The sequence below is a fragment of the Rhinoderma darwinii genome, chromosome 4 (assembly GCF_050947455.1).
Source record: "Rhinoderma darwinii isolate aRhiDar2 chromosome 4, aRhiDar2.hap1, whole genome shotgun sequence".
Classification (NCBI taxonomy): domain Eukaryota; kingdom Metazoa; phylum Chordata; class Amphibia; order Anura; family Rhinodermatidae; genus Rhinoderma; species Rhinoderma darwinii.
This window is the reverse complement of record NC_134690.1, coordinates 212579391-212723569: the sequence shown is the minus strand read 5'-3', so window position 1 is coordinate 212723569 and position 144179 is coordinate 212579391.

Below are 144179 nucleotides of genomic sequence, written 5' to 3'. Positions count from 1 at the left end.
TACCTCCGAGAAATATCTCTGGGTCTGGGTTTACTGCAAGCCGCATGTTACAACTTTACTCAAGCAGTTTGGATTGAGTCGGGTATACACTCATATAATAGAGCACATTTTATACATATTAAAACACATTTATTTTAGTATGCTAAATGCAAATTTAAAGAATAGCAAGTCAAAAATTCCTACTGGGATCAATTTGATAGTAATCTATGGGTAAAAATATTTGTTTTTAAAAAGTGTGCAAAACAAGAAAGAAAACTTAAATATAATAATAAATTCTAACTTTAAATTTATCTGGACTGAGGCAGCTCTTCTTCCGATACCTAGTACTGTGTTCTATAGACACTGGCTAGACCAACTTTCTTTTGCTAAGATACAGTTTGCCTTTGGATTTGGCCCTTGGCCATGTTACTTAGACTATTCTCATGCTAAATGCAATACCGATGGTCATCAAAGATGAGCAAATTTACCGAAATTAGTTTTGGTATGAATAAATTTGCTAGTGCCGCGATTGCCCTGTCTGACTCTGATGTCTTTTAGTACTGTATCCAAGTATACCATATCACCTGGTCCAGTAGCACCGCATTCTTGCCGTCCTCCTAAAATTACGTAGTTTTGTTCCATGTGACCACTGAAGCCAATCACAGGCTCCAGCGGCCACATGGGACAAAACAACGTCATCTCGGGAGGCCAGCAGGGACATGTCACTACGGGAGACCATGGGAGGTGGTGAGTATGGTATTTTTTAAATCTCCCATTCTCCCCTCTCTTTTTTTACCTAATCTGTAAAATGGCGGCCAGCCAGGTATTTCGGTTAGTCCCATTGCCACAGGTGTATAAAATTAAAAACCCAGCCATGAAGTCTGCGTTTACAAACATTTGTGAAAGAGTGGGTCGTTCTAAAGAGCTCACTGAATTCGAGCATAGTTCTGTAATAAGATGCCACCGTTGCAACAAGTTAGTTCATAAAATTTCTTCCCTCCTAGATATTCCACGATCAACTGTAAGTGGTATTATTGCAAAGTGGAAGCATTTAGGAAACATAGCAACTCAGCCATGAAGTTGTAGACCATGTAAAGTTATAGAGTGGGGACGCCGAGTGCTGAGGCGCATAGTACATAAAGGTCGCCAACACTCTGCTGACTAAATAACTGCAGAGTTCCAAACCTCCTCCGGTATTAACATCAGCACCAAAACTGAGCTTGATCGCAACGTTTTCCATGGCCGAGAAGCTACATGCAAGACTTACATCACCAAGCACAATACCAAGTGTCGGATGGAGTGGTGTAATGCACGCCGCCACTGTACCCTGGAGCAGTGGAAACGTGTTCTGCGGAGTGACAAATCACGCTGCTCTATCTGGCAGTCTGATGGATGAGTCTGGATTTGGCGATAACCAGGAGACCGTTACCTGCCTGACTGCATTGTGCCAACTGTAAAGTTTGGTGGTGGAGGGATAATGTTATGGGGTTGTTTTTCAGGGGATGGCCACTTAGTTCCAGTGAAGGGGAAACTTAAAGCTTCAGCATTCCAAGGCGTTTTGGACAATGGTATGCTGGCAACTTTGTGGGAACAGTTTGGGGAATCCCCTTTTCTATTCCAGCATGACTATGTCCCAGTGCACAAAGCAAGGTAAAGGTATGGTTGGGTGAGTTTGGTGTGGAAAAACTTGACTGGCCCCCACAGAGCCCTGACCTCAACTCCATTGAACACCTTTGGGATAAACTACAACAAAGATCGCCAGCCAGGCCCGCACATCCAACATCAATGTCTGACCTCAGAAATTCTCTTCTGGATAAATGGGCAAGAATTCCCACAGACACACTCCAAAACTTGTAGAAATCCTTCCCAGAATAGTGAAAGCTGTTTTAGCAGCAAAGTGGAGACTAACTCCATATGAAAGCCTATGGAATTAGAATGGGATGACATAATGACATAAAGGCTCCTGGAGGTGTAATGAATAGGTGTCCCTACATATACACACACACACACACACACACACACACACACACACACACACACACACACACATATATATTATAATATATAAATTATACATTTTATCTCAGAGAATAACAATCCTTTTTTCTTTTCTTTACTGAAGGGTTGACATTTTGATGTAAAGTACATTATGTAAAACACACCATAGCCAAACATTATGATATATTGAGTTTAATATGCATTTTTACATTTACATTCCTCTAAGGCCCAACAGAGATGAGAAGCAAAGACATCAATGAAATAACAGTTAAAAATGTTAACGATTTCAGAGCTATCTAAAAAAAATATATAAAAGTGTCAAAGCAAGGTTAAAGCAAAACTTCTAGTTATGTATGAAATTTCTGTCCTTGAACCAGAAGTGCTTATTACTGAAGAGGCAGGAGCACGAGCAATGTGAGGTAAAAGAAATAGCTATCAATCTACCAATTAAAGTGTTCCTCCTGTTTAGAAAAAAAAACATTAGGGTCATTAATGCATCCACTCTAGGACCCTCAAATGCAAGTTTCCAAGGCATTCTGCACACTGTACACAAAAGGAGATAAAACAGTGGCTGCATGTTACTGGGCAGTAGAAGTTTCCATGCTGCAGTTCTCTGCACAGTGGGTGGCCGGGAGTGCTGATGTGCAGATACAAGTAGTAAAGGGGCCCCAGCATTATACCAGACCCTTTATTATGATCCATATGCCCATACTTTATGCAATGGAATTAACCTATTAAAGATCTATAGTGTACAGAGAACCTTGGAAAATTGCATTTGGAGGACCAGAGGGAAAAAAAAAATAACAACCCAGTTATGTTACATGACCCTAGTACGTCTATTTTTCTAATTATAAACATTCGGCCATATTTTTTTTGAAATACAGATGTGTGCTATAAAACGAATCTAAAATAAAAATTAAAAAAAAAAAACAACACGATTTCACGATATTCTGTCACAAGATGTCTATGCTATATGTGTGTATGTGTGGCCACCCAGTGGTTGTGATGTGAATTGCAACCTGTCAAGGGTTTTGGTAGCATGTCAGTTTAATTAGAAATTGGAGTCATTAAGCAAATTCAAGCAAAGATAAAGGTAGACACATCTGTATAATGTACAGGTCTTTATCTATATGCTAAAAAGCTCTATTCTACTACATTGTCTTGACTGGAGGCAGTAGTCTCTTTAATCTACACGTTTCCCTGTGTTGGGAGTTACTGGTGAAAGGAGATATAAGTTCAGACCAGTTGTAAAGGATGAAGGCCAATATGTCAAGTATAGCTATATTCAGACTTGTGTTAGTTCTTTTCCATCAGGTTTCTCTTGCTTTTTCACAGAAAAGTGTAGCACGCTGCATTATTCTATCCAATAACAAAAAGGGTACCAGACAGAAACCTGACAGACCCATTATAAGGCAATGAAGGTAAAGAAAAACAGGTTCTAATGGATTACAACATTTGTGATGAATAAGAAATTATAATAGATCTGCCAAATATATCATGGATCCTGTCGAAACAGATGCCATGATGCCACTATGAATAGAGCCTTACTTTAATAAACTGAGTGGATGACTGGCTATTACCTCCAATCTTTAATGTAATTTTGAATATGTGTTACTTGTGTTCTATACTGAGTTACTGCAATGAATTGAGAGGAATGCTGAAAAATGTAGTACATTTTCCAGTTTTGCACAAATATTACTTTAAATTTTTTATGTATACATTAGAAAAAGATGACAGGACTGAAGTACATGGTGTGCTTTATCTTTCCGACATGGCTGGTTGTAATGAGGGCTAGGATGAGCCAGAAAAGCCACACTGCAGTTAGCCATCTGACTCTGTGTTCTCGCAGCTGGACATACAGTGAAGGAAATAAGTATTTGATCCCTTGCTGATTTTGTAAGTTTGCCCACTGTCAAAAACATGAACAGTCTAGAATTTTTAGGCTAGGTTAATTTTACCAGTGAGAGCTAGATTATATTTAAAAAAAAAAAACAGAAAATCACATAGTCAAAATTATATATATTTATTTACATTGTGCACAGAGAAATAAGCATTTGATCCCTTTGGCAAACAAGACTTAATACTTGGTGGCAAAACCCTTGTTGGCAAGCACAGCAGTCAGACGTTTTTTGTAGTTCATGATGAGGTTTGCACACATGTTAGATGGAATTTGGCCCACTCCTCTTTGCAGATCATATGTAAATCATTACGATTTCGAGGCTGTCGCTTGGCAACTCGGATCTTCAGCTCCCTCCATAAGTTTTCGATGGGATTAAGTTCTGGAGACTGGCTAGGCCACTCCATGACCTTAATGTGCTTCTTTTTGAGCCACTCCTTTGTTGCCTTGGCTGTATGTTTCGGGTCATTGTCGTGCTGAAAGACCCAGCCACGAGCCATTTTTAATGTCCTGGTGGAGGGAAGGAGGTTGTCACTCAGGATTTGACGGTACATGGCTCCATCCATTCTCCCATTGATGCAGTGAAGTAGTCATGTGCCCTTAGCAGAGAAACACCCCCAAAACATAATGTTTCCACCTCCATGCTTGACAGTGGGGACGGTGTTCTTTGAGTCATAGGCAGCATTTCTCTTCCTCCAAACACGGCGAGTTGAGTTAATGCCAAAGAGCTCAATTTTAGTCTCATCTGACCACAGCACCTTCTCCCAATCACTCTTAGAATCATCCAGATGTTCATTTGCAAACTTCAGATGGGCCTGTACATGTGCCTTCTTGAGCAGGGGGACCTTGCGGGCACTGCAGGATTTTAATCCATTACGGCATAATGTGTTACCAATGGTTTTCTTGGTGACTGTGGTCCCAGCTGCCTTGAGATCATTAACAAGTTCCCCCCGTGTAGTTTTCGGCTGAGCTCTCACCTTCCTCAGGATCAAGGATACCCCACGAGGTGAGATTTTGCATGGAGCCCCAGATCGATGTCGATTGACAGTCATTTTGTATGTCTTCCATTTTCTTACTATTGCACCAACAGTTGTCTCCTTCTCACCCAGCGTCTTACTTATGGTTTTGTAGCCCATTCCAGACTTGTGCAGGTCTATGATCTTGTCCCTGACATCCTTAGAAAGCTCTTTGGTCTTGCCCATGTTGTAGAGGTTAGAGTCAGACTGATTAATTGAGTCTGTGGACAGGAGTCTTTTATACAGGTGACCATGTAAGAAAGCTGTCTTTAATGCAGGCACCAAGTTGATTTGGAGCGTGTAACTGGTCTGGAGGAGGCTGAACTCTTAATGGTTGGTAGGGGATCAAATACTTATTTCTCTGTGCACAATGCAAATAAATATATATCATTTTGACTATGTGATTTTCTGTTTTTTTTTTTTTTTTTTATAATCTATCTCTCACTGGTAAAATTAACCTAGCCTAAAAATTCTAGACTGTTCATGACTTTGACAGTGGGCAAACTTACAAAATCAGCAAGGGATCAAATACTTATTTCCTTCACTGTATGTCAGATGTTATGTGACCAATGAGTCTATTGTGTTAAAATAATTCTTTCTACCATAAGTTGAGCAACCAACCAAAAGAAAAAGTATAATCAAATATGAGAAACTGTCTAAGGCCTTTTTTTCTTTTTTACAAGTTTATAGGAAAGAGGCACACAGGAGCCACTGTCAGCCGAGCCATCTGTTCAGCTCACTGAGGGATCCGGCTTAAGCTATGTTCACAACCGTAAATGCACAGAAAACGGCTGAAAATATGGAGGCTGAACGCCTCCAAACTTCTGCCCATTGATTTCAATGGGAAAAACTGCGTTTCGTTCCCACGAGGCGTTTTTTACGAGGTGGTTAGTAAAAACGGCGCGTAAAAAAAAAGCCCCGTAAAAATGTCACTTCTTGAGCTGTTTTTGGAGCCGATTTTCATTGGGTCAGTAGAAAAACAATTCCAAAAATGGGCGTAAAAAAACGCATCATAAAACGCATGATACATAAAAAAACGGCTGAAAATCAGAGGCTGTTTTACCTTGAAAACAGCTCCGTATTTTACAGCCGTTTTTTGTTTAGCATGTGAACATACCCTTACAGTGACATGCTGCAGCTTCTATGTACAGTGGATACATAGAAGCTGCAGAACAGAAACAAAGGGCGTTTTTTACTAAAATAATATTAGAAAAGTGCTTATTTTCCCAAAATACATACCGTATTTTTCAGACTATAAGACGCACCTCACCATAAAACGCACCCAGGTTTTAGACAACAGAAAATAGGAAAAAAATTATTTGTTAAAAAATAATTTATTCTGTTTCACCAAATTCTGAGAGCCAAAACTTTTTTTAGATTTCTTTTATCGATTGAACTGTGTGAGGGCTTATTTTGTTGCGGGACGAAATTATTTTACTTTTTACATTGTGCTTGGGGAAAAATGGGAAAATACTTTTTTTTATTTTTTTTACACTCCTAAAAATGTATCTAATTTATTTTTATTTTTTTTACACATTTTATTAATTCCCCTAGGGGATTTGAAGCAGTGGCCACTTGGTTACATGCGGAGTTACTGAAACAGCGTAACTACGCTGTTTCCCTAACTCCCATAGTAGTGAATGGCAGTTACGGAAGCAGAGTAGCATGCGAGCTACGCTGTTTCTGTAACTACTGTTGAATTCTACTGTTCAGTTCTATGGGAGTTACGGAAACAGCGTAGCTCCGCGAGTTACGCTGTTTCAGTAACTCCACATGTAATCAAGTGGCCGGGAGAGCACAGAAAGCTAGAACGGGGTTTAGGGGCCCCGTTCTAGAGATCCCAGCAGAAAAAAATGGGACATAGATAACTTCAAAACCACAAAAAAGGCCATACTTACTAAGTGGGTGGGTGAAAACCCGTTCCCAGCAGGACGCAGACAGGTCAAAAAATTCTGCAGAAGGAGTGTGCATTAAATAGTGATAGCCACTCCCAGTGTCGGAACTGTGTGATAATGTAATAAAAAATAAATGCGTTCTAGAGATAGGTGCGGGTCCCAGAGGTGGGACCTGCATCTATCTGACATTTATGACATATCCTGTGGATATGTCATAAATGTCCTTCATAGAAAAACCCCTATAATTGCCACGGTCGCTATTGACCACGGCATTTAACTAGTTAAAGGGGTTTGCCATAAAACACATGTATCCCCTATCCACAGAATAGGGGCTACATGTGAGATCGCTGGGGGTCCAACCGCTGGGATCCCCAGCAATAAGGAGAACAGGGGACCGAAAGTCACCCAAAGCGCTACATGAGAAGCCTGGACTTCCGGGTTCTGTGTCCGTCTTATCTGTTCCGCAGCTCCATAGAGATCAATGGAGAGCCGCTCGCACATGCGCAGAAGAATCCCATTGATGCCTATGAAGCTGCCAGACACAGAACGCGGAAGTCACAGCTTCTCATGCAGCGCTCTTGGTAACTTTCGGTCCCCGTTCTCCTTATCGATCACACATGTATCCCTTATCATGTGTTTTATGGCACAAGCCCCTTAAACGGCCAGGAACAGCGAAATTGCTGTTCCTGGCCATTATAGCAGCGTGTCAGATGCTGACACCTGCAGTGTATGGAGCTAGCTCAGCGCGTGAGCCCGCTCCATACATCACCCCACTCCAGCTCTATGATGTGCTTGCACGCCATTGGTCGGGAAGGGGTTAAGTAATAAAGCGGTCATGGCGCCCGGCGATGCCGGGACCCTAGACTGCAGACTATAAGACGCAGGGACTTTTTAGCAAGATTTATTTTTGCTAAAAACTGTGTCTTATAGTCCGAAACATATGGTATATTGCATAAAAAATGGCATTAAAGGTTTCCATAGTCTTTACGCTTAATATTTGTACATGTTCTCTGACTGTATATGGTAAAAAGGTTTTGTGCTTTTATTATTCACTGTTACTGTATGGTTTCTACATTATAGCAGTTTGCAGCTTTTATCTTCACAATGCTCTTTTTTGGAATATATCAGTAATTCAGTATGTTAGATAACTTTCTATACACTTGTATCAGTTGTAAGCCGCACCCAGTAACGCTCCAGCAAAGTTCATCTAAGGAGAAAAAAGTAATAGTATTTAGAAATATGGCTTAAATAACATTTTCAAAAAATCTTTGTTTTACATTCTACAATCTTCAAGTATGCTAATCACTCGTGTTCTTATGGAGTTTTAACAATGTACAGTAACATTATTCAATAAAAATTTTAGTTTATATATCTGAGAAAAAACAATTGTTTTAAAGATGTTTGAGAATAGAATCTCAGAGGTTTCTATTTCTTAACAATACCCTTTGCTTTAAGAATTCTCCCCCTAAGCGCCATTAAGGGAAACTCCGGTGAAAACCAACACTTCTCATTTGAATCTCTAACTGCAAACTTGATGTCTGATCTTGATGTTGTTTTCTATGGCTTTTGTATAATAAAACATCTGATAGAATCTTTTTGGGCTATTGCATATTAATAATCCATGCATGTACTGACAAGAACAGATCTCCATCATCATATGTGATCTGCTGTTGTCACCAAGAACATACACAGGCTACTTACCTCCCTGAAGAAGAATTGTATTCTCTCAAAACTGTGACTAAATGCCAAAAAATGATACTTTATTCTATAAATATGGCAAGACGCATAAAGTTGGTGCTGTCAGTTGCTAAGACGCTATGTAAGTTAGGGCCTGTTCACATCAGCGTTCGCTTTCTGTTGAGGGGTTCCGTCGGCTGCAGTCGACGACGCTATTGATTCCGTCGAGAAAACGGAAACCTGCCGGAACGGTGTCAGACGGACACCGTTAGCAGTGTTTCCGTCACCATTGATATCAATGGTGATGCAAACGGAAGCTGTGGTTTCCGTTTGACTTTCCATTGTGGGGTTCCGTGACGGAAACCTCCGACGGAACCCCTTCCATGGAAAGCGAACGCCAATGTGAACAGGCCCTTAACTCTTTGTTTTTGCAGTCAAGGGTTAGGAAGGGAATAAGGGGTTCAGTACTGAGAGTGTTCAGTAAACTTTTTTCATATGTACCTGTAAGAATAGGTAAAATTATGGATAACCCTGTTGCATAGCAGCTATAGAAAGGCACAAAGATAATATCAATAAAGTACTAAATTCCATTCCATAACATATTCATTCAGATTACATTGGTGAATATCCATCCAATTGTGCAAGAACACAAATGTTGATGCTTTGATGAAAGGAAATTATTGACTTAATGGAAACTAAACATGATTTTCATATCTTTAAAGAGTTTAGATACAGGGCCCTAGCAGACAGTAATCTTATACTGTATAAGATTTCTGTCTGCTGGGGCCCATGATGACAACATTTTTTTAATTTCAATAAAATTGTTAACGAGGATTGTGTGGGGGTTTTTTCCAATAAAATATTTTTTTTATGTCTTTGTATTTTTTTTAAACTTTATTACTACCACCTTAGTATTGGCCGCTGGCTGATTGACAGCATCCATTACTAAGGTGGGGCTTAGTGTTAGCTGGTGCAGAGGCTAACAATAACCCCCATTATTAACCTGGTACACATTGCCACCAGGGGTACCAGGAAGAGCCGGGTGCGATACAGTACCCGACTATCTGTAGTGATTGTCGGGCACTGGGCCAGCTGAAGGCTGGTATTATTAGGCTGGGAAAGTCTAAAAACAGTGGGCCTCCTCCCACCCCTGGTAATGCTAGCCTGCTGTTTCTATGTTGTATTTGGCTGTTTATGAAAAATGGGGAGACCACACGTCATTTAAAAAAAAAAAAAATAATAATTGGAAAGGACTATGAACGCTGCTAATTAGCCAGGTGGTAGAAATAAACACAATCCTTGTTAACCATTTTATTGAGAATAAAAAAAACGGCATCATCGAAGTAGTCCTCGAATCCGAAGTAGTCCAACAACCGAACCTGTAAAAAAACACAAACACAAAAAAATTTGTAACAAATAAAAAAGCAAAGCAATTATTATACTTACTTTTACAGGGTCCAGCGCTGGTGCCACAATGTCAGCAAGCTGGGCCCTATATCTGAGCCTATCAGTCTGCTGAGTGTCATGTCCATGGCCACGGGCCGTCAGGCTCACTCACCTCTTGACGGCCACAGCCATGGGTCTGCGAGCACTGGCCCCAGTCTCCTCCTTAGGAGACGCCAGCGCTCACTTCCGCTTACCTCGGCCGGGTCCTGTAATGTAAAATTAGCCAATGAGTACCCTGGATTATAAGAAGGGCTCAGCCCCTTCCTCCCATGCCTGAGTGTTGTTGTCGTACCTAAAGTTTGACTATGCAAATGGTCTCCTAGTGTTTTCCAGTTCCCAGTGTTTCCCGTACCTGGATGCTATATCCCGTGCTATCCTGGTCAAGTGCCGCACTGAGCTGTAGTCGTGCTGTGCTGCATACCACGTCTGTCCTGCTACACCACGCCTAACGTCTGCCTGTGGTCTAGTCCCAGCCGAGCCTGCCTTGCTATTGTCCGAGCTGCCACAGGTATGCTATACGAACTATAGACTGTGACCTGCGCACTGTTGGCCAGCTGCCATACCGTCAAGGCAGTAAGGTCCAGTGTGTCCACGAACCCTAGGTGACAGAACGCTTAGGCCATGGTCCCCGCTGGTCGATTCAAGACAAAGATGACGTCATAAGAGATGCGGACGAATATTCTAGACCTCCGGTCTCGACAGGATCAACTCCTCCAGGCCTTGAACATTATTGCACATCGGCAGGAGGCGCTAGCTGCCGTTCCTCCTACTACACCTCCTGGCAGTGTTGATCCTCAGATGACACCTCCTGGCAGTGTTGATCCCTGTTTTCTCTGCCACTTCCTGACCGCTATGAAGGAGACTCAGGTACCTGTCATGGATTTTTGAACCAGTGCCAGATCCACTTCAGTTTGTATGCAAGTGCATTTTCGCCTAATGGCGTGGGGTCGCTTTCATCATCTCTCTCCTCACTGGCAAGGCTCTCGCATGGCCGAATCCTATCTGGGAGAGACAAGGACAAGAGACTCGTGACTTCCAGGGCTTCCGCCGGACATTTCACACTGTGTTTGAGGAGCCTGGACGAGTCTCATCTGCTGCGGCTTCCTTGCTAAACCTACGCCAAGGAGACACCTCCGTGGGAGAGTACGCCATTTACTTCCACACCCTGGCGTGAGAACTGTCCTGGAACAATGAGGCCCTGGGGGCTACATTCTGGCAGGGACTGTCCCCTAAGATTAAGGACGAACTTGTCGCTCGAGATCTACCGTCTACCCTGGATGACTTCATCCTTCTGTCCGCCCGGATTGATATAAGGATCCGAGAATGGCTCCAAGAAGCTTGTCGGGACTGAGTTCGGTCCCATCCTTGCAGCAACCTCTGCTTTCCTCAGATGCTGATCCTCCTAAGGAGTCTGTGAGGATGGACCAGTGTAAGCTATCTACCCAGGAGAGACAACGCAGACGAACTTCGGGACTCTGTCTATATTGCGGCCTCGGAGGTCATCTTGTGCCTCTGTGTCCCAAAAAGCCCCAAAGCCTAGGGTTGGTAGGAGAGACAACCTTGGGTAAAGAAGGACTTCTGTCTAAATTGTCCATACCCGTGACCATAGTGTCCGGCGAGAAAACGCATCGGGTCTCTGCGTATCTGGACTCTGGATCCGCTGCTAATTTCATTTGTAGAGACCTGTTCAATTACCCACCACCACTGTGGAGAGGCCGTTGATGGTTGCATCGGTAGATGGACTACCTCTGCCAGACCCAGTTATAGTGACCAAGCCGCTGAGGCTACAAGTGGGAGCTCTCCACTCTGAGCTGCTATCGTTTTTTGTCTTGTCCAAGGCCGTTAACCACGTGCTGCTTGGTCTGCCTTGGCTCCGACTACATGCCCCAGTCCTGGACTGGAACTCTGGAGCAGTTCTCCAGTGGGGCCCCGAGTGTCACAACCGTTGCCTAGGACAGATTAGTTCGGCTCAGCCTCTTCTGCCTCAGTCATCGGCAGGATTGCCTAGTCAGTATGCTGCATTTTCGGACATCTTCAGCAAGAAGGAGACGCTGCCCCCACACCGGGCGTATGACTGTCCTATGAAGCTGATTCCTAGTGCATCCTTTCCCCCGGGAAGGGTATAGCCTCTCTCCTTACCAGAGACTCTGTCCATGTCTGCCTATGTTAAAGAGAACTTGGAGCGGGGCTTCATACGGAAGTCTACCTCCCCGGCAGGAGCCGGGTTCTTCTTCGTTAACAAAAAGAATGGTTCTCTGCGTCCCTGTATCGACTATCGGGGTCTCAACCAGATCACTGTGAAAAATGAGTATCCATTGCCATTGATCTCAGAACTATTTGATCGTATATGTGGTGTCAAGATTTTTTCTAAACTAGACCTGCCTGGGGCTTACAACCTAAACCGGATAAGCCGGGGTGACGAATGGAAGATTGCATTTAACACCCGTGACGAACACTATGAATATCTAGTAATGCCCTTCGGCCTGTGTAATGCTCACACGGCCTTCCAGGAGTTCGTTAATGACATCTTCCGTGACCTGCTCTATGTTTGTGTAGTACTCTATCTTTATGATATCTTGATTTTTTCTCGAGATCCTATGACTCATCGGAGACATGTCCGTCAAGGTTTGCTGCAGTTAAGGGAGAATCATCTGTACGCTAAGTTGGAGACGTGCGTGTTTGAGAGAGATGCTCTACCCTTCCTGGGCTACATCGTCTCGAATAGAGGTCTCAAGATGGATCCTGAAAGGTAAAGTCCGTACTGGAATGGCCACGCCCTTAAGGCTTGAGGGCCATTCAGCGCTTTCTGCGATTTGCAAATTTTTACAGCCAGTTCATCCCAAACTTCTCCTCACTGACATCTCCTATCTCTAACCTCACCAAGAAGGGCATGAACGCCAGGGTGTGGACCCCTGAGGCAGAGTCCGCATTCAATAGCCTGAAGAGTGCCTTCACATCAGCCTCTATCCTCCATCATCCAGATGTTTCTCTACAGTTCTCGTTGGAGGTGGACGCCTCCTCTGTCGGTGCTGGTGCACTTCTGTTCCTGAGAGGTTCCAAGGGCAAGTCAATTGTATGTGGATATTTTTCTAAGCTCTTCTCCTCCGCAGAATGCAACTACTCGATTGGGGATCGGGAGTTACTGGCTATCAAATTGGCAGCTCAACCCATCCTAATTTTTACGGACCACAAGAATCTCACCTATATCCAGACAGCCCAATGGCTTAATCCTCGTCAGGCCAGGTGGTCGCTGTTCTTTACCAGGTTACAGTTTGAGCTCCATTATCGCCCGGCTAACAAAAATGTGAGGGCCGATGCCTTGTCCAGGTCTTTCGAGACAGAAGACACCATGGAAATTCCACAGAACATTAGTGATCCCTCTTGCATTGTCTCTGTCAACCCCCTGCAAGTTGTGGACATTCCTCCAGGGAGGACTTTTGTGCGCCTGGCTGACAGAGGGAGAAGCCTCCGCTGCGGATACTCCTCTAGAATGGCAGGTCACGCGGGGACCCGTAAGACCCGAGATCTGATTGCCCGTCATTTCTGGGGTCCCATGCTGCCCAAAGACATTATGGACTTTGTTTCTTCCTGCTCAGTATGTGCAGCAAACAAGGTCGTTCACTCTCCACCTGCTGGCCTGATCCAGCCACTGCCTGTGCCCGATGCTCCCTGGCAGCATATAGCTATGGACTTTATCACTGACCTACCTCTCTCTGCTGGAGGCAGTACTATCTGGGTGGTGGTGGTGGATAGATTTTCGAAGATGGCCCACTTCGTTTCTCTGACCGGTCTTCCTCCTGCTCCTCAACTGGCCAAGCTTTTCATCCAACACATCTTCCGCCGCAGCATATTGTGTCTGATTGGGGGGTTCAGTTCACCTCGAAGTTCTAGATAGACCTCTGCGGACTCCTAGGTGCAAAGTTGGACTTTTCCTCAGCCTACCATCCTCAGTCGAATGGTCAGGTCGAGAGGATCAATCAGATCTTGCAGAACTACCTACGCCACTTCATCTCCAAGCAGCATGATGACTGGTTGCTCCCGTGGGCTGAATTCTTATACAATAATCACACCAGCGAGTCCACAAGGAATAAAACCGTTCTTTATTGTCTTTGGCCAACATCCTCGAATTACTCTCCCGGTGCCTGATATGTCCGAGGTACCAGCAGCTGACACTGCTTTTAGGGACTTTCTGCAGATCTGGCAGCAAACTCGATCCTCCATCCTGCTGGTGGTCGTCCGCATGAAACGGAAGGCGGACACAAGGAGAAGAGAACCTCCTCAATTTCTCCCTGGCACGAAGGTCTGGCTGTCCTCTAGAAATATTCGACTGAGGCTGGGATCATACAAATTTGCTACTAGATTCCTCGGACCCTTCGAGATTCAACAGCAGATCAACCCTGTCGTCTACAAGCTTCGGCTGCCTCCTACCCTCAAGATACCCAACTCCTTCCATGTCTCCCTCCTAAAACCGGTGGTTCTGAACCGTTTTACCAAGACTCCTAGCCCTGCGGTTGCCTCCAGCGGTCCTTCAGACACCTTCAAGGTTAAGGAGATCTTGGACACCAGGAAAGTAAAAGGAAAGACATTTTATTTGGTGGATTGGAGTGGGTTTGGTCCTGAAGAGAGGTCCTGGGAGCCAGAGGAGAACCTCAATGCTCCTACCCTTCTGAAGAAGTTTCTCTCTCGCTCTGACCCCAAGAAGAGGGGGCGTAAGAGGGGGGATACTGTCATGTCCATGGCCGCCGGCAGTCAGGCTCACTCACCTCCTGACGGCCGCAGCCATCGGTCTGCGAGCGCTGGCCCGAGTCTCCTCCTCAGGAGACACCAGCGCTCACTTCCGCTTACCTCGGCCACGTCCTGTAGGGTGCGTGCGCACGCTCGTGCCGCTCTTAAAGGGGCAGCGCACGCACCGGACTTTAAAGTAAAATTAGCCCATGAGTACCCTGGACTATAAGAAGGGTCCAGCCCCTTCCCCCCATGCCTGAGCGTTGTTGTCGTACCCAAACTTTGTCTATGCACATGGTCTTCTAGTGTTTTCCAGTTCCCAGTGTTTCCCGTACCTGTATCCTGTATCCTGTATCCCGTGCTATCCTGGTCAAGTGCAGTGCTGAGCTGTAGTCGTGCTGTGCTGCATGGCACGCCTGTCCTGCTACACTACGCCTGACGTCTGCCTACTACCTAGTCCCGGCTGATCCTGCCTTGCTAATGTCCGAGCTGCCACAGGTACGCTATACGAACAATAGACTGTGACCTGTGCCCTGTTGGCCAGGTGCCATACCGTCAAGGATGTATGGTCCAGTGGGTCCACGAACCCTACGTGACACTGAGCCACTGTATCTAATCCGATCCGTACAAAAGTCCACCGTCCAGCAGCACCAGTGTAAAAATATGGGACTGTGCACACCTCAGGGATCCGACTAGTTCCCTATCCAATATCCAGAAGTATACAAAAGTATACTAAATAAATATATAAAAATACAGATCTTGCAAAAACATGATACAGTACCTAGTCCCAGATGCATCCGGAGTGCGGAGTCCGCGTGCATCCGTTGCGCATGCCCAAAGATGGCACTCAAACCCATTTGGCCGAACTTCCGGTTTGGGCACCATCTTTGGGCATGCGCAATGGATGCGCGCAGACGCCGCGCTCCGGAAGCATCTGGGACTAGGTACTGTATCACGTTTTGCAAGATCTGTATTTATATATATTTCTTTAGATTGGCCTCTGCCTGCTTCCGATTCAGCCTAATTGCCAATCAAGTCACTGTTTATCACTTTTATGTAATATGTGTCTATATACTGTGAATTTGTTATACATATTTATTATGACAACCATGCACTTTAAATAATTGTCTTTTGATATGGGATGTTATTCATATTTATATAACTGCTTTTTGCAAATTGTACATTAACTAGGTTTTTGCTAATTGGTGTATGTGCTTCCTACTTATACTTGACACTGTGTGTAGTGTGTAGTAGCTTGAGAAAGGTTCTGTGATGAACAGATACGTCACTCACTTGAGGTGAATAAATCCACCCTGTTTCATCTACTCTGAAGTCCCGTCCATTATTCTGTTCTATGGTCTATATATATATATATATATATATATATATATATATATATATATATATATATATATATATATATGGGTTGATATGAACAAGCATTAAACTTATTAAAATCACCCAGTGCAGAATCCGCAGAGTGCTGTCGCCGTTTATGCATACTGTATTGTTTTGCAGTTTTATGCTTCCTTGCACCTGTATACACGTTTTGTTTCATTTTGTTGGAAAGTGCTGATCAAATTTTGTTGTCTCTTATGTATTGCATATATGTTTTGATCTTGCACTCCTCCCATTCTGCCCTGTATGATTTTAATTACTTTAATGCTGGTTCCTACCATCCTCAAGCATATGTAAGCTTAGTCCCAATTATGGGTGTATGAGCAGTGTAGGGAAACTCCTTATAGAGGTTGTCTTGTCGTGGCAGATGGACTCACACAATTTGATCAAAATGTGCGCTAAAAACCTCACTATTGCAAGTAAATTCAGTAGCAATGCATATATATTTATTTATGGTGTTTAGGTAGCATTAATGTTCACAGAGTGATGTCCCCATTTTTGTATAATTCTACTATACATATATATATATATATATATATATATATATATATATATATATATATATATATATATATATAGTGGATAAAAAAAGTCTACACAAATCTGTTAAAATGTCATGTTACAAAATCAGTCCAAGATGATTAATTTCAGAACTTTTTCCACCTTTAATGTCATAATCTGTACAATTGTATTGAAAAACGAACTGAAATCTTTTAGGGTGAAACAATAAAAATAAAGAACAAAGATAACGTGGTTGCATAAATATGCACACCCTTTAACGAATACTTTGTTGAATTACCCTTTGACTTTATGACAGCATTCAGCCTTTTTGGGTAGAAGTCTATCAGCATGGCACATCTTGACTTGGCAATTATTGCCCACTCTTCCTTGCAAAAGCGCTCCAAATCTGTCAGATTTGAGGGCATCTCCTGTGTACAGCCCTCTTCGGCTCACCCCACCGATTGTCAATGGGATTCAGGTCTGGGCTCTGGCTGGGCCATGCCAAAACTTTGATCTTCTTATGGTGAAGCCATTCTTTTGTTGATTTGGAGTTTGGGCTTTGAGCAGGGGCGTAGCTAAAGGCTCATGGGCCCGGGTGCAAGTATGCAGCTTGGGCCCCCCTACCACTCCCCAACACCACCATCATCAGACCCCTGCGCGCGCCTATGCCCAGATGCCTTGCCCAACAGCCCCCATAGTATAATGCCCCCGCACAGTATAATGCTCCCATAGCTGCCCCCACACAGTATAATGCCCCATAACGTATAATGCCCCCCACAACAGCCCCACACCGTATAATGCTCCCCATACAGTATAATGCCCCCATATGTGCATAATAGAAAAATAGCATAATTACTTACCTATACCCGTTCCCACGTCGGGTAGAGGATCCTTCGCCTCCTCCGGTGTGTGCTATGAGTGACTCAGCGCAGGCAGGTGCGATGATGTCGCTACATCCCGCCTGCCTGCGTCGAGCCACTCAGGGCACAGTGAATGCTGGATCAAGGAGATGTCAGCTCCTTGCTCCAGGATTGAATGGAACCGGGACCTCGGTGAGTGACTCGCGACCCCCCGGAGGTCTTCACACAAACCCCCAGGGGGACGTGACCCACAGTGTAGGGATGTCACAATACCAAAATTTGGACTTCGATACCGATACTTCGTTTACTTTGTGAACAGTAATAAAAAAAAAAAAAGTTATTTCGTTTTCTAATGTGAGGCACGTGGTGTGATGCTGAATTTTGAATGTGCCTCACATTAATAGTAATTAACCCCATCATGTTTCTCAGTCATAATGGGTTAATGTGTGAGGTACATGATGGGGTTAATTACTATTAGGCCGGGTTTACACGAGTGTGTGCGTTTTGCGCACGCAAAAAACGCAGCGTTTTGCGTGCGCAAAAGGCACTTAACAGCTCCGTGTATCATCAGCGTATGATGCGTGGCTGCGTGATTTTCGCGCAGCCGCCATCATGACACTCCGTTTGGATGTTTGTAAACAGAAAAGCACGTGGTGCTTTTCTGTTTTCATTCATCCTTTACAGTGCTGTTGCGCGAATCACGCTTGTCCCACGGAAGTGCTTCCTTGTGACATGCGTGGTTTTCACGCACCCATTGACTTCAATGGGTGCGTGATGCGCGAACAGCGCACAAATATAGGACATGTCGTGCGTTTCACGCAGCGGACATACGCTGGGGCCGTGCTATGTCTGCACGGCCCCATAGACTAATATAGGTCCCTGCGATGCGCGTGAAAATCACGCGCGTCACACGGACGTATAACACGCTCGTGTAAATGAGCCCTGAATGTGAGGAACATGGAGGTTAAATTCATCATCGCACCTCGTGCCCCACAATAAGTGATAGAAAGCAGTTTTTATTTTATTTTTTTACAGCGCACACATCATAAATGATGCAAAAAAAATGTTGTGCAGGTTATTACGGCCGTGCCAATACTGATTATGTGTATGTTTTATGTATTGAGACTTATTTTAATGTTTATTGTAAAAAAGGTGTATGTGTATTTTTTTATTTAACATTACTTTGTTTTTACTTTATTTTTAAACTTTAATGTACTGGCATATATCCGATATATGTCAGTACATTAGCCTGTGTACTGATATTACACAGACAGTTGTTAGGACATACCTAAGTATGCCCTAACAGGAAATATGGTAAGACAGCCCTGGGGTCCTTCAATGGACCCTGGGCTGTCTGCCCATATATGGTATGACCCTCGATCGCGTCACAGGAATTCCCTGTGACGCGATCCAAGGGGAATCCCCCTTTCTCATTTTCTCCTGAATGCTGCAATCCGCTGTGATCGCAGCATTCAGGAGAATAGTGGCGGAGATGAGCGGTTTCTCTGATCTCCGCCGTTATAGAGCGGGGCTGCGGCTGTGTGATACAGCCACTGCCCCGCTCCTGACAGGAAGTGCGCTCGCGGTCAGCATGGTTCAGGCACTGAAGACAGAACATGGGGGTGTTTTGTAGCGTGCCCGCCATGTTCTGTCTTCAGTACCGCAGATCATTAGTGCAGCGCCGGCCGCATCGCAGCATCGTGACGGCGCGCACACGTCAGGACTCAGGAGCGGGGCAGTGACTGTATTACACAGCCGCAGCCCCGCTCTCATACAGTCACGTGTACTATACTGTATTGTGTTGTATTGTGCAGTTTGCGGTGGAGAGAGGAGGGGGGGCTGTGATTTAACGACCCCCCCTCTCCACCGCAAACAGCACAATACAGCACAATATATTACAAGACATTACGTTACAAGTTACAACACAACATATTACATCACAATACATTACATTCCAGAATGCAGCTTACTTGGAGTCCTCCGCACCGACTCTTCCATTCCACTGTCTGGAAGCCGTGTCCCGTGACAACACGGTCACATGGTACACTAAGTGTACCATGTGACCGTAACCAGGAAGTGCCGGCTTCACGGCACAGAAGATTTCTTTAGGAAGCATGCTGTATGGCAACGGGGGCCCGTGGGCTCCCCAGGCTTAGGGGCCCGGTCGCAACTGCGACCGCTGCGACCCCTATAGCTACGCCACTGGCTTTGAGTTGTTGCCGTGCTGAAAGAGGAAATTCCTCTTCATCTTCTGCTTTTTAGCTGAGGCCTGCAGGTTTTGTGCCAATATTGCCTGATATTTGGAACTGTTCATAATTCCCACCACCTTGACTAAAGTCCCAGTTCTAACTGCAGAAAAACATCCCAAAGCATAATGCTGCCTCCACCATGCTTCACTGTGGGTGTGGTGTTATTTTGGTGATGTGAAGTGCTGGCAACCATACCATTTGGAATTATGGCCAAAAAGTTCAACCTTCATCTCATCAGACCAAAACACGTTTTCCCACTTGCTTTTTGGCAGACTTGATGTAGGTCTTTGCCAAACATAGCCAGGCTTGGATGTTTTTCTTTGTTAGAAAAGGCTTCCGTCTTGCCACCTATCCCACAGCTCAGACATATGAAGAATACGAGAGAATTTTGTCACATGCACTACACAACTAGTACCTGCCAGAAAGTCCTGCAGCTCCTTTATTGTGTCTGTAGGCCTCTTGGTAGCCTCGCGGACCAATTTTCGTCTTGTCTTTTTATCAAGTTTTGAGGGACGTCCAGTTCTTGGTAATGTCACTGTTGTGCCAAATATCCACTTCTTGATGACCATCTTCACTGTGTTCCATGGTATATCTAATGCCTTGGAAATTCTTTGGTACTTTTCTCGTGACTGATGCCTTTCAACAATCAGATCCCTTTGATGTGTTGTAAGCTCTTTACAGACCATGGCTTTTGCTGTCACATGCAACAAAGAAACTGTCAGGAAAATCCTAATAGAACAGCTGAACTTTTTATGAGGTTACTCAGAATCACTTTAAATAATGTCAGCTGCGTACTGACTACTATTTAGTATGAGTTTAAATGTGATTGGCAAATTATGAACACAACCACATCCCCAATTATAAGAGGGTGTTCACACTTATGCAACCACATTATTGTAGTTTTGTTATTGTTATTTTCACCCTCTAAATGATTTCAGTTTGTTTTTCAATGGAATTGTAGAGATTATGGGTCACATTAAAGGTGGAAAAAGTTATGAAATGATTCATCTTGTACTGATTTTTTGACATGACAATAACCTGGCATTTTAACAGGGGTATGTAGACTATTTATATCCACTGTACACATTCATACACTCACACATTTTTTTTGGGGGGGGGGACATATGTGTTGGGGCTATGGCCTCAAACATTTTAAGACCTTATCAATGCCCCTGGCTGCTAGTGCTGCATCGTTGGGTCACTTAGGAGACCCAGTGGTGCAGCTGAAAGCAGCGGGCCGTCAGCCATGAGAAAAAGTTGGGGGCCCAAGAAGGACTTTTGCATCGGGGCCTGTGAGCCTTTAGCTTCGCCCTTGAGCCAAGAGGTGAGTATGCTTTTTTTTTATTTATTTATGATTTTTTATTTATTTATGATTTTTAAGAGGCAAGCGCCTCTTAAAAAATCTGTGATATCTTACTCCAGCGGAGCAGATGGCTAAGACTGGTGTATGTAACACCAGTTTCAGTAAATCTGCCCTTTTGTGTGTTACGAAATGGTATGTCTGTATGGCCCTATATTACATTCTCTCTTAGAAGCAGTACATTTAGGTGAAAACATTTCCATAATATGGCACCTGATGGAACCTACCACAATTTCCTTTATATTGAACTTTTTGGAAACCGACAAAAACTCTGTATGCTTCTGTATGTAATATAAAATCAGAGTCATACGCATGTAGAGTAGGGCAATATAGAAGTCTATGAGGCAGATTTACTAAGATTGGAGTTTCATACGCCAGTCCTAGCAATCCGCTCCACTGGAGTGAGATGCGATAGATTTATTAAGAGGCCCATGCCTCTTAATAAATTTGTTGCATTTCTTACTGGCCTTGTAGCGTAACCACAGCTGTTGTACAAAACTATACTAAAACTGTAGTCATCGCTCTTCTTCTTCCCTTTTATCCCCTCCAGGTCCCCTCAGGCTCCCTCAGAGTGCAGAAGCTCATACAAGATCCTGATGCAGATTTTTTACATTTTATTTATTTAATTCCGAAGGGGGGAGTCCAATTGGGGAGACAAAGTATGAGACCTGGCACATGCATCTACCTTGTTACACACCACAGAATGAAATTAGAATTCTACTATAATATACACTAGTTTTTTGGGCCCTGTTGCAACTTTTCCACACCAGATAACTAGCGTAGAAAGTTTGATAAAATCCCCCCTATGGGTTATTCATATTACGGCTCAGATCCAGTCAGAACTAAGCAGGGAAACCTTTATCATTAAATAGACAGCTCCCACACAGAGTCGTTTTAGCGGTATCTGAATTCAGCCTTATACTGGCTATACACATTAGATGTATGTCAACTGAACCTGCCATTTTAAGTGGGACCGAATGACCATCTAATGTGTAAAATGGTGTCCCAACTGTAGATGTTGGCAGAGAGAAGGGTCGGTCATGTTGAATTTCAACCTGCCCGATCCTTTTGTTTACAAATAAATAAGCCACGGGCAGAGGAGTCTGGCAGCGGCTTTCTCACTTTTCCTTGTTGAACACACATGCTCACTCAGCCGAGGCAAGCATGAATGTATATAGGGGAGTCGTGAGAAATAGCTGACAGATGAATGATCATTCGGACGACAGCTTTCTCAAGTTTAGGGCCAGCTTTAGACTTCTACATGCTTCAAATATAATTAAGGTGAATAAACAAACATTCTTTTTTGGTTTAGATACAATTTATAAACAGTAAAATGTATGTAATTGGCATCAATGGGACCTGATAGGTGTCGGATCATTAAATATTCTATATTATCAGACAATCATAAATCATATAAGCTCACTTGTAGAAAAGAACCTTCGGGAAGAATGCTAGAAAAAAAAAAGTACAACATATACCAAAAAAATCTGCTACTCTACCTTTATTTTTAGAATTAGAGGAAGATTTTAGTTGGTTCTTTATGCTAAGTCTTCTCCTTAGGGACTTCTGCTTCTGTGAAATTCAACATTATATTGCTGTTATGAAAACAAGTGCCGAATGATCAGCGCTAGGCATTAATATACTTTACACCAGCAATTCCCATTAGAACAATATGGTTAAAGATTTTGACCCTCCTCCATTTGTTTAATAGGAGAAATGTTACTAGAAGACAAAGTAAGATCAGATTTAAAAGATAGAGCAAATAAAACAAATAAATAGGTTAATTCTTAATAGCAACAACAACAACAACAACAACAACAACAACAATAACCCTTTTTTAATTGTATAAATATGAGAGGAGATCCATTCTTTGATAAAAAATAAATAAAAATAATTACATAGTAGAACTTCTGTATATAAATAATGCACTCAGTACGGCATCGTAGTTGATGAGGAAATCCTATTATTTTTACAGATGTTTTAATATAGACTTATTTTGTTTAGGAGTTCAAAGATTAAACAGTTGCTCTACAATACACATATGTGCTTATACAGATATACTGTCTTATATAGACATGAAATCAATTCTGTTCTGTTCAGTTTCTTTTGAAGGGAATTTGTCACTTTTTAAGGGAGGCAGCCATCTTGCCAGAATATAAGAAATGTAAGTCAGAAAATGAACTATTGGCTCACATTAATCTTGCAGTTTACGCCAAGTTTTAGTATAAATTGTGACAATAAAAAGTCGCAAATAGCAAAGTGCGACATTTGTATAACTTCTCATCACTCAACGAATGTGGAAAGTGATGAGAAAAGCTGGCGTGGTCTCTAAGGACACAAAGTTTTAGTCAAATTTATGAAGTATGAAGCCTGAAAATTTCACAAATTTTGTCACAAATCTACACCTGCTCACAACAGGCAATGATTGCACCTTTTAAGAAATTTGGCGTAAATCAGGACAACTATTTGTTTTACTAACACTGGTGTAAGATAAGACAATCTTAGTATATGTGGGCCATTGCTTCAGTGGGTGATTGTTGTGAGCATGCTCTGCGGCATGCGTAGAGGTCACTGAGCAGTGAGGGGGAAGAGATGAGATGTCACCATTATCTATTATCAATGGTGTGGTCCTGTGTTATGTGTCTCCAGCTTTAAAATAGAGGTATGACCTTTCAATGCCATCCTGCCTGTGATGAGAATGACATTACTACTGACCCTGCCCCAAATGTATATAGCACAAGCCAAAGAGTGACAGGAAGTCTCAAACTTATTGTGAGTAATATGAGGCAAGTGTGGAAACTGCAAATTCAAACTTATTTCATATAGATAGTGATATAAAAATGAAAGAAAGAAACGACACCAATATTTTTTTTTAAACTTTTTTTAATATGATTTAAACGTTATTTAAACAATGGAGGAGATTTACTTACACTGGCGTTTCGTACGCCAGTCTAAGTATGAACGCAGCGGAAGTAAGATGCGCCTAATTTATTAACAGGCGCACATCTCTTAATAAATTTGGCGCATGTTTGGTTTCCGAAAGGGAAATCTACTCAAGTTTTAGTCATAAATTATAGCAAATGTGACGGGGGAGGGTTGCCCCCGCTCCTTTCATCATGCCCCTTCCATTTTGTCAAATCGTGGCTAGGGTGGTGGAAAAAGCAAAAAATGTTTGCGACTTTTCTACGAAGGTGCTTTAATAAATTCCCCAACTATGTTATTTTTTAACATTAGGGTCCATTTAATGCATTACTCCTTTCCTACTAAAATGATCAATCACAACGTAGAGAAATCTCCTTAAATTATTCATTGTTTTCTTTTTATGAATATTTTGTCATCGTGATATGTATTTGGCAATTATCCAGTATGATCACTCGGAGGCAGATAAACATACTGGTTGTCTTTGTTAATTGATCAAACATGTATAAACTCCAATCCATCATTAAATTGTAATAGTTCCTTCATTACACTCAAGGTTATTGCAAATCAAAAATCAATACATAGATCAAAAATAAATTGTTTAGCATTTTAAGGAGTTTAACACTTTTTGATCATTAAAGCAAGTCTACTGTTTAACCCCTTAACGCTCCAGGACATACTATTATGTCATGGTAAGTGCATCGTTCGCGCTCCATGACATAATAGTATGTCATGGAGTAAACACGGCGCCGTTCGCGCGGGGCGCGTGCATGAGCTGTGATAGCTGCTGTTTCCGACAGCAGACTATCACTGCTCAATGTGCCGGGACCGATCGCGGTGGTCCCCGCAGATTTAACCCCTCAGAAGCCGCGTTCAATAGCGATCGCGGCTTCTTAGGGGTTAATCCGCCATCGCCGGCCTGCTACACGATAGCGGCCGGCGATGGTGACTATGGCAACCGGACACCAAAAAATGGCGTCCGGCTATGTCATAGACGGAAGCCTAGTGGGTCCTGACAGAGTCGGGACCCACTATGCTTGCTGTCAGTGAGTAGCTGACAGTTCTAATACACTGCACTACGCATGTAGTGCAGTGTATTAGAATAGCGATCAGGACCTCCTGCCCTCAAGTCCCCTAATGGGACAAAGTAAAAAAGTAAAAAAAAAGTTAAAAAAAGTTGTGTAAAAATAAGAAAATAAAAGTTTTAAAAGTAATAAAAGTAAAAATCCCCCTTTTTCCCTTGTCAGTCTTTATTATTAAAATAAATAAATAAACAAACAAATAAACTATACATAATTGGTATCGCCGCGTCCGTAACGGCCTGAACTACAAAATTATTTCGTTATTTATCCCGCGCGGTGAACGCCGTAAAAAAAATAAATAATAAACCGCACCACAATCACAATTGTTTGGTCACTTCACCTCCCAAAAAATGGAATAAAAAGAGATCAAAAAGTCGCATGTACCGAAAAATGGTACTGATCGAAACTACAGTTCGTTACGCAAAAAATAAGTCCTCGCACGGCTTTTTTGAAGGAAAAATAAAAACGTTCTGGCTCTTAGAATAAGGTAACACAAAAAGTGAATGATTGTTTACAAAACGTATTTTATTGTGCAAACGCCATAAGACATAAAAAAACTATAAACATCTGGTATCGCCGTAATCGTATCGCCCCGCAGAATGAAGTGAATGTGTTATTTATAGCGCACGGTGAACGCTGTGAAAAAAATAGAACAAAAAAACAATAGTAGAATTGCGGTTTTTTAGTCACCGCGCCACATAAAAATAGAATAAAGACTGATCAAAAAGTCGCATGCATGACATGAAAACTGCAATGGATTCCTCAAGGTCTCTAGTTTCCAAATTGGGGTCACTTTTGGGGGTTTTCCACTGTTTTGGCACCACAAGACCTCTTCAAACCGGACATGGTGCCTAATAAAAAAGAGGGCTCAAAATCCACTAGGTGTTCTTTTGCTTCGGAGGCTGGTGCTTCAGTCCATTACCGGCCCGAGGGCCACGTGTGGGATATTTCTCTAAACTGCAGAATCTGGGCAATACGTATTAAGTTGCGTTTCTCTGATAAATCCTTTTGTGTTATAAAAAAAATGGTATAAAGAGGATTTTCTGACAAAAAAAAAAAAGTAAATGTCACCTCTACTTTGCTCTAAATTTCTGTGAAACACCTAAAGGGTTCATAAACTTTCTACATGCTGTTGTGAATACTTTGAGGGGTCTAGTTTCTAAAATGGGGTGTTTGATAGGGGTTTCTAATATATGGGCCCCTCAAAGCAACTTCAGAACTGAACTGGAACCTAAAAAAATAAATAAATGAGGCAATACTTCGCTTCTCACATTATACTGATAATGAGTCGTGCCCACCCCGAGATGACCCCATTTTGACCGTTTGTATAAACGGAGACCCCTATTAGACCGTTCCAGTGTCCGGTTTTCCCAAGCATACACCCCCGAGAAGTGTATTTCTATTGATGAGTCCCTGGTACATTTTAAAGCGAGGGTTCAATTCCGCCAGTACCTGCCGGGTAAGAGGGCAAGGTATGGCGTGAAGATGTATAAGCTGTGAGAGTGTATGAGGGTATACCTACAGGTTTAGGATATATGAAGGAAAGGCCACCCCCAAACCAGACTGCATCCTGGACTACAATAGGTACATGGGAGGGAAGGACTTGTCAAATCAAGTCCTGAAGGCCTACAGCGCCATGCGGTGTGGTATAAGAAGCTGGCCGGGCACATCATACAGATGGCTTTGTACAATGCGTACGTGCTACGTCGATGTGCAGGCCAGACGGGAACTTTCCTGGAATTTCAAGATCTAATCTTTAGGGACCAGGAAGGGGGGGCACCCAGTACTTCTGGAAGCGAGGCCACACGCATCGTACCAGGGCAACACTTTCCAAGAGAAGTTCCCCAAACCGGTGGAAAGGGAAAGAGTCAAAAGAGGTGAAGAGTCTGCTATAAGAGGGGGATAAGGAAGAACACAATATACCAATGTGACACGTGTCCCGAAAAACCAGGGCTCTGTATAAAAGATTGTTTTAAAATGTATCATACATCCCTTGATTTTTAATTTACCCTGATGCACTCCGCACAGCTTACCCCCCTCATCTTTCCCTTCTGAGCCCTGCCGTATGCCCAGGCAGCTGATAACAGCCACATGTAGGGTATTGTCGTACCCAGGAGAACCCACATTACAATTTAAGGGGTGTATATCTCCGGTGGCGCATGCTGGGCACACTATATCGGACACTGACATGCCATATATATATATAAAATTGCAAATCTCACTCTGCACCATCTGCTGCGCATTATCTTTTACACAGTACCTGTGGGGTCAAAATGCTCACTACACCTCTAGATGAATGTCTTAAGAGGTGTAGTTTTTAAAATGGGGTCACTTCTCGGGGGTTTCAACTCTACTGGTACCTCAGGGGCTTCTGCATACATGACTTAGCACCAGAAAAGCTCCAGTAGGCCAAATGGTGGTCCTTTCCTTCTGAGCCCTCCCATGGGCCCAAACGGCAGTTTATCACCACAAATGGGGTATTGCCGCACTAAGGACAAATTGGGCAACAAAATGGGGTATGTTGTTCCTTGTGAAAATAAGAAATTTTGATCAAAAATGACATCTTATTGGAAAAAATATCATTTTTTTCATTTCACAGCCCAATTCAAATAGGTGCTGTAAAAAAACTGTGCGGTCAAAATGATAACAAAAACCATAAATGAATTCCTTGAGGGGTGTAGTTTCCAAAATGGGGTCACTTCTGGTGGGTTTCCATTGCTTTGATACCTCTGGGGCTCTGCAAATGCGACATGGCACCCGAAAACCAATCCAGCAAAATCTGGACTCCAACAAACACATAGCGCTCCTTTCCTTCTGAGCCCTCCCATGGGCCCAAACGGCAGTTTATCACCACAAATGGGGTATTGCCGCACTAAGGACAAATTGGGCAACAAAATGGGGTATGTTGTTCCCTGTGAAAATAAGAAATTTTGATCAAAAATTACATCTTATTGGAAAAAATATCTTTTTTTTCATTTCACAGCCCAATTCAAATAGGTGCTGTGAAAAAACTGTGCGGTCAAAATGATAACAAAAACCATAAATGAATTCCTTGAGGGGTGTAGTTTCCAAAATGGGGTCACTTCTGGTGGGTTTCCATTGCTTTGATACCTCTGGGGCTCTGCAAATGCGACATGGCACCCGAAAACCAATCCAGCAAAATCTGGACTCCAACAAACACATAGCGCTCCTTTCCTTCTGAGCCCTCCCATGGGCCCAAACGGCAGTTTATCACCACAAATGGGGTATTGCCGCACTAAGGACAAATTGGGCAACAAAATGGGGTATGTTGTTCCCTGTGAAAATAAGAAATTTTGATCAAAAATTACATCTTATTGGAAAAAATATCATTTTTTTCATTTCACAGCCCAATTCAAATAGGTGCTGTGAAAAAACTGTGCGGTCAAAATGATAACAAAAACCATAAATGAATTCCTTGAGGGGTGTAATTTCCAAAATGGGGTCACTTCTGGTGGGTTTCCATTGTTTTGATACCTCAACGCCTCTTCAAACCTGGCATGCTGCCTAAAATATATTCTAATAAAAAAGAGGCCTTAAAATGCACTAGGTGCTTCTTTGCTTCTAGGGCTTGTGTTTTAGTCCACGAGCGCACTAGGGCCACATGTGGGACATTTATAAAAACTGCAGAATTTGGACAATACATATTTAGTAGTATTTCTCTGGTAAAACCTTCTGTGTTACAGAAAAAAAATTAATAAATTTGAAATTCAGCAGAAAAAATGAAATTTGCAAATTTCATTTCCACTTTGCTTTAATTCCTGTGAAATGCCTGAAGGGTTAAAAAACTTTCTATATGCTGTTTTGAATACTTTGAGGGGTCTAGTTTTTAAAATGGGGTGTTTTATGGGGGTTTCTAATACATAGGCCCCTCAAATCCACTTCAGAACTGAACCGGTACCTTCAAAAAAAGGCTTTTGAAATTTTCTTAAGAATATGAGAAATTGCTGTTTATGTTCTAAGCCTTGCAACGTCCAAGAAAAATAAAATAATGTTCAAAAAACGATGCCAATCTTAAGTAGACATATGGGAAATGTGAACTAGTAGCTATTTTGGGTGGTATAACCGTCTGTTTTTCAAGCAGATGCATTTAAATTCTGAAAAATGCTATTTTTTGTAAATTTTCTCTAAATTTTGCAATTTTTCACAAATAAAGACTGAATATATCGACCAAATTTTACCACGAACTTGAAGCCCAAAGTGTCACGAGAAAACAATCTCAGAATCGCTTGGATAGGTTTAAGCATTCCGACGTTATTACCACATAAAGTGAAATATGTCAGATTTGAAAAATGGGCTCTGAGCCTTAAGGCCCAAACTAGGCTGCGTCCTTAAGGGGTTAATGTTCCATAACTGGGTTAACTGAGCACTGAGCTGTGAGGGGCATTACATATGCAACTACATACAGGCACGTCCCTTGATACAATACAAAACAGACACACATTTATTTATCTATTGCACCTTTATGTACCTATTCCAACCAATAATTATGTGCATTATTTAATAAATAATCTCCTTCCCCCGCAACTAAAGTCGCTGAGAACAGAACTTGGGGACATAATTCTAACACACATTATATTAGGAACTTTTAATTAATTGAGCTTTGTTTATGAAAAAAAGTCAGAAAATCATCATGTTTATAGAAACTTTTACCATAACCTTTCACTATAAGCGTTTGTGGCAAAAGTATATTCCCTAATCATTTATTTGTTACTACCAACTTTCAAGATAATATTTATACCAGCCATTCCAAAGTACGTCTATCTGTCTATCTATCTATCTATCTATCTATCTATCTATCTATCTATCTATCTATCTATCTATCTATCTATCATCTATGTATCCATCCATCTATCTATCCATCTATCTATCTATCTATCCATCTATCATCTATCTATCTATCTATCTATCTATCTATCTATCTATCTATCTATCTATCTATCTATCTATCTATCTATCTATCCATCCATCCATCCATCCATCCATCCATCCATCTATCTATCTATCTATCTATCTATCTATCTATCTATCTATCTATAAAAAGGACCTCCTGCTAAATATTGTACACACACACTGCCTATAGTCTTGACTTATTAGTGAAAGCCAATAAATACTTTATGTATTTGTATTTAATTCACTATAGCCAGGGAAGTTCCAGTATTTCAGATCATTATAACTATTACAGGAACATTATTTTTTTTTTCTACTATTGACCGTGATTGATCTTACATTATACCTGCTCTTTGTGGCAGAAATACAAAAAATCAATTAGTCAAGATCATTGAGAAAAGTCAATTAGATTCATATTGTAGAAGTCAAATCAAAGCAGTTCATGGTAGATTGTTATAGATCGGAAATAGAGTAATACATGACTTCTAATTTCAGAACTAGATTTGTTTCTACACTCTTGAAGTTGGGTTGGGTGAAATAATATTGAATCCCCTACCGCTATGGGAAGCAAAGTCATAAAACATATTTGAGCAGATTTGTACTAACTCTCATAATCTAGGGAGTATTCATGTTTAACAAATCATAGCGATAACAATCACACTATGCATCTGAATATAAATGCGGCTCATAAAATTCATGCTACATCACCGGCTTTTCCACATTATGTTAATCGCTAATCTTTAGAGTCAGTCCTATTTCTCATTCTCAGACTTTTTAAATATACATATAACAAAATTACATGGATTATAGAAAACAAAATGAAACGGTCTAAAAATGTCTCCTGTAGTGAAGAAAGTATACAGCTTTGTTTTATTGGGAGAAATAGAGGATTTCACTAACAAACATGGCATTATTTTAGCTAAATTGGAAAGTATTTACATTTTGAACCTCACAGCTACTTCAATATGCTAGCTATCTTTGCACAAGATTAAAAAAAAAAAAAAAGGAAAATCTGAAACATTATTTGAGAAAAGTGTCAGGTTTATCTTTAGCAAGAGTGCCATCAAATGGTGAAAATATTCTCTGAGTTCTTGAACTCACTGGCATCAATGGTCATTAGAAACGAAAAATAAAAGCAATTGGGCTACAGTACACGGAGATGTGACTGTCTTTCGTATACCCTTTTCCTCTTCTCTCCATGAGTAGAGATCAAGGGACTGCTTTTTAGAGAAGGTGTGTAATAAGTGCTGTTACATGCTCCTTTACATTACCACCCGTCTGAGGTTTCCGTCGGGTGAACCCCGCAACGGAAAGTGAAAGTGACAGCACAGCTTCCGTTTCCGTCACCATTAGCGCAGTCGACTACGCTATTGATTCCGAAATGGTGACGAACGGAAACCATTAGCGATGTTTCCGTCACCATTGAGATCAATGGTGACTGAAACGGAAGCTGTGCTGTCACTTTCACTTTCCGTTGCGGGGTTCACCCGACGGAAACCTCAGACGGAACCCCGGAACGGAAGCGAACGGTGATGTGAACAGGCCCTAACACAAAAGTTTTGTATTTTTTTAAGCTGGTTCACAAAATAAAATAATTCCAAATTCTACTGGACCAATTGCCTATTTAGAGACCGGCAGCAGCTCCAGGAGTGACATCATAAGGGACACACTAGGCGGATATGCTGAGTAAAACTACACAGCTTATCCGCCCCGGTAGCCGCAGGGAATTCTGCCAGCAAAACCACACCAAATAATGGCGCAAGTTTCGTGAGGCATGTCCGCTGCGGGAATCCTGCAGGGAAAAAAAAGTTTAGACTTGCCCCGGCCGTAGTCCTGGTGACGCATCTCTCTCTTCTGAACGTAGCCCCGCCTCCTGGGATAACGCTGTAGACCATGTGACTGCTGCAGCAGTCACATGGGATGAAACGTCATGACAGGAGACCGGGCTACGCTAAGAATGGAGGATCGCATCACTAGGACTACGGCCGGGGCAAGTCTAAACTTTTTTATAAATTTAAAAAAGTGCCTTTTTTTTTTCTCATTTGTGATTTTTGCGGCAGAACCGCAGCATTTCCGCAATAGAGGAGCGGCGATTCCACAGAATAAATTGATATGCTGCGACTTAAAAAGCCACACTGCAGGTCAATTTTTTTTGCACCGTGTGAATGAGATTTGTTCAAATCTCATCCCCTCTGCTGCGACTGTGATACGGTGCGGATTTTCCACAATAAAATGTGTTGCATAAAATCTGCAGTGTTCATGCCTAGTGTGTTCCTACCCTAAGGCCGGATTTACACGAGCGTGTGCTTTCTGCGCGTGAAAAAAACGTGGCATTTTGCGCATGCAAAAGGTCCATAACATCTCCGTGTGTCAGCAGCGTATGATGCGCGGCTGCGTGATTTTCGCGCAGCCGCCATCATTATGACACTCTGTTTGTATGTATGTAGCACGTGGTGCTTTTCTGTTTTCATTCATAGTTTATACTGCTGCGGAAGTGCTGGGCGTGATTTTCACGCACCCATTGACTTCAATGGGTGCGTGATGCGCGAACAATGCACAAATATAGGACATGTCGTGAGTTTTACGCAGCGGACACACGCTGCATGAAAATCACTGACAGTCTGCACGGCCCCATAGACTAACATAGGTCCGTGCGAGGCGCGTGAAAATCACGCGCGTTGCACGGACGTATTACACGTTCTTCTGAATAAGCCCTAACAATTAGGCCCAGTTCACAGAGTTTTTGGGCCTTGATATTGACTCGGACGCTGCGTCAGAATCAGCACCAAAAAACTTCCAAAACTGCCTCCCATTGATTTAATCTAAAATCAATGGGAGCCAGTCGCGGAAAAAAGAAAAAGCAGCACGTCCTTTCTTGCCGCGGTTCCGCCTCTGACCTCCCATCGAAATCAATGGGAGGCAGAAAATGCATTTTTCGCTGCATTTTTTGTCTGCTGTCCTCAATCGCCGCAGGCAAAAAACGCAGCAAAAAACGCGGCAAGATAGTGTGGGCAGGTCAAAATCTGCCTCAAAATTCTTTAAGGAATTTTGAGGCAGATTTTTTTCGGCCTGCAAAATACTCTGTGTGAACAGGGCCATACATAAACAGCACTTTTTGACACTTTACTCACCGTGTCAGAAGAGCTGCTCCCACTCCAGTCCTCTTCAGGCGATGTCTCTCCAGAAAATGGTGGGGATCGTAGAACTCCTGCTGCCGCGCAAGAACTGGACTCCTCCCCCTCTCCTTACGCAGCTACGCTCTGGAGAAGGAGGAGGCGGAGGAGGAGGCGGAGGAGGAGGCGGAGGAGGAGGCGGAGGAGGAGGCGGAGTCGGACGAGGAGGCGGAGGAGGACGAGGAGGACGAGGAGGCCGAGGAGGAGGACGAGGAGGCGGAGGAGGAGGACGAGGAGGCGGAGGAGGAGGCGGAGTCGGAGGCGGGCCAGCAGGTAACTAGACTGTGCGGCGCTATCCCTGTGTGGCTGTCCTTCCCAGTTGGCGGCGAGCACGAGCGGGTTGCGTTCCGGCGCGCCCGGTCGTTCGCGCGTGGGCACGCGCTTGCGGTCATGCGTGCGCGCGTGCGCGTGCGCGGTCATGCGTGCGCACTTGCGGTCGTTCGCGCGCTCGAGCGCGCGTCAGCGGGCGGTGTTTCGCAGCAGTGTTTGTTGAGAGGGGGGCCCGCAGCTCACGACATTGTTTTGGTGAAAAGAACAGGCCCCATTGCAGGTGCCTGTTTTTTTCTACCAAAGGCAAGTCGCGGCAGTTGCCGGGCCCCCCTTTCAATTAAGTTTGGCCGGGCCCCCTACAGTAGTACCCCTAATACCCCCCTGATGGCGGCCCTGCGGCCAGATCCCTGTACTACACCCTTGATTTTCACATCGTACTATACGACTTCAGCATGTGATCTGAAAGATTAACCCATCCCACATGCCTATTATAGTCCAGGATTTAGTTATGTTTGGGGTTTCTGTACTGGTACCTCATACTGGGATCGGAGTGCTGCTATCACCGTGTATTGTGCTTAATATAAGGATATACCCCTTGTCCTAGTACTTGACAAATGATACGTTGCTGCTGCATAATAGCCTACTCTCACTCCCTTTGAGTGTTTGCCCAAGCCGCGACCTAGGGAGGCTTCTCTGATTTTTCCTAATAGTGCTACATGCCGCAGTACTTCTGAAAACGAGGCATTTAAGTTGGGGAATGGTGGTGTAATATTTATCCAGGTAAGGCTGGTAACCTTGGCCAGCAATGCGTGCACTAAATACGCCCAAAAAATTCCTGTAACTCCCTGTAACTCCTAGTAAGGCAAGCCCTTTTTCTTGGCAGATACCGGTGGAATTGAAGACTCCCTTTAACCCTTTCCAGCTCCAGGACCTACTATTAGGTCACGCTAAGTAGAACGTTCATGCTCCGTGACCTAATAGTAGTTTATGGGAATAACCACCCTTCCGCCCCCCTCCCGGAACTTTTATGATCTGTGACAACTGCTGTCTCTTACAGCAGTTGCCGCAGCTCCTTCCCCAGGGACAGATCGCGTTGTCCCCGCCGATTAACCCCTTAAAAGCTGTGTTTAATAGCGATCGCGGCTTCTTAGGGGTTAAAGCACTATTGACATTTTTGTGGGCGCTGATGGTTGCTATGGCAACCGGAGGCCTAACAGTTGCCTCCGGCTATGCCATCTACGGAAGCCTAGTGGGTCCTGACAAAGTCAGGACCCACTATGCTTGCTGTCAGCGAGTAGCTGACAGCTCTAATACGCATGTAGTGCAGTGTATCAGAATTGCAATCAGGGCCTCCTGCCCTTATGTCCTCTAGTGGGACAAAATAAAAAAGTAAAAAAAATAAAAAATAAAAGTTTTAAAGTAAAAAAAGTTAAAATCCCCCTTTTCCCTTAGCAGTCCTTTATTATTAAAAATATAAATAAACTATACATAATTGGTATCGCCACGTCCGTAATGACCAGAACGACAAAAATATTTTGTAATTTATCCCACACGGTGAACACCGTAAAAGAAAATAATAATAAACCATACCAGAATTACAATTTTTTGGTCACTTCACCTTCCAAAAAATGTAATAAAAAGAGACCAAAAAGGTTGCATGTACCAAAAACTACAATTCGTTATGCAAAAAACAAGCACTCACATGGCTTTCTTGATGAAAAAATAAAAAAGTTATGGCTCTTAAAATATGGCAACACAAAAAGTAAATGATTTCTAAAAAAAAGTATTTTATTGTGCGGAAACGCCATAAGAAAAACTATAAACATATGTTATCACCGTAATCGTATCGCCACTCAGAATAAAGTCAATATGTCATTTATAGTGCATGGTGAACTGTATAAAAAAAAAGGAATAAAAAAACATAGTAGAATTGCTGTTTTTTAGTCACCACGCCTCTTAAAATAAATGATCATCAAAAAGTCGCATCCACCCCATGAAAATGCCAATGAATGCCTCAAGGGGTCTAGTTTCCAAAATGGGGTCACTTTTAAGGGGTTTCCCCTGTCCTGGTACCTCAGAAGCTCTGCAAATGCGACATGGCACCCAGAAACCAATCCAGCAAAATCTATATGCCAAATAGTGCTCCTACCTTTCTGAGACCTGCTGTTTGTAGGTAAGAAAGGGAAGCAGTGATCCAGCGGGGTGAATTTTAAAATGAAACTTGAGTTTAAATTTAATTCCAAAATCTTAAAACAGGAAATAGCTTCTAGGTACAAGGAGATATATTCTGAATGTTGCCTATGCGTTTCTTGTGTACTACGACCTTCCTCATGGCTTGTCAATAGAGAATACTACTGCCTCGAGGTTTATATCCGGTAATCACTACTTTGTTCAATCAGCAGTTTATGAAAACATATGGGGTATTGCCGTAATCAGGAGAAATTGCTTTTCAAATGTTGGGGTATTTTTTCTCCAGTATTCATTGTAAAAATTAAAAATGTGCACGTTTTAGCAGAAAAATATGTGATTTTCAGTTTCACAGCCTAATTCCAAAAAATGCAGCATAAAAAAAGTTTGGTCTAAATGCTCACTATACCCCTCGATAAATTCCTTGAGGGGTTTCGTTTGCCAAATGGGGTCACATTTGGGGGTTTCCACTGTTTTGGCACCACAAGACCTCTTCAAACCTGACATGGTGCTTAAAATATAATCTAATAAAAAGAAGGCACCAAAATCCTCTAGGTGCTCCTTTGCTTTGGTGGCCTCTGTTTCAGTCAATTACCACACTAGAGCCACATGTTGGATATTTTTAAAAACTGCAGAATCTGGGCAATAAAGATAGAGTTGCGTTTCTCTGGTTAAACCCTCTGTGTTACTGAAAAAAATGGAATGAATAGGATTTTCTGCAAAAAAACTAATTTGCTAATTTTACCTCTACTTTGTTAAAAATACCTGCAAAACACCTAAAGGGTTAAGAAACTTTCTAAATGCTGTTTTGAATACATTTAGGGGTGATTTATGTGGGTTTATAATATATAGGCCCCTCAAAGCCACTTCCGAACTGAAGTGCTACCTTAAAAAAAAGGGCTTTTGAAATTTTCTTCAAAATATGAGAAATTGCTGCTTATGTTCTAAGCCGTGTAACGTCCTAGAAAAATAAAATAATGTTAAAAAATTATGCCAACATATGGTAGACATATGGGATATGTGAAATAGTAACTATTTTGTGTGGTATAACCACTGTCTTACAAGCAAATATATTTAACAGAAAAATGCTATTTTTTCAAACTTCTCTCTAAATTTTGCTATTTTTTACAATTAAACACTGAATATATTGACCAAATTTTACCACTAACATCAATTCCAATGTGTCACGAGAAAACAGTCTCAGAATCGCTTGAATAGGTATAAGCATTCCAGAGTTATTACTACATAATTTGAAACATGCCAGATTTGAAAAATGAGGCTCTGAGCCTTAAGGCCCAAACTAGGCTGCGTCATTAAGGGGTTAAAATGTATCAGGGACTCGTCAATAGAAATGCTTTTTTCAAGGGTTTAAGCCTGGGCAAACTTGGCACTGAAATGGTCTATGAGGGGCCTAATTTTAAACAAGCGGTCAAAACTAGGGTCATCTCGGGTTGGGGACTGCGCATTATCATTATCATTTCAGAATCTCAGGATCGCTTTAAAGCTTGTCCTGGATATGGCCATGTGGTACATCTTCATGTGGTACAATATATCTGTGCTCCAGTACAACCTAATGTTCGGCTTCTTCAATAAACCCATGTTCAAACGCCAGGCATCAAAATTTGACCATCTCTGCTGCTTAAGGGGGTCCACCTGTGAGATTTAGGATAAATTGAACTGGGCTTCTGAGATATAAATTGTTGGGTATACAAATTCATCTGGGCAACTATTACAGCAATACATTTGTCAAAAAAAAAAGAACTTAAAAAAGTCCAGCTTTCTGAGCCCTGTTGTTTCAAAATATATCCCTAAGTTCCCCGTGAACTCAGAAATCTCGGGTACAAAATTGTGAGGGGTTACCTAAACATGGTCAGGGGTCGCTTCAGTGGTAGTCCTGGGATGCCTTCTCGGGAGTTGTCTGTCACTAGCGGATAAAGAAGATGACAAAAGGAAAGGTGTGTCAGCCTTGCTAGCTGTCTCGCTAGTGTTAGATGCCAGAAAGACATAGGCCTCCTCATCAGAGAAAACCCTTTGGGTCAAATTACCAAATAGTATTACAAATTCTAGACGTGCAAGTTGTACTAAAAAATTATAGGTGTACATATAGTACAAAAAAATTCTAGGCATACAATTGGTACCAAAAAATGTATATGCGTTCAAATTGTACTAAAAATGTATAGGCTTACATATGGTACAAAAAAAATTATAGGCGTAGAATAGTACTAAAAAAATTATAGGTGTACAAATTGTACTAAAAATGTATAGGCATACATATAGTACAAACAAATTATAGGCGTACAAATGGTACACCAGAAATGTAGGCATACAAATAGTACTACAGGGAGGTAATCACAGGGAGAGGGTGAGAGTGCTGGTGTGAAGTTATCACAGAGGTGATTACGGGAAGGTTATCACAGCAAGATGATGGGAGTTATGGCACGAAGGTATCATGGAGGTGATTACAGGGAGTTAATCACAAGGAGATGATGGGACGATGGCATGAAGGTGTCATGGAGGTGATCACAGGGATATGATGGGGTGATGATGTGAAGTAATCACAGAGGTGATCACAGAGAGGTGATCACAGAGGGATGATGGGGTGATGGTGATCACAGAGGGTGATCACAAGAGGGTGATAACATGGGGAGTAATTAGTAATGGAGGTTATATTGGGGCTCATGACGTCTAATAAAGTATATTATATGACACGATCTGCACTGCTCTTCTGCACAATCTCCTTCTCTAGCTGCCACATAGTATGTGCCTCCATTTTTCGGCTTCTAACGCATGGTACCCTGGCAGTTAGTAGTGGTTGACTGCTGTCGATAAAAGCAGCCATCCCTACTCTGTCACCCTGTCACTTGACAGGGTGACAGTTTGAAGCGATGCTGTAACTGTATGGCAAATCGTGCTAACTGCTTCCCATTTTTGACATACCCATACGTCCTGGGGCAGGACGTGGTTAAGGTGGTTTGACGGTATTTGAATGGCTGAATAATATTACATTTCCGCTGTAGTGTAGATCTGACATACTGTGACCACATACAGTATATTTACAGCGTACAGCGTTAAGGAGTGGGTTTATAAGAAGCAGGAGACAGAGGGAGGAGAACAATGATTGACTTCAGGATCAGACTACACAAGGGTTTGTTCATAGTTGGTGACCATGGTGTAGCAGCTGCATTGACTCGGTGCATATAGTTCTGTATAGGAGCTGTATGCACCAAATGTTGTTTTTTTATCAAGCTTTTAAAAGAGTTAAATTAGCTGTGGTTCAGCTAAATTCAATGTTTTAGTCAATGCTATATACAAAATTGGATGAACAAAGCTTTGGAACTTTGCTTGAGCTAATAATACATAGGAGTTTTGGTGGGCTTTCTTGTTCAATTTGATATTTTTTGTGAAAGAAATTACCTAACTGCACCATTTTGTCTGATTATTCTATACTCCATTTTAACTTCAATATAAAATTGATGCTCAGAGAAATATGTTTCTGCTGTGTGCAGGGGCGTAGCTAAAGGCTCATGGGCCCCGATGCAAGAATTCTTACTGCCCCCCCCCCCCCCGCAAACTCCTCATGGCCAATGGTCCGCAGCCTTCAGCTGCATCGCTGGGTCTCCTAAGTGACCTAACAATGCAGCACTAGCAGCCGGGGGCGTCACTAAGGCTGGGTTCACACACCCTATTTACGGATGTAATTCGGGCGTTTTAGCATTGAATTACGTCCGAAAATGCGGCTGAAAAGCGTCGGCAAACATCTGCCTATTCATTTGAATGGATCTTACGATGTTCTGTGCCGACGGTCATTTTTTTTACGCCCCGCTGTCAAAAGGCGGCGCGTAAAAAAGACGTCCGTAATGGACGCAGCGAAAGACGCCTGCACATGCCATTACGGCTGAAATTACGGTGCTGTTTCCTCCTGAAAACAGCACCGTAATTTCAGCCGTAACAGACGCTGCCGTGTGAACATACCCTCAGGGCTTAAAATGTCAGGGAAATAGCCCCAATACATATGTGTCCGCCCAAAAAAAAGTGTGCAAAGGAGACAGCATAGCATATCTATAGCACTACGACCCTATAAACTATGGATAGGATTAGATACAGAGCTCAGCAGACAATATCACACATGATAGGATTAGATACACAGCTCAGCAGACAGTATCACACATGATAGGATTAGATACAGTGGCCCAGCAGACAGTATCACACATGATAGGATTAAATACACAGCTCAGCAGACAGTATCACACATGATAGGATTAGATACAGTGGCCCAGCAGACAGTATCACACATGATAGGATTAGATACAGTGGCTCAGAACAGTATCACACATGATAGGATTAGATACATGGCTCAGCAGACAATATCACACATGATAGGATTAGATACACAGCTCAGCAGACAGTATCATACATGATAGGATTAGATACATGGCTCAGCAGACAATATCACACATGATAGGATTAGATACACAGCTCGGCAGACAGTATCACACATGATAGGATTAGATACAGTGGCCCAGCAGACAGTATGACACATGATAGGATTAGATACACAGCTCAGCAGACAGTATCACACATGATAGGATTAGATACAGTGGCCCAGCAGACAGTATCACACATGATAGGATTAGATACAGTGGCTCAGAACAGTATCACACATGATAGGATTAGATACAGTGGCCCAGCAGACAGTACCACACATGATAGGATTAGATACAGTGGCTCAGCCGACTGTATCACATGATAGGATTAGATACACAGCTCAGCAGACAGTATCACACATTATAGGATTAGATACACAGCTCAGCAGACAGTATCACACATGATAGGATTAGATACAGTGGCTCAGCAGACAGTACCACACATGATAGTATTAGATATAGTGGCTCAGAAGGCAGTATCACACATGATAGGATTAGATACAGTGGCTCAGCAGACAGTATCACACATGATAGGATTAGATACAGTGGCTCAGCAGACAGTATTACACATGATAGGATTAGATACACAGCTCAGCAGACAGTATCACACATGATCGGATTAGATACACAGCTCAGCAGACAGTATCACACATGATAGGATTAGATACAGTGGCTCAGCAGACAGTATCACACATGATAGGATTAGATACACAGCTCAGCAGACAGTATCACACATGATCGGATTAGATACACAGCTCAGCAGACAGTATCACACATGATTGGATTAGATACACAGCTCAGCAGACAGTATCACACATGATTGGATTAGATACAGGGCCCAGCTCGCTGACATTGCGTCTCCAGCGCTGGACCCAGGAAAGGTAAGAATAATAATTTTGCTTCTTTATGTGTTACTGATTATTTTTGTGTGTTTGTGTTTTTTTTACAGGTTCGGTTGTTGGACTTCGGATACGAGGACTTCAATGACGGCGTTTTTTTTTATTCTCAATAAAATGGTTAATGAGGGTTGTTTTTTTATTTCAATATAATATTTTTTCTATGTGCTTGTATCTTTTTAAACTTTATTATCACCGCCTTAGTAATGGCCGCCGGCTGATTGACAATCTCCATTACTAAGGCGGGGCTTAATGTTAGCCGGTGCAGAGGCTACACTAACCCCCATTATTACCCCGGTACCCACCGCCACCAGGAGTACTGGGAAGAGCCGGGTACGAACCAGTACCCGACCATCTGTAGTGACGGGCAGGCACCGGGGTGGCCGCAGGCTGGTAGTATTAGGCTGGGGAAGGCCAAAAACAGTGGCCCTTCCCACCCTTGTAATGCTGCCTGCTGCTGCTGTGTTGCATCTGGCTGGTTATGAAAATTGGGGGGGACCCCACATCGTTCTTTCCAATTATTATTTTTTTTATTTTTTTTTAAATGACGTGGGGTCCCCCCCATTTTTCATAACCAGCCAGATACAATAAAGCAGCAGCCTAGCATCACCAGGGTAGGAAGGGCCACTGTTTTTGGCCTTTCCCCTCCTGATAATACCAGCCTGCGGCCGCCCCGGTAACCGACCATCACTACAGATGGTCAGGTACTGGATGGTACCCGGCTCTTCCCAGCACCCCTGGTGGCGGTGGGTACCGGGGTAATAAAGGGGGTTAGTGTTCGCCTCTGCATCGGCTAACACTAAGCCCGGCCTTAGCAATGGATGCTGTCAATCAGCCGGCGGCCATTACTAAGGCGGTAGTAATATAGTTTAAAAAAAAACACAAAGACATAGAAAAAATATTTTATTTAAATAAAAAAAAACCCCCACAGCCCTCATTAACCATTTTATTGATAATAAAAAAAAAGCCGTCATCGAAGTCCTGGAATCCGACGTAGACCAACGACCGAACCTGTAAGAAAACACACAAAAAATGATTAGTAACACGTGTGTTAGGCTTAGATACAGGGCCCATGTGTGATACTGTCTGTAGGACCCTGTATCTAAGCCTACCACAACGTAGGCTTAGATACGGGGTCCAGCAGACAGTAATGTTATACAGTATAAGATTACTGTGTGCCGGGGCCCTGTATCTAAACCTACAGTGTGGTAGGCTTAGATACAGGGCCCATCAGACAGGATCACACATGGGCCCTGTATCTAAGCCTACCATGTGATTGGCTTAGATACAGGGCCCAGCAGACAGGATCACACATGGGCCATGTATCTAAGCCTACCATGTGATTGGCTTAGATACAGGGCCCAGCAGACAGGATCACACATGGGCCATGTATCTAAGCCTACCATGTGATTGGCTTAGATACAGGGCCCAGCAGACAGGATCACACAATCTGTGATCCTGTCTCATGGGCCCCCTAAGCCTGCTACATCGTAGGCTTAGGGGTTGTGCAGTCCCTAAACATTGATGGCCTATCCACAGGATAGGCCATCAATAGCTGATGTGTCTCCCGGGACCCGCCAATCAGCTGTTTTGAAGGGGCCGCAGCACTCGTACGAGAGCTGCTCCCCTTCATTTCACTACTCGCCCACACTGTGAATCGCCGACACCGATTCACAGTGTGACCGGAATGAAGTGACAGGAATGAAGGGGAGCAGCTCTCGTACGAGTGCCCCTTCAAAACAGCTGATTGGCGGGTCCCGGGAGTCGGACCCCGCCAGTCAGGGCTAACCTTACCTTCCTCTTCGGCCGCGGCGGGAGTTCTGTCGTCTCGATGCTGTGCGCGGCGCATAGCGCTGTGACGTCAGGACCTCCGCTGCCACCCGGAACCAGGAAGGTAAGTAAAGTATGCTACTATAGTAACAGGGGCCCGCGGCCCGAGTTACTATAGCAACTTTTTATTGATGTCTTGAGGGGGGCCGTGGGCCCCCCTGGCTTCGGGGCCCGGTCGCAATTGTGACCGCTGCGACCCCTATAGCTACGCCAGTGGCTGTGTGTAAGAAAGCTTTGCTGAATAACACAAAAATGAGTCGACAAGAATAAAAGACTCCACAAGACCATGCCCTCCACACCCTCCTGTTACAGAAGACAAAAGATGATAAGAAGAGATGACTACATGAAATTAATATCATTCTAGATAACGAATTGCTAGAAAATATTGCAATGTCAAGAAAATATTGTGAATGTAATGCCATTTTATTTTTGCAAACTCAAGAAAAAATATTGTAACTGATATGTAAATGTCCAGTCTAAGGGTATGTTCACACGCTGTGTTTTCAGCCGTTTTTCGGGGGGTAAACGCCTCAAAAAACGCCCAAAAAATCGGAAGCTGAACGCCTTCAAACATCTGCCCATTGTTTTTATTGGGAAAAATGGCGTTTCTGTCAGACGGGGCGTTTTTTTACGCGGCCATTTGAAAAAATTGCGCGTAAAAAAACACCCCATAAAAAGAAGTGCATGTCTCTTCTTGAGCCATTTTTGGAGCCCTTTTTCATTGTCTTAATAGAAAAACAGCTCCAAAAACGGCTCCAAACAACGCATAAAAAAATGTTTCATGCATAAAAAAACTTTCAAGCTTTGAAAATCAGAGGCTGTTTTCCCTTGAAAACAGCTCTGTATTTTACAGCCGTTTTTTCTTTAGCGTGTGAACATACCCTAAAAGTGATATAAACTCCCTCATATTGTAAGGCCGGGAGCATTTGCCATTTTTGTTACATGCAAAGTGACATCCGTATGCCACTCCTCTGTAAACCCCCTGCTTAAGCAAAAAATATACATAAATCTGGAGCAACTGTTTGATGTTAAATTATCCACGACGATACAATCACATTATGTACACTGCACATTTCTCTCTGTTATTCAATACAAAGACATAGAGAAATATGTAGCCATTTAATTAGGGAAAATTGCATTACAGTTTTCTGTATTTTCCCAGAAATACCATGCAAAAGCTGTACAAGGAACAAGCAGAGATCTTGAAAATGGTAAGGAATTAATGCAGAAAGTATATTGGAAAATGTTATCACTTTTAATTATACAAAAAAAAAAATAACATTCATTTCATAAATACTCTAATCAATAGCATTAATCTCTAAATATGAGTATTACAAAAGATAACCATGTTATGAAATTGTTTGTTTTCCCAAAAGACAGGTCCCTCAAGGATGATCTGAGAGTGGGGGGGGGCACTGCTAAGACCCTCCATCAATCATCTGTTACCACTGGGAAGGCGGCCAGCGAGTCCATATTTTGCCTGCGTTACATACAGTATTATATTATACCTTATTACATTTGTGTATAACTTTTCATATATATGATACTGCACTCAAATGAACAGAAGCAATTGAAGAAATGAAGATTTGGCCCAAGTTTAAAAATCTAGCCACATTAAGGAATATATTAAATCCTTTGAAAAAAAAAAAATGTTTGACTAATGTAGCAATTGTTATGATGAGATAATACATTTGTAAATTTAAAAAAAAGGGAATCCCATATTACATATGCGGTTATGTTGTTCATTATTTTCAATTTTACCTGCAGGCTGCTATTTATGCACTACAGATCAAGTGTGGTTGACTTGAGACTTTGCATCTCGAAGTCAAAGATGTAGAGGTGAATATGTAAGAATACAAATGAGAACACTTCAGAATCAATACTCATGTCAAGATTGGTTTCTTCTTCTCTCTGGAAATATATAGTAACATAGAGTATAATATGTGATCTCACTGCTTGCATTTATGGCTTTTAAGAGTCATCATACGCCTGTCTTAATAGTGAAGAAGCTGGAGTAAGATGCAACAAATTTATTAAGAGGCACACGCCTCCTAATAAATTTGTTGCATATTTGGCAGCCTGTCTGAAATTTACGCCGGCCAGGAGCTGGTGTAGATTGCCGGTATAGATTATGCCAGTTTCTGCCGTAAATTATAGTAATTCCGCTGGGCTGTGGGTGGCCAAGCTCCTTCAGCTAGGTAACACCAACTTTTTAGAAAAGTGGCGAGAGCAGTGCAAATTGCTCAAAAGCCAAAGTTTTTGTGCCTTTGAGCCATTTGCAACTTTTCTGCGCCAGAAAACTGGCATGGAGAAGTTATTAATCCCACCCCCCCCCCCCCCCCCCACATGAACATATTTGTGATCTAATATTGTTCTACTCCTGTATAATTTATTTCCACATTGTTTGACTTTTGTGGTAACATAGTCCATGGTTGTCACTCTTAGGGTATGTGCACACACACTAATTACGTCCGTAATTGACGGACGTATTTCGGCCGCAAGTACCGGTCCGAACACAGTGCAGGGAGCCGGGCTCCTAGCATCATACTTATGTACGATGCTAGGAGTCCCTGCCTCTCCGTGGAACTACTGTCCCGTACTGAAAACATGATTAGGGTATGTTCACACGGCGGGGGTCCGTAACGGCTGAAATTACGGGGATGTTTCAGCCTGAAAACATCCCCGTAATTTCAGCCGTACCGGCATGTGCAGGCGCTTGAACGCCGCGTCAATTACGGCCGTAATTAGCGCTGCTATTCATTGGAGTCAATGAATAGCGGCTCCAATTACGGCCAAAGAAGTGACAGGTCACTTCTTCTACGCGGGCGTCTATTTACGCGCCGTCATTTGACAGCGGCGCGTAAATATACGCCTCGTGTGAACAGACAAATGTCTGCCCATTGCTTTCAATGGGCAGATGTTTGTCAGCGCTATTGAGGCGCTATTTGCGGGCGTAATTCGGGGCAAAAACGCCCGATTTACGTCCGTAAATAGGCCGTGTGAACATACCCTTACAGTACGGGACAGTAGTTCCACGGAGAGGCAGGGACTCCTAGCATCGTACATAAGTATGATGCTAGGAGCCCAGCTCCCTGCACTGTGTTCGGTCCGGTACTTGCGGCCGAAATACGTCCGTCAATTACGGACGTAATTAGTGTGTGTGCACATACCCTTATTTGAAAACTGTGTCTTTGTGTTGACACATTTTAAATATTATTGCAATAAACTGGCCATTGAATAGATTAATTTTTAGATCTGTTTTTTTGACCCTGCTAGATTTCAAAATGACTTCACAATTTAGCTACACGTCTGAATGGACAAATTGAATTTATCCAGCTGTTTGGAGCTTCAGCCAAGCAGGCAGGTCATGTATGGGCATGTTAGTGTAGTCAAATGATGGTCAGACAAGCTAATGGCTGTCTCACATTTGTGTTTATTAGGGTGTTCTTCTGCTATATCACCTTTATTTGCTGTTATTATTTAATTGCACTTGGCATGTCCTTCTGACTAGTCATCTAAAATATTAAATTTTGCTGCAACCCGCAGAGATGTCTGATAATGTGCTGCACATTCTTTCCAAAAAATAAATCCTTAACATAAAACAACATAGAAAATTTGACATTAAGACCAGGGCCGGCCTTAGGGGTGTGTGACCTGTGCCATTGCACAAGACGCATCACTCCAGTAGGTGGAAGGGGGAACTGCGCTGGCTCCCCTCCCGTGCTTGTATTTCAGAAGCGCCCGTGCCCGGCAACTCAGCATCTGCCTTTCCGCCCGGGAGCTTCTCAGTGGCGACGCTACTGCTGTAGCAGCCATAGCGGCAGCCAGCGGAGACATCGGGCATGAGGTCGCGCATGACGCCTCTCTGGACGGCCCCCCCATGGCCATCGGCGCCACTAGCAGCTTCAGCGGCTGCTACAGCGGTAGCGACACCACTATAGCAGAGCAGGGAGGTATCTCCCTGCTCTGCTATCTACTAGCGCCACTGTAGCTCGCTGAAGGAGCGGAATCCCCATGTGGCCGGGGATTCCGCAACTGGATGGAGAGCTTGATGTCTCTGTCCATATATGGACAGAGACATCAGGGACAACTCCTGAAGCAGAATCCCCATCCAAAGCTTTGCCGATGCTGTGATCGGGGATTCCACTCCAGTAGAACACAGTGACGTCACTGTCCATAAATGGACACAGACGACAGGGGCTGTGTGTCGCTACCTACAAGGGGCTGTGTGGCACTACCTACAAGGGGCTGTGTGGCACTATCTACAGGGGGCTGTGTGGCACTATCTACAGGGAGAATCTGTGAGTGGTGGGCTGATGGTCATTTTACTGTGAGTGGTGGGCTGACGGTCATTTTACAGTGAGTGACAGGCCAATAGTCTTGAAGTGGTTTCCACCTCTGAGCTCCAATTGAAATTAATAGGAGGCAGAAAATACCTGCAGCGCTAGTTTGGTGCTTTAAAAAAACGCCCAAAAAAAGGTCAAACAAAGGTAAAAAAAAAAACAGAAGGAATTTAGTGCTTGTTTTTAGCCATTATCTGTCTTTCCCGAAACTATTTTTGGTAGGGGTGCCCTGAGGAAATGTTATTTTTCCAGTGGTGCCTCAAGTCCAAAAAGGTTGGGAAACTGTGCAAGGCTACATATTCACGACGGCATGCGCAAGGATCCCGTCATGGAGCAGCTCAGTTCGTCGTGGCAACTGGGCCTAGGTGAGTAAAAAATATTTTTTTTGGTGGGCACTGTCTAGAAGAGGGAGGTGGGGGGCTGTATGGCACGATCTACAAGTAGGAGGTGGGGGATTATGGCAGTGTCTACAGGGAGGCTGTATGGCACAATCTACAGGGGGCACTATCTACAAGGGGGTGCTGTGTGTGGCAGCCAGGGGAGGGGGGCATTATACTGTGTGGGGGCCACTAAGCAGACTTTATACTGTGTAGGGGTACTACAGCGGACAATATACGGTGTGTGGCACTTAGGGGGCATAATACTGTGTCCTCTATGAGCACCATTAGATTTTTGTCCTCTATGAGCACCATTAGAGGACAAAATACTGTTTTCTTGAAGGGGTTATAATATATTATATTATTAAATATTATTATTATACTATATGTGGGGCACTAAAGGGGCATTATACTGTGTGGGGTCATTATACGTTTTATGGGGCATTTTTTTATGAATGGGGTGGGGCACCGAAAGATAATTTCGCACGGGGTGCCATCTATCCTAAGGCCGGCCCTGATTAAGACTGCACCAACTAAAAGGGTGGCATATCCACTATACAATAGCAAATTACAATTGTGATTAAAAAAATCTCACTATTTCTTTAACAGTTTTGGCTTTTGCCTGTGTTTTGCAATTTATATTAATTATCCCAGGCAGATAGAATAACAAGCTTATTTTATGGGGACCATTTATATTTTTTTGAACCCTTCATGACTTTTATTTTGCATTTTTTGATAGAGATTAAGATAGTAATTTAATTGGAGTTATCTCAATCAAATAGGTTGTCTGATGTATATCTAATATGTTATATTGGTTCATGTTTATATAGTAGAGAAAGCTATCTACACAAGATCCCTTTCTATGAGCTTAAATGATATGTACACCTTTGAAGTGAACATTTTTGTTTTAATAAATAATTTTTTCTTCTGATTTTAAACTATTCTTAAATAGATTTTCATACTTTTTGTTTTACTTTTTAAGATGCAGCTTCTATGTATCCTGTATGCATAGAAGCGGTATAGTTCTGTCAAAGCCTATTCCGTCAGGTCAGCTGGACTGACGACTCGGCTGAAAGCTGGACCTGTGTGTCTCATGAACTTAGATGTGATCGTTATCAGCTGGATCCTGCGTGTGAGAAACACACAAGACCACTATCCAGCTGAGCCGATCCACAAAAAAAATGCATAATGTGAACCCAGCTTAAGACTGTAAGGCTCCCTAAGGCTGGGTTCACACGACCTATTTTCAGGCGTAAACGAGGCTATTATGCCTCGTTTTATGTCTGAAAATAGGGCTACAATACGTCGGCAAACATCTGCCCATTCATTTGAATGCGTTTGCCGACGTACTGTGCCGATGAACAGTAATTTACGCGTCGTCGTTTGACAGCTGTCAAACGACAACGCGTAAAATGACTGCCTCGTCAAAGAAGTGCAGGACACTTCTTTGAAACGTAATTTGAGCTGTTTTTCATTGAAGTCAATGAAGAACAGCTCAAGATTACGGGCGTCAAAGACGCCTCGCAAAATGCGAGGAGGAGCTTTTACGTCTGAAACGACGGAGCTGGTTTCTCCTGAAAACAGTCTGTCTTTTCAGACGTAAAAGCCAGTTCTCATGTGCACATACCCTTACAGTCATTGTGGCAGATTTAATACTCTGTCTGGGTCAGGAATGTGTCACATTTTGGCACAATTTTGATGTTTGCATCTCACTAGACACTTTCAAGTGGCTCAGCTGAGAATGGGTCTGGCTTATCAACAAGGGATGTGGCTTAAATATAACAAAAGTGTGCGAAAAGCGCGCAAAAAACTGGCACAAAATTCTGGCACAAAATAAGCGACATCAAAGATAGTATAAGAAAGAGGAAAATGTCTAACAGGTCATACAAGAGTCGCCAAAATTATCATACACTATGCACCACTGTGATAAATTTGGCGCATTATGTGACTGGTCTAAGTTTGCCCTGTCTAACATTTAGAGAGTATTATGCCATTGTGTTTCCTGCAGGAGCCTAGACTTAACAATTCCCAAGTTGATCCCAGGTAGTAAAAAAACCTATGAACTGTTTCTGGCAGGGGGAGTCATGAAAGTGCCAAGTCTAAGGGTATGTGCACACACAAAACAAAAAACGTCTGAAAATACGGAGTTGTTTTCAAGGGAAAACAGCTCCAGATTTTCAGATGTTTTTTATTCAAAGTCGCGTTTTTCGCTGCGTTTTTAACGGCCGTTTTTGGAGCTGTTTTTGGATAGTCTATGAAAAACGGCTCCAATAACGTCCCAAGGAGTGACATGCACTACTTTTTCGCGGCCGTATTTCAAAACATATGCCCATGGAAATCAGTGGGCAGATATTTGGAGGCGTTGTGCTTCCGATTTTTCAGATGTTTGGAGGCCTTTTGCGGCCCGAAAAATGGCTGAAAATAAGCCGTATGAACATACCCTTAAAACGACTTTTACATTCTTTATATTTTAGCTAACCTAAAAATAACATAAGAAATGCTACTCCATGTTACTCCGGGGACACAACCTGAGGATTTCCTGCACAAAGTCTACACCCCCATGAGGGGAGTTTTAACCCCCTTGTATTAGCTAAATCTATGCCATAAAATCTGAGCTGTAAATACCCCTGTAACTGTGTTTTATTGGGACTTTTACATGTGATACTTTATTTTTATTCTTCATTTATTTTGTCTAGCCACCTCCCCCAGCTCATAACAGACTAAAGAGAGCACTTTAAATGTGTGCAGTACCTATTTACTGTAACTAGATATTAAATATTAACTTCAGCAAGAAATAAAATAAAAGTTTTTTTTTACATTTTACTTAATTTATTGTTTTTATACTGAGATCTAATGTTTGTCTTCTTAGGGTATGTGCACACACACTAATTACGTCCGTAATTGACGGACGTATTTCGGCCGCAAGTAGTGGACCGAACACAGTGCAGGGAGCCGGCTCCTAGCATCATACTTATGTACGATGCTAGGAGTCCCTGCCTCTCCGTGGAACTACTGTCCCGTACTGAAAACATGATTACAGTACAGGACAGTTGTCCTGCAGCGAGGCAGGGACTCCTAGCATCGTATATAACTATGATGCTAGGAGCCCGGCTCCCTGCACTGTGTTCGGTCCGGGACTTGCGGCCGAAATACGTCCGTCAATTACGGACGTAATTAGTGTGTGTGCACATACCCTTAGACTCATTAAGCTCCTTCTCTTCCTGTGAAGACCCCATTGATCATGCACGGGGTCTTTTTGCAGAAATGGAGCTACTACTTAGTATTTCATGCGTACTTGCTGTCTCACAGCAGGACTTCGAAAATCTTAGATTATACCAAGATGTGCTTACAAAAATGTTATAAGCTGCTGTAATCACAACTAACTACCATAGAACATTGTACATGTTCCTAAACTGTAACAGAACAAATCACAAAAGCCAAATGACCTCATGTATAATGTATGGCTTGAGATTATTTACTATTAAGATTCTTATATAATCAGCAAAGGCATAAACACTCAACATGTGTTCAGTTTATAGAGATTAAAAACTATAATTGCAAGTTCATTAATTAAATGCTATTTTGTCAACTGGAGAAACACAATATATGAACACTTTGCAATGTCACAGAATTGTATATAGTAGGCCATAGTAGGATGTAACACAGATGTAGCCGTCTTTACCCTTTACTTGACTTTTAACGCATTAAATACACAATGGCAAGATCTATTATTTTGCGTTTTTCAATCACTTTTCAATGTCTTTTGTTGCGTAATATCAAACTGCAGCAAGTTATCAGAGTCAAGATAAAGATGGCTACATCTGTAGATTATTATTAAATATATAAGAGATAACGGTACCCTAAAAAAGTGCTTTAAAATAAGGTTTACTTTATGCTGACATTTCACAAAACTACTAATGCACAGTAAATTGTACTTGTTCCCCCATTTGACTGTAATAAGAAAATCAATAAAAATTGTTATTGATATACTTATATAGATTCATGTTGTTTTATAAAAAGGTAAATTAAAAAGGTAGAATTAATGTCCATCAGAAGTTCTGTTCCGTTTTTGTTTGTTCAGAAACTCTTTCCCTGTTGTTACAACGGTTCGCCGCTCCCGTCCATAACATGGCCGCAGATGGAGGAGCATGTGACCAGACATGTCACTCTACATCCTCCATTGTAACATATTGTGTCTGTGCTAGTTTCCTAGATGCAAGGTGTTACAATGGAGGGTGCAGAGCGACATGTCTTGTCACATGCTTCTCCATCAGTGGTCATATTATAGATGGGAGAAGAATGCAGTTGAAAGATACATTTGTCTTAACAAGGGGACAAAGTTTCTAAATGAGTGGAAACAGCGCAGAACATTTGATAAAGACATATTAGTAAGTGTATTAAAATCTAGCTTTCAATGCACTTCCTAAAGCGGCCAAGCCCTTTAACTTAATACAAGCGATGACGTGATATATGACTGACACCATGTTTAGTCCTAGTCAGTTAGCCCATGGATGCATTACACTGGACTAATCTGGACTATACTATCATTATTTTTTTGTTTTAGACCGAGGCTACTGTACTGATATGAAAAAGATATGGGATAATAATTTTGAATACATATATATTAGAAAACTGTATGATATAACAAATCAAAAAATTAAGTCTAGAATAACTTTTTCAGTATGTCCTTGAACTGTTGTCTTCTGTCTTTATGTTGTTGTCTTTTTAAAATTGTATACAGATATTTGTTAGACATACAGTATCTGATTCTAGGAAAGCTAGGTGACAATAACTATGGCCACCATTATAGATGCTGCTCCACCCAACAATGAAAAAACACAAGTAAGGGCATTCTAAAAGAAGACACTCAACCTCTATAATATAATGTAATCACCAAAAATCTTTATTCATGCCAAAGACCAAACAACTGAAGTTATTTCAGAATCCTCCCCATAGGTAATCCAATATCATGTGCAGAAAATGTAACATACATTCCTCCCAGAATAATAAATGTACAACCAATATAAATATCACAATAAATGAAAAATATATGCCTTCTATTCTCCTCCTATCAGCCACAGGTAGAGAAGTTATAGTAATCAAACTCATAATACACATCCCCGCTATTGCAGAACTTAGCATGAAGTTGTCTTCACAACTCACTTCTGCTGCCATGTATATCATAAGCTGCCCTAGTTGCTGCAGAACCTCATATTATGCACATCCGTTTTTGCAAAACCTCTATAAGTGCATGCCCAGACGTGGCGGAGTTCTTTCGCCACTGTCCGCATCAATGCCGCACAGAATCTGCGTTGCAGATTCTGTTGCGGCTTTGCCTAAAATGGGCATTAAATTGATGCGGATTAGCCGTTGCGTATTGAGGGGAAGAGGGCTTCCCTTCTCTCTATCAGTGCAGGATAGAGAGAAGGGACAGCCCTTTCCCTAGTAAAAGTAAAAAGAAATTCATACTTACCCAGCCATTGCCTTGGTGACGCGTCCCTCTTTCGCCATCCAGCCCGACCTCCCTGGATGACGCGGCAGTCCATGTGACCGCTGCAGCCTGTGATTGGCTGCAGCCGTCACTTGGACTGAAACGTCATCCTGGGAGGCCGGACTGGAGGAAGAAGCAGGGAGTTCTCGTTAAGTAGGAACTTCTATTTTTTTACAGGTTGATGTATATTGTGATCGGAATTCACTGTCCAGGGTGCTGAAACAGTTACTGCCGATCGTTTAACTCTGTCAGCACCCTGGACAGTGACTATTTACTGACGTCGCCTAGCAACGCTCCCATAATTACGGGTGCACACACGTAGTTACCCGTAATTATGGGTGCACACACGTGGTCACCCGTAATTACGGGGGCACACACGTAGTCACCCGTAATTACGGGAGCCCCATATACTTCCTCAGTCTGGCTGTAGACCTAGAAATACATAGGTCCAGCCAGAATGAAGAAATGTCATGTTAGTAAAACCAGTACGCTCCGCAGCACACATAACATCTGCGGACTTCATTGCGGAATTTTGACTCTCCATTGAAGTCAATGGAGAAATTCCGCAATGAGTCCGCAACAAGTCCGCTACACGTCCGCAACAACCTTTGTATGCTGCGGACACCAAATTCCACACCGCAGCCTATGCTACGCAGCGGAAATGTCCGCAACGTGTAAACGAACCCAACCACAAAGCTGTGGAAGGCAATGGAGAAACGTGTACGCTGCGGATTTCCGCTGCGGACTGTCCGCAGCGGAATTCCAGAGCAATTCCGCCACGTCTGGTCATGCCCTAAGATTGACATGGATCTCCCAATTCTTCTTCAAAAAGAGGTTCTACAGCAGTAGAGGTGTTATATGGTCAAAAATGCCTGGGTGTCTTAGGCCATGTTCAGACGTGGCGGAATTTTTCCGCTGCAAATGTTGGTGCAGATTTGGGGCAATTACGCAACGAATCTGCACATTTGACATGTAATTCAGACGTTGCAGATATCACAGCAGACTTGCCACAGGTTTCAGTTTTTGCATTACAAAGGCTGAAATCTGCAGTGAAATTCCGCTGCTTCTCCGCAATGTAATGAGCATGCTGCGGAGGGAAAAATCTGCACTGCAGCCTGATTTCCGCACAGTTATTTTCCGCAACGTCTGAACTAAGTTTCCTAAAAATGTATAGAAAGAAATGTAACAAACGTCTTCTGCAGAATTCCACTTCGCACTGTCCGCAGCGGAATTCAACAGCAATTCCGCCACGTCTGAATGTGCCCTTATAGTATTCTTTTCATTTACAATAAGGAGTTGCATTTTTCATCTAAACTTTGTTGAGATTCTGATCACTACTGATAAAATCTAACATACATAGCATTCACATAAAAAATGCTTTCTTCCTATGTTACATCGCACCATAAGCAATTGTTTCAGCTCTCTTTTTTTTTTAACCTTCTTTATTATTAAACTATTACCTTTGAAATATATTCAAATTATACCCATATCTTTTTGGATTTGTAGATTATACAAACTCCAACATGTTAGCTTTTTTATTCTTAGATACTTTTATATACTAAAATAATATGGATACAACAGTTTTGATTACAATTTGCAGGCAAAAATGTAAAAACATGAATAAGATACCTTCAAGTGTATGTCATGGAGCTTAGTATTGCAGGAACTGTAAGAAAGACGACATCTAGTGGACATGTCTGAAATAACTCCAGACAGTGTCTCACAAAGTTTCTACCAGTGCATACAGAGAAGTATGATGGAATAATATAGTCATCTAATATCTATGAACATGTATTTATTCTGAAATTAAATATTACAAACTAAATCAATGGATAGATATAGATAGATAGATAGATAGATAGATAGATAGATAGATAGATAGATAGATAGATAGATAGATAGATAGATAGATAGATAGATAGATAGATAGATAGATAGATAGAGGTTTCATATAAGATATCAGAATTCTTGGTACATTATGTATGAAGTTGAAATCGCACTATAAATAACATTTTGCTTTAGGATGTCGCCATGTTGTTCCAATGTCTGGAGCTCTTGTTTAATAACAACAGAAGGACAATATATCACTTTCTTGAGATCTGTGAAATCCATCCTGTGTATATCATTGTATAACAAACTAATATGTAGGAGAAGGTCCACTCCCTCCCTAGAGTGTGTATGGTTGGCAGGTCTGTAATGAGAACAGGACAGATAGAAACAGTCTCTCCGCAGAAGGGGTCAGCTCACACCACCACACTACCTATAATACATCTAGTGAAAAGCCATTTTTAAATCTCCAGCTGCGAAACCTAGAAAACAATCTAAGATTAAAACAATTCCCCAAACAGATCTCACTTAATATATGAGCATGGAATATCCTATTATCCTTCATACCTATATTGCAGACCTGACAAAACATACAGTTTTGTGAATAATAAATACATGTGATAGGAAGGAATTGATTTATGGAAACCTAGAATCTGTAAACCTGCCAATAATAGACATATACAGAGAATTCCAATATCCACTTTATCAGAGGCAGAATGAGCATTCTGGTTATAGCAATACATGGAGAGATGAAAAATAATAAAAACATTTTTGTAAGTCAATAACTTTGTATTTAGACACAAAACCAAAAATTCCTGAAAATTCAGTTGTGACTTTGTTTTTCCTCAATTTCCATGGGTTATAACTAAATCCGTATCAGCCATAAGAGGCGCTATATGACCCAGATGCTGAGGAGACCCACGCAGGTGCAGAAATTTTATTCTTCATTATGGAGAGAAAAAACGTTGGGTGCTGTCAAGCTTTGCAACATGGGTCCAACCTTTGAGCAAAAGATCTGATATACGTATGACACTAATATGATTTTATTTTTTTTGTAAATTCTTTGTTCTAATTTTGAACAAAGGAAAAAGGGGTGGGAGTTACAAAAAGAAAAGGAAGGTTAGGGATGGGGTTTCATTATAGTCATTTATACAAAAAAACAACAACAGTTGTCTTTGATGTAAATTCCAAACAAATGAAAAATCATATTTGACTGTATTCTAAATGAAACGATCATGCCTTCAATTTGGACTGAGACTGACAGTTTCTTTGTTATTTATAAGTAAATATCTAAATTTTTTTATTTTTGGAAGTGCATCCTGTTGTCCCAGATCTCGTGATCGTCGCGATTCTGATCTAAAGACCATTTTGTCTCTTCATAAGATTGAATTAAACAGACTTTGTTTATTCACTCTAGACTAGATGGTGTCTCTGTCTCTTTCCAATGTCTTGCTATTATGGTTTTTGCTGCATTCGGTATACTATGCATTCTTTGATTGTAGCATAAGTAAAAGTAGTTATGCTGCTATTTGCTTGCAAAGTTCCAAGGCACCAGACTTCCATAAAATGTCAAAAGTGACTTTTTATGCCTTCTGGGTTTAAAAAAAAAAAAAAAAGCAAAATATATGTTTCCATACTAATGATATAAATGCTGATAGTTTGACAGTCATATATAACCAGCTGACGAAGCCTGGTGGCGAAACGCGTTGGGTGTAAGTGGGCTCCTGGCACATCGCTACTCTTTACCCCATTGTATATCTGCATGGTCTGTCAACTTCTATTCTATTATTTTTTGGCTACCTTGCCACTTCTGTCTATCGATTCTGATGGTCTATTTCACTGTTTATTTTTGTAATGTGACTCACCATGGCTGTTTATTTACAATGTACTTGTGTATGGTATAGATGTTATGGCCAGTAGCCCACTCAGTATTTTCTTTACTGTGAGGACTTATATTTTGATCCATTTTTTTATGCTATTAACTGTATTTTATATTTTTATCATGTCTCAATAAAAGTCATATATAACCACTAACAGTAAGTGCTGGCTCATCCAGGCAGCCAGGTTTGTACCAGGGTCCTGCACAGAAAAATTAACTTGACTGTATGCCATCCCATTGCGAGCAGGGATCAATGTGTACGGAAAAGTGAAATATGTTGGCGCAATATAATAAACCCCAAGAAATATGTATCTGTATCTAAGAGGAAGTAAAAATGGGAAAATAATCATATCTACTCAAGGACAAGGCAGTCATGAGACGACAAATTACAACATGGATATTATTTACACAGGACGCACAGTACACACAGCAGCAAACAGGGGCAGAATCACAGCTTTTTACTAAACACTAAACAAACTATTTAGATTACAATTATTATTGTCGTTATTATTATTATTATTGTTATTAAAAACTATAATTTTTTTTATTATTATTATAAAGACTATTATTATCATTACTTTTATTTATTTATTTATATATATACAACAGATATTGTGGAGGAAATAAAAGTAGCCTAAACATACAACACAGTAACAGATCCGTAGCTTCTTTACTGTGCTTTAAACAACATTCATTAAGTTGCCATTTTCCCTTAAGAAGAAAATTATGGAAAAATACCAATTTAATTTGTAAAATAATGAAACATTAAAGCTCTGGCTTTAATACTTGCATAAAAATTTACAGATAATATTTGATAAATCTGAAAAGCAGGAATCATGTGGAGGGCACAAATTGTCTGAGCAATAATAGCAGTAGGATAATTGCTGTATTTGATTCCTTCAATTATAGATTATGAGGACTGAGCTGCTCTACTGTCTCTTAGGAAGTCATTATGTGTTCTCTAGCAGAGCCATGCAGCTCATTCTAACAGGGATGATCAGCTTCTTCACAACTTAACTTGGCTGACTTAGAAAAGGTAGATAGCGGGAATGACGTTACTGGATCAGCTTCATTAGGTTAACTAGCAATAAGCCTCTGAAAGTAAATGAAATAGTAATTCCCTTCTGAATCAGAGTGAACATGCCTAATGATGAACAAAGCCAAAGTGCGACTCTCATGTGCAGAAAAAAGTTTTTCACCAAATTATGCCATAAAGTAGTTCAAGTGAAGATGAGTCTGCTGCAAAGCCGTTAGTATAATGGTCAATGCTTTGTATCCTTATTTCTATCGCTAACATTAAAGCTAAATAGCAAGAATTGCAGCCTTTGTTTATTCCAGTCTTCCAATTAAAGTCCCTTTAACTATCAGCTGGCTATAAATGTATCTTCAGAGGATGAAGTGTTGACACAGAGATGCAGCATACCATGAATTTTGATACATGATTGTACTGAAAATGTAATAACCAGTGAAAATCTCATCCTGCCATCACCACTGGTAATGAATCGAGTATTCGAGCATAATTCTTTCACTTATTTGTCTCATTTTTTACAGCTTTTGTCAGCTTTATAGCAACCGTGCTATCCATTAAATTGGTTCTGATATTTAACAGTGTTTTTAGAAATGAGGCTTGTGCTGAGAAATGACTCCAGAAAACGACTTGTTAAAAAAGACTAGAGAATGAAACGCTGTCTCTCCACATTCATTAGTATGCCAGCATGTCATCAAACTGCTGTGTTGTCAGCAGCATCCAAACCAACCTTAATCAGAACACACTGGGGTATATTTACTAAGGTTTAATACCCAAATCACTGACTAGTTCATATAGCACACTATGATTCCTAGGAGCGCTCGCTGTAAGAAATGTTGTGCTTTGCTGACTCTTAAAGGACAATAGTTAACTCTTTTCAATCCTGATAAAACTGATGACAAGCTATGCTAAAGTCAAAAACAAAATTATATTATTATACATAATTGGTTACTGTCTTTTACTGTAGATTTCAAGGGACAGCCCCATAGTAAAACTACCCCTTCTAGTGTAAATTCTCGATCAGTATATCATGTAACACTAATAACCCCAGATCGTTTTCCAATCTGTCAGCCAGCAGTCATCACATATAGACTCTAACCCAACATGAAGATCAGCAATTGAGAAACACAGCCTTCTGCAATCCTAGCAAGTCCCCCAGGGTGTCATCCTAAAGTTTACACGACTAGTAACTATAGGCTTAAAGCAGATATGTATAAGTGCTTTTAACTGTATGGGGGACACATGCCATGTATGGAGAGTTCGTACTACTCCTGACGATATTCACGGTACCACCGCCGTCTTATGCACTCTATACAGAGTGACAAAGCAGTGGCTGCCTGTTCTCTCCATACACAGCAGGTGTCAGCCATCCAGCAGTTGCGGTTAATGATGACAGGCATGGGACCGAGCAGTCACCGCTCCACACAATGCACACCAGGGGCGGATTGGGAGCTTAAAGTGGCCCTGGAAAAAACTTCTATAAGTGGCCCCATGTTGTGGGTGGGGCCAGCACAAGTAGGCTGTGTCAGCAAACTGTTTGCTGTAGCCACATTGGTGTTAGATCTAATAATGCAGCCTTATTATTATTGTCAGCATTGGGCTGTGTTCACATCTGCATTGGATGTTCTTAGGCCCCATGCACACGACCGTAAAAACTCCCGTAATTGCGGGCCGTAATTACGGCCCGTAATTACGGGCCCATAGACTTCTATTGGCCACGGGTACCTCCCCGTATGCTTACGGGAAGGTGCCCGTGCCGTTGAAAAAAGATAGACCATGTTCTATTTCAGGCTGTAATTACGGCACGGGCATCCCATAGAAGTCTATGGGGCTCCCGTAATTACGGGTGACTACGTGTGTGCACCCGTAATTACGGGAGCGTTGCTAGGCGACGTCAGTAAATAGTCACTGTCCAGGGTGCTGAAAGAGTTAAACGATCGGCAGTAACTGTTTCAGCACCCTGGACAGTGGCTACCGATCACAATATAGATAAAGCTGTAAAAAAAAAAAAAGACGTTCATACTTACCCAGAACTCCCTGCTTCTTCCTCCAGTCCGGCCTCCTGGAATGACGTTACAGCCCATGTGACCGCTGCAGCCAATCACAGGCCAATCACTGGCTGCAGCAGTCACATGGACTGCCGCGTCATCAGGGAGGTCGGACTGGATGTCAAGAGAGGGACGCGTCACCAAGACAACGGCCGGGTAAGTATGAATTTCTTTTACTTTTATTACGGAAAGAGCTGTCCCTTCTCTCTATCCTGCACTGATAGAGAGAAGGGCTGCGGATTAGTGCAGTGCAATTTTGCAGCCAAAAACGTGCCCGTAAATACGGGTGGAATACTGGTGACACCGGACCCGTATTTACGGGCACGGGTCCGTAAATACTGGTGCAATATGGGTCGAATACGTGTGACCAAGGACCCATATTTACGCCAGTATTTACGGGTGGACAAAAATACGGTTCCGTGCACGGGGCCTTAGGCGTCTTTCACACCACAGTATTTCTATCAATATAATGTATTTGCTGATAAAGCTCCCAGGAGATGAATGAAACTATTAAAAAATGGTTGTCTCTGCTATCCGTCCTCCATAGGCGCCCATGTTAAAAAAAAGGACATTTGTATGCATGGAATAGCACAGCCTTCAAAACTATTCCATGCAGCAAAAAAATAAAAACTTTTTTGGCCTCCAATCGGTGTATGGGGGTCTATGGATCCATTTATTGTATGCATTAGGAGCTTTCCCGCCACATACAGTAGACTGATAGAAATACCATGGTGTGAAAGAAGCCTTAGAAGCTTCCACTGCAGGTAAAAAAAATCATGACCAAAAATAGTGCAGCAGCCAGCAGCTGCCCCCGTATCTGACCATCACTACAGATGGTCGGGTACTGGATCTTACACGGCTTTCCTGGTACCCCTCGTGGCGGTTGGTACTGGGGTAATAATGAGGGGGTTAGTGTTAGCCTTTTCACCAGCTAATACCAAGTCCCTCCTTAGTAATGAATGCTCTCAATCAGACAGCGGCCATTACAAATGCAGTAGTAAGATAGTTAAAATAAACACAGAGACATAAAAAATGATTGTAATAAAAACCACCCCACACAACCCTCGTTAACCATTTTATTGAGAATAAAAAAAAACGCTGTCATCGAAGTAGTCCTCGAATCCGAAGTAGTCCTATCATGCAGAGGAGGAAGGGACGCACACCAGGTATATATATAATATGCCTAGGTGACTAGTTCTCCACCTCTCATCCTCCCACAGGGTATGTATGTGCACAGCCTATCTCAGCCATAATATAGTGACCACTAATTCACTCAAGTAATGTATCCGACCCAAAAAGATTCCATCCAAAATTTGTATATACAAGGGTACTTGTTAATAGAAAAAACCTTTTCATCACCTGCTTATCCCTTATCGATGTCACCTATATAGCGAAAGGGATGTTGTGTTGTATTAGTAAGAAATTGTAAATATACGTTCATAACAAATGTATTGTAAATAAACAATATTTATTGTACATCAAAAAAATATCTAGTCAATATAAGCCGGTCCCATTGTTGGTGAGGCAATCAATGTTTCAACATACCGCAAGAGATATGATCAGAAAGAAAGAAAGAAAGAAAGAAAGAAAGAAAGAAAGAAAGAAAGAAAGAAAGAAAGAAAGAAAGAAAGAAAGAAAGAAAGAAAGAAAGAAAGAGAATTAAAATCAATCAATATAAATCACAATAAACATTAATCAATACCCACACTGATGGTGGTGCGGACCACAATAAAGGAGAGAGAACAAGGTAAAGTGGCATCTAGGAAACACTACCAAGAGGGAAGTCTACATTGAGGCCACGTGTTTTAAGAGTATCAAGACTATGTATCCATTGTAACAGTCGAAGTTTAAGCAACTTATTTCTGTTGCCATCCCGCCTCAAAGGGGGAACATGACCTATAATCAAGAATCGCAAGTCACATTCTCCGTGTTTAGAATCGGTAAAATGTTTAGAGACAGGAAGATCAAGTCTCTTCTTCCGTATCGTGTAACGATGCTGATTTAATCGTGTTTTGGCATCAAGTGACGTCTCCCCTACGTATAATACATAACACGGGCACTGGAGTACATATATTACAAATTCAGTATTGCACGTGAGGAAATAGTTAATTTTAAACTGTTTGTCAGTATTTGGATGTCTAAAAAGGTTCCCTTTAACCATAAGCGTGCAATTTGTACAGCCTAAGCATGGGAAACAGCCTTTTTTTAGGAGGACATAAGTAAGTTTGTTGATTACCCTTGCCAGTACCAAGGTCCGACCTCAAAAGCTTATCTCTGAGATTGGGCTAAAACGTCCGTAAATAGTGTGTGTAAACCCAGTCTTATATCCAAAAACCCGGCCTGTGCATAACGGATTGGTTCAAAGCGTACCACACCAATCCATGGATTATTCATTCATCCCATTATTATGCCCTGATGCACTCCGCCCAGCTTACATATACCCTGATGTACTCCGTCCAGTTTACATATACCCTGATGTACTCCGCCCAGCTTACATATGCCCTGATGTACTCCGTCCAGCTTATATATACCGTGATGTACTCCGCACAGCTCACATATGCCCCCACATTATAAGCTGAAATACCAGTAAAACACCAAGCAATATCTGTGCTTCAAAAGCCAAATGGTGGTCCAACTGAGTCTGGCAGTGTGCCCAAACCGCAATTTATGACCACATATGGGGTATTACTGTATTCTGGAGAACCCGCTTAACAATTTATGGGATGTGTGTCTACGGTGGTACAAGCTGGGCACAACACATTGGGCACTGAAATGGCAAATCTGTGGAAAACAGCAATTTTCAATCTGCAACATCTATTGTTTACTCATTTTTGAAAAACACTTGTGCGGTCAAAATGCTCACAACACTCCTAGATAAATTCTTTGAGGGATCTAGTTTCCAAAATGGGGTAATTTTTCGGGGGTACCACTGTACTGGTACTATAGCTCAATGCAACATGGTGTAAAAAAAGAATCTTGTAAAATCTCCACTCCAAATACTAAATGGCGCTCCTTCCCTTTAGAGCCTTGCTGTGTTTCCAAATAGCAGTTTATGACCACATGTGGGGTATTTCCGTACACCAGAGAAGTTGCTATACAAATGTTATGATGCTTTTTCTCTTTTATTTGTTGAGAAAATGAAAAATTTTGAATTTCTCATTTTCACTGCCCATTTGTAATAAAATCTATGAGACAAATGTGAGGTCAAAATGCTCACTACCCCCCTAGATGAATTCCTCAATGGGTGTAGTTTGCCAAATGTAGTCACTTTTGGGTAGTTTACACTGTACTGGTACCCAAGGGATTTGCAAAAGCGACATGGTGTAGAAAAACCAATCCAGCAAAATCTGCTCGCCAAATGGCACTCCTTCCATTCTGAGCCCTGATGTGTATTCATACAGTGGTTTATTACCACATATGGGGTATTTCCCTACTCTAGAGAGAATGTTTTACAAATGTTATGGTGCTTTTTCTCCTTTATTTGTTGAGAAAATTAAAAATTTTGAACTAATGCTACGTCTTATTGGAAAAAAAATGTACTGCACAATTCTAATGAAATCTATGAAACACCTGGGGGGTCAAAATGCTCACTACACCCCTAGTTGAATTCCTCTAGGGGTGTAGTTTCCCAAATGGAGTCACTTTTGGGGGGTTACCACTGTACTGGTACCTTAGGAGCTTTACAAATGAGACATGGTGCAGAGAAATTACTCCAGCAAAATCTGTACTCCAAAAGCTAAATGGCGCTCATTCCATTCTGAGCCCTTATGTGTATTCATACAGTGGTTTATTACCACATATGGGGTATTTCCGTACTCTGGAGAAGTTGCTTTACAAATGTTATGGTGCTTTTTCTCCTTTATTTGATGAGAAAATGAAAAATTTTGAGGTAAAGCTACATCTTAGTGGAAAAAAATTTAATTTTTTATTTTTACTGCACAATTCCTTATGAAATCTATGAAACACCTGGGGGGTCAAAATGCTCACTACACCCCTAGTTGAATTCCTCTAGGGGTGTAGTTTGCCAAATGGAGTCACTTTTGGGGGTTACCACTGTACTGGTACCTTAGGAGCTTTACAAATGAGACATGGTGCCGAGAAATCAATCCAGCAAGATCTGTACTCCAAAAGCTAAATGGCGTGCCTTCCCTTCTGAGCCCTGATGTGTATTCATACAGTAGTTTATTACCACATATGGGGTATTTCCGTACTCTGGAGAAGTTGCTTTGCAAATGTTACGGTGATTTTTCTCCTTTATTTGATGAGAAAATGAAACATTTTGGCCTAAAGTTACATCTTATTGGAAAATAATGTAATTTCTCATTTTCACTGCCCAATTCTAATGAAATCTATGAAATACCTGTGTAGTCAAAATAATCGCTACACCCCTAGATGAATTCCTCTAGGGGTGTAGTTTCCCAAATGGGGTCACTTTTGGGGGGTTTCCTTTGTTTTTGCACCACAAGATCTCTTCTAACCTGACGTGGTGCCTGAAATATAATTTATGAAAAGGAAGGCCGAAAAATCCTCTAGGTGCTCCTTTTGTTTCAGGCCCGTAGCGCATTATAGCCACATGTGGGATATTTCTAAAAACTTCAGAATCAGGGCAATACATTAAAAATTTATTAAAATGGAATTTCTGCAAAAAAAATTACATTTGCAAATTTCCCTTCCACTTTGCTTTAATTCCTGTGACACGCATAAAGGGTTAAGAAACGTTTTAAATGTTTTAAATGCTGTTTTGAATACTTTAAGGGGTGCAGTTTTTAAAATGGGGTGATTTGTGGATAGCCTTTTTAAATTTTCTTGAAAATATGAGAAATTGCTGTTAAACTTATAAGCCTTGTAACGTCCTAGAAAAATAAAAGGATGTTCAAAAAATGATGCAAACATAAAGTAGACATATGGGAAATGGTAACTAGTGACTATTTTGTGTGGTATTACTATCTGTCTTACAAGCAGATACATTTGAATTTAGAAAAATGCTAATTTTTTCAAATTTGCTCTAAATTTTGGTGTTTTTCACAAATAAATATTGAATTTATTGAACAAATTTTTTCACTAACATAAAGTACAATATGTCACGAGAAAACAGTCTCAGAATCGCTCAGATAGGTAAAAGAATTCTGAAGTTATTACCACATAAAATGACACGTCAGATTTAAAAAATGAGGCTGTCATAAGGTCCAAAAGTGGCTGGATCCTTAAGGGGTTAATGACTGCCGATACGCCTTTTCATGGCGGTCATTAAGGGGCTTTATTCTAGGCTGCCGGCTTTTCACGGCGGCCTAATCAACGTTCTGCATGGGTCTGCCTTCGATCGCGGCCATCTAAACCCTCAAATGCCGCGGTCATTAGCGACCGCTGCCTTTGAGTTGTTTGCAGATGGAGTAAGCTCCCACTGTCACCCTTCGCCGGCCCGCAAATGGAATTGCGGGCATCCGATGGGGTGCCATGTCATCCGGGGTCCTAAAAAAAGACCCCCAGGTCCACCCTCGCTATATAACTATTAGGGCGTGCCAGAGTCTGGGGTTTTATACTGGCAATAATGCTCTGGCAATACGAAGATCACATAGTGAAGTCTCCTAGTGAGACTTAAAAAATAATTAATGTGAAATAAAAATTAATAAAAAAGTACAGTTTAAAAAAAATTTTAAAAAATGTTTGCCATAAAAAAATGGTGTTATTTAGTTAAAGTGTAAAAATAAAATAAAAACTACACATATATTGTATCCCCGCAATTGTAATGACCCAAAAAATAAAGTTATCAAATTATTTAAACCGCAAGGTGAACCCCGAAAAAAAAACTTAAAAAACAATGGCAAAATTGCTTTTTTTCCCATTCCCCTCCCAAAAAAAATAATAATAAAATGTTAATCAATAAGTCCCGTGTGTCCCAAAATGGTAGAAATGCGGTCCCGCATAAAAAAAAGTCCTCATATGGCGGCATTGACGGAAAAATAAAAAAGTTATGGCTCTTGGCAAGCGGTGATGCAAAATATCAGCGTAATTGTAAAATTCATAGAACAATGGCTGAATTGCTGTTTTTTTTATATCCCCCCCACAAAAAAAAAGAGATTAAAAGTTCTATATACCCCAAAATGGTGCCATTGAAAAATGCAACTCATCCCACAAAAAACAAGTCCTTCTACAGCCATGTCCACGTGAAAATAAAAAAGTCATAGCTCTTTGAATGTGACAATGGAAAAACTAAAAAAAATGCTTGGTCGTTAGGGCCCAGAATGCATGCAGGGGGAAGGGGTTAATGGGCCAGTAGTGTTCAGTCCTAACTAAAGTTTCTAGAGACTGTGTAAAGAACTGTTGTGCTCAAAGGCCATTATATTGTGTAAGTTCCTCGTTCATAGTCGTCATCTCCTATTGTTAATTAAAGAAAATAAAGCTTCAACCTGCCTCCTCCTTACATGTGTAAGCACAGGTCTACCTGGAATTCAGTGCATAGAGAGCTGGTTTCCAATAGCAAGGAACTAAATTACCAGTGGGAAAAAGTTTATCACGTTAATAACAAATATATACTAAGGCAAAAGTAGTGGTAATAAATGGCAGGAGCCTTTCTTCCCTATTGTCCTTAATCTAAAAAAAAAAAACATTTTATAATAAAGTGTAAAGTCATAGCTTTATATCTGACAATATTGTCATACTCTGAGGATACCATTACTTGTGTACTTCTATACCAGTTGGCTAGTTAGAATATGACTGCTTTATTACTACAGTGAGGTCATCTACTGGCCAAACTTAAAGAGGCTCTGTCACCACATTATAAGTTGCCTATACTGTACATGATTTGATAGGCGATGTATTGTAGATTACAGCAGTGTTTTTTATTTAGAAAAACAATCATTTTTGACGGAGTTATGACCTATTTTAGCTTTATGCTAATGAGTTTCTCAATGGACAACTGGGCGTGTTTTATATATGGCCAAGTGGGCATTGTGGAGAGAAGTGTATGACGCTGACCAATCAGCGTCATACACTTCTCTCCATTCATTTATACAGCAAATAGAGATATATCTATATCGCTATCTGCAGCCTCAGACACACACATTAACATTACTGCAGTGTCATGACAATGAATATACATTACCTCCAGCCAGGACGTGATGTATATTCAGAATCCTGACCACTTCTGTAGCGTCTGTGTGAGACTACAGCACAGCACAGCGAGATCTCGCTGTAAATGACAGCTTACAGTGTAATCTCGCGAGACTACGCCTGCTATGTTGTAACTCACAGAGAAGTGCAGAGAAGTGGTCAGAGTTCTAAATACACATCACGTCCTGGCTGGAGGTATTGTATATTCATTGTCATGACACTGCAGTAACGTTATAGTGTGTTTATGTGGCTGCACATAGCGATATAGCTATATCGCTATGTGCTGTATAAATAAATGGAGAGAAGTTTATGACGCTGATTGGTCAGCGTCATACACTTCTCTCCACAACGCCCACTTGGCCATATAGTAAAACACGCCCAGTTGTCCATTAAGAAACTCATTAGCATAAAGTTAATATAGGTCATAATAAAAACCACTGCTGTAATCTACATTACAGCGCCGATCACATCATGTACAATATAGGCCACTTATAATGTGGTGACAGAGCCTCTTTAAAGGCTAATAACCAATGTAGAAACTCAATTGCATATCCATCTTGTCTCTTAGATATATAACTGAATAGCAAATACATAATGCAATATTGAAATATTCCTCACACCAAATAAGAGAGACATAGAAAGATCACATTCACAGATTTAACCCCTTAAGGACGCAGCCACTTTTGGACCAAATGATACAGCCTCATTTTTTAAATCTGACATGTGTCACTTTATGTGGTAATAACTCCGGAATGCTTTTACCTATCCAAGCGATTGTGATTGTGTTTTCTCATGACATATTGTACTTTATGTTAGTGAAAAAATTTGGTCGATAAATTCAATATTTTTTTGTGAAAAACAACAAAGTTTAGAGAGAATTTGCAAAATTAAGCATTTTTCTAAATTAAAATGTATCTGCTTGTAAGACAGATAGTAATACCACACAAAATAATGACTAGTTAACATTTCCAATATGTCTACTTTATGTTTGCATCATTTTTTGAACATCCCTTTATTTTTCTAGGATGTTACAAGGCTTATAAGTTTAGCAGCAATTTCTCACATTTTCAATAAAATTTCAAAAGGCTATTTTTTTAGGGAACAGTTCAGATCTGAAGTAGCTTTGAGGGCCTTATATATTAGGAAACCCCATAATTCACCCCATTTTAAAAACTGCACCCCTTAAAGTATTCAAAACAACATTTAGAACGTTTCTTAACGGTTTATGCGTTTCACAGGAATTAAAGCAAAGTAGAAGGGAAATTTGCAAATTTCATTTTTTTTGCAGAAATTCCATTTTAATCAAATTTTCCAGTAATACTGAAGGTTTTTTACCAGAGAAACACAACTGAATATTTATTGCCCTGATTCTTCAGTTTTTAGAAATATCCCACATGTGGCCCTAGTGTGCTACGGGCCTGAAACAAAGGCCCCAGAAGCAAAGGAGAACCTAGTGGATTTTTCGGCCTTCCTTTTCTTAAATTATATTTCAGGCACCATGTCAGGTTAGAAGAGGTCTTGTGGTGCAAAAACAAAGGAAACCCCGCAAAAGTGACTCCATTTGGGAAACTACACCCCTAGAGGAATTAATCTAGGGTTGTAGTGAGCATTTTGAACACGCAGGTATTTCATAGATTTCATTAGAATTTGGCAGTGAAAATGAAAAATTACATTATTTTCCAATAAGATGTAGCTTTACCTCAGAATTTTTATTTTTTTCAACAAATAAATGAGGAAAAGCACCCCAACATGTGTAAAGCAACTTCTCCAGAGTACGGAAATACCCTATATGTGGTAATAAACCACTGTATGAATACACATCAAGGCTCAGAAGGGAAGGCACGCCATTTAGCTTTTGGAGTACAGATTTTGCTGGAATAATTTCTCGGCACCATGTCGCATTTGTAAAGCTCCTAAGGTACCAGTACAGTGGAAACCCCCCAAAAGTGACTCCATTTGGGAAACTACAACCCTAGAGGAATTCAACTTGGGGTGTAGTGAGCATTTTGACCCCCCCCCCCCCAGGTGTCTCATAGATTTCATTCGATTTGAGCAGTAAAAATGAAAAATTCCATTTTTTTCCACTAAGATGGAGCTTTAGGTCAAAATGTTTCATTTTCTCATCAAATAAAGGAGAAAAAGCACCATAACATTTGTAAAGCAACTTCTCCAGAGTAGGGAAATACCCCATATGTGCTAATAAACCACTGTATGAATACACATCAGGGCTCAGAATGGAAGGAGCGCCATTTTGGCTTTTGGAGAGCAGATTTTGCTGGAATAATTTCTCGGCACCATGTCGCATTTGTAAAGCTCCTAAGGTACCAGTACAGTGGAAACCCCCCAAAAGTGACTCCATTTGGGAAACTACAACCCTAGAGGAATTCAACTTGGGGTGTAGTGAGCATTTTAACCCCCCCCCCCCCCCCAGGTGTCTCATAGATTTCATTCGATTTGAGCAGTAAAAATGAAAAATTCCATTTTTTTCCACTAAGATGGAGCTTTAGGTCAAAATGTTTCATTTTCTCATCAAATAAAGGAGAAAAAGCACCATAACATTTGTAAAGCAACTTCTCCAGAGTAGGGAAATACCCCATATGTGCTAATAAACCACTGTATGAATACACATCAGGGCTCAGAATGGAAGGAGCGCCATTTTGGCTTTTGGAGAGCAGATTTTGCTGGATTGGTTTTTCTGCACCATGTCGCTTTTGCAAACCCCTTAGGTACCAGTACAGTGTAAACTCCACAAAAGTGACTCCATTTGGCAAACTACACCCATTGAGGAATTCATCTAGGAGGGTAGTGAGCATTTTGACCCCACTGGTGTCTCATAGATTTTATTAGAAATAAGCAGTGAAAATGAAAAATTACATTATTTTTCAATAAGACGTAGCATTAATGTGTTAAAATGTTTCATTTTCTCAACAAATAAAAGAGAATAAGCACCATAACATTTGTAAAGCAACATCTTCAGAGTACGGAAATACCCCACATGTGGTCATAAACTGCTATTTGGACACACAGCAAGGCTCTAAAGGGAAGGAGCGCTATTTAGTATTTGGAGTGGAGATTTTACAAGATTAGTTTTTTGACACCATGTTGCATTGAGCTATAGTACCAGTACAGTGGTACCCCGAAAACTTCCCCCATTTTGGAAACTAGATCCCTCAAAGAATTGATCTAGGGGTGTAGTGAGCATTTTGACCGCACAAGTGTTTTGCAAAAAAGAGTAAACTATAGATGTTGTAGATTGAAAATTGCCATTTTCCACAGATATGCCATTTCAGTGCCCAATGTGTTGTGCCCAGCTTGTACCACCGCAGACACACATCCCATAAATTGTTAAGCTCGTTCTCCAGAATACAGTAATACCCCATATGTCGTCATGAATTGCCGTTTGGGGACACTACCAGGCTCAGTTGGACCACCATTTGGATTTTGAAGCGCAGATTTTGCTTGGGGTTTTACTGGTATTTCAGCTTATAATGTGGGGGCATATGTAAGCTGGATAGAGTACATCAGGGCATATGTAAACTGGGCGGAGTGCATCAGGGTATATGTAAGCTGGGCGTAGTGCATCAGGGCATAATAGGATGATGTAATAATGGGGTGAATGCATAATCCATGGATTGGTGTGGTACGCTATGAACCTTCCCTTTATGCACAGGCCGGGTTTATTGGGTATGATACAAAATATCTGCGATCCAGTATTGCCTAATCTTTGAGTTCTTCACTAGCCCTATAAGCCGCACAAGGCCCTAAAGTTTCCTCATCTCCGCTGCGTCTACAGGGTCCACCTGTGGAGTCCAGCAAATGACGATGTAGGCTACTGGACCTAAAAAATTTGTCTGGTCCTTCATTTTGCATCAATGCGTTTTGAGAGTCATAACGTGTTATTTTTCCGTTGACAGAGCTGTGTGAGGGCTTGTTTTTTGTGGAACGAGCTGTAATTTTTATTGGTTACATTTTGGGGTACATGCGATTTTTTTTTATCACTATTTATTCAATTTTTTGCGAGATGAGGAAAACAAAAAACAGCACTTCTAGCACGGTTTTTATTTTTTTTATTTTTTACAGTGTTCTTCGTGCAGTATAAACAACATGTTAACTTTATTCTGTGGGTCGATACGATTACAGCGACACCAAATTGATATTGGTTTTTTTACGTTTCACTACGTTGCCACAATAAAAATACTCTTTTCTAAAAAAATCATGTTTTAGTGTCGCCATTTTCTGACAGTCATAACTTTTTTATTTTTTAGTTGATATCGCTGCGGGAGGGCTTGTTTTATGCGTGACAAACTGTAGTTTCTATTGGTACCATTTTGCGTTACTTGCAACTTTTTGATCACTTTTTATTAAAAATTTTTTGAGACAAGATGACCAAAAAATAAAATGCTGTCATTGTTTCTCCTTAAAAATGTTTACGGTGTTCACCGTGCGGTAAAAATAATGTGACATTTCTATAGATCAGGCCGCTCCGAACGCGGCGATACCTATTATGTATAGTTTTCTTTAATGTTTTATTTTTTTTTCTAATAATAAAGGAGTTGATCAGGGAAACCGGGTGATTGTTGTTTTTATTAGTTAAAACTTTTATTTATTTATTTATTTTTCTTTCACTTTTTTTTTTACTTTTTTCACTTTTTTGTTTACACTGACCTGGGGACTTGAGGATCTGGTCTTATGATCCCCAGGTACAATACACTGCACTACTTATGTAGTGCAGTGTATCGTAACTGTCATTCTTCATTTGACAGTCAGCCTATTACGACATGCCTCGGGCAGGACCTAATAGGCTACCGTACCTGGGCAACCAGGAAGCCTAGCAACGGCTTCCTGGTTGCCATAGCAACCATCACCACCCGCAATCCATTGCAGGGGGACCAGAGGGAGCTCCCTCCCTCTGTCAACCACTTCAATGCGGCGGACGCCATTGACAGCCGCATTGAAGGGGTTAAATGGCTGCAATCGGCGGTAACTGCCATCGCAGTCATTGCAGCGGGTTAAACCTGGAGAGAAAATTAAAAAACAAACGGCGCCAACATGGTGCAGGTCACATTTGTTAAAGGTAGAGCAAGTCAATATGAATTGATAACTGCTCACCTATTGGAGTTGTGCTGCAACAAGCACAACAATGGTACAAATGTAAAGGATGAAGCTGCAGCTGGGTTAGAAGAACCGGCCACCTGAATAGGGGAAACGCTGGGTATATATATATATATATATATATATATATATATATATATATATATATATATATATATGCAAAAAAATGGAGCTTCCAAAAAATAGCGCTGCTAACATTCAATAGAGGACAATCCAGTAGTTCAAAACAAGACTACATTTATTAGAACAAACATAAAACGGACTACGCGTTTCTACGCCGAACCGCGTTAGCAGCGGTATTTTTTGGAAGCTCCATTTTTTTGCATATATATATTGCAGCGGGATGTCAGCTGACAGCCACTGAAGATAAAGTGCGCACAGCTCCTGTGCTCGTTTTATATACAGGGCGTGACTGTACGCCCGTGTGCGGGAACGCACTTTGAATTTGGACGTACAGTCACACCCAAAAGCGGGAAGGGGTTAATATATGCATTCTCTTATCTGGGAGCTGCACCTTTAACCTAACCCTACCTCTACACACCCTTCTTTTGAAGTACACTCTGTCCGCATCTACTCTCCCCCTAAGCAGTGTCAGAGTAGCCTGAGTTAGGGAGAGTTAAAGAGTCTCTGTCACCACATTATAAGTGCCCTATCTTGTACATGATGTGATCGGCGCTGTAATGTAGATTATAGCAGTGTTTTTTATTTAGAAAAATGATAATTTTTGACCTATATTAGTTATATGCTAATGAGTTTCTAAATGGACAACTGGGCGTGTTTTACTATATCACTAAGTGGTCGTTGTACAGAGGAGTGTATGACGCTGACCAATCAGTGACCAATCAGCATCATACACTTCTCTCCATTCATTTACACTGCATATAGCAATATAGCTATATCGCTAATTGCAGTCACATAAACACACTATAACGCTACTCATGTGTCATGACAATGAATATACATTACCTCCAGCCAGGACATCATGTGTATTCATTCTCTTGACCACTTCTGTAGCGTTTGTGTGATTTACAGCACAGCACGCTGTGAATGACAGTTTACAGCGTTATCTCGCTAGACTACGCCTGCTATGCTGTAACTCACAGAGACGCTACAGAAGTGGTCAGGAGAATGAATACACATCACGTGCTGGCTGGAGGTAATGTATATTCATTGTCATAACACATGAGTAGCGTTATAGTGTGTGTATGTGACTGCACATAGCGATATAGTTATATCGCGATCTGCAGTGTACATGAATGGAGAGAAGTGTATGACGCTGATTCGTCAGCGTCATATACTGCTCTGTACAATGCCCACTTGGTCATATAGTAAAAGACGCCCATTTGTCCATTGAGAAATTCATTAGCATAAAGCTAATATAGGTCATAACTCCGTAAAAAATGATTGTTTTTCTAAATAAAAAAAACACTGCTGTAAACTACATTACAGCGCCGATCACATCATGTACAATATAGGCCACTTATAATGTGGTGACAGAGCCTCTTTAAAGGAACTCTAAGAGTCCAGCCTCGGAGTCCAAATCAGGATATCGATGCATCGGTTTATTTATACAGGACAAGAAGCCAAAGAGAGATAACATACAAAAGTCAATAGTAGACACACACGAGTACCAGTATAGCTTCATTGCAGTTGTAGCTTAACCAATTAGGTTTAAGATCACTTATGGTACATACATACATACATACATGTTAGACAAAGACACAGCCTGTGGAAATGCCCTGAGCCCCCACATTTGGAAAAAAACAAGTTAGACGGAACGTTAAACTTTCCTGGTGGTTCTATAGCCTACGTATACACATCTAGTAATCATTAACTCTCTAATTGATTCTCAGCCTGATTATACAGGATAAACAACTTAACCCTTCAGTTACTTTCATAGCGGCAATCGTCTTCCTACCTTCAGGCCCTGCCACCATGTTCACCGACCACTTCACTTAACTGGCTATAAAAAAAATTACTTTCAACTGATATCCCCATCATCATAGGTGACATTAAGATCCCCATTGACACATCCAACTCAGCTGCCTCCAAACTATTATCAGTCTTGTTCTCCTTTGGCCTTTCACAGCGGTACTCCATAGCCACTCACAAAGATTGCCACACACTAGACCTTATTTTCACACATCTCTCTTCCCTATCTATCTTCCCTATCTTACCTGTCTATCTAATTTTGATTGATTTCAAACACAAGATTGAAACATTAGAGAACGTTTCAATCATTTCAGTGCTCTACCTCCATAACATGCTTCCCTACCATTACTAATGAAAAGCTCTCCACCCTACTCTCCAAATCACACCTCACCACATGTGAACTTGACCCGATTCTATCCCACCTCCTCCCTAATCATACTATTGTGTTTATCCCAGCACTAACCCATTTCTTCAACCTATCACTAACCACTGGCATCTTCCCTTCTTCATTCAAACATGCAACCATCATACTAATCCTTAAAGGGAACCTGTCACCAGCATTTCACCTATTGAACTTTACTTATCCCTCACTGGCCGCTGCTATGAAAAGTTCATTGCCGTTATCACTTCTCCTAAACTCCTCCTCCAACTGTAAATAACGGTCTGCAAACATTTTGCGCCTTTTATCGTAATAATCCGGTGTCCTGTTGTACGCAAATACCAGAGGAGGACATCAATGCGCAAGCTCAGGATTTTTTTTGTGGCAAGGAGCTGTCAATCAAAAGTAAGGAGGCGGGTAAACTCGGAAAGACTCGAGGAATGAAGATATGACTCTTTTAAAACGAAGATGTGACTCTTTTATGCTCATTTGCATACGATGTGGGAACACTAAAATACTGAATACTAAAGCTACAGAGCCGACTAAGAAGACAATTCTAGGTTATATAGAAATTATTTTTCACCCACTACCACCAGGTAGTGCTGGTTTAATAGGTGAAATGCTAGTGACAGGTTCCCTTTAAGAAGCAGTTCAACTATTGCCCCGCCTCACTACTCCTATTTGCTTGGAAACTCCTTGAATAGCATGTCTACCTTAAATGTCCTCCCACTTCTTATCCTACTCTCTTTTCGACGATCTTTATTCTGGCTTCCGACCCCAGGACTCCACTGAGACAGCCCTTACCAAGTGACTAATGATCGTTTAACTGCCAAAGTCTCACAATAATAATCTGTGTTCCTCCTTCTAGATGTGTCCTCTGTCCTTGACACAGTCCACTACTTCCTCCTATTACAAATTCTGTCATTTCTTGGTATCACAGACCTGGCCCTCTCCTGGATCTCCTCATACTTCACCAACCGAACTAGTGTCTTCCGCTCACACACTACCTCTTCTGATCTCTCTCTCTGTTGGTATCCCTCAAGGATCTCTCGTGGGACCCGTGATTTTCTCTATCTTTACCTTTGGTATGGGGCAGCTCATAAAATCACATGACTTTCAGTACCACTTCTATGCTGACAATGCACAAATTTATCTCTTTGGCCCAGATGTCACCTCCCTAATATCCAGAGTTTCAGAGTATCTAACAGCTATACCCTCCTTCTTCCATCCCACTTCCTTAAACTCAATGAAATTCATAATTTTTCCCTATCTCATGCAATCGCCTTACAAGACATATCAGTTAATGTTTCCACATTTTCCTCAGACTCAAAAGTCCACTGCCTCAGAATAACCTTTGATTCTGCCCTGTACTTCAAAATGCACATCCAAGCCCTTAGCACCTTTTACCGCCTCAAGCTCAAAAATATTTCTTGAATCCGCTCTATCCTCAACCTTGAGTTAACAAAAATGTTAGTACATGCCCTCATTATTTCCCGCCGAGATTACTGCAACATCCTGCTCTGTGGCCTACCATTAAACCCTCTTGCGCTTCTCCAATCCACCCTCAACTACTGCCAGGTTAATCCACCTCTCCCCTTATTTCACCTCTGCCGCTGCCCTCTGCCAATCCATACACTGGATACCCATTTCCCAGCAAATGCAGTAAAAAAATATTAACAATGACAAGGCTGTCCATAACCTATCCACTCCATACATCTCTGCTTTAAACTCCCGATACCTCATCAACGTAATATTCAGTCTCTACAAGACCTTCTGCTCTGCTCTCCTCTTATCTGCTCTTCACTTTGTTGTCTCCACGATTTCTCCCGTGCATTCCCCATATTCTGGAACTCGCTACTCCAACATTTCAAACTCTTTCACACTATCCAAACCCTCAAAGGTAACCTGAAAACCCACCTCTTTAAAAAAAAAAAAACCTGCTTCCACTACTCTACTGGATGAATAGCTTCTACCATCACCTTCTGGCTTCTTGCTTCTTCCGTTGTACAAGTCTGTCAATTCTTAAGCTCATGTTTATTGTACTTCTTGTTTTTACTCTCTAATGTCATGTAAAACCACTTCTCATCTGTACAGCGCTGTGGAATTAATGGTGCTTTAAAATAAATAAATAATAATACTATTTCATGACCAATGCAGATTTTAGTCCTTGCACAAGAAATTAGAAGAGTGTAGGTTATGAATACAAATTATGAATTGTTTCCCTGCATAATAATAGGGTATTACAGTATTAGTAAACATACAGGAAAAACAGCACGTGACAGCACAACAGACTTTTAGGCTTTGTTAATAGGCATTTCACAAAACAAATTACCAATGTTTATATGTTATTTATGGCCATTGAAGTATTTTCGAATTGATTTATGAAGTACAATTAATTTATGTTCTCATTAACGCTTTAATGTTTCCCAGAAGAGCAACAGAGTCTTAGTTTTATTGCTTTTTGAGAAAGCCTTAAACTTTAATAACATTGTTCTGGCCATTTGTAGAAGGGGATTCTTTATTTTCTAAGTTACCAGATATATAAAATTGTTATCATTATTCTCATTAGTGTTACATTTTACATTTCTTAGCAATTTGCAGACTAAAACAAAGCAGCAAGAGCACAAAATCACAGAAAATATTTGTCTTGCTTATACAATGATATAATGTTAAAACAGCACAGTACTCAAAACTAAATGTGCAATGCTTCCTCAAGTTACAATATTAAAGGGGTTATGTGGGGACCAAAAATTATTAGCAGTGTACTCACTGCAGTATGTGAGTACACTTGCTAATATACATTCCTGTCCCCCGTTGTGCTGATTCTGGGATTTTCATCAATTTTTATAGCGGTGCCAGGGGCCCGGAAGTCTAGTTGCACAGTCTTCCTTCATGACGAGACAACTCATTGTCACGTGACCCTCCCCGCTGTACTCTATGTATAAGCAGTAGCAGTAGTACAGCGAGTACATAGAGAACAGCGGTGTCAGTCACGTGATGAAGAGTCCTGTCGTCATGAAGGAAGACTGTGAAACTAGACTTCCAGTCCACTGGCAGTGCTTTAAAAATCTATGAAAATCTCCGAATCAGCACGACGGGGGACCGGAATGTGTATTAGCAAGAGTTTTTAGTTGTATGATATCACGCTGCACCAAGTTATCAGAGTCAAGATAAAGATGGCTAAATCTGTATTTCTAGAAATAAAATAATTACAATATTCAAATGTGTTAATGTGAAATGTAAATACATTTTAATGTATGTAACAGTAATTTACTATATATTACCCAAACTAATGTGACCCCTTCCCTTTCTCGGGTATCATTTATACTTGTTTGCCACACTATGAATGCATACATACGCCCACAATCACTACATTACACTTATCTTTTCCTTACAGGACTATAAATGCACATTCAGTACCATAGATGTGCGTAGCTGTTTTACTTAGGTTGTGCTCTTAGTAAAGACAAATCTCCCAGCTTTCTGTCACCCCATCCCCCAACAAAAGTTTAAAGTACAGATACAGTATCAGAATCTAGCTTAATCCACCAGAACCAAGTTTATAACATAGATACAGCACCAGAACAAAGCAGTATCAATCAATTGCAAAGCCAGTTTAACCCCTCCCATGTAAGATTGTCCCGCATAAAACTACACCTCTAAGTATGAGCTTAAAGAGGCTCTGTCACCAGATTTTGCAACCCCTATCTGCTATTGCAGCAGATAGGCGCTGCAATGTAGATTACAGTAACGTTTTTATTTTTAAAAAACGAGCATTTTTGGCCAAGTTATGACCATTTTTGTAATTATGCAAATGAGGCTTGCAAAAGTCCAAGTGGGTGTGTTTAAAAGTACAAGTCCAAGTGGGTGTGTATTATGTGCGTACATCGGGGCGTTTTTAATACTTTCACTAGCTGGGCGCTCTGATGAGAAGTAACATCCTCTTCTCTTCAGAACGCCCAGCTTGTGACAGTGCAGATCTGTGACGTCACTCACAGGTCCTGCATCGTGACGGCCACATCGGCAGCAGAGGCTACAGTTGATTCTGCAGCAGCATCAGCGTTTGCAGGTAAGATCGACTTACCTGCAAACGCTGATGCTGCTGCAGAATCAACTGTAGCCTCTGGTGCCGATGTGGCCGTCACGATGCAGGACCTGTGAGTGACGTCACAGATCTGCACTGTCACAAGCTGGGCGTTCTGAAGAGAAGAGGATGTTACTTCTCATCAGAGCGCCCAGCTAGTGAAAGTATTAAAAACGCCCCGATGTACGCACATAATACACACCCACTTGGACTTGTACTTTTAAACACACCCACTTGGACTTTTGCAAGCCTCATTTGCATAACTACAAAAATGGTCATAACTTGGCCAAAAATGCTCGTTTTTTTAAAATAAAAACGTTACTGTAATCTACATTGCAGCGCCTATCTGCTGCAATAGCAGATAGGGTTTGCAAAATCTGGTGACAGAGCCTCTTTAACAATGGTAAAGGTATTCTGGGAGTTGTTGTTTCACAAACAAGAATACTACCACCCATCATCATGGTGCAGACCATATGAGTGTCTACAAGACTGATCATATACAAATGTGACATCTTATGGTTGGAGTCATTTTTCTTCCTTTTCTTGTCCATCTGGACAAGATGGACAAGATGGCTTCCCCCGACCAGGACTTGTCTCTGCAGAGTTTGCCACCCAGACGTCCTTGGCTCCTCACTTTTGCAGCAAATCTACACACTGTGACTCCTGAATAAAGTGCTAAATTTAATAGCTCCACACACTGTGCCTCCAGAAAATAATACTGCCGCAGACTGTGCCTCCTAAATATAATAGATTTAAACACAGCACCACCGATTTTAAATAAAGCCCTACAAAGGGCCCCTGAATATAGTATTACCACACATTGTGCCCCGGAATATTTTAATGCTAAACACTGTGAATAGATTACTGTCCTATGTACATACACTACCGTTCAAAGGTTTGGGGTCACCCAGACAATTTTGTGTTTTCCATGAAAACTCACACTTATATTTATATAGTCCAGACATTGACAAGGTTAGAAATAATGATTTTTATTTGAACTAATAATTTTCTCCTTCAAACTTTGCTTTCATCAAAGAATGCTCCATTTGCAGCAATTACAGCATTGCAGACCTTTGGCATTCTAGCTGTTAATTTGCTGAGGTAATCGGGAGAAATTTCACCCCATGCTTCCAGAAGCCCCTCCCACAAGTTGGATTGGCTTGATGGGCACTTCTTGCGTACCATACGGTCAAGCTGCTCCCACAACATCTCTATGGGGTTGAGAGCTGGTGACTGCGCTGGCCACTCCATTACAGATAGAATACCAGCTGCCTGCTTCTTCCCTAAATAGTTCTTGCATAATTTGGAGGTGTGCTTTGGGTCATTGTCCTGTTGTAGGATGAAATTGGCTCCAATCAAGCGCTGTCCACAGGGTATGGCATGGCGTTGCAAAATGGAGTGATAGCCTTCCTTATTCAAAATCCCTTTTACCTTGTACAAATCTCCCACTTTACCAGCACCAAAGCAACCCCAGACCATCACATTACCTCCACCATGCTTGACAGTTGGTGTCAGGCACTCTTCCAGCATCTTTTCAGTTGTTCTGCGTCTCACAAATGTTCTTCTGTGTGATCCAAACACCTCAAACTTCGATTCGTCTGTCCATAACACTTTTTTCCAATCTTCCTCTGCCCAATGTCTGTGTGCTTTTGCCCATATTAATCTTTTCCTTTTATTAGCCAGTCTCAGATATGGCTTTTTCTTTGCCACTCTGCCCTGAAGACCAGCATCCAGGAGTCGCCTCTTCACTGTAGACATTGAGACTGGCGTTTTGCGGGTACTATTTAATGAAGCTGCCAGTTGAAGACCTGTGAGGTGTCTATTTCTCAAACCAGAGACTCTAATGTACTTGTCTTGTTGCTCAGCTGTGCAGCGGGGCCTCCCACTTCTCTTTCTACTCTGTTTAGAGCCTGTTTGTGCTGTCCTCTGAAGGGAGTAGTACACACCGTTGTAGGAAATCTTCAGTTTCTTGGCAATTTCTCGCATGGAATAGCCTTCATTTCTAAGAACAAGAATAGACTGTCGAGTTTCACATTAAAGCTCTCTTTTTCTAGCCATTTAGAGTGTTTAATCGAACCCACAAATGTAATGCTCCAGATTCTCAACTAGCTCAAAGGAAGGTCAGTTTTATAGCTCCTCTAAACAGCAAAACTGTTTACAGCGGTGCTACCATAATTGCACAAGGGTTTTCAAGTGTTTTCTAATCAATTATTAGCCTTCTAACACAGTTAGCAAACACAATGTACCATTAGAACACTGGAGTGATGGTTGCTGGAAATGGGCTTCTATACACCTATGTAGATATTGCATTAAAAACCAGACGTTTGCAGCTAGAATAGTCATTTAGCACATTAACAATGTATAGAGTGTATTTCTGATTAATTTAATGTTATCTTCATTGAAAAAAAACTGTGCTTTTCTTTCAAAAATAAGGACATTTCTAAGTGACCCTAAACTTTTGAACGGTAGTGTAGTTCCTAAATGAAAAAAAAATCTTCCATACTGTGACAACTCAATAAAAAAAATCCACACTGAGCCTTCCATACAAAAAATTGGTCAGACTGTGCCCCAGAATACAAAATTAGCCACACTGTGCCCCCTGAATATAAAGCGTGCCACACTGTGCCGCCTGAATAAAACAAGAAAGACCCACCAAGTAAAGAATACTCCCCTCCTGACATTTCCGCGCAGCCTGCCTTGGCCTCTTTTAGCCAAGCTCCTGCAGAACGACACAGGTGGAGTAATGTAATTATCGTGGCGCCTAGGACGCAGAGAAGTGCTAAACGGTGGAGCAGGGTGCCTATCAGGGCTCTCTGCCCTGCCACCACCATATTCACATCTCAAGGACACAAATACAATTGAATAGGGGAAAGGGAACCAGGTCCGCTGCATCCAGCTCTGTCTACCGGACTCCAATGTGATGTGCTGATTGGCTGTGCCCAATCACACGCGTTTTAGCAGTGAAAGGCTCATGCTGATTGGCTGGGTCTTCCAGACTGCACTGTCTACAGAATTCAGGAAAAGGTGATCAAAAAAAGTTTCTTTGTCGGGAGCTCCCATTGCTGATAGATACATCAGCAACGGGAGTGCCCCACAAAGGAGGTGTTTTTGATCACCTTTTCCTGCATTTGTTGGACGCTGGGAGGATCTCCTTTCCAAGGAAACAGACACCCATACTCAGCTCCGGATCCTCTGGCTCTCTGGCTCTCTGGTGGGTCCGACCCTGAATAGATCCTAATGTTGGAGCAAGAGCATAGCAGTGCATACATCTCCACCACTGCTGCCTGACACAGTATCCTGACTCCTCATCTTTAGTAGCAGCCCAATCAGCATTAGTGTAGTGAGAGGGGCCCCTTACTTAGGGGCCCGGTCGCAAATGTGACCGCTGTGATCCCAATAGCTACGCCACTGTCAATCATCCACTCAGAACAACTGCACCTTGCTTGACCTACAAGGTTCTTTGGATTCTGTCCATTTGTAAAGGTATATCTGCCAGCTCTGAGCTCAGGTTTGTATGACCACACTTCTGTTCATTGTTTCTGGTAGTTTGCTTTGGAAATGCCATCTGATATTGGAGACTACTCCAGGGACACAGCCTGGGAGTTCCATGCCTAAAATCAATAGCCCCTTTAAGGGGGATTTTTAAATGAATACAGCAAAATCTCTTAAGGCCCTTTTACACAGGCCAATTATCAGGCAAACGAACGCTCGTACAGAACGCTCGTTGCCGATAATCGCCCTGTTTAAACAGGGCAGAGATCAACAGACGAACGAGCAAATACTCGTTCATCTGCTGATTGTATCGTTTTAAATTTTTTTTATATTATTGTTGTCAGCAGCACATCTCCCTGTGAAAACATGATAATAATCTATGTGGGCGAGCGATCGGAGTAACGAGCGCTCGTCCCAAAACTAGCTCCTTGTGAAAGGAGCAAACGAGCGCCGATCAATAATCTGTCTCGTATATCGGCGCTCGTTTGTGTAAGAGGACCTTTAAACTTTGCCCTCTGGTTTAGCCCTAACCACATGTTTTAGTAACACACTCGGTCTAAAACTTGACTGTAACATTTGGTATTGAAATATGACAGTTGTCTGCTTACACAAAAGTATTTAGGTAGTGGTCATGAGTGCAGAAACTTTCTGGACTTCTGGTCAATAGAACACTACCATTAAAGAATACTACAGGCAAATTCTCCTCATTTTATAATGACTCATTACAGGGAATAGTAAATTGCTGTCAATTGCATAGCAAAAGTAGATAAGGTTGGAAATACATTTATTTTTCATAAAACCAAAAAAGAGTGAACCACGTAAGTTAAAGACAATCCGATAAAAATGGGGGAGATTTTTTTGGATTTGCGTTTCATACGTCAGTCTTATTTTAAAGATCGTTGGAGTAAGATGCACCTCATTTATGAACTGAGCTTTACGCAAATTGCAACTTTCTACACTAGAAAACTGGCGTAGAGTGCATCATGAATTCCGCCCAATGTGTGCAGTAATGGTGAGCATTCCACATCCCAGTCGCTGGCATTTCAGACTACCCAAGATTTATGCACTGTTTACCACATACAGAGGGTAGATAGAAAGTGGAAATAACAACCAATTGAAGAGGGATGGGTGGGGAAAAGAATGAAAAAAGTAATGAAGAGTCCACAGCTTTTGTCTAAAAAAAAGTGCTATTGTAGCTAAAATGATCCATCAAAGGGGCAGTCTTAGTACAGTCAGTGGTGGTATATTACGAGAATATGTAATTGATATTGGTGGGGATCTAACTGCTATGACCCCCAGCAATCACTAGATCAAGTTTTATGTAGCACTAGGAAAGCGGCATACCCCTTTGTCTCCTGTCAGCCTTGCATGGCTTTCTCCTTAGACTGTATGTTCGGCCATGTGTTTATGAGGTGTGCAACATGTACAGTCATATTTATCTGACTAAGTGCAGTCTGAAATTTTCAGGGACAAATTCATGCCAGTCTCTCCCTGCAATATGGAGGGACCAACCTGGCATATAAGATATAGCTGGTAGCTGCAGACTTTTTTTAAAAAAAAACTTTGTAAAAAGACTGGCAATTCAGACGGGCAGGATCAAATTAAGGGGCAGCCGTCATTCTGCAATTATTTGAATAATATTTCTTAGTGAGTTTCTTGTTAGCCAACACACTAATAGGGTAATTCAAATTCCCACTGATAATACTATTTTGAGGCATCAACCTTTTTATATCATATACTAATTTATTTCTAATTTATATTCCGGGATTCACATGAGAAGAGGTGACAGGAATAAACCTATTTTGTTTATAAAAGTTGCAAAAAGTAATAGGAAAAATATTTGTCCTCTGGGGAATGTAAACTTGTAGGTTGTGGCTTAGTTTTACAAACAGATAAGCATAACATTTTAACACAATAGAAAATAAATAATCGGAATATACATATTGCATGACTATGAAAATAAACCATTGGATTTAAAGTCAGCAAGATAAATGTGATGAATACACAAGTCTATGAGAGAGAACAACATTAATGGGAAAGGGAAAAACAGACTAAATGTTATTAGTCTAAACACACAGAGAGTTGGGATTTAATAAGAAGCTAGACAAATATCAGTACACATCCAGAAGGCATGGTACGGTGCAAAACTATTTTATGAAATGTAAAGATTCAGAAGCACAAATATTACCTATCCATTCAGTTGATAGGGACAATAAAGTTTAATGTGATATAAGAAACAAGTTAAAGACACAGAATATACAGTAAGAGCGTGATATAAATGGGCAGATTTATTAAAGGGGTAGTGTGGTCATGGGGCAGTTTTTCATACTGATGACCTATCCACAAAATAGGTCATCAGTATATGATCGGTGTGGGTCCGATACTGGGACCCCGCAACGATTAGCTGTTTCAGCAGCATCTGGCATCGGGAAGGCTCCGTACACTGTACAGCAGTTGTGATGGGTTACTGCAGCTCTGCTCCTGTTCACTTGAATAGGAGCAGAGCTGCAGGACTGCAGCACGGCCACCATACAATGGTCGGAGCCTTCTGCTTTTGGCACTGACCAGTGCATAACTTGCAGTTCTGGAGGCAGCTGGCACGTCTGATCTGCGCAGGGTCTGGGTGTTGGACCCCCACCGACCATATACTCAGTGTGAAAAACCAACCTATTACCAGACAACCCCTTTAAGACTGGCATTTCATACACCAGTCTTCATATAAATATTGCTGGAGTATCTGTGGCCGTTCGTGCGCCTGAAAGGAAAATCCACATTAGCTTGTAGCTGGCGTAGATTTCCACTATAATTAATGGCAGTTTCTGGTGTAAGTTATAGTAAATTTGTCGGGCTGCGACAGGCCAGGCACTCTTTCCGAAAGTGGCAAAGGCAATGTAAAAGGTCAAAAGTCACAAAATTTTGCACAAATTTAGACTTTTCTACTACAGTAATCTGGCATAGAGTGCTTCATAAATCTGTCCCAAAATATTTACTGTGCACATATAGGTATTTCTGCCACCGTTTTCTATTTCTTGTCCCAAATCCTGTCAGTCTTAAATGATTATAATTATTATAATTATTTTAGGTGGTAATTTCAGTTTCTTTTATTTATTTATTTTTTCTTATTCACATCTAGTAAACATTATCAAGTTTATTATTGTGGGGTTTTTTTTTTCTTTAAAAATCAATACGCCTATCTTTTATACTAGTTCTCTCCAATGCTGTGCCTCACAGTCTCATTCATCAAGTAGAATGCAACCTCCAAGAGGGTCCCCAATTCCAAAACAACTCCGTAACCACAATTATACAGTAATGTGAAAGAGTAAGGACACCCCATATTAATATTTGGTCTTTATTCAAACAAAATTCCATTTCCTTCTAAGGAAAAAGTTCACACACTGTAAAAAAAATAAGCTATTGAATCAGCCTAAAATACCTGCACCAAAATCTGCACAAAAATATTTTATGTTAGATGCGGATTCAATGTGCTTTGCAATGGGGGAAATATGTTTTTTAAAAAATCTGCAGCAGATAGGGCATGCTGGGGATTTACTTGCATCATACTGTACTTTGTTATGGAATTTCTGTGCAAATTTCACAACCGAAATTCAGCAATGCATACGCTATGTGTGAAGAGTGAAGCCACAGGTTGTGATTTTGTTGTATGGTCTTGCAGCAATCTTCACAAGATTGTGGCAACTGCAATGAACCTGCAACAGAGCCGTTACATGTGGCCTCACCCTAAAAGACCTGAAAGTAGAATCATTTATGTCATTAAGATTCATGACTACATCGCTGTATACATTGGGAGAGTTTCCCATTGTATACGCTGATAGTGTGAATTTATTCTTAATTTGGTTTGCTCCCTGTTGAAATGTGTGGTATCTCCAAGCCTAGATCCAAAGAGCTCTCTGTGGCCTTCAGAGAGAAGATTATAGATGCCTAGAAGACTTAAAAAAGATTTGCTATACTATACTATACTATAAGATACTATACTATACTATACTACACTACACTATACTATACTATACTATACTATACTATACTATACTATACTATACTATACTACACTATACTATACTATACTATACTATACTATACTACACTATACTATACTATACTATACTATACTACACTATACTATATTATACTACACTATACTATACTATACTATACTACACTATACTATACTATACTACACTATACTATACTATACTATACTATACTATACTATACTACACTACACTATACTATACTATACTATACTATACTACACTATACTACACTATACTATACTATACTATACTATACTATACTACACTATACTATACTATACTATACTATACTACACTATACTATACTATACTATACTATACTACACTACACTATACTATACTATACTATACTATACTACACTATACTATACTATACTATACTACACTATACTATACTATACTACACTATACTATACTATACTATACTATACTACACTACACTATACTATACTATACTATACTATACTACACTATACTACACTATACTATACTATACTATACTATACTATACTATACTATACTATACTACACTATACTATACTATACTATACTACACTATACTATACTATACTATACTATACTACACTACACTATACTATACTATACTATACTATACTACACTACAAACCTATTGGTACATTCAGGAAGATCCTGTCAAAATACATGTGAAGTCAATGTGTAAGCTATGTATAGACAGGACAGATGTGTATGCCAAGTAACCTTGGTGCATTGACCCTACGGATTAGCACAGAAAACCTACAGGGTTGAGGGTTCAATTAACACATAACAAATGTAGTATAGAGAAAAATATAGACTTTATTCACAACAAAATATAATATAACAATATAGATTAAAAAGATGAGTCATGCAGAGCATAGACAAGGCGTCACTCATTGCAGGAACAATGTGTTCACAAACTGTGTGATACATGGGTATAGATAGATAGATAGAAGTGGATGGTATATACTATTCAGTATCTGCAGTTAAACCCAGACCGCAGCGATAGCTAGTAACACAAAAAATAATGAAATGACCGTGCCTGGAAACATTGTGTCTGGGAAAAAAAACCTGCTATTACATACCCATGTGATGAAAACCTGCTGGAGAGAGACGCCAGACCCGACGCGCGTTTCGGCGGAAATGCCTTCGTCCGGGGGTGGCGTCTCTCCAATGGGAATCAAGATTAAAAAAGGACAAGCAGCCAATCGGACATTAGAAGGGCGTTACCATCCATGGTCATATGTGTGCTGATGGCAGCGTCACACGACAGGTGTGGATATGGCCGGAGGCGTGTCTGCGGCCGAGCGTCATCGAGGGGGGCGGGGGTCAACGACGTCTGACATCGTCAACACACGCCCACCGAGATGCAGACGCCCGGACCGCAACACAATCCAGCCACTCCCCCCGGCGTGAGCGCACAGTCACCATGCCTGAATATAAGGTATGTCAAGATAGAGATATGTCCGACAAATTAGATAGTATGGAGAACTTTTTGGACTAAGTGATGTTTTTTAAAAACACGTTGGATGAACAGTTTGCCGAATGGGAAAAAGATATCAAAGAAATTAAATCCAAAAAGTTTTCCAGGGACATAAGCGATTATGCTGAGAAAAAAGTATACAAATGGAGGAAAAATAATTTTCCATCTAAATTCAATCGCTCTATCTCCACGACTTCCCTATCCTCACAAAGTGAATCAGAGGGTGGGACCCGGTCAAGGCCCTACCATTCTTATGGCACGAGACAAAAAAGAAAAATGACGCAAAAACCAACTTCAAATAAAAGGAAACCTGAATTCGGTGAATCTTCTAATCATCTTAAGGTAATCAACCTTTCGACACATATTTTTTCAACTCCCGAAATGGAGGTATTGGAAAAAGGGCTTACATTTTCCCCATGTGCCCGATTCGACAGTTTTTCAGCTATCAAAGATCTTCATATCTTTGGCAGATCATTAATCTATAAAAAATTCTTTCACAGGCCAGATTTTGATGAAAATTTTACAACTGCTTTAGAAAAACAAACCCTATCTGATTTGGAAGATTTACTTAAGGAACAAGAACACGATCCTTCAGGTAAAATACCTTTATCCATTAGATCCAAATCGAAACGGTTTCCTGCCATGACTTTGTGCCCAGCAGTAGATTCATTTGTTAAATCTGTTAGCTCTGAATTTGCAAAAATGCCGAATAACATCTCAAGTGATAATGACATCCTGGTAACGCCCTTCTAATGTCCGATTGGCTGCTTGTCCTTTTTTAATCTTGATTCCCATTGGAGAGACGCCACCCCCGGACGAAGGCATTTCCGCCGAAACGCGCGTCGGGTCTGGCGTCTCTCTCCAGCAGGTTTTCATCACATGGGTATGTAATAGCAGGTTTTTTTTCCCAGACACAATGTTTCCAGGCACGGTCATTTCATTATTTTTTGTGTTACTAGCTATCGCTGCGGTCTGGGTTTAACTGCAGATACTGAATAGTATATACCATCCACTTCTATCTATCTATCTATACCCATGTATCACACAGTTTGTGAACACATTGTTCCTGCAATGAGTGACGCCTTGTCTATGCTCTGCATGACTCATCTTTTTAATCTATATTGTTATATTATATTTTGTTGTGAATAAAGTCTATATTTTTCTCTATACTACATTTGTTATGTGTTAATTGAACCCTCAACCCTGTAGGTTCTCTATACTACACTATACTACACTACACTATACTATACTATACTATACTATACTACACTATACTATACTATACTATACTATACTACACTATACTATACTATACTATACTACACTACACTATACTATACTATACTATACTATACTATACTATACTATACTATACTATACTACACTATACTATACTATACTATACTATACTATACTATACTATACTATACTACACTATACTATACTATACTACACTATACTATACTATACTATACTATACTACACTATACTATACTATACTACACTATACTATACTATACTATACTATACTATACTATACTATACTACACTATACTATACTATACTATACTATACTATACTATACTATACTATACTATACTATACCGTAGTGCAACTCTGTAATGTATAGCATTATTTTGCATTTAGTTTAGCCCTGAAGAACATCATTGTGCCATGTAGGCTGCCGGACACCCACAGACACATATGGCTTTATTCTGACAATCATGAGAGAAATGAAGGATGTGTAATGACTGTTAGGTCAATCCTGCATCTTCCTGCCGCACCCCTATGAATACAGGATCAGTCTCTGCCCATCCTGAGCCGTGTTTACCGGCTCTACTGGAGTCCATGTCAGCTGGATGGCCTGGCGCTGCTTCGGATGTGAGACTGTGTGTTAGGAAGGAAGCAAGTTGAATGGGCACTTCTTGTTATATACTTATTCTGGTTCAGACATCAATTGGAGGCATTCAGTAGTCCTGAAGTGATGACCAGATACAAGATTAATAAGTATAACGCAAGCAGTTGCTGATTGCCAAAATTCTAGTTGTAATTGAACATTTATGCCTACTTTTGCGACTATTTATGTTGCAGTCTGTCTCTGAGTAGTGCTCACTGACAGCAAACCTGTACATCCTCGCTGAAGATGTCAGCTAAAAACGAAAGTTTTTCTAGAAGATCCTTACGGCTGCAGAGCATTCATACATCATCATATACTGTAGCAGTTACCAGTGACAGTGGCTCCCTTAGGCTGTGTTCACACGTGTAAGAATATATGCATTTTTTTTCAACTGCAGTTTAACTGTCTGTAATATGCTCAGGACAGTTGTACAATATATTCAACTGATCTTAGAAAATATAATTCAAACACTGTCCTGACGCTTTCTAGATTCTTTATATGTGCGGTTTGCTCTTAATGACATGACTGTGGAAGCTATAACTGCAGCGTAAGCCGCATTGTATTAAAGAATGTGTTTTTTAACTAAGTTTTTGTGATTCTGCTGAGCTGGACTCAGCAAATTGAAAACCACCATAACAATTCATATGAGCTGTGTAAGTACATGCGACTAAAACAAATGTGTGCGGTTTTTTTGTCCTCACAATGCCACCACTATAAGTGAACATACCCTAATTCTAGATTCGCACACAGTATTTGCTTGCATTCTCAGAAGCGTTTTGCTTGGGGTTTTATCACATACTTTTTTGCAGAAACTGCTGCAGCCAGATGTTACTTTAAAGTCTATAATAGAATATGAGAAAATCTGCTAACAAAGCATTTTGGTTTGTGGTGTTTTTGTATCGCTTTTGGGGTCAGTGGTGTTATTTAAAAACTCTGCATGCTCTAGGTATGGTGTTTTTTATGCTGTTTTTTCCATAGGCAACTCTATTGGACACTAAATAAAAAATTCCACCAAAAGCACATGTAAAAACCTCATTAACCCCTTCCCCCTGCTTGCATTCTGGGCCCTAATGTCCAAGCCATTTTTTACATTTTTCCATTGTCACATTCGAAGAGCTATAACTTAGTATAGTATAGGATGATGCTGATTCGTCAGCATCATACACTTCTATTCACAACGCCCAGCTAGTAAAACAAAGTAAAAACGCCCAGATGTACATACACAATACACGCCCAGTTGTACTTTAACTTTAAACACGCCCAGTTGTACTTCAGAAAATCTCATTTGCATAAATATAAAAATGGTCATAACTTGGCCAAAAATGCTCGTTTAAAAAAAAACCAAAAAAACGTTACTCTTATCTACAATGCAGTGCCGATCTGCTGCAATAGGAGATAGGGGTTGCAAAATCTGGTGACAGAGCCTCTTTAAGGTTTAAAATACCTTCGGTAATAAGGGGTTAAACTCATGCCATTATTACATGAATTTTAAAATGCTAATAAAAATGTGTATGAAGGAAGCCTTAGGGCATGTTCAGACGTGGCGGAATTGCTGTGCAATTCCGCTGCGGACAGTCTGCACTGGAAATCCGCAGCAGACAGTCTGTCCATTGGTTTCCACACCTTTTTAGTTATCTTCGTGCAGACATTGCGGACAACTCCGCTGTGGACCATAGGCTGCGGTGCGGAATTTGGTGTCCGCAGCATACACTGGCTGTTGCGGCCTTGATGTGTACTTGTGGCGGAATTTCTCCATTGACTTCAATGGAGTTGCAAAATTACGCAATGAAATCCGCAGATGTTATGTGTGTTGCGTTGCGGATTGCTTTCACGAACAGGATATTTCATCATTCTGACTGGACCTCGAGGTCTATAGCCAGACTGAGATGGAATGTTTTAAAAAAGAGCAGGATGTACTCTTCACCTGAATCCGCAACAACTAATCCGTAGCATCTTACATCACATTTTAGGCAAAGTCCAAGAGAAGGTGTATGGGCAGCACAGTAGAACAAAAACCTCCAGGGCATAAAGGTGCAAGCCTCCAGGGATCCAACTTGTAAATCCCCAATGGTATACAAATGTAAGGAGAAAGAGGCAGCACTCCAAGGTTCAAGCTTGACAAAGGCTGCATTGAGCAGCTGAAACGTTGCACCTTTTTCACTGATGGGTGAATAAACTTTCTATTTTTTGTACCTTGGAGTGCTGCCTCTTTCTCCTTACATTTTAGGCAAAGACGCAACAGAATCTGCAACGCAGATTATGTGCGGCATTGATGCGGACAGTTGTCTGCAGAATTCCACCACGTCTGAACATGCCCTTACCGCTAACATGGATGGAAAGTCACAGATAGGAGTCAAGACACTTCTAAATAAAACCCTGTACATAGGGATTCTGAAATACTGGCAAGTTTTCATTTTTGGCTGAAGGAATGCTTTAATAAATCTACAAAATCACTTTCCAAAGACAAAGAAAGCAGCTAATGTTTATGTGTCTGGTTATGATATTTTAAGAAATATTTCTTAAATTGAAATAAATTTAATTTTTTTACTTTCAAAGAGTAGATTAATGTAGACAAATAAAAATTTAGAACAATTGCTTCTTCATACAGGTTACAAAGTACAAAAAACCTTAATGGTATAAAAGAACAGCAAATGTACCAATAATAGCACAAACCAAATGACACCTTCGTGTGAGGGTAAAAAGCCAATAAGTTCAAAAGCTTAGCGCACCAATAATGTTGCAAAGGCAACAGAAACAGTCATGATGTAGAAAACAGGAAAGGAATGAATTTAATTTTTAACATATTTCATTTTTGTTCATAAGGCAAAATAAGCCCTCTAACAAACAAATAAACATAAAAAAAAAAACATACTTCACTACTGTAGAAGAATAAGAAAAATTATTTTTGGGAAACTGTTCTTTTGGCATATGCTTTCCCCTGTGTTTTCTAAAAGTTATCAGGAGTATATTTGCCCAGCGCTCTGTTTTCAGCACTGTTGACTGAATTCAGAGTATTTTGCTGTGACAAGTCAATCCAGTGGAGCTGGAAATGAGATGATAGGGCACAATTCTAGCAGCCTATGCAATGGGGTTGCTGAAATGATTTTTTATAAGAAACCTTTTACATTGGCACTTGTTCAACTTTCTTTACACCTTGTGCAGAGTATTCTAAAGGAAGCTTTAATGGTTTTACTGCTCATGAGCCACATCAGTTCTTCCTTATAGTGGATACAAAATACAGCTCATATACCGCAGAAATACAGCAATATAAATGCAATTTAAAAGCGTAGGTAGCCCTGGTTGCAGTGGTGGGCCGGTAATCTAGATCGTAGACTCCTGCAAGAGGAGGCACAGTGGATCCACCGCTTGAACACCATGACCCCTTTGGGTCTTAATGAGGGGTTCACCTTTAGTGCTTTTCTTTGATCCCACTTTGAACTTCATTACTATTGTGTTTTTTATGTTCATTCTATATTGGGGAACATAGGCTATTCTGTGTATCTACCCTGAACCTACTCGATATACCATTTGAGTCTCTACTTATCATCCACTAATTTAAATATATATATCTCCAACGGTGTGGTGGTTTTCCACTACACCACATAAACTAAATCTATGACATTGACCATATAGTTATGGCGGCTTTTGTTGTCTACTAGATACTATGGCTTCTCATCTAAGATAGGTTGTCTCATTCATCAGATGTACGATGTTTACTTTTCCCTTAGGAGCTCCTTTGTCAGCCCTTTGATACAAATTATATTATTGTTCAACACTTACCATTGGCTTCTTGCGGGAACAGGTCGTTTCTGCACTAAGTCCTCATTTTTACAAATGCGCCTGCGCTGTCCTTTTGGTCACTGCTATCTACTGCGATTAGTTTAAGTCCTTTCACTGTGCATCTGCGCATGCGTCAATACTTTGCTGTCTTTCTTTAGATCCAACAAGCATGCGCTGACATGGTATAGACTATCTGCACTATGTTCGCATTTGTTATATATGCGCACGTGCTTTACCTAGCCTATTATTGGCTTACCTTACGTTGCTTGCGATTTGCCAATCTGCCGATCCAGATGGCCAGCCCGCTTTCGTTTGCTGTGACTGGCCGTCTACCTTGACACACCCCCTCCATACGTCATCGGAGATGTCCATAATAGGAGCACTTATTTCGCCGCGCCGCCATTAGCCCCGTGTACCCCTGAGGACGCTAATTAGTAGCGAAACATGTCGGGGGGGGGCTTCCTTTATTTTAATTCCTACCTTAGACCGTATTTACTGCAAAAATACCTAGACAATCTAACTTGTAATCGCTAGGAGCTAAGGTTCCTATGCTGTGTGTACTACACCTCTGTACCTGCACTAGCCATTTACCCCCATGTCCGGTCTCAGGCAGTGACAATTTTAATAGAATTATATGTGCTCTGTCTTGCTACACGTAGCTTAATAAAGTATTGTTCTATCCTTTTTGAGGTAGTTGGGAAACAGGGTTTGTTTGCCTGCAGGTATTCTTTTTGGTATTGGTTGCAGTGGTGCACACCATATACAGTAGAATACCATAATGCAATTGTTTTGTATATAAATTATTAAGGCACCGTTTACATCACGTTTGATGTGTAGGCTGGGAAAATCTCCAGAAGTTTACACCAGACATAAAGCCTGGACATATGCAAGTATAGGCTATATGGTTGCATATGTCTACCGCAGACTCCCATTGTAAAGAAAATGTATAGTGCGCAATATATGTGTAATGTCGGGGTAGGAAAACAGACAAGTGAGCCCTAATCTACCCGCAACTCAGTCCCTGCCTACTTGCAACGACCCGCCCTAGGCGACGGGGTACAACTGGGCGACGGTCCCTACACTCAATAGGTGCACGACAGACAAACAGACAAGGGTACAAAGAAGCCAGGGAAATGGGGAAGTTGCCCACGGGAACACCGTGAGCAACAAGCGAGGTGAACGAGCCGAGTCAAACCAGGAGATGAGCGAGGTACAAAAACGCAGAGCAGAAGAGTCGTCAGAAAAGCCAAGGTCAATCACAAGCAGAGGATCAGTAGTTCAAGAAGCCACAGCAGGGCCAGGAAACCAACAGAGAAGAATCACAAGCAAAGGAGGAACAGGAAAGGCAGGTATAAATAGACAGAGGGCGGGAGCTAGCTCCGTCTGGCCAGGCTGTGATAGGCTCTCCCACTCCTAAGCCTGCCATCCTGGGTGGTGGAAGATGGAGTCAGTCTCACAGACATAGAAGCAGGTGCAGACTGATTACCTATGGGCGTCGACACAGAAGTTGTGTCTGGCAGATCCTTTACAATATGTTTTTTTATCTAGAATGCTCTTGTATTGGAATACGTAGTCAACTACCCTTTCCAATCATGTGGAAAAAAAAAAAAAAAGGAAGCTGATGCAGACTGGCAGCATGTATGCCAAAAGGACAATCTTTTGGCATATATATCTGGTTCATAAAAGTATATATGTATGTCTGGTTCAGTATATACAGTTAGTACAGAAACTCAGCTTTAATTTGAGAAAATTCACATCCTAATTTGAGGAAGGATTTAGGAATTACAGCTCTTTAATATGTAGCTGCCTCTTTTTCAAGGGACCAAAGGTAATGGGACAATTATCTCAAAAGGTGTTTAATGGCCTGCATGGACTATTCCCTCTTTAATCCATCATCAATTAAGCAGGTAAAAGGTCGGGAGGGGATTCCAGGTGTGGCATTTGCATTTGGAAGCTGTTGTTGTGAACCCACAACATGAGGTCAAAGGAGCTCTCAATGCAAGTAAAACAGACCATCATTAGGCTGAAAAAAATTAAGAAATCCATCAGAGAGAGGGCACAAATCTCAGGAGTGGCCAAACCAACAGTTTGGTACATTCTTGAAAAAAAAGAGCGCACTGGTGATCTCGTGAACTCCAAAAGACCTGGACGTCCACGGAAGACAACAGTGGTGGATGATCGCAGAATCCTTTCCATGGTGAAGAAAGACCCTTTCAGAACATCTATCCAAGTGAAGAACACTCTCCTGGAAGTAGGTGTATCAGTATCTAAGTCTACCATAAAGAGAAGACTTCATGAGAGCAAACACAGAGGGTTCACCACAAGGTGCAAACCAGTAATCAGCCTCAAAAATAGAAAGGTCAAACAACATCTAAAGAAGCCAGCCTAGTTCTGGAACAGCATTCTTTGGACAGTTGAAACTAAGATGAACCTATATCAGAATTATAGAGTAAGAAAGTATGGAGAAGGGCATGCATGGCTGCCAAAGGCATTAGGTCACTAGTGTTTATTGATAATGTGACTGAAGACAGAAGCAGCCGGATGAATTCTGAAGTGTTCAGGGATATACTTCCTGCTCAGATTCAACTAAATGCAGCAAGGTTGATTGGACGTCGCTGCACAGCACAGATGGGCAATGACCCAAAACATACTACAAAAGCAACCTAGACGTTTTTTTAAGGCAATAAAGTGGAATATTCAGCAATGGCCAAGTCAATCACCAGATCTCAACCCGATCGAGCGTGCATTTCCATCCGGAAAAAAACGCAGCAGAATACAATAGCACAATAGTGGATTAGATTTGACAAATGACATGAGCAACGTGAGCAACCGCGAACTCTTAGCCATTAAATGGGCATTTGAAGAGTGGCGCCACTTCTTGGAGGGGGCTAGGCACCAGGTAACTGTCATTACCGACCACAAGAATCTGGTTTTCCTAGAATCTGCCCGAAGGCTAAACCCGAGACAAGCTCGATGGGCGTTGTTTTTTACTAGATTCAACTTTGTGGTCACCTATAGGGCTGGGTCTAAAAATATTAAAGCTGATGCACTGTCGCGTAGCTTCATGGCCAGACCTCCTTCGGAGGAAGATCCTGCTTGTGTTTTGCCCCCAGGTATAATCATATTCTCTGTTGATTCTGACTCCGAAATTGCGGCTGATCAAGTTTCAGCTCCCGGGAACCTTCCTGAGAACAAGCTGTTTGTTCCCCTGCAATTCTGGCTAAGGGTGCTCAGGGAAAATCATGACTCTGCACTATCTGGCCACCCAGGCATCCTGGGTACCAAGCACCTCATTGCTAGAAACTATTGGTGGCCTGGGTTGCCTAAAGACGTTAAGGCCTACGTCGCCCCTTGTGAAATTTGTGCTAGGTCCAAGACTCCCAGGTCCCGACCAGTGGGCTTACTATGTTCTTTGCCCATTCCCCAGAGACCTTGGACCCATATCTCCATGGATTTTATCACCGATCTGCCTCCATCTCAAGGCAAGTTGGTGGTGTGGGTTGTAGTAGACCGCTTCAGTAAGATGTGCCACTTTGTGCCCCTCAAGAAACTACCCAATGCCAAGACGTTAGCTACCTTGTTTGTCAAACACATCCTGCGTCTCCATGGGGTTCCTGTCAATATTGTTTCTGACAGAGGGGTACAATTTGTTTCATTGTTTTGGAGAGCTTTCTGTAAAAAGTTGGAGATTGATCTGTCCTTCTCCTCGGCCTTCCATCCTGAAACTAATGGCCAAACTGAGAGGACTAATCAGTCTCTAGAACAATATTTAATGTGTTTTATCTCCGACTGTCAAGATGATTGGGTCTCCTTCATTTCCCTCGCCAAATTTTCCCTTAATAACCGGGTCAGTAACTCGTCAGGGGTCTCCCCGTTTTTCTGTAATTTTGGGTTTAATCCACGGTTCTCCTCCGTTTCACCTGGTGGTTCCAACAATCCTGAGGTAGATGTAGTTCATCGGGAACTGTGCACAGTCTGGGCCCCGGTTCAGAAGAGCCTAGAGGCGTCCCAGAGCATACAAAATACTCAGGCAGATAGAAGACGTTCTGCTAACCCCTTGTTTGTGGTCGGGGATCTGGTGTGGCTATCTTAAAAAAATTTGCGTCTTAAATTCCTGTCCAAAAAATTTGCTCCCCGGTATATAGGGCCATACAAGGTCATTGAGGTCCTTAACCCTGTCTCCTTCCCTCTGGAGTTACCGCGATCTTTTCAAATACACAACGTGTTTCATGCCTCCCTCCTGAAACGCTGCTCCCCGTCCTTAACTACCTCGAGGAAACCTCCGGTCCCTGTTCTCACCCCTGAAGGGGTAGAATTCGAGGTGGCCAAGATTGTGGATAGCAGGATGGTCCAAGGCTCCCTCCAGTACCCGGTCCATTGGAGAGGATACGGGCCTGAGGAGAGGACTTGGGTACCCGCCCGGGATGTTCACGCTGGGGTATTGCTCAGGAGGTTCCATCTTCGGGTCCCCAATAAGCCAGGTCCAGCTAGGAAGGGTCCAGTGGCCCCTCGTAAAAGGGGGGTACTGTAAAGGATCTGCCAGACACAGCTTCTGTGTCGATGCCCGTGGTTAATCTGTCTGTATCTGCTCCTAGGTCTGTTAGAGTGACTCGATCTGCTACCACTCAGGCTGGTAGGCTGAGGAGTAGTAGAACCTATCACAGCCTGGCCAGATGGAGCTAGCTCCCGCCCTCGGTCTATTTATACCTTCATTTCCTGCTCTTCCTTTGCCTGTGATTCTGTCTGGTTTCCTGGCTCTGCTGTTACTGCTAGTACTATTGACCTCTGCTTCAAATTGACCCTGGCTTTACTGACTACTCTCCTGCTCTGCGTTTGGTACCTCATACACTCCTGGTTTGACTCGGCTTATTCACTTATTTTGTTGCTCACGGTGTTGCCGTGGGCAACTGCCCCATTTCCCTTAGCTTCTGTGTACCCTTGTCTGTGTGTCTGTCATGCACCTATTGAGCATAGGGACCGTCGCCCAGTTGTACGCCGTTGCCTAGTATAGGCCGTGCAAGGAACTGAGTGGCAGGTAGATTAAGGCTCACCTATCTGTCTCCCTAGCCCGACATTACACATACTGTATATAGAAAAAAAATTGTGGTATTGTTTATCCACCACCTGGGTAAGAGTAAATTCGTTCTCCGTAATATTATAATAAGAAAGAGATAGATCTTAAGGCGAGATTTGTTAAAAGAGGTTACCCATCAGCAATCCTAAAGGAATCATACAGACACGCACAGTCCCAAAAAAGAGAAGAATTATTAATTCCTAAAAAGAAAGAAATTATTAAACAGCCTATACGACTAATAGGAACATACGATATGGCAGATTATACAATTAAAAGTATATTAGAAAAACATTGGAAAATTCTTCAGATGGACGCTGACCTCAGAGGGATAGTAACACCAAGGGCACAAATAACCTATAGAAAGGGAAGAAGCATAGGGGATCAAATAACACACAGTCATCCAGATACTATAAAAAAAAGAAGGGTGCTGGCTAAACCGAAAAATTGATGGATGCTGTAAATGCGGACACTGTAAGGCATGCACATATATACAAACAATAAAAGCTTTTCATAGTGCCCATACAGGAATTAATTACACTATAAAAAGCTTCTCCAACTGTAGTACAAATAACGTAGTATACAAAATTACCTGTCCATGCCCCCTAGACTATATCGGAAAGACCACAAGGGAATTCAAAAAGACAGTTCTGGAACACATAGGTGATGTACAACATGAAAGAGACAAACCAGTATCCCGTCATGTTCATCTCAAACATAAGGGAGACCCAGATTGCCTAAAATTTACAATAATAGAATGGTTGCGACCATCCATAAGAGGTTGCGACCATCAACATCGATAGAATTTTATTACAAAGAGAATCAAAATGGTTTTTCAAATTAAGCTCAACTGTACCAAATGAACAACTCGATTTTGGATGCTTTATTTGAATCCACTCCGCATGTATTTTCTAATAATAAAGTAGATTCTTATAACAAGAATTACACTAGATAAAAGATACAAAATAAAATAATGAAACAACAATACTCCCTAGCATTTGCAACCTATACTTGCTTTAAGATAGTTTGACAACTATCCCTTGTTTGCCATTTAAATATTCCTAGAATATAGTCACATGACTGCGTAAAAATGGATTACCTTAATAAATAAAGAAGCTCACTCCGTCGTTTTCTGAGACTGTATTTATGTGTGTGGGTAAAATGAGTGCCGGTTAGGAACCCCCCCTTTTTGGCCGGTCTTTTTGTACCATACACACAACTTTGGCCTATTTGAAATCCCCCCCCCCCCCCTCCGCTCCCATTTCCACTCACCGGTCGGGCTTTCTGCTTTTTTACATAGACAGATTTATGTCTATGTACCCTCTCTGACACAGACCCGCAGCGTCAGCCAGATGACGCGGACCTGACCAATGAGAGGGCAGTTGAGATTACATCACAGCCAATGACTGGCTGCCATGTCACTCAACTAGGGGCGGAGCATCTCCATTTTCCTGACAACGCGTCTCCAGGCAGCGAACATGGGATCACTGCCTGCAGACTTAATATATCTCCGGTTGTTGAGATTGCAGGAAGCCTGACTCGGAGTGGAGTGTGGCGGTGACCCGCGGCGCGATCGCGGACTTGGCTGACACATGGACAGTTTGTTTATGGTCAGTGGGTCTGCGGTCGCAGGGCGGATTATCGCTCCACACTGGACATACGCCCCCCCCCCATATACGTCACAGGGAGGTGTGGGTGGTGAGGGAGGACCCGGGGGAGTAACCGGATATAAAAGGAGCAGGGAATCCCTTAGTATAATGACGATACACACCAGGAACAGGCGTTCTTTATTTACTTCTCAGAAGGAAGGCTTAACTTGCAAGCATGCTTTAACCAGAAAGCATTTTCTCTACATGGATTGACAGCTACACTAATCTTTAAAGCAGCTTATTCTGAACCTTGATGCAGCTGCCTTTTTGACCCATCTCCCCAGAGGAATCGTTTGGTCAGCAAGAAACGCGTTGGGAGAACATCTATTTACCAATCATTACCTAGGAGAGGTTCACCACTTTTTTTTTTTCGATATTTTGGACACATCTGCTAAAAGGACTACCAACAGGAAAAAGGGGTAGGAGGGCAACTGCCCTACAATCTTTATATTACCCTTATATGTGGTCCATGCAAAGGAGAGAAATGTGGAGGAACCCCCTGAAGATAATAACCATAATATATCACAGATTAAGAAACCTTACAAAGGTGGACTGATTTTTTGCTGTCTCAAAAACCTTGACATGTAAATCACAGAAAATATATGAGAAGTTGCATGCAGCATTGGCACATGATATCTTCATCTATACATATTATATGTTACGTATGTTTTAAACAAAACTTAGTAAAAGTTATATTTTATACATACTGTATATAGAATGCAGGCAGGGTTGCACCGTCCACGAGGCGAGATGAGCTTCTTGCCTCAGGAGGTAGCCTGCTGACTCTCTGGGGGGCGGTGACGACACTGAAACCAGCCGCCACCACTCCTTCCTTCACTAATTACCTGCATCTATATGGCCAGGCAAGTTCCATGCCCGACAATTTAGAGCCTTACAATGACGCTGATTGGCAGGGCAAAATGAGTTGCCCCGCTAATCAGCGCCTTTCAATTATGCTAGCGGCGCGATAACGTCATCGCGCCACTTCCGTTGTTGAAAGGCGCTGATTGGCAGGGCAAGTCATTCTGCCCTGCCAATCAGCACTGTCGTTCAGCCCCAGCAGACTTGTTCAGAAGAGAACAGGCGTGCATTGATACAGGACGGCAAGGGAACGGGATCAAGGTATGTAAAGTTGTTTTTTTCCACCTAAAAGTGTGAGTGGCATTATCTACAGGAGCTATATGTGGGACACTATCTGCAGGGGTGGGCTATATGTGGGGCACAATCTACAGGGGAGGCCATATGTGGGGCACAATCTACAGGGGAGGCTATATGTGGGAAACTATCTACAGGGGGCTATATGTGGGACACTATATAAAGGGGGTGCTATATGTGGGGCACAATCTACAGGGGAGGCTATATGTGGGTCACTATCTACAGGGGGGCTATATGTGGGACACCATATACAGGGCGGCTATATGTGGGGCACTATATACAGGTGGTTCTATAAGTGGGGAGCTATCTACAGGGGGGCTATATGTGGGGCACTATATACAGGGGGAGCTATATCTGGGGCACAATCTACAGAGGGTACTAGATGTGGGGCACTATACACAGGGGGCGCTATATGTGGGGAGCTATCTACAGGGGGGCTATATGTGGGGCGCTATCTACAGGTGCCCTATGGGGACACTATCTACAGGAAGCACTGTGTGTGTGTGTGTGTGTGTGTGTGTGTGTGTGTGTGTGTGTGTGTGTGTGTGTGGGACACAGTGTATTGTGCTATTATAAGCAGGGACACAGTGTATTGTGCTATTATATGTAGGGACACAGTGTATGGTGCTATTATAATCAGGGACACAGTGTATGGCACTATTATAATTAGAGGTGCAGTGTATGGAACTATTATATTTAGTGGTACAGTGTGTGGCATCATGAGAATTTTAGGTGCAGAAATGTTTGAATTGTAAGAAGCTGGAGACATCTGAGCGGGAAACTGCGAAAATGGGCTGTGGCCGGGAGAAGTCGTCATAGAGGTTTGGACCGGATGGAGAAGAAACGAGAAAAAGAACAGCTAGAATCTGAGATCGTCACCGGTGAGTCACTTAATATAAATGTTTATTCTGCCTTTAATCAGTATGTAGTCCCTGTATGATCTGCAGCGAGATGATGGGTGGTATGATTTTTTTCTTGTGAAACAGCAACACCCAGCATATCCTTACCATTGTTCGGTCCATTCTGGGAGCTGTAGTTATAACGACAGGGCTTGCACTAAATTGAGTTGTATTTCTGTAGGTGCTGTATTTATGTACCGAGCTTTGTTCTGGTGTTGAATATATATACTGAGATTTGTTCTGGTTCTGTATATATGTACTGTGCTTGGTTCTGGAGCTATATATATGTATGAGATTGGTTCTGGTTTTGTATTTATGTGCTAAGCTTTGTTCTGGTGCTGTATATATGTACTGAGCTTGATTCTGGTGTTGTATAAATGTACTGAGCTTTGTTCTGGCACTGTAAATGTGCACTGAGCTTGTTCTGGTGCTGTATATATGTAAAGAGCTTGGTACTGATGTTGTATACATGTATGAGCTTGGTTCTGGCACTACATATATGAACTAAGCTTGGTTCTGGTGTTGTATTTATGTGCTGAGCTTTGTTCTTGTGCAGTATTTATGTACTGAGCTTTGTTCTGGTGCTGTATATATGTACTGAGCTTAGTTCTGGTACTGTATATATGCACCCCCCACCTCTTTCCCGACATCTCCTTCCCCATCGCCATATTTGTTTTCTCTACCAATTAATGAGGTGTAATTTTTTTTTCACATTTTTTTTAGTAACTCGAGCATAAAACCATTTGTACATTTTACAAGCGTTATAGTTCTATCTACAGCACCAGAACAAAGCTCATTACATATATACAGCACCAGAACCAAGTTCAATATATATACATATATATGTATCTATATATATATATCTATATATATATATATATATCTCAAAAGAAGATATGCGGCACTCCAATGAAGAAAATGGTGGTTATCAAGCATGCTTGATAAAGATCCTATTGAAGGATTGAAACCACCATTTTATTCATTGGAGTGCCGCATATCTTCTTTTGCTATATCTGACATTTCGTCCGAGGATCAGGACGTTTTTGCTGGGCACCTGTTCATTGATTTCCCTGTGAGTGCTGCTGCTTTCTCCTTATATATATATATATATATATATATATATATATATATATATATATATATATAGCAAAAGAAGATATGCGGCACTCCAATGAAGAAAATGGTGGTTATCAAGCATGCTTGATAAAGATCCTATTGTAGGATTGAAACGTCGCTTTTGTATTGGAATTGAATAAACCACCATTTTCTTCATTGGAGTGCCGCATATCTTCTTTTGCTATATCTGACATTTCGTCCGAGGATCAGGACGTTTTTGCTGGGCACCCGTTCATTGATTTCCCTGTGAGTGCTGCTGCTTTCTCCTTATATATATATATATATATATATATATATATATATATATATATATATATATATATATATATATATATATATATATACACAAGGAGAAAGCACACAGCATCAGAAACAAGCTCATTACATAAATACAGCACCAAAACAATGTTCAGTACATAAATACAGCACCAGAGCAAAGCTCAGTACATATATGCAGTACTAGAACAAAGCTCAGTACATATATACAGCACCAGAACCAATCTCATTACATATATACAGCACCAGAACAAAGCTCATTACATATACACTACCGTTCAAAAGTTTGGGGTCACCCAGACAATTTAGTGTTTTCCATGAAAACTCACACTTATATTTATCAAATGAGTTGCAAAATGACTAGAAAATATAGTCAAGACATTGACAAGGTTAGAAATAATGATTTTTATTTGAAATAATGATTTTCTCCTTCAAACTTTGCTTTCGTCAAAGAATGCTCCATTTGTAGCAATTACAGCATTGCAGACCTTTGGCATTCTAGCTGTTAATTTGCTGAGGTAATCGGGAGAAATTTCACCCCATGCTTCCAGAAGCCCCTCCCACAAGTTGGATTGGCTTGATGGGCACTTCTTGCATACCATACGGTCAAGCTGCTCCCACAACAGCTCTATGGGGTGGAGATCTGGTGACTGCGCTGGCCACTCCATTACAGATAGAATACCAGCTGCCTGCTTCTTCCCTAAATAGTTCTTGCATAATTTGGAGGTGTGCTTTGGGTCATTGTCCTGTTGTAGGATGAAATTGGCTCCAATCAAGTGCTGTCCACAGGGTATGGCATGGCGTTACAAAATGGAGTGATAGCCTTCCTTATTCAAAATCCCTTTTACCTTGTACAAATCTCCCACTTTACCAGCACCAAAACAACCCCAGACCATCACATTACCTTCACCATGCTTGACAGATGGCGTGAGGCACTCTTCCAGCATCTTTTCAGTTGTTCTGCGTCTCACAAATGTTCTTCTGTGTGATCCAAACTGTAATGGATTTGCCTGACACAGCTTCTGTGTCGACACCCGTGGTTAATCAGCCTGCATCTGTGCCTAGGTGTGTTAGAGTGACTCGATCTTCTACCACTCAGGCTGGGAGGCTGAGGAGTGGGAGAACCTATCACAGCCTGGCCAGACGGAGCTTGCTCCCGCCCTCTGTCTATTTATACCTTCATTTCCTGCTCCTCCTTTGCCTGTGATTCTGTCTGGTTTCCTGGCTCTGCTGCTCCTGCTATAATTGACCTCTGCTTCAAATTGACCCTGGCTATACTGACTACTCTCCTGCTTTGCGTTTGGTACCTCGTACACTCCTGGTTTGACTCGACTTGTTCACTACTCTTTTTGCTCACGGTGTTGCCGTGGGCAACTGCCCCATTTCCCGTGCAAGTAGGCAGGGACTGAGTGGTGGGTAGATTAGGGCTCACCTGTCTGTCTCCCTACCCCGTCATTCCACAAACACCTCAAACTTCAATTCGTCTGTCCATATCACTTTTTTCCAATCTTCCAATGTCTGTGTGCTTTTGCCCATATTAATCTTTTCCTTTTATTAGCCAGTCTCAGATATGGCTTTTGCTTTGCCACTCTGCCCTGACGGCCAGCATCCCGGAGTCGCCTCTTCACTGCAGTCGATGACACTGGCGTTTTGCGGGTACTATTTAATGAAGCTGCCAGTTGAGGACCTGTGAGGCGTCTATTTCTCAAACTAGAGACTCTAATGTACTTGTCTTGTTGCTCAGTTGTGCAGCGGGGCCTCCCACTTCTCTTTCTACTCTGGTTGGAGCCTGTTTGTGCTGTCCTCTGAAGGGAGTAGTACACACCGTTGTAGGAAATCTTCAGTTGCTTGGCAATTTCTCGCATGGAATAGCCTTCATTTCTAAGAACAAGAATAGACTGTCGAGTTTCACATGAAAGCTCTATTTTTCTAGCCATTTTGAGAGTTTAATCGAACCCACAAATGTAATGCTCCAGATTCTCAACTAGCTCAAAGGAAGGTCAGTTTTATATCTCCTCTAAACAGCAAAACTGTTTACAGCGTTGCTAACATAATTGCACAAGGGTTTTCAAGTGCTTTCTAATCATCCATTAGCCTTCTAAAACAGTTAGCAAACACAATGTACCATTAGAACACTGGAGTGATGGTTGCTGGAAATGGGCCTCTATACACCTATGTAGATATTGCATTAAAAACCAGACGTTTGCCGCTAGAATAGTCATTTAGCACATTAACAATGTATGGAGTGTATTTCTGATTAATTTAATGTTATCTTCTTTGAAAAAAACTGTGCTTTTCTTGAAAAAATAAGGAAATTTCTGAGTGACCCTAAACTTTTGAATTGTAGTGTAGCTCCCCCTGTATATAGTGCCCCACATTTAACTCCCCCTGTAGATAGTGCTCCACATATAGCCCATCCCTGTATGAAGTATTCAACATATAGCCCACCCCTGTAGATAGTTTCTCACATACGGATGTAGCCAGCTTTATCTTGACTCTGATAACTTGCTGCAGCGTGATATCACACAACAAAAGTCAATGTAAAGTCATTGAAAAAGTCAAGATAAGGGATCTAGCCACTGTTTATTTAATGCGTGTAATGGGGCAGCCCACCGGATCGCTGTCTCCTGGGGTAGACAGGCACATTTGGCACAGTAAGAACAGACTATAGTCCAGACACAGTGTGGTACTACAGGCCTTAGCCAGTTTTATTAGGTAGAAAAGCCGTAGCAGAAATCAAATGAATACATAAAGTAAATCCTAGGCCGTCTGGCCACTAACTAAACATACAGTTCCTAACTACAAAGAGCTGAGCCTAGAGCTCCAACTCCCAAACACACCACAGTTGATTTACTCACATCCAGCTTTCCCAGGAGCAGAGAGACTGTGAACTCTGCCTCTATTTAGAGCACACCTCAGCTGTGCAGGTAATTAGCCACAATGCAATACCTGAAGTGGCTAGTGGAATAGGGACCCTTCCAACTCTCCCTATTCCAACAACCAGGCCCTTTTACACAGGTTTTCCAGAAAACCCTTGAGCAAGGAAAACACATTTTCCATGCTAGCTCAATTCCCTGGTTGTTTTAAAATGTATAGGACAGGAACCTGGGTGAGAGGTATACTCCATCCACTACTTTTCCCCTGGGCCTGTCACATGCGTCAAAAGTCAACATAAAGACGGCTACATCTGTATAGCTCACCCTATAGATAGTGTTCCAAATTCCCACATGTAGACCCCCCTGTAGATAGTGCCCTACATATATTTCCCCCTATAAATAGTGCTCCACATATAGACCACCCCTGTATATAGTGCCTCACATATAGTTCCCCCTATAGTGCTCCACATATAGCCCAACCTGTATATAGCCCCCCTGTAGATATAACCCACCCTTGTATATAGTGTCCAACATATAGTCCACCCCTGTAGATAGTGCCATACATATATCTCCCCCTATAAATAGTGCTCCACATATAGCCCACACATATATATAGTGACTCACATATAGCTCCCCATATAGTCCTCCACATATAGTCCACCCCTCTATATAGCTCCCTGTAGATAGAGTGCCCCCTGTAGACAATGCCACTCACATTTTTATTAGAATAAAAAAAAACTTTACATACTCACCTTAATCCCGTTCCCACGCCTTCCTGTGGCAATGCAGACCTGTTCTCTCCTGGGCAGGTCTGCTGGGGTTGAAAGACGCAAGCGGCGCGATTACATCATCGCACTGTTTGCATCATTGAAAGGTGCTGATTGACAGGGCAATTCATTGTGCGAATCAGCGCCTTTCATAGACGCAGGCAGCGCGATGATGTCATACTGCCACTTGCGTCGTTCAACCCGGGAACGGGATTAATCCCGGGAACGGGATTAAGGTGAGTAACGTTTTGTTTTCTTTATCCTAATCGTGCAGCTTGTGCCACTGAAAGTCGCTGAATTGTCGGGCACGGAACGTACGCGACCATTCATCTTTTATCCCTAAGAAGGGTTGGCGGTGGCTGGTTTCAGTGATGCAGGCCGCCGCCATCGACGGGGTGGCCCTGCCCCCCTTCCCTTAGTTGCACCCTGGGCACATTCCCCACCTGCCCTCCCCCTAGCTGCGCCCCTGATGTATGGAGCTTTGTTCTGGTGCTGTATATATGTACTGAGCTTTGTTCTTTAGCTGTTTATATGTACTGCGCTTTGTTCTGGTGCTGTATATATGTATTGAAATTGGTTCTTGAGATGCATATATGTACTGAGCTTGGTTCTGGTGCTGTATTTTTTAATTACTGAGCTTGGTTCTGGTGCTGTATATATGTAATTAACTTGGTTCTGGGGCTGTATATATGTACTGAGCTTTGTTCTGGAGCTGTTTATATGTACTGTGCTTGGTTCTGGTGCTGTATATATGTATTAAAATTTGTTCTGGAGATGCATGTATGTACTGGGCTTTGTTCTGGTACTGTATTTTTTAATTACTGAGCTTGGTTCTGGTGCTGTATATATGTACTGAGCTTTGTTCTGGTGCTGTATATATGTGCTGAGCTTTGTTCCAGTGCTGTATAAATGTAATGAGCTTTGTTCTTGTGCTGTATATATCTACTGAGCTTTGTTCTGGTGCTGTATATATGTACTGAGCTTGGTTCTGGAGCTGTTTATATGTACTGTTCTTTGTTCTGGTGCTGTATATATGTATTGAAATTGGTTCGGGAGATGCATATATGTACTGAGCTTTGTTCTGGTGCTGTATTTTTTAATTACTGAGCTTGGTTCTGGTGCTGTATATATATATATATATATATATATATATATAAGTAACTTGGTTCTGGAGCTGTATATATGTACTGAGCTTGGTTCCGGTGCTTTATGTATGTATTGAGCTTGGTTCTAGAGCTGTATATGTCAGAGCTTTGTTCTGGAGCTGTAATTATATGGAATATATTTAGAATAACAAAATTGCAGGGCAGATGGAATTGTTTTCAATTCATTGTATATTTAATGGGAACCTGTTAGGTAGTTTTAACCCCTTGAACCGCCACCATGCGGTAATACATGACCTGACAATATTTCCAAACATTCCGCTGTATGTTTTTTTCAGATGCAGAAAAATCTATAAATTCAACTTTTAAACCCGCGCACACTATATGCTAATTACTCATTAAATGGGTCATGGGGCGGTCCTGCTGTCCTGAAGAGTCACATAGTCCTGCTTGCAAACCCAACTTTCCATGCTTGATTGATATCCCTCTATCTGTTATACATCACTACTATTCTCCTCCAACTTCGAATGTGCCATTGCCTTGTACTACTTGGGCACACACCATGCAGCGAGGTGTACTCTGCCTGGCTGCCCCGCAAATGCCAGGGGAGTTAAAGGCAACAGCGCATCGGCAAGAGGAGGAGGCTGTTAGTGATGTAGAACAGCCAGGGGGATGTCAATAAAAATCTGGGTAGTGCCATTAGAGCTAGAATCGGCCCTGAACGCAGGAAATATATAGAAAAATTATTACTTCCATTCCCTGTTGCTCTAGAAAGCGTCAATGTTTTTAACCTATGTGGCTAATTTTTGGAAATTAGAAATAAAAGTTAGATATTAATAATTGCAATAGTACTATATTTGAGTAGAGTGGAAATTAAGGCTTGTTTTGGCAGTAGGAAATTTGCACTGAACTTGTATATAATTACTGCCCACCACCTTCTGGGGTCCTTTTTTGTCAATATTTCTGCATTTTTCGAAAACATTACAGAATTCCGGAGAGAGTGTGCAGACTCACATGTCAAGTGCATCATAGAGATATGGCAAGACATTGCGAGTATTTAACAAATTATACCACTTTATTACAATGATGCTTGTAGCTTGGAGTAGCAATAAATCCATATGTTTTCAGTGGTGAAGAAATATGCCAAACCACAGATGCTGTTTGGACTCAAATAAGCAATTAGTGGAACATTTTACAAGTTCTGTTGAATTCAGTACAGCTTTGATGTTGAAATAGATATCCCAGTTAATAAGTTAGTAATCACAAAGTGAATGACAGCCAAAAAGCACACACATTTTTTATCAGAATTTTAAAACATTTCCAATACTAGCTCTGTGATTATATATATTTTATGTTGTTTTAAGTGATTAAATCCTAAGTAAGCGGCCATTACTAAGGCGGTAGTAATAAAGTTTAAAAGAAAATACAAAGACATATAACAAATATTTTATTGAAATAAAAACCACCCCACACAACCCTCATTAACCATTTTATTGAAAATAAAAAAAGTCGTCATTGAAGTAGTCCTCGAATACGAGGTCGTCCAAAAACCGAACCTGTAAAAAAACACAAACACACAATAAAACACATTAGTAACACATGTGGTAGGCTTAGATACAGGGCCCATGTGTGATACTGTCTGTTGGACCCTGAATTTAAGCTACCACATGCTAGGCTTAGATACAGGTCCCCAGCAAACAGTAATCCTATACAGTATACTACTATGTGGTAGGCTTAGATACAGGGCCTATCAGACAGTATCACACATGGACCATGTATCTAAGCCTACCACGTGGTAGGCTTAGATACAGGGCCCAGCAGTCAACTGCGCTATTGATTCCGTAAAAAAAACTGAACCCTTTCACAACAGTGACAGACGGAAACCATTAGCAAAGGATCCATCGCCATTGAGATCAATGGTGATGCAAACAAAAGTTAAGGTTTCCGTTTCCCTTTTCGTTGAGGGGTTCCCCCGACCAGTGGCAGATTAAGTGTACCATGGGGCCTGGGCTGTTGACACAACTTGGGCCCCCTCCTTCCCCCTCACATGCAATTCAACCCCCCCAACCCGCTGACACTGTACCCGTCAGTGCCACTGACCTGACGGATACAGGTTTTAGCACAAGATACAGCTGCTCTGTATTCAGGATATAAAGCAGCTGTATCTCAAAAAGTAAAAATCATTTTTAATAAAAATGTATTTAGAAAAATGCACCAAACACACTGATACACTGTTTTATCAAAGAAAAAAAAATTATAATAATAATAAAAGAAGAATATTTTTTTTTTATAACTACTCTATTTAAAGTGTAACTAAACTTTTAACATGTCATAGTGATATGTCAGAACTTTTAATCGGTGGGGGGTTCAAGCACTGAGACCCCCACCGATTGCTAAAGTGAAGCGGCAGGGGCGTACGATTGAATGCTGCGCCACTTTGCTTCTGATCGGCATTCCTCGGAGTGGTGTACGTCCGTACACCGCTTGCTCGGCTTTCCGAGAAAAGGAGATCAGAAAAGTAGCAGCACAGCGGTCACCTGAGAGCTTCTGACACTTTGTTTAAGCGATCTAAGGGGGTATCAGTGCTCGGACGCCCACCGATTAAAACTTCTGACATTTCACTATGAGATGTCAAAAGTGTTTTAGAAGTTTAGCTACACTTTAAAGGTGTTTTCCAGTGAGCGAAATTTATGACATATCCTGTGGATCCTGTCTAATAGGTGCAGTTCCAAGAGGTGGTACTCACATCTACCTCTAAAACCGGGCCCCCTAAACCCTGTTCTACCTCTTTCTGCTATCGCTGCCTCTCGGCCACTTCCTGACAATGGACTTTCCGTAACTCATAGTAGTGAATGGCAGTTACGGAAGCAGCGTAGCATGCGAGCTACGCTGTTTCCGTAACTACCATTCAGTTCTATGGAACTTACGGAAACAGTGTACCAGAACCAAGTTCAGCACATAAATTCAACACCAGAACCAAGCTCAGTACATAAATACAGCACTAGAACAAAGCTCACTACATATATACAGCCCCATAACCAAGCTCAGAACATAAATACAGCCCCAGAAGCAAGCTCAGTACATAAATACAGCACCAGAACAAAGCTCAGTACATATATACAGCACCAGCACAAATACAGCTCAATTTAGTGCAACCCCTGCTGTATAGGTTTGTATGGATAAAACTACTTCTCCCAGCATGGCCCGAACAGTGGTAAGGATATGCTGGGATTTGCTGTTTCCAAAAAATATATATCATAACACCCATCATCTTGCTGCAGATCATATAGTGACTACAGTACTGATTAGAGGCAGAATAAACATTTACATTAAGTGACTCACTGGTGACGATTATAGTTTTTCTTTTTCACTTTTCTTCTCCATCCGGTAGAGACCTCTATGACTTCTCCTGGCCACAACCCATTTCTGCAGTTTGCCGCTCAGATGTCTTGGGCTTCTCACTTTTCAAACATTTCTACATCTATAAACAATGATAAAGTTAACATGGTGCCCCACAATACGTCCCTATATATAATAGTACCATACACTGCACCTCTAATTATAATAATGCCTTACACTGTGTCCCTGATTATAATGGCACCATACACTGTGTTCCACACACACATAGTGCCCCTTGTAGATAGTGCCCCATAGAGCCCCCTGTAGATAGTGCCCCCATAGAGCCCCTGTAGATAGTGCTCCCATAGATAGTGCCCCACATATAGCCCCCCTGTTGATAGCGCGCTAAATATAGCCCCCTGAAGATAGCTCTCTACATATAGCTCCACCTGTATATAGTGCTCTACATATAGTCCCCCTGTAGATTGTGTCCCACATAAAGCCTCTCCTGTAGATTGTGCCCCACATATAGCACCCTGTAGATTGCACTCTACATATAGCGCACCCTGTATATAGTGGCCTACATATAGTCCCCCTGTATATTGTGCCCCACATAAAGCCTCCTCTGTAGATTGTGCCCCACATATAGCACACTGTAGATTGCACTCTACATATAGCGCACCCTGTATATAGTGCCCTACAAATAGTCCCCCTGTAGATTGTGCACCACATATAGCCCCCTGTAGATGGCGCTCTACATATAGCGCCCTACACATAGTCCTACTGTAGATTGTGTCCGACATATAGCCCCGCCCTCCTGTAGATAATGCCACCCACACTTTTTAGTTGAAAACAACAAAATGTATATACTAACCGTGATCACGTTCCCGTGCTGTCCTGTGTCAAGGCAGGCCTGCTCTCCTTTGCGAGGGCTGAGGCTGAGCAACACCGTTGAAAGGCGCTGACTGGAAAGGCAGAATGACATGCCCAGTCAATCAGCGCCCTTCAACAATGGAAGCTGTGCGATGACGTCATCGCGCCGCTACCATCGTTGATTGGCAGGGCATAATGACGTCCCCCGCCAATCAGCGGGACAACTCATTCTGCCCTGCCAATAAGCGTCAATGTAAGGCGCTGAATGGTCGGCCATTCAGCACTTATTCATGTAATTGTACCTGCGTTCTATAGACGCAGGTACAATTAGTGCAGCAGGGGGTAGTGGCGGCTTGTTTCAGTTGTGCCGCCGCCCCCTCAGAGAGGCAGCAGGGTGGATGGTGTGGCCCTATTTCCTCTCGGCCCACCCCTCCTCCCCATTAGCGGCGCTAGCGCGCTGCAATGTGTTTTTTTTTAAATGATGTGCGATTCGGACCGCCCATATGATAATCCGCCACTGCCCCCGACGGAAAGCTCCAACGGAACTCCTTAATGGAAAGCAACGCTGATGTGAAGAGGCCCTTAAAAGCTTATGTTTCTGATTTTGTCAATTCTTTCTTTAACTCTTAAACATTTTTTTACATTTTTTTACTGTAACACCTCACTTCTAAATAAACTTTTCATTTAATTTTTCCGTGAGATAAGAGGGTTTGTTCATGATTTCCTTATCAAATAACATATATTTTTTATTACATAAGGAGTATATTATAATTTGTATTAAATTAATTATGCATTGATAACATAATGCAAATTATTGAGATTAATTAAAATCTAAAGGATAACACTTCATGAAAGTAAATATTATTTTAGTGACCAAACCTTTAAGTATATTACTATCATTATTATGCTGCAGACTTGTCACAGCAGATTGTCTTTCCTAAATTAAAATGATTTTTTATGTACCCATTATTGTTTTTGATAATTTAACATTTATATCTCTGATTTTTTTATGAGAAGAATGTCCTTGCCAGAGCCCTGCAATCGTGCTTATCAGATTACTCAGCATCAACTGTATTCTTTAAGAACTCTGCATAACAGTCTGTGTCTGTCTGTTTTGGAAACATGGGTATACGGTATTCCCCAGTGCCGGCTCTATAATTCATGTAACATCTTGTGCTGTGCAGCTACCATTCATCAATAAGCCATGAGTAACTACCAATTAGGTTTTCAGTGTTTTAGCCAGCCACTTTCACTGTTTGAATTCACTTGCCTCGGGAATCTATCAAAGACACATATTTCTGTTTGAAAGTGTAGCCAGAAAGGAGTTTGCACTGCATTTTAAATAATGTTCATCCTTCTAGGGACCATCAGCATCTGGTCCTACCACAGCAGATTAAGATATCACATTCACAATGACAGAAAAAAACAACCCAATCTATTTAAAAAGTCAATAGAGACTACAGTAAATGTTGTTGACTACTTTCTTGAACAGATAAAACCCATGTATGGCTTATCTTGCCTGCAAAGGAGTCCATCAGACTAACTAATGAATCATTTATTTATGCAGACTATTTTGCTAAGATCAAAAATTTTGATGTGGCCGTGTCACCAACATTAGAAGTAGAGATAAACGAATCCATTCTACACATCTAATTTTAATACGAATTTACCAAAAGTTTCAGATTCGACAAATAACAAAATGTTTGGGGTTTGTTGCGCACGAATAGTGGCAAAATGTCAGCCGTCAGTGGAGTGGCCACCATTTTACAGATTAGAAAATGATCACATGACCTCGGGTGTGCTTACCCATAATGCCCTGTAGGCAGCCATCACAAAATGCACTACGGTTATCCCTAGGGGAGAGAAGGAGATTACTTCATACCTGATGTGAAGTGGTTTATTCAACTCTCCAAACTCCAGTGTTGCTCCTTTAATAGGAAGCTGAACCATAATCCTTTATTTTCCTGTTCCCTCCCTGCACTGGTCATGAAGAGGAGTCTGTGCCTTTGCAGGGGAGTTTTTAGAATGCACAATGCCATGTGGCTTAAAGAAAACAGTGTCTACAAATTCCCTTCTTAAAAAAGTGAGAGCATTAAGGTAATCAAGGCAAGGAGTCGAGAGGCAAAAATCAAGAGAAACTAGACAACAGATTCAACAGTGTAGCTGAACTCACTGGGTTAATTCAGTGAGAATAGCTATTGCCTTGGACACAGGAGGTTCTATGATTAAATTCTGACAGTACTTTTCATCATCCAGGATGCCCTCTGGACCTCTTAGGGGCTGGCTTATTAGAATATCACTGAGGAAATTCTTTTAAAAGCCTAGGAGCATGAACATTTTCTTCTGGTTTCCCAGAACTCTCCTCAGTGTCATACACTTTCCAATGGATCAAGTACTGTAGCTTATCCCGATAGATTCTAGAGTGCAAGATATTATCAAGAATATATACATCTTTACCATTCACATTTACTATTAGGTGGAAGAGGTAAATTGTTGCCCAGAAAAGGCTTTTTTTAATTGACTTAAATAGGTTTTATGATTATAAAAACATAATTTTTAAATAATGTGTTACTGCTATTTATGTACTGAGACTGTCCCTTAAACATCTCTTTCATTGTTTTTCTCTACAGTCCCGGTTCTGTGGCCACCCTCCTGTTTTATTACCTTATCTTCCGCTCCATGGCCGTTTCCTGTCATCCTCCCTATACAGCAAAGCCCATGCTGCCTTGTGCTGGCTGACATCTCAGCCAATTAAAGAATCTTACACTAGACCTCCCTTCTGCATGTTTTAGCCCACCCATTCCACCGCCCGACGCCATCTTTGCACTCCCAATCAGAACACACCATAGTAACTGATAGGTCTGTAGAACTGGGTGCATGCTCAATAGGGCATTGATCTGATGCTGGGGGGAGCACACGTTATGCAGGTGCTGTGAGGACTGAAATTTGAAAACTCAACCACACATGCTGAGAGATTGAGGAGACAGAGGAGGAAGTCCATCATCTCCACCAGTGTACAGCAACATCAAAAATTAAATACCGTGCACTGAATCCACTGGAAGAAAGGACTGAAGACAGATGTACATGACGTCGGCAGAATCAGCGATTTCAGGGACGTCACATGACCGGCCAGGAGAGAAGACGATCAGTAAAGAATTAAAAAGTAAGTACATTGCAAAGACGCCTGTTTTTACATATTGAGGTAATCAGAGGATAATATATATGTCTCAGAGAACCCCTTTAAAGAGAGAGCAATGATAAACAGCATGCACTTTCATAGTCTTGGAAAGTTTTAAATGGAAAGGGACTTTGTTGATTTAAGTAGACATTTGAACCGGCCCAATATATTTCTGGCCAACTTTTGGAGAAAGTATTTTTAACGTTAATTTTTTTATGGAAAGCTACACTTTGTCCCCTACATAAAAAGCAGGAGTTGCTATTGGGGGTTTATAAGCAGCATGTTTAAAATTTGAGCATTGGGCAAACTCTCAACAATCTTTTCTTCAACCTTTTGTATTGTTGTCAAGCACTCTGTTACTGCTTGAAGAGAGGCACACATTGGTAAATAAGGAATGAAAACTGGGTGAAAAACTGTATTAGGATAGACGGACTTGTAATGTTAAACTATGTTTAAAATTATTATATGTACACTCAGCTGTGGGTAAATAATAAAACCAGTCATCCTGAAGATAACTAATAACGCATTGAAGGTACAGTACTGCTCAAGAATTTATTTAGTTCTTTCAGTTTGCTCATTTGATTGGGGATCAAAGGCAGAAGACAAATGTACTCTTATCCCAAAAGCAGAGCAAAAAATTTTTCTAGAATTTAGAATTGAACTGTAACCCTCAATCAGAAACCACATTATCTGGAATAACATGTCATTTGAATACTGAATGAATCAGTTCAGCCGTTTTTTTCTGCAGTGGATATTCCCTTGATTAGAATAAAAAGGGCAGTCTTTGTGAAACGCTCTACGACAACCAGTATGGTGTTCATTCCTTTGGAAGGAGGTAGGTCAGCCACAAGTCCATAAAACTGAGCCCCAAGGGTGAGATAGGATAGGTAGAAACTATAGACAACCTAAAGGAAGAGAGCGTGGAGCTTTATTTTTGGCAGATACCTCAAACTCAGAAACTAGACATATTTTTGGACATACACTACCGTTCAAAAGTTTGGGGTCATCCAGACAATTTTGTGTTTTCCATGAAAACTCACACTTATATTTATCAAATGAGTTGCAAAATGACTAGAAAATACAGTCAAGACATTGACAAGGTTAGAAATAATGATTTTTATTTCAAATAATAATTTTCTCCTTCAAACTTTGCTTTCGTCAAAGAATGCTCCATTTGCCGCAATTACAGCATTGCAGACCTTTGGCATTCTAGCTGTTAATTTGCTGAGGTAATCGGGAGAAATTTCACCCCGTGCTTCCAGAAGCCCTTCCCACAAGTTGGATTGGCTTGATGGGCACTTCTTGCGTACCATACGGTCAAGCTGCTCCCACAACAGCTCTATGGGGTTGAGATCTGGTGACTGCTCTGGCCACTCCATTACAGATAGAATACCAGCTGCCTGCTTCTTCCCTAAATAGTTCTTGCATAATTTGGAGGTGTGCTTTGGGTCATTGTCATGTTGTAGGATGAAATTGGCTCCAATCAAGCGCTGTCCACAGGGTATGGCATGGCGTTGCAAAATGGAGTGATAGCCTTCCTTATTCAAAATCCCTTTTACCTTGTACAAATCTCCCACTTTACCAGCACCAAAGCAACCCCAGACCATCACATTACCTCCACCATGCTTGACAGATGGCGTCAGGAGGTCTTCCAGCATCTTTTCAGTTGTTCTGCGTCTCACAAATGTTCTTCTGTGTGATCCACACACCTCAAACTTCGATTTGTCTGTCCATAACACTTTTTTCCAATCTTCCTCTGTCCAATGTCTGTGTGCTTTTGCCCATATTAATATTTTCCTTTTATTAGCCAGTCTCAGATACATCCCGGAGTCGCCTCTTCACTGTAGACGTTGACACTGGCGTTTTGCGGGTACTATTTAATGAAGCTGCCAGTTGAGGACCTGTGAGGCGTCTATTTCTCAAACTAGACACTCTAATGTACTTGTCTTGTTGCTCAGTTGTGCAGCAGGGCCTCCCACTTCTCTTTCTACTCTGGTTAGAGCCTGTTTGTGCTGTCCTCTGAAGGGAGTAGTACACACCGTTGTAGGAAATCTTCAGTTTCTTGGCAATTTCTCACATGGAATAGCCTTCATTTCTAAGAACAAGAATAGACTGTCGAGTTTGACATGAAAGCTCTCTTTTTCTAGCCATTTTGAGAGTTTAACCCCTTAAGGACGCAGCCTTGTTTTGGCCTTAAGGCTCAGAGCCCATTTTTCAAATCTGACATATTTCACTTTATGTGGTAATAACGTCGGAATTCTTAAACCTATCCAAGCGATTCTGAGATTGTTTTCTCGTGACACATTGCGCTTTATGTTAGTGGTAAAATTTGGACGATAGATTCAGTGCTTATTGGTGAAAATTTGCAAAATGTAGGGAAAATTTATAAAAAATAGCATTTTTCAGAATTTAAATGCATCTGCTTATAAAACAGACGGTTATACCACCCAAAATAGTTACTAGTTCACATTTTCTATATGTCTACTTTAGATTGGCATCGTTTTTTGAACATTCTTTTATTTTTCTTGGACGTTACAAGGCTTAGAACATAAACAGTAATTTCTCTTTTTTTTAAGAAAATTTCAAAAGCCTTTTTTTTAAGGTACCTCTTGAGTTCTGAAGTGGCTTTGAGGGGCCTATGTATTAGAAACCCCCATAAAACACCCCATTTTAAAAACTAGACCCCTCAAAGTATTCAAAACAGCATTTAGAAAGTTTTTTTAACCCTTCAGGCTTTTCACAGGAATTAAAGCAAAGTGGAGGTGAAATTTGCAAATTTCATTTTTCTTGCTGAATTTCAATTGTATTCAATTTTTTTTTGTGTAACACGGAAGGTTTTACCAGAGAAACACTACTAAATATGTATTGTCCAGATTCTGCAGTTTTTAGAAATGTCCCACATGTGGCTCTACTGCGCTCCTGGAATAAAACACAAGCCCTAGAAGCAAAGAAGCACCTAGTGCATTTTGAGGCCCCTTTTTTATTAGAATATATTTTAGGCAGCATGCCAGGTTTGAGGAGGTGTTGAGGTGCCAAAACAGTAAGAATCCCCCAATAGTGACCCCATTTTGGAAACTACATCCCTCAAGGAATTAATTTATGGCTGTTGTTATTATTTTGACCACACAGTTTTTTCACAGCACCTATTTTAATTGGGCTGTGAAATTAAAAAAATGACATTTTTTCCAATAAGATGTAATTTATGATCAAAATTTCCTATTTTCATAGGGAACAAAATACCCCATTTTGTTGCCCAATTTGTCCTGAGTGTGGCAATACCCCATTTGTGGTGATAAACTGCCGTTTAGGCCCATGGGAGGGCTCAGAAGGAAAGGAGCACTATGTGTTTGTTGGAGTCCAGATTTTGCCGGATTGGTTTTCGTGTGCCATGTCGCATTTGCAGCGTCCCAGAGGTATCAAAGCAATGGAAACCCACCAGAAGTGACCCCATTTTGGATACTACACCCTTCAAACAATTCATTTATGGGTAATGTGACTATTTAGACCCCATAGTTTCTTCACAGAACTTATCTGAATTGGGCTGGGAATTAAAAAAAATAATAATTTTTTCCAATAATATGTAGTTTTAGGTCAAAATGTCTTATTTTCACAAGAAATAAAATACTCCATTTTGTTGCCCAATTTGTCCTGAGTGCAGCAATACCCAATTTGTGGTGATAAACTGCCGTTTGGGCCCATGGGAGGGCTCAGAAAGAAAGGAGCGCTATTTGTTCTTTGAAGTTCAGATTTTGCTGGATTGGCTTTCGGGTGCCATGTCGCATTTGCAGAGCCCCAGAGGTATCAAAGCAATGGAAACCCACCAGAAGTGACCCCATTTTGGAAACTACACCCCTCAAGGAATTCATTTATGGTTGTGGTTATCATTTTGACCACACAGTTTTTTCACAGCACCTATTTGAATTGGTCTGTGAAATAAAAAAAATGACATTGTTTCCAATAAGATGGAATTTTTTATCAAAATGTCTTATTTGCACAGGGAACAAAATACCCAATTTTGTTGCCCAATTTGTCCTGAGTGCAGCAATACCCCATTTGTGGTGATAAACTGCCATTTGGGCCCATGGGAGGGCTCAGAAGCAAAGGAGTGCTATGTGTTTGTTGGAGTCCAGATTTTGCTGGATTGGTTTTCGGGTGCCATGTCGCATTTGCAGAGCCCCAGAGGTATCAAAGCAATGGAAACCCACCAGAAGTGACCCCATTTTGGAAACTACACCCCTCAAGGAATTCATTTATGTGTGTTGTGACTATTTTGACCACATAGTTTTTTCACAGAACTTATTTGAATTGGGCTGGGAATTAAAACAAAATTATTTTTTCCAATAATATGTAGTTTTGGCTGAAAATTTCTAATTTTCACAAGAAATAAAATACCCCATTCTGTTGCCCAATTTGTCCTGAGTGCAGCAGTACCCCATTTGTGGTTATAAACTGCCGTTTGGGCCCATGGGAGGGCTCAGAAGGAAAGGACCACCATTTGGCCTACTGGGGATTTTTTGGTGCAAAGTCATGTATGCATAAGCCCCTGAGGTACCAGTACAGTTGAAACCCCCAAGAAGTGACCCCGTTTTAAAAACTACACCCTTGAGGCATTCATCTAGAGGTGTAGTGAGCATTTTGACCGGAGACATACACCCCATAAACTGTAATGTGGGTACTCACGGGTATGGCAATACCCTCAATGTGGGACACGCAGCTGCCTGGGCACGCAGCAGGGCTCAGAGGGGAAAGACGAGGGGGGATAAGCTGTGCGGAGTGCATCAGGGTAAGTAAAACTGGGGTAGATTAAAAATCATGGGATGTATGATACATTTTGAAGCACTCTTTCATACGGAGCCTTCGTTTTTCGGGACACGTGTCACATTGATATATTGTGTCCTTCCTTATCCCCCTCTTATAGCAGACTTTGTACCTCTTTTGACTTTTTCCTTTCTTGCCAGTTTGGGGAACTTCTCCTGGAAAGTGTTGCCCTGGTACGATGCGTGTGGCCCCGCTTCCAGAAGTACTGGGTGCCCCCCCTTCTTGGTCCATAAAAATTAGTTTCTTGATAACCACCTATTGAAATTCCAGGAAAGTTCCCATCTGGCCTGTACATCGATGTAGCACGTACGCGTTGTACAATGCCATCTGTATGATGTGCCCGGCCAGCTTCTTATACCACACTGCATGGCGCTGTAGGGCTTCAGGACTTGATCTGACAAGTCCACCCCTCCCAAGTACCTATTGTAGCCCAGGATGCAGTCTGGTTTGGGGGTCTCTGTACTGGTACCTCGTACAGGTACATGGGTACTGGTGTGGCATCTCTCCTGTCCTTGTACTTGACACACAATATGTTGCTGCTAGATTGTGCCCTGCTCTCACCCCTTCTGAGCGTTTGCCCTGCAGAGTCTTAGGGAGGCCTCTCAGATTTCTTCTAGCAGTGCCGCATGCCGCAGGACTGGAAGCGAGGCAGTTGAAGAGTGGGACGCTGGTATAAAAATTATCCAGGTAGAGGTGGTAACCCTGGTCCAGCAGTGGGTGCACCAAATCCCACACAATTTTTGCATTAACTCCCAGTAAGGGGGGGGGCATTCTGGGGGCTGAGCACTGGTGTCCTTCCCTTTATATATCCTAAATTTGTAGGTATACCCTGATGCAATCTCGCACAGCTTATACATCTTTACGCCATACCTTGCCCTCTTACACGGCAGGTACTGGCGGAATTGAACCCTCCCTTTAAAATGTACCAGGGACTCATCAATAGAAATACACTTCTCGGGGGTGTATGCTTGGGAAAACCGGGCACTGAAACGGTCTGATACGGGTCTCCATTTATACAAACGGTCAAAACTGGGGTCATCTCGGGGTGGGCACGGCTCATTATCAGTATAATGTAAGAAGCAAAGTATTGCCTCATTTATTTATTTTCTTAGGTTCCAGTTCAGTTCGGAAGTTGCTTTGAGGGGCCCATATATTAGAAACCCCTATCAAACACCCCATTTTAGAAACTAGACCCCTCAAAGTATTCACAACAGCATTTAGAAAGTTTATGAACCCTTTAGGTGTTTCACAGGAATTTAGAGCAAAGTAGAGGTGAAATCTACTTTTTTTTTTGTCAGAAAATCCTTTTTATACCACTTTTTTTTATAACACAAAAGGTTTTACCAGAGAAACGCAACTCAATACTTCTTACACAGATTCTGCAGTTTTGAGAAATATCCCACATGTGGCCCTAGTGCAGTAATGGACTGAAGCACCAGCCTCAGAAGCAAAGGAGCACCTAGTGGATTTTGAGGCTTTTTTTTATTAGGCACCATGTCCGGTTTGAAGAGGTCTTGTGGTGCCAAAACAGTGGAAAACCCCCAAAAATGACCCCATTTTGGAAACTAGACCCCTTGAGGAATCCATTGTAGTTTTCTTGGGGCGCATGCGACTTTTTGATCAGTTTTTATTCTATTTTTAAGTGGCGCGGTGACTAAAAAACCGCAATTCTACTATTGTTTTTTTATTCTATTTTTTTTACAGCGTTCACCGTGCGCTATAAATGACACATTCACTTTATTCTGCTGGGCGATACGATTACGGCGATACCAGATGTTTATAGTTTTTTTTAATGTCTTATGGCGTTTGCACAATAAAATACGTTTTGTAAAAAATCATTTACTTTTTGTGTTACCTTATTTTAAGAGCCATAACGTTTTTATTTTTCCATAAATAAAGCCGTGCGAGGACTTATTTTTTGCGTAACTAACTGTAGTTTCCATCAATACCATTTTTAGGTACATGCGACTTTTTGATCTCTTTTTATTCCATTTTTTGGGAGATGAAGTGACCAAACAATTGTGATTCTGGGACGGTTTATTATTATTTTCGTTTACGGCGTTCACCGCGCAGGATAAATAATAAAATAATTTTGTAGTTCAGGCCGTTACGGACGCGGCGATACCAATTATGTATCGTTTATTTGTTTGTATATATATTTTTATTAATAATAACAGACTGATAAGGGAAAAAGGGGGATTTTTACTTTTATTACTTTTAAATCTTTTATTTTCTTATTTTTACACATCTTTTTTTAACTTTTTTTTAACTTTTTTACTTTGTCCCACTAGGGGACTTGAGGGCAGGAGGCCCTGATCGCTATTCTAATACACTGCACTACATGTGTAGTGCAGTGTATTAGAACTGTCAGCTACTCACTGACAGCAAGCATAGTGGGTCCTGACGTTGTCAGGACCCACTAGGCTTCCGTCGATGGCATAGCCGAACGCCATTGTTTGGTGTCAGGTTGCCATAGTCACCGTCGCCGGCCGCTATCGTGTAGCAGGCCGGCGATGGCAGCATAACCCCTAAAAAGCCGTGATCGCTATTGAACACGGCTTTTCAGGGGTTAATCAGCGGGGACACAGTGATCGGTCCCCGCTGTAGGAGCTGTGACAGCCGCTGTACGAGACAGCAGCTGTCACATCTCCTGTATGTGTCGGGAGGACGGCCGAAACGGCCGTTACTCCCGAGACGTACTATTCCGTCATGGAGCGCGAACAGGGCGCTTTCCATGACGTAATAGTACGTCACTGAGCGTTAAGGGGTTAATCGAACCCACAAATGTAACGCTCCAGATTCTCAACCAGCTCAAAGGAAGGTCAGTTTTATAGCTCCTCTAACAGCAAAATTGTTTACAGCGGTGCTAACATAATTGCACAAGGGTTTTCAAGTGTTTTCTAATCATCCATTAGCCTTCTAACACAGTTAGCAAACACAATTTACCATTAGAACACTGGAGTGATGGTTGCTGGAAATGGGCCTCTATATACCTATGTAGATATTGCATTAAAAAACAGACGTCTGCAGCTAGAATAGTCATTTAGCACATTAATAATGTATAGAGTGTATTTCTGAATAATTTAATGTTATCTTCATTGAAAAAAAACTGTGCTTTTCTTGCAAAAATATGGAAATTTCTAAGTGACCCTAAACTTTTGAACGGTAATGTTTAGCCAGCTTAGAATCATGGACTAATTTTAGGACATCGATTTGTGCTGATTGTGGTACATAAAAACAATGAAGTCACATAAAGAACCCATCTTTGAAGCAGAGATTGACATTACTTGGAGGATGACTGAGCCGTGAATAATTTTCATATTCATTCTTAAGTAGAGACAGGAACTCTTTTGAAGAAGAAGAAGAAGAAGCCACTATAAAGTTATTTTCAGTTAAAACTGTGCTGTCACACTTGTTTTTCTGTGAGAACATCCTGAATAAGGCATCAGCTTTACCATTTTTTGATTCAGGTCGATAAACAATCACAAAGTTAAATCAAGAAAAAAATTAACTCCATCTTGCTTGTCTGAAGGATAATCTTTTGGCATCACTGATGAATTACAGATTTCTATGACCAGTTTAATTTGGTTACAAGATTAGCAATTCCCTCCAAAAGATGTCTCAACTCAGAAAATATATATTTTTTTATCTCCAGCAGTTCTTTATTTCTGATATCATAGTTATTTTCAAATGAGGACATTTGAGAAGAAGGATAAAAACAAGGATGCAACATTTTGTCTCAAGACTGCTGAGACAGGACTGCCCATTGAGCTGTAGCCTGTTCCAACTAACATTCTCTAGTTTAATGTATAAGATTCAGTATTTTGCTGGGTCTGCAGAGTGCATTAACCTAAAGTTCAAATGTCCTCAATCTTTCTCTTTTTCTTTCAGTATGTCTCTGATCAATTTGAATACACAATTAAATTAAGTTCTCCAGCTCATCTGGGGTTTCTACTCTCTTCTGGGACTCTAGATTCTACGAAGTATCAGCTACGCATAGGCAAAATTCTGCTGTGTATTCAGCAACAGGGCGTTTCATTGCCGCAGATTATGCAGTTTAGCTTCAGCTGTGGCACAAGGAATATGATAATCAAAAACTTGATTGATAACAGTGATAAAGTTCATTCAGAAAATGACTTTTATTTTTCTACATAAGGAGAGACCCTCGCTAGAGCTCCATCTGTCAGAAGATTGAATATAAACAATACCTTTTTACTTTCACTAGTAAATGGAGGAGGTTACTCCATTATATAATATACACAGAACTGATTAAGGGAACCTTTGAAATGGCGACAATACACCACTGAACTTTGATGGTAGTGGTATATGTGAATTTAAATCTGCAGCAGAGACATGTACATCCATAATTTTTTTATGCAATTCAATAAACTCTCTCTCTGCTGATCTCACATTAGATCTTGAAGCTGAGTACAATTTTCTTGATAGGTATAGCCAAATGCTTGTAGTTCGGCAATTAGTTGCCCCAGTTGTCAAAATACTTATTCCAGCAGACATCATAATTGGACCAGACTATTCTGTTAAGGTCTGAAGCAGCTTTTGAGTCTAGTGGCTAAAGCGATCAGGCAGGAGGGTGCTAATAGCAAGAGAAGTCAAGCAACAGTGCAGATCCAGTACACAGATAAGCGGTAACAGGTTGTAGCGTGAGGCAGAGACAAGGCCTGGAAATTATCCAAATTCAGTGCACAGATAAGCAGTAACAGGTTGTACTGTGAGGCAGAGATGGGATCAGGAAACAATCCACGTTCGGTACACAGATAGGCAGCAATAGGTAATAGCATGAGGGATACAGGCGTAGACTACAGACAGGAAGCTCAATAGTCTGGCAATAAGGAAGTGCAAGAGCCACACTTTTATAGTAAGCCAAAAGGGTGAGACCAATCAGGCAATGAAGGCAAGGAATCCAGAGAGGTAAAAGTCAAGAAAAAACTAGACAACAGATTCAGCAGTGGAGCTGTCCACCAGAACTAATTAGTTCAGTAATAAGAGCTGCTGCCTGAGAGTTTCTGGGTACAAGTCCTGACCTAGTGCCAGACAAAAAGTGCCCATAAAAACAATAGTGCGAAATAGATAGTGCCTCTGACAGAAGTAGTGCCCCACAAACAGTAAAATTTATTTACTTGGTGCCCCACACAGTAAAAGTTCCACCATTTCTGCTCCACATAGTAATAGTGTCCCCTTTTGTGCCTTACACACTAAGGCCTCATTTACACGAGCGTGTGCGTTTTGCGCGCGCAAAAAACGCTGCGTTTTGCGCGCGCAAAAGGCACTTGGCAGCTCCGTGTGTCATCCGTGTATGATGCGCGGCTGCGTGATTTTCGCGCAGCCGCCATCATAGAGATGAGGCTAGTCGACGTCCGTCACTGTCCAAGGTGCTGAAAGAGCTAACTGATCGGCAGTAACTCTTTCAGCACCCTCGACAGTGAATGCCGATCACAATATACACCAACCTGTGAATAAAAAAAGATGTTCAAACTTACCATGAACTGCCTGCTTCCTCCAGTCCGGTCTCCCGGCCGTTGCCTTGGTCACGCGTCCCTCTCTCGTCATCCGGCCCCACCTCCCAGGATGACGCCGCAGTCCATGAGACCGCTGCAGCCTGTGATTGGCTGCAGCCTGTGCTTGGCCTGTGATTGGCTGCAGCTGTCACTTGGACTTAACTGTCATCCCGGGAGGTCGGACCGGAGTTATCGGTAAGTCAGAACGTCTTTTTTTTTTTACAGGTTCATGGAAGTCACTGTCCATGGTGCTGAACCAGTTTAACGCTTTCAGCACCGTGGACAGAGACTGTCTCCTGACGTCGCGTACCCGAACATTTTTTACCGGTTTCGGTCAAAACGAGTTTGGCCGAACCCGGTGAAGTTCGGTGCGCTCATCTCGAATTTGACACTCCGTTTGGATGTTTGTAAACAGAAAAGCACGTGGTGCTTTTCTGTTTACATTCAGGAGTTTGACAGCTCTTGCGCGAATCACGCAGTTCGCACGGAAGTGCTTCCGTGCGGCATGCGTGGTTTTCACGCACCCATTGACTTCAATGGGTGCGTGATGCGCGAAAAACGCACGATTTTAGAACATGTCGTGAGTTTTACGCAACGCACGCGCACTGCGCAAAATTCACGCATCGTCTAAACAGCCCCATAGACTATTATAGGTGCGTACGACACGCGTGAAAAGCACGCACGCGCGTATAATACGCTCGTGTAAATGAGGCCTAATAGTGCCCCCATTTGTGCCCCACACAGTGATAGTGTCCCTTCAGGCCCGACACACTAATGGTGTTCCCTTTTTTGCCTTATACAGTAATAGTGCTCCCTTTTAGGCCCCACACTGTAATAGTGCTCCTCTTAGTAGCCAAAACAGTAGTATTGCTTCCTTTTGTCCCCTACACAGTAATAGTGCCCCCTTTTTGACCCTGTTATAATGCCCCTGGAGAGTTAATAACCCCCAGGGGCGTAACTAGGAAAGACTAGGCCCCATAGCAAACATTTGACTGGGCCCCCCCTCCCCCGCAACCAACACGCCCCCACCACACATCCCCCGCCCTCCCGACAATGAACATTTATTAGTTCTGTGTGCAATGTAAACATATAGCTAGGTCGCCAAGTGTACTTTTATTAACCTTTAGTTATAGGGTTACGAATTGTAACAAACAGTTAATCACTGATATTTTAACAGTTGTTATCATTTAATTATGTTTTTTCATAGTCATAACAGTTATTAAAAAAAACTAACCCAAAACTTAAGGACACACCTCTGTAGATAGTGCCATACAGCCCCCTGTAGATAGTGCTACATTCCCCCTTATAGATAGTGCCACATAACCCCCTTGTAGATAGTGCCACATACCCCTTCTTGCAGATTATGCCACACAACCCCTGTCACGGCGCGGGGTGTGGACCCACTGGGCCATACCGCGTAGCGGAGTAGCAGCTGGCCAACAAGGTACAAAACAATGTCTATCGGTCAGAACGGGTACCTGAGCTGTCCATGGCCGGGATAGTCAAGTTGTGAGTTTGAACGACGACCCCCGGCCATGGGCATAACAACCCCCTTGTAGATAGTGACACACACAGCCCCCCTTGTAGATAGTGCCACACACAACCCTGCTTGTAGATAGTGCCACAAACTCCCCTATTGTAGATAGTGCCACACACATACCCCCTTGTAGATAGTGCCACACACAACCCCCCTGGGTATATAGAGCCACCAACAAACCACCATAGATAGTGCCACACACAACCCCCTCTTGTAGATAGTGCCAGATACCCTCCTTGTAAATAGTGCCACACACAAACTCCCTTGTAGATAGTGCCACATACCCCCCTTGTAGATACCACCACACACAATCCCCATTGTACATACCACCACACACAACCCCCATGTAGATAGTGCCACATACAGCCTCCCTTGTAGATAGTGCCGCATACCACCCTTGTAGATAGTACCACATACGCCCTTATAGATAGTGCCACATGCCCCCTTGTAGATTGTGCCACATACCCCCTTGTAGATAGTGCCACATACCCTCTTGCAGATAGTGCCACATATCCCCCATGTAGATAGTGCCATATGCCCCCCTTGTAGATAGTGCCACACACAACCCCCCTTGTACATAGTGCCATACAGCCCCGGCAGAACCCCCTTGTATATAGTGCCACCCCAGACAAATAAAAAAACTTACTCACCTAGCCCACGTTCCCGCAAAGAATGTAGCTGCTCCTCTGCCTCCTCAGCATCCTGAGATGGGACCCTCGAGTAGGCAAGATCCAGTGACGTCATTGCACCGGCTCTGCAATAGTGTTCAATTGCATCTGCGTCCTAAGGATGCATATACAATTAAATGTGGCAGTCACCCGGGGCCCCGGATGCCCAATGCTAGTGACACCATCGGGAATGAGGGGGCCAATGCTGCCCGGCACATAATGTTATGTGTCGGGCCGGGTGGCGCTTACCCCCTCATGCCGCAGGCCCCAGAGCAGCTCTGGTGATGACACCTTTTATCCATCCCATACAGGAAAATGTCCCCTTTTGTTGTCTACACAAGAGAATGGTTTCTTAGAACTCTGTCTTTTGCTATTCCTCTGCTAGTCTTCCTAGAAATTTATGAAAAATTTGGTGTTAGCAGTGGATTATTCAGGACACAGTCCAGGCGTGTATCAGGTAAATAGTTGTTTATTGAGGCGCAGAATTTTGAAAGTATTTCTTATTACAATATTACGAGAGGGAGATATATTTTTTTTTTTTTTATATTTTTTTAACACTGAAATTTATTAACCCCATCCCTTGAGACTGGCACCACATACATAGTTAAGTCGATTTTGCAGTACCCCCACTCAACAATTACTTATCATGTTAGTCCCATCATGGTCCTGAATTCTTCAAACTTGGCTCTTGGTAGTGGCTTTGTCATAGCATCAGCTATCATCTCGTCAGTATCAAAGTAAACAAACTCAGGTAAACCACGTTCCCCTAATGTTTTACATCTATGTGCTTGGTTCTTGCATTGATCTTTTCAACAGTGCAAGTTTAATACATCAATTGTTGTTTTCATATATTACAGTTGGCTGAGTTGGTGGTTTACCAAGTTCCCCAAAAGTTGGTTCAACCAACTCACTTCTTGGCTGGCATGAGCTGTAGAGTCATATTCTGCCTCTGTGGACTATAATGCCACCGACACTTGCTTTCTGCTGGACCATGAAATTAGTATTTTTCCTAATTTGAACTAGTAACCACTTGTTGACTTACGATAACTCGAATCTCGAGCTCATCCTGTGTCCTCATTACCTGTGAATTTCCAATCTCCTTTTGCAGATATCTTTATATTTATGTCTTGAGTCTGCTTAAGATATTGAAGGACCTTTTTAACTGCGTCTCAATGGTATGGTTACCGTCTCAATGGTATGGTTTGCTTACATGTCGGCAGAGAATTCCCATTGTAGTTGTGATATCTGGGCGAGTAGTGATTGCTATATATAAAAGTACTCCCACTGCTTGTCTGTAACTTTAATTGTTAGTTAATAGATCAATTTGTCCTTCCAATTTTAAGCAGGATGATTGATTCATTAGTGTTGACACACCCTTGGCTTCTGACATCCCAAACAGTTTCAGGATTTTGGTGATTGTAGCACTCTGGTGGAGAGGAAAACTCCCATGTGGATCTGGATTTCCAGATAATACGTCAAATTTCCAAGGTCCTTTGTTTCAAAATGTTGGTTCAGAACTTTACCGAACGTAGCAATTTCTGTCTCTTTTTAATGAGCTATATTTACATCATATACATAGAGAAGGTACACTTCTTATCTGCATATTTTGTGTATATACATGGATCAGCTGGACTTCTTTTAAATCTCTTTCCCAACAAAATGTTGTTCATCTTAGTGTTCCATGCTTTTGCCGATAGCATGAGGCCGGAGATTTTTTTATCTTGCAAACAAGGTGCTCTTCCCCCTTTTAAATAAACTTTGGGTTGGGACGTGTACAACTCCTCTTTAGTGCCACTATTTAACCCCTTCCCGCCGCAGTAATTTTTCTGATTTTCATTTTCGTTTTTTCCTCCCGTCCTTCCAAAAGCCATAACTTTTTTATTTTTCCGTCGATATAGTCCTATGAGGACTTGATTTTTGCAGGACAAGTTTTAGTTTTTCATCGCACCATTTATTGTGCCATATAATGTACTAGAAAACAGGAGAGAAAATGATTTTTGGGGTAGAAAATGAAAAAAAACAGTGATTCCTCCATTTTTTTTGCGCTTCGTTTTTACGGAATTCACTGTGCAATTAAAACAACAAGTTAACTTTATTCTGCGGGTCAATATGATTACGACGATACCAAATATATATAGTTTTTTCTATATTTTAAAAAATAAAATGTATTTTATGTCGCCAAATTCTGAGAGCCATAACTTTTTTATTTTCTGTCGATTAAGTGACATGAGGGCTTATTATTGGAGCTTAGTTTTTGCGGGATAAGCTGTACATTTTAATGATACCATTTTGGGGTACATGCGACGTTTTGATCACTTTTTATTTCATTTTTTGTGGGGGATGAGGTAACGAAGAAATAGCGATTCTGGCGTTTACAATTTCTTTTTTTTACGGCGTTCACCGTACGGGTTAAGTAATGATATATTGTAATAGTTCAGACTTTTACGGATGCGGCAATACCAATTATGTTTATGTTTATTTTTTTTACTATGCTCTAGGGGGAAAATGGGAAAAAAGTTGTTTTTTATAACTTTTAATTTTTTAATTTTTTTTTACATTAACAAAAACCTTTATTTTACTAATTTTTACTTTTTTTATTAGTCCCCCTAGGGGACTTCAACCAGCGATCGTTAGGTCGCTTGCACTATATACTGCAATACTAATGTATTGCAGTATATCGGGATTTTGACAGGCTTCTATTAATACAAAAGATGCCGGACCTGGGGGCCTTCATTAGGCCCCCAGGCAGCCATAGCAACCATCGCCACCCCACGATTGCATTGCGGGTGTGGCGATGAACTGTTAGAGGGGGTCCCCCACCTATTTCTAACGATTTAATTGCTGCTGTCGCTATTGACCGCGGTACTTTACGAGTTGAACGGGCGAAATCACGCTCGAGCGTGATGCCGCTCATTACTCTGAAGAGTCGGCTGTAACATACAGCCGACACCGGCATCGTATGGAGCAGGTTCTCTACGTGTGCCCGTTCCATACTTCCCCTACCCAGCTTTGTCGTATGGATGCGTCAAATGTCGGGAAGGGGTTAAAAATACTTTTAATGTCAACATTTTTCACTGTCTTCTTTTGCACAGCTGCTACAGCCAGTACAGTCCTGACTGTGGATTGTTAAGCAACTGGAGAAAATGTAGCATCATAGTCTTTGTTACGGCAATGTAGTAACTTCTCAATCTCCAGTAAGAACTCACATGAATGCCGACTTCTTTAGGTTAAAGAAAGTTTATTGTGTGTACACAGAGCTCTGATTTTCTATTCAGAACTGACATCATTATTATTTACAGAAGTTTATATAGCCAATATAACGTATGTGTGACATGTGCACAAACAGAATTAGTATACAATAGTACATGTCTGCATAATACATACAGAATTAGTATACAATAGTACATGCATAATACATATACTGACTAAATGAATGGAGAGCAGTGCATGACGCTGATTGGTCACTGATTGGTCAGCGTCATACACTCCTCTGCACAACGCCCACATTGGTCTAAAGTAAAAACACGCCCATTTGGGCATTAAGAAACTAATTAGCATAAAGCTAAAATCGTTCCTAACATGGTAAAAATAGATAGTTTTTCTAAATATAAAGCACTGCTGTTACCTACATTATAGCGCTGATCTCCTTATGTAGGAGATAGGGCACTTATAATGTGGTGACAGAGTCTCTTTAAAGTGCAAGATTAGGAAGTTTTCCAAAAAGTAACTCAAAAGGTGACAATTGCATTAAACCATGAGGTGTGGTCCTTACTTCCATGAGTACAAGTGGTTAAGCGTCAGTGGTCTAGTCTCTTTACAGCATTTGGCCAGCTTTTCTTTAATGGTTCGATTATACGATTCAACCTTACGACTAGCATCCGGGTGATAAGTTGTATGTAATTGTTGTTTTATCCCTAGCATAAAGCAGATTAATTTAAATGCATTACAAGTAAAAGACAGACCTTGATCAATGGAAAGAACCTGTGGAATACCATATCTACAAACAAACTCTGCACATTTTAGCAGCAGTAACAGTAGCAGTTTATGATGCTGTTGGATGGGCTTCAACCCATCCTGAGAACTGATCTACACATACCAACACATATTGTAATCTTCCAACCTCTGGTAGCTGTATGTAATAAATTTGGATAATGTGAAAAGGACGAGTTGTTGATGCACCTCTTGCATTCTGTTGAAGACAAATGAGGCAAGACGCACACTTCTTTAACGCAAAGGCAGTGAAACCCGGAGCACACCAGTAAGTGAAAGCCAAATTTCGCATTGTAGTCTTACCTCCATGGGTTAAACCATGTGATGTCTCAGCTAATGCCGACAGCAATGATTTTGGTGCTTCTGGTCGACCTACCCTATCACGCCAGAGACCATCTGTGTTCTCTGTGCATTCCTTGTCCTTCCATCAGGCTTTTTCCTGTTGAGAACAACTGTTTTGCATAGTTATACGTTTCTGAAAGTCTGGTAAATTTGTCACGACATCTATTTTTACTGTCATCAGTTCATGTGTCAAATTTTTACTGGCTGCTTGCATGACCCACAGGAGAACCATTTGCAGTGAGACAACTCCCATTTACATAAAACACAAGATCCGGGTTTGGCAGTGGGTCCTCTCTCATGTTAGCTCGTGGTAAAGTCAGTGTCTGTGTATGTTCAAGACAGTTATGATCAGTGTCAGAATCAAAAACGTAACCCCTTCATCATCTTCCCCTTCTTCTCTCTGAGACAAACTTGTCTCATAAGGAAGCAAAGTAGCAAGGTTCAAATGTGAACACTAACGTATAATGATGTGGCTGGGCTGTAACAGTGTTAACTCCCAACATATCAGTTGCATAAGCGTAATGTGCTTTGTCCTGTGATAATTGAGTATTGAATATACTTAGTTTGGAACCCAGTGTTTACAGTATCCCACCATCCTCAGACATGTTCACATCTGTTTTTTATTTTGTGGGATTTTAAGTTTTTGTATAGCAGCAATTCTATCCGGGAGTAGATGCCTGTACCCCTGTGTTGGGCAATGCCCAATGTATGTCACTTTGGTTTGACACATCTGCATTTTGGACTTTGCTGCTTTGTGTCCATTCTCTGCCAAAAAAATTAAAAGAGTTTCAGTGTCCTGAAGACACCCCACTTTAGAAGGTGGTCAAATGGTCATCTACATGTTGAATCAATATAGATCCTCCAGGTAGTTAAAGATAAGAAAGATTATTGATAAGGGCCTTGTTGAAAATGGTGGGAGAGTTTAGAAAACCCTGGAGTGGAAGGCTGATGTTAGGGTACGTTAAACCAGCTGTATTATAATACGATGATCCTCTACAGTTTGCGTATAAACCAAAAATTGCTGTTGAGAATGCAGTTTTATATATTTTACACACGGTGTATTCTTTCTTAGAAATAAACGGGTAATAATTCGATTAATGTGTTTTGATTTTTTGAGTGCTTTTAATTTAATAAGATCTGACCTGATGAAATACAAAATGGCATGTATGCATATAAATAGGGGAGTGTCAAATTGGATATGTGATTATTTGAGAGGGCACCAACAGTATGTGCATAGTGGCGTAGGGCACGAATTGAAATTAGTGATATGAGGGTGCTTCAAGGAACTGTACTATATACGGCAGATTTTACGTATCATTCAGAAAATTGTCATCTGCAGAAATTCAGTGATGACACTAATTATGGGGGCAGTAGAAGAAGGCTCAGAAAAAGAATATAGGGATTTGATAGCGGATTTTGTAAGTTGGAGTGGTCGAAACGGTTTGGAAATGAATATTAGCAAAATCAAAGAAATAATTATCGAACTGAGTAGAAAAAATGGACACAGTGGTGCTGGTGTCTATTTTTGATCAGGAAGTGGAACGGGTGACTGTCACAGACACAGGGTATGTGGACCCACTAGGCCGCTCCGCCGTAGCGGGAAGGCAACTGACCAGGTCACAGTCTATGCAAAAGTCAATAACAGACAGTAATGCTTGGGTACCTGAAATAGTCCAGAAGGTGGCTGTGGCTTCAGCATGGATGGAGGCTGGTGCGGCAGGTGGTGCCAGACGTGGCGGGCAGTATCCGATGAAGCGGAAGACACTGGACGTGGCAGAGGACGCTTGACATGGCAGAGGACGCTTGACGTGGCAGACGACGCTTGACGTGGCAGACGACACTTGACGTGGCAGACGACACTTGACGTGGCAGAAGACACTGGACGTGGCAGACGACACTGGACGTGGCAGACGACACTACTCCAACACTGGGAACAATACGGAATACAGGAACGGTAACAGGGCACGGGTAACAGCTGGAACCGGAGACACTTAAGGGACCATTGCGAGACAGACTGGGATAGACTAACAATGCTCAGGCAAGGATCAGAAGGCCTGGGGCCTTCTTATAGACCAGGAAATCAGGGCAGATGATGATGATGACGAAATCATTTGTGCGCGCGCTGGCCCTTTAAGGCCGTGCGCGAGCGCGCGCACCCTACGGGACACAGCAGGACGGAGCGGAAGTGAGCACTGGCATCTCCTAGGAAGAAGACAGGGACCAGCGCTCACGGATCCATGGCTGCGGGCGTCGGGAGTTGAGTAAACCCGATGGCCCACGGCCATGGACGTTACAGTGACAACTTAGAAATATTTGGGAATATATTTGGATGAAAAGTTTAATTGGATAGAAAATACGGAGAAGGTGTATAGAAAGCCAATGAGTTGGTTATATTTCTTAAAGGGAACCTGTCACCAGCATTTTAGCTATAAAGCCAGCAATACCTGGTGAAAGTGGGTGAAAAATCATTGTCATCTAAGATATAAATATGTTCTAAATAAGCTCTGTAGCTTTAGTATTCTGTTTTTCAGTGGTCCCACACCGTATGCAAATGAGCAGAAAAGAGTCAAATCTTCATCTGAAAAGAGTCAGATTTTCATTCCTCCAGCGTTTCAGAGTGGACTCCACCTCCTTCTTTTTGATTGACAGCTCCTTAGCCAGTCAGGGCCAGACAGGTGGCAACGGTGGGCGGGGTTAAGAAGCTGCATCCCAGAGGGAAAAATAATTACCATAAAAGGCGGGAAGAGTTTAAACGACGATATTTACAGACAGAGGAGGACTTCAGGAAAGAAGAGAACAGGAACGCACTCTGGACAGCTGCGGCCATTGAGGTGTTGATGACAGGATCCCTTTAAGTAATTTGCGCTCTTTTAATGTGTGTAACAAACTCTTGATAATGTTTTACGATTCTGTGGTGGCAAGGGTTATATTTTATGGAGAAGTCTGTTGGGGAGGAAATATTAGAAATGCAGAGATGAATAAGTTAAATAAGGTAATTTAAAAAGGTAGATCTATTTTGGGTGTTGGAGTACCGATGTTTGAGGATATTTTGAGAAAGAGGACGCTAGTGAAGATTTATGCGATTATGTCTAGCGAGTCGCCTCCATTACACAATATTTTAGATAGGCAGCGCAGTTGTTTTAGTCAAAGACTGCTACAATTACGGTGTAGTATGGAGAGATTTAGATGATCCTTTTTGCCTACTGCAATTGCACTTTATAATATGCCTGTGCTTAAGAGTTAGTATGAATATACTGTATGTTTTTATGTTTTTATTTAGATTCATACATGTGTATAGAATGTTTGTATTATATCTTATCCGGTTATGTTTTGTAAATGGGGGAGTTGTAACGAGAAACGAATTTCTCTTTGGGGATAAATAAAGTTTTATCTATCTATCTATCTATCTATCTATCTATCTATCTAAAAACCTGACTTTTTTAGAATCTGCCAAAAAACTCAATCCCAGACAGGCTGGGTTGTCTTTGTGTTTTTTACCAAATTTGACTTCATTGCAACCTACAGACCCGGGTCTAAAAATGTCAGGGCCAACGCATTATCCCGAAGCTTTTGTTCCTCACAGTTCCCCGCCTTTCATCCTGAACCTATTTTATCTAAGGGGATAGTGGTTTCTGCAATATCATCTGATCTTACAACTGAAATTAAAGAATGTCAACAACTTGCTCCGCAAACTATTCCTGCAGGAAATTTGTTTGTACCTCCTCAGTTCAGATTTATTTTGCTTAATGAGCTACATGATTCTGTTTTGTGTGGTCATCCAGGGATAACTGATACTAAAAAATTGGTCTCACAGCTCTATTGCTGGCCGTCCTTGTCTCGTGATGTTAGTTTCTATGTCTCTGCTTGCGATGTGTGCGCTCGTGCAAAGACTCCTCGAATTCCTCCTATGTGTAAATGTTGCCATTGCCTGTTTCGCAGAAACCTTGGTCTCATCTGCCCATGGATTTCATCACTCATTTACCTCCCTCCGAAGGGAAAACTGTCATTTGGGTTGTGGTGGACCGTTTTAGTAAGATGTATCATTTCATTCCAATTCCTCAGATCCCTGATTCCAAAACCCTGTCAAAACTATTTATTGATCAAGTGGTTCGTCTGCATGGTATTCCCAAAAAATGTATTTCTGATAGAGGTGTACAATTTGTAGCTAGCTTCTGGAGAGATTTCTTTAAAAAACTTGGTGTGCAATTATCGTTCTCTTCTGCATTTCACCCAGAGACTAATGGTCAGACCGAGCATTTTAATCAAACCTTGGAATAATATCTTAGGTGTTATATTGCTGATAACCAGGCTGAATGGGTCTCATATCTTCCTTTAGCAGAGTTTGCTATAAATAATCGCCACCATGTTGCTCTTGATGCCTCGCCGTTTTTCTGTAATTATGGTTTTCATCCTCGTTTTGGTTAATTTTCCGCCTCTTTTAGTGATAACCCTGAGGTGGAATTTGAATCAAATAATCTGTGCACAGTTTGGGCTCAGGTTCAATTGAACCTGAAGAACTCCCAAGTTATTTAAAAGTAAAATGCTAATAAAAAAAATACTGTGGGTCCTGTATTTTGTGTGGGTCATAAGGTTTGGCTTTCTACGAAACATCTGTGACTTACCTTCTCGTAAGTGCCTTGAAGTATCGCTCCACTTGCATTTCCATAACACTGGTGTACAGTAAATGGTACATCCAAACACAGCGAGTCCCGTCCGAGTACGCTTATCGGAACATCTGCTGACAAAAAAAAAAGAGATACGGAGGCTCCTGTATCAACACGGAAATGTATATTATATCCTGCAAATGAGAAAGAAATTGTGAAAACATAAAATCCTCTTCCTGCATTTCGTTTAGTAACTTATCAAGTACTAAGTCATTACAGACATAATTTCTTTGTTTCTTAGACTTTTTACAGGATCCAGCCATGTAACCTTGGCCATTGCAATTGTAACACCTGATGTCTTTCCTTCTCTGAACTTGGTCACTACTGTTTCCTTGATTAGCTTTCTGTAAGATTGTCTCTTTCGCCTCAATTTTTAATTGCATCAGTTTTTCTGTCTGTTTCTGTTTTTTATTTTCAAGATTGTTCTCCCATTCATATAACAATACAACAATATGTCTGGTATCTGTCTAACTTTCCAATCCGGCATACCAGTCAAAAATCTAGTTCAAAGAGCGGAGCTTAAACCATTTACAAAGGTCTGGACCAATGTAACAGTAGCATAAGGAATCTTATACAAATCTCTAGCCCCACCCTTATCTTTAATCAAGTTATGAAACCTGTAGTGGTATTCTCTAACTGTTTAATTCGCCTCTTGATGAATGGTGTGTGTATAGCACTCCAATCTACATGTTCTTTGAGCATGTGAACAAAATTTTCATGTATCAAATTCCATTCATCCTCAACCTTTAAAAATCGGGGGCTACAGCAATATCCAGTTTTCTCCAACAACCCTTCCACTTTAGCAGGGGTGAAGATAGCCTTCAACATCTGCATAACATCTTGACCAACCAGGTTAAGCATGGAAAACATTGTATTGAGAAACTCTCATGCCATTCCTGGGTGCTTTCTATAATCACCTATTTGTTTCTTCAACTCAAGCAATTTAGTACAAGTTCAAGGCCTTCTATAATCACCTAGACTCAATCACATGGGAGGCATCTACATTCTTGTAACCATCAGTCATCATACCTTCTTGTAACTCACTGCTTTGATATATTGCCCCTGTTCTAGGCTTTGTCATTCTGCTTTTCATGGTTAGTAGACCATCATCATCATCATCATCATCATCATTCTAACTTTGTTAGGTGACATACAGTACATTGGTGGAGCATGTGGGGTTATAGTTGCTGTAAGAGTATCTCCTCTAATATCTAAATTAGGTAAATCCAACCATTCATACTACATGTTCTTTTGTACATCATTCTTAAATTCATAATACAATTTCTTTTCTACATCATTCTTACAATACGGAGCAATAATTTTTAACATTTTAGTATCTAGGGTTCCCTCCTAAGGTGTAGGTGGAAGCACAGTTCTCCACCTTTTCCACATTTTGTATATATTCCTACTATGTGCCTTGATCATTATGACCATATTCCTTCTGGATACACCACACACTGTGACCCCTGCAGTGGGGTTTTACCATAACCCCAAATTTCACTATCATCTACGGAAGTCCCAAACTAATGGGAAACAATATGGATCTCGCCAGACCACCTTTAATAGGCAGGCAATATCACTTGACTAACCCTTACTACTACACGTCACCCTTTGCTTCATATGGCATAGCAGTCAAAGATTAGTGGATCAAGCACAGGCACCGAAATATACAACAGAGAAGCACTCTTATAGATATAATATATTACTTTGCTTTGGATGGTTTCTAGCCATATTCATCGTATTACTTAAATTCAAATGAAGAGACAGCACTCCAAGCAAATAGGTGAAAAAGGTAATATGTTTTTGCTTGGAGTGCTGTCTCTTCATTTGAATTCTTGTATCTTCAAGGGTTCTTAGCCTCAACCCAGGAGGCTTGCACCCACCGCTGCAGCTGTGCTGCTTTATTATTTTTTCATCGTATTACTTATGTACCAGTCTTTGCATGCACTATTTGCACTTTACTATAGAGGCTGTGGGACACGACCTATGTGGGGATCCTTTTTCTATGGGTAATACAACTGCCAATGTACTTATTTTTAACGATTTTGTAACGATTCTTTAAAGATTTTGTCTTTCAATAAAATATTGTCTATTTTTCCCTAATAATGGTTCATGTGTGATTTCTTATATAGGTGTTCAATTGTTAATTCGCTAACTCACTCCTGACCACATGCGCAATAATAGTTACAACATGGATGTGCAAGTATCTCTTTGCCACTTATCTTGCATTAAATCTGTGTACTTTATCATGCTTGGTTTTGAAACCTTGTTTACATCTGATTGCTTTCTTGCTTAGAAGTAGCTTGGTGAGCTCCCATATCTGGAGCTGGTTAAGAGACTCAATTTCTTCATCAGCAGCTTTATTGCACTCCTACTTCTCATGGACAAGCAGTTGTTGCATTTCCTCCCATGATTGTGGCTCTGGGTCAGGAAAAGTTCTAACAATGTATGACATTTGTTTAGCTTGGATAATTTTTTCTCGGCTATGGGGTATGTGGACCTACTGGGCCAGCTGTAGGTTGGAAGATTCTGGCCCGTCACGTTCCCAGATAGGGTTCGCCCATGCCAGAGCTTTGCCAGAGAGGAGGGAGATAATAAAGGCAACCTTGGTCAGATCGGAGGGAAAAAGCTGTGTGTGCAACTGGAAGTGGATCTTGCACTGGTTGAGAAAGCCCCAACAGGTTGTTGCTTCTCCATTTTAACAAGGTGGAAGTGGCAACGAAATTCCAGACCCAGAACTGACTGGATTGCTGGCGGGCAGTGGAGTGGTGGGATAGCAACTGAAGCAAGATCCAGGCATGTGACAATAGCATTGACCACTTGCAGGAGATGATCCTGGCGTGCTCAAAGATCTTGCATGTCTGATTGCATTGCTTCAACCGGCGTCTTGGATTGACAAGCAAACTGTCACGGCTATGGGGTATGTGGACCCACTGGACCGCTCCGCCGTAGCAGAGTAGCAGCTGGTCAAACAGAAAGTCTATGACAAACACTAGAGCGAGAGAACATGGGTAGTTGGCTTGTACCTGTCACGACTCTGGGGTATTTGGATCCACTAGGTCACTCTGCCAGTGTGGAGTATCAGCTGGTCAAACAATAGTCAATAACAGTCTCTAGGACAAGAGCACCTGGATAAAGGATTTGACAGACACTCGGCATAGCAGACAGCTGACGTAGCAGACACGTGGCGTAGCAGACACGTGGCGTAACAGACACGTGGCACTGATGACACTTGGCACTCAGGGCCACACCGTCCATGAGGCAAAATGAGCATCTCGCCTCAGACAGCGGCCTGCTGCCTCTCTGAGAGGGCGGCAGGGGCACTGAAACCAGTCACTGCCACCCCCTCCTGCATTATAATTGTACCTGCGTCTATAGGACGCAGATACAATTACATGCATAAGCGCTGTTAAAAGTATGAGGGGCTATATGTGGAGCACTACCTACAGAGGGGGGCTGTATGTGGAGCATTATCTACAGAGGGCTGTATGTGTGGGCTATATGTGGGGGATATATGTGGAGCACTACCTAAGGGAGGGGCTGTATGTGGGGGCTATATGTGGAGCATTATCTACACGGGGGCTGTTTGTGGGGGCTATATGTGGAGCATTATCTACATGGGGGCTGTATTTGGGGCCTATATGTGGAGCATTTTCTATGGGGGGCTGTATGTGGGGGCTATATGTGGAGCACTACCTACAGGGGGCTGTATGTGGGGGCTATAGGTGGAGCACTATCTACCGGGGGTGGGGGCTATATGTGGAGCACTATCTACAGGGGGCTATATGTGGGGGCTATATGTGGAGCACTCTCTACAGGGGTGGCCATATGTGGGGCACTATCTAGAGGGGGGCTATATGTGGGGCACTAACTATAGGGGGGCAATATGTAGGCTGCTATTTACAGGGGGGCCATATGTGGGGCACTATCTTCAGTGGGCTATAAGTGGGGAACTATCTACAGGGGGCTGTTTGTGGGGCACTATCTACAGGGGCTATTATCTACAGGGGGCTATGTAGGGCACTATCTACTGGGGACACTATCTACAGGGGCTCTATGGGCACTATGGGGCAATATCTACAGGAGGCTCTATAGGGGGCACCATGTATGTGGGGCACTGTCTAAAGGGGGCTCTATGTGGGGCAATGTTTACATGGGGCTCTATGGAGGGCACTGTCTACAGGGGGCTCTATGGGGGGCACTGTCTACAGGGGGCACTATATATAAGGGGCAGTGTGCGTGCGTGTGTGTGTGTGTGTGTGTGTGTGTGTGTGTGCGTGCCAAAGTGTATGGTGCATGGTGCTATTGTAATCAGGGACACAGTGTATGGTTCTATTAGAATTAGAGGTGCAGTGTATGGCGCTATTATATTTAGGGGCGTTGTGTGTAACACCATGAGAATTTTATCTTTATCAAGATCTGGGGGGGGGGGCGCCATTTAAATTTTCACCTCAGGCAGCAGAAAAACTAGAATTGGCCATTTTGGCACTGACGCATGGCACAGATGACACTTGGCACAAAAACAATTACTGGATACAGGATACAGGATACAGGGTACAGTAACACAGGATACAGGATACAACTAAGGGACCATTTGCAATAACGAACATGAGCAGACACAACAACGCTCAGGCAAGGAGGAATAGGGCAGAGTGGTTTTTATAGTTCCTGGTATGCTGGGATAGGATGGGGGAGATTTTCTTGTCTCGCGCGCTGGCCCTTTAAGACCGGAAGCGAGCACGCGCCCCCTATGCACAGCAGCAGTCAAGAAAAGTCTTGTGTGCCGGCTCAGAGGAGGGCGACGCCGGCACGAGCTCACAGGTTTGCGGCTGCAGCCGTTTTAGCGGGTAAGTAATGCCAACAGTCCGCGACTGTGGCCACTACAGTACCCCCCTTATGCCCTCTCTTCTTAGGGGACACAGGATACAACTAAGGGACCATTTGCAATAACGAACATGGGCAGATACAATACTCAGGCAAGGAGGAATAGGGCAGAGTCCTTTTTATAGTTTCTAGTATGCTAGGATAGGATGGGGGAGATTTTCTAGGTGCACGCTATGCACAGCAGCAGCCGGGGAAAGACTTATGTGCCCGCGTCTCAGACGAAGGAGACGCCGGCACGTGCAACATGTAGAGGTAATAATGGTTGGCACTACCTGTAGCTTGCAGCGTCACAGATTCCTGTGCTTGTGCTTACTGTGACTTGTGGTTCGACAGCCTTTATGAAGCGGTGCTCAGTGCGTATGAAAGTAAGACTTTAGCAAATGTCAACATGTAGAAAAATAGACAGCACGGCACTCACCAATTGCAAAAAAGATTTATTTTTATTCTATGTTGAGGCAGGCAACACGGGATAAGAAGACAATAGAGCCTATGACCATTTCACGTCCTCCAGACACCGGCACATGCTCACAGGTCTGCGGGCATCGGCGGGTAAATAATGCAGACAGTACGTGACTACAGCCATTGAAGGTACCGGTCTATCGGAAGCAGACTTGTGCCGGACTATCGGAAGCTGGATGTACCGGACTATCGGAAACAGGCTGGTGCTGGATAATGGGATTTGAATACTGAAGTTGTTTCGGACACTTCACTTGACACAGACACTAGACTTGAACACTGAAGTCGTCTCGGACACTTTAATTGATAAGGACACTGGACTTAAACCCTGAAGTCACCTGGGACACTTGACTTGACAATGACACAAGACACTTGACTTGGTATGGACACAGGACACTTGACTTGGCACAGACACTGGACACAACTTTGCACGGACACCAGACACTTGACTTGGCACGGACAATGGATACTTGACTTGGCACGGACATCGGACACTTGACTTGGCATGGACAATGGACACGGATATTAGATACAGGATACAGGATACAGCTAGGGAACCTTTGCAGATAAACACTGGGTAAGACACAACATTGCTCAGGCAATGTAGAAGTGGGCAGGGTTCCTTTTAATGTCCCAGGTATTCTGGGATTGGTTTGAGATGAATTTCCTGGTGTGCGTGCTGGCCCTTTAAGACCAGGGACGAGCGCGCCCTACAGACATAGGCCTACAAACATGGTGGAGGAGTTGGCATTTTCTTATCAGAGAACTGCTCCTTTAACCCAACTCCACCTCTACCCACCGTTAGCTTCCCTTCTTTTGAAGTACACTATGTCAGCATCTACTCTTCTTCCAACCTCCAAGCGGACATCATTTACTGACGACCAGGCCCAGCCACCACCTGTATTGACCACTTCATCACCTGCCTCCTACAAATCATCTCAACTGACACCCCCACCATCATCATGGCGGACTTCAACATTCAACATTCACATTAGCTGCTTTCAAACTGCTATCCCTTGCCTAGACCTTATTTTCACATGACAATGTTCCCTATCTAACTTGTCAAATTCGCCTTTCCCCCTATCTGAAAACAATCTACTGGATTTTTCAGACTATTTGACTCCCTTTTTGTTCTAAAAATTGTGCTGTAATCTCCTGATGCATCTAAGGGTATGTTCACAATGTCTTATTCATCACCATTAACCCCTGCCTCTCCGCACCTCTGATGTCTGGTGAGTTCTATGGAGGGTGAGGGCACTATAGCTGCGAATAAGTTGTATCACTGTGGTTGGCATTGGATAGGGGCACGGTGGCTGGTATTGTGGTGGAGCACTGCGGATTGCATTATATTATGGCACTGTGGCTGGCAATTTATTGGGGCACTGTGGCTGGAATTGTGGTGGGGCACTGTAGTATTGTATCTGTACCATATCTTCTGAATATTTCCCATAGGAAAAGTACAGTAAAAAAAACTTTTTCTCCTCTTTTATGTTTCAAATTATGTGTGTGCGAAAAAATAGGAGGAGACCTCCAGCTCACCAAATCCTGCGTCTCAACCAGACACCTCGCATGGATCCCTGCGACGGCCGACGGTGAAATAGTATAGGAAAGAAAGGAGATGATCCAGCGCTGTGTCGGGGTAAAAGGGATACGTAGTTCCCACTTTTATTGATATGAAAAAAATATGCTAAAATTGGAAAGGAGACGCAGTCTCAGGGTAATTTGTAATGCGGGCAGATGCCCAAGCCTACGCGTTTCAAGCACAAGCAGTGCTCTTATTCATGGCAAGAAATGTAGTGGCCATGTATGTCTGTCTCGTCCATATGTACCGTCAGTGATTAGGGCGGGATAATGTTCAAGCAGTTGTTTGGCGGAAATCGGTGGATTAAAAGTAACCCTCTCCTTCCTGAAGGAAATTGGGCTAAGTCAAATATATATATAAAGTAAATAGTCTTAATGAAGAGTATATATAATTGTGAAACCACCGTCCGTGAGAATAGAG